General features: G+C 43.0%; 4 protein-coding genes across 5 annotated transcripts; 3 read left to right on the top strand and 1 right to left on the bottom strand.

Moving 5' to 3' along the window:
* Window positions 1-7,816: 7,816 nt before the first annotated feature.
* LOC139375927 (small conductance calcium-activated potassium channel protein 2-like) lies at window positions 7,817-59,377 on the top strand. The gene is made up of 9 exons (XM_071117895.1): window positions 7,817-9,109; window positions 29,366-29,815; window positions 34,017-34,112; window positions 34,645-35,063; window positions 45,773-45,914; window positions 46,171-46,281; window positions 47,007-47,134; window positions 52,370-52,439; window positions 55,753-59,377. The coding sequence occupies exons 1-9, from the start codon at window positions 7,817-7,819 to the stop codon at window positions 56,056-56,058; spliced, it is 3,015 nt and encodes a 1,004-aa protein (XP_070973996.1). The 3' UTR covers window positions 56,059-59,377.
* Window positions 59,378-62,961: 3,584 nt separating this feature from the next.
* On the top strand, window positions 62,962-97,487 carry LOC139376854 (uncharacterized). Its single transcript, XM_071119813.1, has 13 exons — window positions 62,962-63,125; window positions 69,598-70,797; window positions 73,552-73,760; window positions 73,944-74,115; window positions 74,423-74,473; window positions 74,796-74,901; window positions 77,977-78,728; window positions 79,106-79,267; window positions 91,656-91,810; window positions 95,601-95,831; window positions 96,091-96,262; window positions 96,922-96,963; window positions 97,225-97,487. The coding sequence occupies exons 2-13, from the start codon at window positions 69,676-69,678 to the stop codon at window positions 97,324-97,326; spliced, it is 3,276 nt and encodes a 1,091-aa protein (XP_070975914.1). The 5' UTR covers window positions 62,962-63,125; window positions 69,598-69,675; the 3' UTR covers window positions 97,327-97,487.
* Window positions 97,488-98,191: 704 nt separating this feature from the next.
* On the bottom strand, window positions 98,192-117,277 carry LOC139375925 (nuclear receptor subfamily 2 group F member 6-like). 2 transcript variants are annotated; one of them, XM_071117890.1, is made up of 5 exons: window positions 116,473-117,277; window positions 115,381-116,161; window positions 114,424-114,518; window positions 109,944-110,522; window positions 98,192-100,821 (listed from the first exon to the last, which is right to left on the bottom strand). In XM_071117890.1, the coding sequence occupies exons 2-5, from the start codon at window positions 115,647-115,649 to the stop codon at window positions 100,547-100,549; spliced, it is 1,218 nt and encodes a 405-aa protein (XP_070973991.1). In that variant the 5' UTR covers window positions 115,650-116,161; window positions 116,473-117,277; the 3' UTR covers window positions 98,192-100,546. The 2 variants fall into 2 exon arrangements, with proteins under 2 accessions (XP_070973991.1, XP_070973992.1); XM_071117891.1 differs by having other exon boundaries at window positions 109,944-110,519.
* A 7,490-nt stretch (window positions 117,278-124,767) lies between these two features.
* LOC139377282 (keratin, type I cytoskeletal 9-like) lies at window positions 124,768-135,067 on the top strand. The gene is made up of 6 exons (XM_071120288.1): window positions 124,768-125,811; window positions 126,648-126,726; window positions 127,400-128,100; window positions 129,175-129,781; window positions 129,864-129,924; window positions 133,400-135,067. Exons 1-6 carry the CDS (start codon window positions 125,422-125,424, stop codon window positions 133,410-133,412), a joined length of 1,851 nt encoding a protein of 616 aa, XP_070976389.1. The 5' UTR covers window positions 124,768-125,421; the 3' UTR covers window positions 133,413-135,067.
* Window positions 135,068-144,179: the final 9,112 nt, after the last annotated feature.

The following is a 144,179-nucleotide window of genomic DNA, read 5'->3' as shown; positions in this document are numbered from 1 at the left end:
CTGTGGAGAAAATGACACTGCGCCCTTATCTGTTTTTCCATTCTGATCCAGTTGCCTGGTCACGATTCAAAGCCTCACAGTGGAGAGCTTAGCGTTCGTACAGCAGTTGGAGTCTGCCTGCATGGGAACCCCCGCGCCCCCTCCTCCACTGACAAGATCTAAAAATAGAACCAGGAATCCCCACATCAATTTAGTAGAGAAACGTCACAAGATCATAAAACCCTCGCCTCTCCCATAGGGCAAAAACTGGTTGAATCAACGTTGAATATCAGCATGGATTGGTAAAATAAAAATTATACCGACCATGTAAATCACACTGAACGACCCATATCATTAATTTCATGTCAAGATGGTGGAAATAAGCGTTTATAACGCACACACGCAAGCCCCACAATTAGGCAAATAAAAAAACATGTTTATGCTCTGGAAGCCTGTCCTTATCAAAGCACACCTATCCCCGTGGACATAGGCATAATTTCAATTTCTAGTTGAGATTTTTGGTCGAGTTATCAAATAACGTTGAATTCACCATAAAAATAAATAAAAATATTTCACATGTCATTGGATTTAGGTTCAAAGTTGGGTGAGATAAAATATCGAAAATAAGGATTAGCAAATCCAATAAATTTTCCACGTTGATTCTACTTGAAATTAAGTGGAAACAACGTTGATTCAACCATTTATGTGCCCAGTGTAATGCACGTGGCGCAACAATATGAGAGAAAAATTAACACCCATGGTCGGAATAATTAGACGTGATAACGCTGCACTTCCAATGTTACAGTGAAACACACTTGGCAGCATTATTTAACAGGGTTCTTTCCCCAGAGCTCATTAGCACAGGCGACAAGAGACTGTCAGTGGGAGAGCCTATTCACCCAAAGTGTCTAGCTGGGTAAGAGTATTGATTTTCTTCCTGTCGTTTATAAGCTCCGTTGATGTGTCTTCCTCCAGGAAAAGCCTGCACAACCTACAGACGAATCAGGTAGGATTTTTCTCTCACATTCTATTGAGAGAAATTATATTATTTTTTACTAGAGTAACAGTAAAGTGATATGAAGAAAATGCATGATAAACTGATTCTGAATAGAAGAGAACATATGTGATAGCAGTTACAAAGTACATTTTTAGCCCTCAAGACTTGGCATATGATTTTGCATTAAGGGCTAAATTTGTAGCACTTAAGGCAGGAAGGCTGTTGTTTACTTTCAATGGCCATGCTGATTATATGGGTCCATGGTTCTAAGTGCTTGCTTGCTGTGGTCAGTTCCCTCCTTTGTGTGTTGCTGTTGCTGCTGTGGCTCAGAAGGGATGAGAGGCTCAGGGTAAGTCTTTGAACCTCACATGAATGATGAGTTTCTCTTCTACCTCATCTCCATATTCCGCACAGATAGTCTCTATCGCACACAGACCTCTCCACCAACACACACTTTGAAAGCAGTGTTGTGTACAGAGCTTGGTCATGGCCATCTCTGACATCACAAGCCTTAGACCCCCTTCAGAGTGGCCTTCTCTTTCATTGTCCTTGTCCCATTTAGCGTCTCCACTCTCCTGTCTTTGACTGTTCCTCCAATAGGCTTCCTCTGGGACCACAATTGGCTCAGTGGAGGGAATCTGATGATTCAGCCCAGTGGGGGGAAATCAAATCATAAGCAATGAGCATCAGGGAGCTTCTTCCTTTGTCGTTCACTGTACAGTTAGAGTACTGTACATTCTGGTTTGTTGACAGGAATCCCACTGCATTGCTTTATAACTATAATCCACCCCTCATCCTCCCCTCATCCATCCATCCATTCATTCAAAATGTCATACCTCATATCAGCACAGGGGACACTGACCTCGCACCCCGTCCCTAACAAGAAGATATGATCACGATCAGGCAGCGTATTGGCAAGGATGCGATCCCTCGGCCATGGTGACTAATTGGTTATTGGTTCCTGATGCCGCATTCAAGAGCACTCGGAACTCGGAAAACTCAGACATATTTTACTTTGAATCTTATTGTAAAAAGATGAGTTTCCCACTTGGTATTAGAATCAACCAAAAGGAAGATCTAGGCAAAAACGAATGTTAATTTTAACTCTGAGGTCCCGAGTTTCCGAGTTGTCTTGAACGCACCATTATCTTTGCACTGGCGTGTGACGTCATCCCCGTCACTTACAGGAGTAGGCTTCCTCTCTCACAACACTGTCACATGTACCTGCCTCGCCCTGAATGATGGTGAGATGCTTAGTTATTTGAGTAGCCTTAGCAAATCTAATTGATGATCTAGCTGTTGGAGATCAATTATTTCCAACCATTGGGTGGTCGGCTGCCAGTGGTCTCGGTCTCTCGGTCTCGGTCTCTCGGTCTCTCGGTCTCTCGGTCTCGGTCTCGGTCTCTCTCTCTCTCTCTCTCTCTCTCTCTCTCTCTGTCTGTCTGTCTGTCTTTTTCTCTCTGTCCCTCTCTCTCACTAGAGGTGTTGTGTGAGGGGCAGGCCTGTTTGAGTCACTGTATCTTATCTCAGAGTCCAGGGGTCATTCATCATGCTAATGACACCAATGCTCTACAAATGCATTACTTACTTACATTGGATGTCACCTCGTCTGTGTGTCATAAAATTGTACCAAGGACCCTCACCCCCTCACTGCTTGTAACAATTACTCGAGTGAAGTCGTACAAATGGACCGAAGTCTATTTTAATTGGCAGAGAGCAATCCAAGATGGCCATCGCTCCTGTCCATAACATGATCGTTAGTGCTACAGCCCCGTCGATGTGAATGGGGGCGTTCTGTAGTCCACGATCATCTCCTTTGTTTTGCTGACGTTAAGGGAGATGTTGTTTTCTCTGACCTCCTCCCTACAGGCTGTCTCATCGTAGTCGGTGATCAGGCCTACCACCAATGTGTTGTTGCCTACGCTCAACACCTGGGGGCGGCCCATCAGGAAGTCCAGGATCCAGTTGTAGAGGGAGGTGTTCAGTCCCAGGGTCCTGAGCTTAGTGATGAGCTTGGAGGGTATAGTGTTGAATGCTGAGCTGCAGTCAGTTAACAGCATTGTCACATAGGTGTTCCTCTTGTCCAGGTGGAAGAGGGCAGTGTGGAGTGCAATAGAGATTGCATCATCTGTGGATCTTTTGGGGCGGTATGCGAATTGGAGTGGGTACAGGGTACCTGGGATGATGGTGTTGATGTGAGCCATGACTTTCAAAGCATTTCATGGCTACAAATGTGAGTGCTACGGGGCGATAGTCATTTCGACAGATTACTTTGGTGTTTTTAGTCACAGGGACTATGGTGGTCTGCTTGAAACATGCAGGTATTACAAACTGGGTCAGGGAGAGTTTGAAAACATCAGTGAAGTCACTTGCCAGCTGGTCAGCTCATGCTCTGAGTACGTGTCCTGGTAATCCGTCTGGCCCTGCAGCCTTGTGAATGTTAACCTGTTTAAACTCTTGGATAGGGGCAGTATTTTCACGTCCAGATGAAAAGTGTGCCCAAAGTAAACTGCCTGTTACTCAGGCCCAGAAGCTAGGGTATGCATATAATTTGTATATTTTAATAGGAAACACTCTAAAGTCTCTAAAACTGTTAAAATAATGTCTGTGAGTATAACAGAACTGATATGGTAGGCGAAACCCTGAGGACAAACCATCCCCCCCAAAATATATTTCAGCCTACCGCTATTTTCAATGGCTGTCACTGCAGTTCCTAGGGCTTCCACTAGATGTCAACAGTCTTTGAAAGAGTTTCAGGCTGGTTTTTGGAAAAATTTGCCAGAAATTGTAGTTCTTGTAAGTGGCTCCCATTTTGGCTGTAGTGTTTTCAAGCGCGTGAATGAGAGCGCATTCTTTGGTATTTTCCTCCGGTAAAGACAATAACGGTTCTCCGTCTTAAATTTGATTGTTTATTTACGTATTAGGGTACCTAAGGTTTGATTATAAACGTTGTCTGACTTGTTTGGAAAAGTTTATTAGTAACGTTTGGGATTCATTTTGTATGCATTTTGATGGAGGGAAGCTGGGTGGATTATTGACTGAAGCGCTCCAGCTAAACTGAGTTTTTATGGATATAAAGAAGGACATTATCAAACAAAAGGACCATTTGTGATGTAACTGGAACCTTTTGGAGTGACAAGAGAAGAAGATCATCAAAGGTAAGGCATTTATTATATCGCTATTTCTGGGACACAATCATGAAGTGGAACGACATTTATTGGATATTTCAAACTTTTTTAACAAATCAAAAACTGAAAAATTGGGCATGCAAAATTATTAGTTTTTGGTTCCAAGTAGAACCGTTTTTGGTTCTATGTAGAACTCTTGGGTTACATGTAGAACCCTCTGTGGAAAGGGTTCTACATGGAACCCAAAATGGTTCTACCTGGAACCAAAAGGTTTTTATTCAAAAGGTTCTCCTATGGGGACAGCAAAATAAACACTTTTGGTTCTACATAGAAAAAAAGGTGCTAAGATTGTACACATGCATAGGTATTGAGTCTGACGAGACATGGTGGGTTGTGGTTGGGGCAGGCGGCATACCTTTCACCTTCTTAACCTTGTGTAATGTGTAATTACATGTAGTAGAGATTCTACTACTCTCCTCTCATGATTCTACTATTCTCTTCTCCTGATTCTACTACTCTCTTCTCCTGATTCTACTACTCTCGACTACTCTCTTCTCCTGATTCTACTACTCTCGACTACTCTCTTCTCCTGATTCTACTACTCTCCTCTCCTGATTCTACTACTCTCTACTACTCTCTTCTCCTAATTCTACTATTCTCTACTACTCTCTTCTCCTGATTCTACTACTCTCTACTACTCTCTTCTCCTGATTCTACGACTCTCTTCTCCTGATTCTACTACTCTCTTCTCCTGATTCTACTATTCTCTACTACTCTCTTCTCCTGATTCTACTACTCTCTACTACTCTCTTCTCCTGATTCTACTACTCTCTTCTCCTGATTCTACTATTATCCTGTAGTAGAGATTCTACTACTCTCTTCTCCTGATTCTACTGCTCTCCTCTCCTGATTCTACTGCTCTCCTCTCCTGATTCTACTGCTCTCCTCTCCTGATTCTACTGCTCTCCTCTCCTGATTCTACTGCTCTCCTCTCCTGATTCTACTGCTCTCCTTTCCTGATTCTACTGTTCTCCTCTCCTGATTCTACTACTCTCCTCTCCTGATTCTACTGCTCTCCTCTCCTGATTCTACTGCTCTCCTGTAGTAGAGATTCTACTACTCTCCTCTCCTGATTCTACTACTCTCCTGTAGTAGAGATTCTACTACTCTCCTCTCCTGATTCTATTATTCTCCTCTCCTGATTCTACTGCTCTCCTCTCCTGATTCTACTGCTCTCCTCTCCTGATTCTACTGCTCTCCTCTCCTGATTCTACTGCTCTCCTCTCCTGATTCTACTACTTTCCTCTCCTGATTCTACTGCTCTCCTCTCCTGATTCTACTACTCTCCTCTCCTGATTCTACTACTCTCCTCTCCTGATTCTACTGCTCTCCTGGTGCTCGTTGTTATTTTAATAGTGTGATCTTACACAGGCAGTAGACCAAGTCTTAAGAGCACTCTGATCTCAAATGCAATCTTTATTACAGAATGCAATAGCATACCTACAGTACAGGTTATACACATATTTGATGTGAATTGATAGATCAATACAACATTACTATTTCCTCTGTATCCTTGTAGTTTTATCCTATACCTTACATCATGGGGTGCTTCATTTTGTTGTCTTTGACCACATCACAAGATATTTTCTATCTCGCTACTGTTCAAAATAATATTTTATTTTTTGTTATTGTATCTTACCCCCTTTTTCTCCCCAATTTCTTAATCTTTTCTCTAACCTGCACCTGCTCTTATTACGTACAACGTCTTCACTCTCTCACGGAGAAATCTTCGTCGCTGCATTGCTCTGGCTTCCTCTTTCTTCTTCTTTCACTGTAATTACAGTCTTCTTATCTGCTTCCTGTGTTACATGTAACCCCTTCACTTCCCCTCATGCATGTTCTCTACACTACCATTTATGTGTTATTGGGCTTTCGCAGTATTTCTTACAGGATGTCACACAATATACTTCCTAACGCAAATGGCCAAGCTAAAAGGGATGGGTATCGGTATGTGGGCTCAATACAAGAGGAATTAAATAGGCATGGCAATCTTTTGTTTTTGCTAGAGAGAGAGAGGGTGGGAGGAGTGGAGTGTGTGAGTGAGTGAGTGAGTGTGTGTGCGTGTTTGGGTATGCACACGCTTCTGCTTGTGTGTGTGTGTGTGTGTGTGTGTGTGTGTGTGTGTGTGTGTGTGTGTGTGTGCTCATGTTCGTGGACTTTTGAGTTTGTGTAAGACTTGTAAAGTTTGATTTCATTATTTATGTGGCAGCAGTGACATTGCTTCCCAAACCAGCAAATGAAACTCCATCTTGCCAAGGAACCCACACAGGTCACAACGACCAATTACTTAATGAGAATGGTCAGGTTTCTAATGTTCCGAATTCCTGCAGTCTTTCACAGGAGCTATAAAACAGTGTACGCAAGCCTTCCCTCAACTATTGAAGGAAAGAGTCCACATCTGCAGTCTGAGCCCCATCAAAACTCAAAATGGTTGACACAGCTTTGGAAAGTATTGCTTATTATTAAGAAGTACTCCTAATGTATGATGAAAAAAGTTGGCTCCTTCTCTCTTGCCCACCCACTCAGCCCCTACATAAACTGTCAAAATGTCATTTTGAGTATTATGAAAAGTTAGGCCTATAGGCTATGGTCAGTTTTTTTTTTTAAATGTGTTTTTCCCCTTCAAAATAGATAGTGAACAACAACCCCATCCCTTTCTGACGTATCACTGGTCATTCACAGACCATTTGGGGTTTCAGCCTCCCCCTTTCCACTCTCCTTGAGTGCTGTCCTTCAGCTAGTTGACACGGTCTATTTTTGTCGCTTGCTCATAGCTAACTCTCAGTACCCTGGACAGCGCTCCCCCTGTCTCTGCCCCGCCTCGCCCTCGCCCTCCTTCGGATCTGTCAGCAGGTTGTCTCATAATGGTATACACAACACATCCTACCATGCTACCAGACAACAAAATGTTTTTATATAATTATGCTTTGTGTGTAACGCAATACGAAGGTGTTTTATATAGCCGTTGTGACCACCTCTGGTTATACATGTTGTTGTGTTCGACTATGCAGGCTGTGCGTGCTAGATCATGACGAATTTTTCTGCCTGGTAATCCAAAACCATGTCTAGTCTTGATTAAATATTGAACACTGAACTGCAATTCTCAAGTATTATAACAAAGGAGGATTTTTAACGATTATTTAAAACAATTTCTCGAATGTACTATGTGGGCCATGTGTAAACAAAAATGATGGCGCGTAAAGTCGGGTTAGGTGACATGGGTTTTATTAGAGAATATTATTAGGCCTTTCATGTCATGCTTATATTGAATGATTGAATGTGGGGTTTTATAGAAAACTCGTATTATAGACCTAGAAACTACCGTAGTGATACAACCGAGTAAGTAGTAATGGTACGATATTTAAGGGGCACATTTGGTAGAGACTATAAAAGAAGATTCAATTGGAGAGAAAGTGATTGTCTGCATGGTTGTTGTGGCAACAGTGGAAAGTCAATAGTCAAGATCCAATGCGTTAATAAACGATTGGCCTTATACTGTGTGGATCACTTTCATCTCTATTTCGCAATCGCATCAAATATGATAAATATATTGCGCGTATTGTTTTCGTTAAGAATATCCTCTAACCTGTGTGCATATTTGGTTACCAATATTCTAACGAAGGCGGTGTTTTGTCCGTAAGGTGGCGTTTTAATGCAGGTCCTGGTCAAACCTACCAATGAGACGAGTCGGCTCTATTCTGCTGGGACTGATCGCAATGAACGGGTGTCGGAGCTATACAAGGCAAACGAGCAACCACAGCAAGACTCGGCTTTTAAGGGGATGCGGCATCGATACGCGGGAGCTGTCTATCAGCACCAAATCCCCGACGAAGAGCAAGGCAGCGCGCAGAGCCGAGACCCAAACCCAGTCTCTCCAGTTTTCAGTCTGCCGCCCCCTCCTCCGTCTTTCAGAGAGCGTTCAACTACCACCTCACACTACCAGAACCACGAACTGCCTTGTCTGAGTCAACCCTCTCGGAGAGGTATCCATGCCTGTCAGCCGCAGCACGGCGAACCCCCACCTCTGACAAACTACGACATCGCCCAGCGACCGTCACACCGGGTCTGTGAACCCGACGGGCAGCCAGCGCACCTGAAGCAGAACCTTTGGGCCGCAGTCGGCTCGCAGCCGCAGTCGGAACAGCCTGTTAGTCAGAGCTGCCACTGCAGTTTTTCCGAGAAGGCGAACCTTTCTCACCAGCGCCAGCCCCTCACTCACCCGCCGCAGCCCTCCCTATCTTTGCCGTCGCCGCCAACGTCGTCCTCTTTGCTGTTTTTGCAGGAATCTAATCGCGGGGAACATTTCCAAAGCAGTGCCAATTACCAACAGGCGAGCATCGTGGAACACTGCAGGGGAGGAGAAGGAGGAGGAGGGTACCGAGACCAGAAGCAGTTGTTGCAGCAACACTGTCAAAGACTCCAACACAGGGACCCCTCCCCTGAAGCAATCCGAGCAAACTCGCAGAAAGGGCGCACAGTAAATGTATGCGAGTCAATCGAGGCTAATCGGCGAGCATTCGAGTCCCAGGCTCAGGACCTGCAGCAGCTACAGCAACAGCCACTATTGCGAGCTCAACAACAGCTACTGGTGGGGAGCAGCTTGCCTATCAACTACTGCGCCAACGGCTCAGGAGAGGTATGTAGGAATAACCAGGCATCACTGCTGCAACAGCATCAGCAGCAGCAAGACGCACTGGGGCTATGTCCCCAGCGTCCGCAGCACTGTGACCAAGACTGCAATAAGTCGGGGCGAACTAACCAAGCCAATCAGTCGCAACAACATTGCCGCGACTCCCGTGTAAACCCACCAACGCAGCCGTACGGGGGGAACTCGTCTGCGACTGGCAGTAGCAGCAAGAGCAGCCCTAACTACGGCTCCAGCTATCACCTGTGGCCGGAGAGCCCGCATAAGGAAGAAGAGCGGATACTAATCGATCATTATCAGGTACATTTCTAATTTGCTCATGCACCGTTGATATGTAATAATTAGGGTCTGAGAAAGCTGTAACCTGTAAATTGACTTTAACCTATAACGTTTCTAGTCCATGGCCACGCCTGCCACATAGTTTTTTTTATATAACAGCGCTGTGTGTGGGTTATTTGTATGGATGGAGACAGTAGTTATATGTTTCACAGGTAACGTTACTAAGGATCTATGTAACTGTGCTACTGCTTCTTCACAAATCACTCATGTAACCTATGACACCCCCGCACGAACAACGCGCGCGCGCGCGCACACACACACACACACACACAGACACACACACACACACACACACACACACACACACACACACACACACCTGTTCCATGTTGCAGGAACAGCGAGTCTTTTTTTTGCGTGTTGAAAAAATGTAATCTGTTCTCTCGCAGCCGGAGATAACTGTCTGTTGCATCTTCACAGTAGGCTTCTCTCTCCTGTTACACGTTTTGGCATAGTGCCACAGTTATGACAACACGTATTGTGTTTAAGCACCTTACCATAGTCCCGTTTTTCATTGGATGCTTTGTACTGCAATGTACAAACTAATGAAAGGTTTGGATACACATACTGTGAAAAGCTAACCCATGACATAACATACATGTAGCCTTACAGTGAATTCAGGCTGGAAAATAAATGCCAAAATATCTTTGCATCAGAGGTTGTGCTATTGTAAGTAATATAATTATTTTATTTAAATATGGCTTTAAATCATTAAAAAAATGTCCCTCTTGTGAATTTATATAGCTTTTACATTCAACTATAGATTTTCATATTGTGCATGCATTCTCCCTCATCATAAAATGACCAGAATCAAAATGATTACAACTATTTTTGAATGACTTACATTATACAATCGTATTAAAAGCTTTTTTAGTCTATCAGACATGTTAACAACTACTGCAAGTATTCTGATAGACTCACATACTTATCTATTCATGTTTCCCTCGAGCTTCCTGCTTCAATCTTATTGACTTGCCCTTAATGAGGTTGGCTCCCCCGTTTTGAAATCCCTTAAACAAAACAATTGTGACAGCGCGAGACAGATAAAGTGTATACAATTACAGCATCCTGCACCTCACCCCGAAACTCAATAGCTGATCCATATTGATGGCAGTCTGATATTGTGTCCAGCCTCAATAACATTGTTGTTTTGAAAGGTACCTTGCTGGTCCCATTGTGAGCCTTGTGTAAGTACTCTTTAATTCTTTCTACTTACTGGTATAGAGGTGTCCCCTTGGACAGGACAGTGGCTCCGGCTGCTGACTGGCTCCTGTTGCCAGCCTGTATACCTCTAAAAGGAAGATGGGCTCACGTGTGTCATAAGGCATAAGAGATGAAGGAGAAAGCTATTACACTATTACAGTAAAGCCTTTGTACTTCTCCTGACAAACTGGTTATAATCACCCTATATGAGCTATAGGAGGTCAATACTGTATATGTCACCGTGCCACTGCCACCAACTTGATACCGTGTGACATATTGCTTGTATTTATATCGAGGCGATGCTGCTGTGTTTGCATCTTGTTGGCTTTTGCTTTTTTGCTCAGGTTTTTTTATGTTCTTTTCTTTTTAAAAAACAGAATCTTATCAAGACTAGTTGTTTTCCAAGAGTAGTCTAATCAAGTCTATCACTATTAGTGCAGTATTAATGTTGGGTATGTGATTAGACTTAGTTAATACAATTGTGTGATTCAAGAGCCTGTCATGTCGACAGATCCCCTATTTTGTTATGATTAGCGGTGCTGTTAAGGCTCCAACCTTTGCCAGAAGAAACAGATTTGTTGATTTAACTTCCTCTATCGGTCACCACCAGGCCTCTTGTATCAGTCATCACCAGGCCTCTTGTATCAGTCATCATCAGGCCTCTTGTATCAGTCATCACCAGGCCTCTTGTATCAGTCATCACCAGGCCTCTTGTATCAGTCACCACCAGGCCTCTTGTATCAGTCATCACCAGGTCTCTTGTATCAGTCATCACCAGGCCTCTTGTATCAGTCATCACCAGGCCTCTTGTATCAGTCATCACCAGGTCTCTTGTATCAGTCACCACCAGGCCTCTTGTATCAGTCATCACCAGGCCTCTTGTATCAGTCATCATCAGGCCTCTTGTATCGGTCATCACCAGGCCTCTTGTATCAGTCATCACCAGGCCTCTTGTATCAGTCATCACCAGGCCTCTTGTATCAGTCATCATCAGGCCTCTTGTATCGGTCATCACCAGGCCTCTTGTATCAGTCATCACCAGGCCTCTTGTATCAGTCATCACCAGGCCTCTTGTATCGGTCATCACCAGGCCTCTTGTATCAGTCATCACCAGGCCTCTTGTATCAGTCATCACCAGGCCTCTTGTATCGGTCATCACCAGGCCTCTTGTATCAGTCATCACCAGGCCTCTTGTATCAGTCATCACCAGACCTCTTGTATCAGTCATCACCAGGCCTCTTGTATCGGTCATCACCAGGCCTCTTGTATCGGTCATCACCAGGCCTCTTGTATCGGTCATCACCAGACCTCTTGTATCGGTCATCACCAGGCCTCTTGTATCGGTCATCACCAGGCCTCTTGTATCAGTCATCACCAGGCCTCTTGTATCAGTCATCACCAGGCCTCTTGTATCAGTCATCACCAGGCCTTTTGTATCAGTCATCACCAGGCCTCTTGTATCGGTCATCACCAGGCCTCTTGTATCAGTCATCACCAGGCCTCTTGTATCAGTCATCACCAGACCTCTTGTATCAGTCATCACCAGGCCTCTTGTATCGGTCATCACCAGGCCTCTTGTATCGGTCATCACCAGGCCTCTTGTATCGGTCATCACCAGGCCTCTTGTATCGGTCATCACCAGGCCTCTTGTATCGGTCATCACCAGGCCTCTTGTATCAGTCATCACCAGGTCTCTTGTATCAGTCATCACCAGGCCTCTTGTATCAGTCATCACCAGGCCTCTTGTATCAGTCATCACCAGGCCTCTTGTATCAGTCATCACCAGGCCTCTTGTATCGGTCATCACCAGGCCTCTTGTATCAGTCATCACCCGGCCTCTTGTATCAGTCATCACCAGGCCTCTTGTACAAGGCCCTTTGTTTTAGCTCCATTAGGCGTGTAGTGTCGTGCATGTTTCCATTGGTTACCTTCCCATCCTCAAGCTCAGCGCAGCCAACACCTTGTAAGTAAACACACACCAATGAACAAGCATCACCCTCCTTCATTAACAGGGGTGGAACCCGGGCCACATCCTGTATGCTGGGAGTGAATGGCACGATCTCTGATAACACATTCACATTGTATTGGGGAGGTGGATGGGAAACACCATTTTCTTCTGCATCCGGCATGAAGGAGGGAGTGAGTACTAACCTAAAGGCCTTTGCTAATTTATTGTGCTTTTTCCCATTTTTTTGTTCTGCATTTAAGTGCTGCTACTCTACGCTCGCTCACTGAAATAGATTTGTGTTTCCATATTTGTTGCTATGGTGAGGAAAACCTGGAATTGTATATCTAGGCCTCTCTATGGCATTGTATATCTAGGCCTCTCTATGGCATTGCCTGCGTACAGAGAATGAAGGGAAAAATGCCCTCCAAGGTTTGACATACATTGTACACTCATTTTGCTCATACACACATTGCACACACACACACACACACACACACACACACACACACACACACACACACTGGGCGACTGCTAGGGTCCTAATAGGAGATGGCTTCTTATCCGCTCAACAGTTCACATGGCTCTGTTGCGTTTCATCTGAGTGATTTTGCACAAGAAGAGGTGTATTGAATTATGTGCAGAGTCCAGTTAGATACAAAGAGTGGGGGGTTTCCTCAATAGCCCAGAGCAGTACAGCCGTAGCCCGCCATCACTCTATGTGTAAGATATTTTTGCTCTGGTTACCCAAGTGCAATTTGTCTCGTTTATGTTTGACCTCTGCTGCTTGTTCCGTGTATATTTGACCTCTGCTGGTTGTCCTGTGTATATTTGACCTCTGCTGGTTGTCCTGTGTATATTTGACCTCTGCTGCTTGTCTCATGCATATTTGACCTCTGATTCTTGTTTCCTGTTTTTACATGTCGTAACCTGACATTATTCTTTAGTTTCTATTTTGTATTTACATGTTTTACTGTGTACACACAATTGCCATAGCACATTGCGTAACAAATGACCCAGGTTCATTTATGGTAATTTTTGTGCAATCGTAGCCAAGTTAAGTCAACCACATAATGTATCACAGCCATGCATATGCTTGGTGGCTAATTATGTAATTGATCTTGCCTACGTCCTGTGTTAGGGCCATGATCAGTGGTCAGGAACTGGGAGAGTATGAATAATGGCACTGCAATTTGATATTGATCATTCATCATGAGATAGAGACTGGAAGAACTTATCAGTGGGATGTGTTTCATTACATCTGCCATAGTGAAACCGTACCAGTTGGCAGGTGTTTCTGAAAAAATATTTTAACACTAGTTCATATTAAAGCAAATTGCAATTCACTGTAATACACTGTAAGATTGAATGAGATAGCCCTTACAGCAGAGATAGGATACTGTATGTCTCATCTCATACTACTGTGCCTCTTACACTAAATCAACTCACGGTTCCTTGACTGCACTAAAATATGCGTGTCTGAAAGCATCTCTCACCGTTGTGAATTACATTTAGCCCAGTTAGTGCATGTGTACTGTAGCGTGTTGCCATTGTGCGGCTACCCAGGCACTGTATTCCACCCCTTTGGTTTGAAGTCTTAACCTTAACTTAAGCTAAGGTCCTGGTGCCCTAAGCTTTGGATTTGACTGGAGACCACTTCATTTTCTTCCGTATCAAATATAATGCTGCTGTTGTAAACCTCACCAAAAACCCTTGGGCAGATGAATACATATTCTGTGTAAAACAAAAGGTGCAGTCGAGTTTTCATGCTCAAACTGCCTTGAACCACTGTTTACAAAGGATACGAATATGAGTTTGTAACATTTCCACAGAGACCTGTGGTAGTAGGAGGATATTTAAACCCCTTTCACACTGAAATATGTATATTAGCTGTTTCTGCCATGGACTTATTATATTATACAGCATGGTGTGGTATTTATCAGAATTTATAGAAAGCAAGGAGAAATATTCAGAATGCAAAGAATACTTACATGTTTGTGCACCCATCAGAGAACAAATGCACAATGCATGCCATTGCAATGAGTATCACAATGGTGTATCATTGTTTGCATAGTGTTAAAACTGTTGTTCTTACTTGCACATAATTTGAATGGGACTCTGTCGATCCACAGTCTCAGTTGATTGAAGCATTGCAGTACAGTATGATTTCATTAGTGCCAGTATATGTTTAGGAGATTGAATTGGATGGAGCATGGCGCTTGCAATGCCAGGATACTGGGTTTGATTCCCGGGACCACCCGTATGTAAATAAAAAGTATGCAAGCATGACTTAGTCGCTTTCGATAAAAGAGTCTGCTAAATGGAACATGTTATGTTACGTATATAATTGTGTTTGTATGCGCCTGTGTGTGCATGTGTGCATGTGTGCATGCGAGATAGAGAAACGCAGAGAGAGACAGAGTGTGTAGGCTACTTGTGTGTGGGAGGGTGTTAGCAGAGGTGCAAGTGCCCCCTCAGATTTGTCCTGTTTTTTTTATTTTTCAGATGTTGAATTAATTACTAAACTTGTTTTTTTTAGGCCCAGTTTTTATCAAAATGATTTATGAAAAATATCTGTCAGTGGTATTTTTTGGAGGGGGCACACTGACTGGACCAGTAAGTGTTTCCTTCCAAGGTGCACCACAGAGCAAAGATATGCTAGATAGGACACTAGATACTCTAGTGCGCTCAGACTGTATCGTCACAGATAGTACGAAGGGACAGATATTTTGGCCGACATTCTGGAAATTTTCTCATCAATGGAACATTTGTTCTTAATACAGTTTTTTGTTCCCAAAACTAGAATCTGTTATGAGTGGACAAGTTTTGTAGGCTTTAACCTTTGCTAAAAAAAATAAATAAAATTGCATTGCTTAGAAGGATTGCAAAGGCAAAATGAGTTATTGCACATGCTTACTTCACAGAGTAGGCATCCTCAAACAGAAACATGTATGGTAGAACGTGCCAATAGGATCTCGCTAGCTCGTGCTTGGCTCTGCCTACCTCCTTGCTTGTTCTGCCCACTATTTGCTCCCATTGGAAATGACAGGCTGAGGTCAATCTTTGTTATAAAATCTTTGTTATCGTCAGTGGAGGAGGAGAGAAAGTGTCGAGTTACACACAGCATTTGATTTGATTTTAGCTGTCAGTGATGGGCAGGCCTCACAGAAGGTATGTTTGTAAATTTAAGCTATGTACCCTATGATTCCTTCTTGATGAATAAATAAAACACTCATAACTAGCTACCGAGCATTTTCAGGTTTCAATCAAGTTAGAGTAGCTTGTCTAATTATCTTAGCTGGCATGCCTGCTGGCAAGGTTGCTCGACTTTAGAAAATACTAATTGTCTTTAATTCTTGGGTTATGATAAATTATAAACTGGGTGGTTTGAGCCCTGAATGCTGATTGTCTGACAGCCGTGGTATATCAGACCGTATACCACAGGTATGACAATATTTATTTTTACAGTTCTAATTAAGTTGGTAACCAGTTTATAATAGCAATAAGGCACCTCAGGGGTTTGTGATATATGGCCAATATACCACGGCTAAGCGCTCTATCCAGGCATTCCGCATTGCGTCGCACTTAAGAACAGCCCTTAGCCGTGGTATATTTGCCATATACCACACCCCCTCTGGCCTTATTGCTTAACTATACTAGTGTGTCAGTTGTACTAAACTCCTAAGGCATAACATTTTCAACAAAGAATTAGGCATGAAGATTATGGCTCTAGGTTGCAGGAAAAAGCTGTTTCCAAGCTCATGTACTTCATACATGGGTGCATGATGCCCCTGGGTGTTATCATACCATTGTCATCTCCATGCCACGATCTTCCCTTAAAAGCGTCAAGGGCATATGGACTCTATTGCTCCCTACCGTCTGTTGAAATGCCCGTTTCCTCCACAAAGATACTGGGATGCATTTAATGTGTCTTTGGGAAGATTCTCACAATCGTCGTAGTGAGGAGACCAAAGCGCAGCGTGGTGTGAATACATACTTTTAATGAATGACGAAAAAACACGAAGTACACTAAACAAACAAAATAACAAAACGACTGTGACCACTATCGAAACTGAGTGCTAACATGCAACATCACATAGACAATAACCCACCAACCACAATACAAAACAGGATACCTAAATATGGTTCCCAATCAGAGACAACGACAGACACCTGCCACTGATGGAAAACCACATCAGCCCAAACCACATAGAAACAGACTAACTAGACATGCAACATAGAATGCCCACTCATATCACACCCTGACCAAACAAAATAATGGTATAGAGTGTGACACTGAGTTCTAACAACAACCTCCATATGCATCTCTGGTCATGTTGTCACAAAGAGGAGGGATTTCCAACACGATTCCTCGTGGTGATGTTAATAGCTACTATTAACTATTCACCCCCCCCTTGGCATTTTTCCTATTTTGTTGCCTTACAACCTGGAATTAAAACTGATTTTTGGGGGGGTTTGTATCATTTGATTTACAGAACATGCTTACCACTTTGAAGATGCAACATCATTTTTATTGTGAAACAAACAGGAAATAAGACAATAAAACAGAACTTGAGCGTGCATAACTATCCACCGCCTCCAAAGTCAATACTTTGTAGATCCACCTTTTGCAGCAATTCCAGCTGCAAGCCTCTTGGGGTATGTCTCTATAAGCTTGGCACATCTAGCCACTGGGATTTTTGCCCATTCTTCAAGGCAAAACTGTTCCAGCTCCTCCAAGTTGCATGTGTTCTGTGATGTACAGCAATCTTTAAGTCATACCACAGATTCTCAATTGGATTGAGGTCTGGGCTTTGACAAGGCTATTCCAAGACTTTTAAATGTTTCCCCTTAAACCACTCAAGTGTTGCTTTAGCAGTATGCTTAGGGTCATTGTCCTGCTGGAAGTTGAACCTCTGTCCCAGTCTCAAATCTCTGGAAGACTGAAACAGGTTTCCCTCAAGAATTTCCCTTCATTTAGCGCCATCCATCATTCCTTCAATTCTGACCAGTTTCCCAGTCCCTGCCAATGAAAAACATCCCCACAGCATGATGCTGCCACCACCATGCTTCACTGTGGGGATGGTGTTCTTGGGGTGATGCGTGGTGTTGGGTTTGCGCCAGACATAGCTTTTTCCTTGATGGCCAAAAAGCTAAATTTTAATTTCATCTGACTAGAGTACCTTCTTCCATATGTTTGGGGAGTCTCCCACATACTTTTTGGCGAACACCAAACGTGTTTGCTGATTCTTTTCTTTAAGCAATGGCTTTTATCTGGCCACTCTTCCATAAAGCCCAGCTCTGTGGAGTGTACGGCTTAAAGTCGTCCTATGGAAAGATACTCCAAACTCCGCTGTGGAGATTAAACAAGTTATTTTTTTCATTTCACTTCACCAATTTGGAATATTTTGTCTATGTCCATTACATGAAATCCAAATGAAAATCCATTTAAATTACAGGTTGTAATTCAACAAAATAGGAAAAACGCCAAGGGGGATGAATACTTTTGCAAGGCACTGTATGTAGTTTGATATACAGTACCAGTCAAAAGTTTGGACACACCTACTCATTCAAGGTTTTTTATTTTTTTTAAACTATTTTCTACATTGTAGAGTAGTGAAGATATCAAAACTATGAAATAACACATATGGAATCATGTAGTAACCAAAAAAGTTTTAAACAAATCAAAATATATTTTACATTTGAGATTCTTCAAAGTAGCCACCGTTTGCCTTGATGACAGCTTTGCACACTCTTGGCATTCTCTCAACCAGCTTCATGAGGTAGTCACCTGGAATGCATTTCAATTAACAGGTGTGGCTTAATTTGTGGAATTTTTTGTGGAATTTCTTTCCTTTTCTTTAATGCGTTTGAGACAATCACTTGTGTTGGAAGGGGTGGTATACAGCAGATAGCCCTATTTGGTAAAGGACCAAGTCCATATTATGGCAAAAACAGCTCAAATAAGCAAAGAGAAACGACAGTCCATCATTACTTTAAGACATGAAGGTCAGTCAATGTCAAAAATTTCAAGAACTTTGTAAGTTTCTTCAAGTGCAGTCGCAAAAACTATCAAGCGCTATGATAAAACTGGCTCTCATGAGGACCGCCACAGGAAAGGAAGAACCAGAGTTACCTCTGCTGCAGAGGATAAGTTTGTTAGTTAACTGCACCTCATATTGCAGCCGAAATAAATGTAATAAAAGTAACAGACATATCTCAACATCAACTGTTCAGAGGAAACTGCGTAAATCAGGCCTTCATGGTCGAATTGCTGCAAAGAAACCACTACTAAAGGACACCAATAATAAGAAGATACTTGCTTGGACCAAGTAACATGAGCAATGGACATTAGACCAGTGGAAATCTTTTTTGTTTGTTGGTCTGATGAGTCCAAATTTGAGATTTTTTGTTCCAACCGTCGTGTCTTTGTGAGACGCAGATAAGGTGAACAGATGATCTCTGCATGCGTGGTTCCCACTATGAAGCATGGAGGAGGAGGTGTGATGGTGTGGGGGGTGCTTTGCAGTTGACACTGTCATGATTTACTTAGAATTCAAGGCACACTTAACCAGCATAGCTACCACAGCATTCTGCAGTGATACGCCATCCCATCTGATTTGTGCTTAGTGGGACTATAATTTGTTTTTCATCAGGACAATGATCCAAAACACACCTCCAGGCTGTGTTAGGGCTATTTGACCAAGAAGGAGAGTGATGGAGTGCTGCATCAGATGACCTGGCCTCCACAATCACCCGACCTCAACCCAATTGAGATGGTTTGGACCATGAAGGAAGGAAAAGCAGCCAACAAGTGCTCAGCATATGTGGAAAAGCATTCCTCATGAAGCTGGTTGAGAGAATGCTAAGAGTGTGCAAAGCTGTCATCAAGGCCAAGGGTGGATACTTTGAAGATTCTAAAATATAAGATATATTTTGATTTGTTTAACACTTTTTTGGGGGTTACTACATTATTCCATATGTGTTATTACATAGTTGTGATGTCTTCACTATTATTCTACAATGTAGAAATTGTCAAAATAAAGAAAAACCCTTGAATGAGTAGGTGTCCAAACTTTTGACCGGTACTGCATGTTGTTATTGTAAACACACACACACACGCACACGCACGCGCACACACACACACACACACACACACAATGTTCATAGCTATGTAGTTTGTTATGCTGGTTTAAACACACACGATGATGATGTTCATCGCTAAGTAGTCACTACGTGGTTTGATTATCACGGTGAGCAGTCAGTGTAGCTATTGACATTTTCATCGCTAAGGCCTTGTTGTGTTGTGCAACACTAAAACAAGTATATATGAGAAGAATATGGAACCTCCCCCCTCTTAGGGCTTTCTGATTCTTAACCCCTTTAATAGACTCCCTCACGAGTCCTTTTGTCACTGTGCCAGCTTATTTTTTAACCCTTTCATGGCTAGTTCCGGGGGTGTCCATTTCATAACCACCTCCATCCTATTTCTCTCTTTTCTCTTCTCAAGTGAAAAACCTTTTTAAATAATAAATGTACACTAAAGGAGCCCGAGGGCATTAAAAACAGCAGCAATGAATTGTATTACAATTAAAAACACATCATAGAAGCAAACTGTATCTGGCCACTGTGAGCGCAATTCCCAGAACTTTGTAGAAAGTCGGACGTAATTGCCGGGCATTGGGAGAATCCTATGGAGAATATAGGGATTCTATTATATTTGGGGCTCCCAAAATCAAAACAACACAGGTTATGCGAGTAGTATAGTGTGTTAGTGTACTGACTGTAAGTGTCTGGGCAGTGCGGGGGGGGGTTCTACTGGGTGCTGCCTGAGTCAGAGCCACGCTACGTCACATGTCCTAAGGGCTTTCTCTTAGAATAGACCTGAAGGACAGATATCTTGTTTTGTCTTGTGTTTTCCCGTCATTTTCCACCGGGATTCTGAGGTATAGCGGTCATTTCCTGGGTAGGGTCTCGATGTACTATGAAGGTGGTTACAGTTGCACCAGGAACAAGGTTTGCAGCTGTCTTTTCCCCAAGAGAATTTAACATAAAGGTGAAAATGGTAGAACTAATGTTACAAGAAGGAATAAAGCATTAGGGTAAAGCCTACCACAAAAACAGGTGTGAAGCACTTAGTACAACCTGGGTCTAATCTCCACGTTAATCCATTGCTCTTTGCATTGCTGTCTCTCTCTCTTTTTTTTCTTCTCTCTCTCTCTCTCTCCCTCTTTCCCTCTCCAAACTAAAACTCTGTTTTCTTGTCCTTTTCATATAATAAATGTAAGGCTGGATATCCACAAAATTCTCCAGTCAATCTTTTCTGAGTTTGGTAATGATCCATCCTATGCTATAGGTTGTTATGGTAATGATCCATCCTATGCTATAGGTTGTTATGGTAATGATCCATCCTATGCTATAGGTTGTTATGGTAATGATCCATCCTATGTTATAGGTTGTGCTGGGCACTGCCTGCTATTGATGTTTCGGCCTCTGTCGGAATTTAGTGGAGGCTCAAAATGACTACTGAAGTTGCGTTCTGAGACAGTAAGTTCAGTGCTGTGAGACAAAGTCGTGTGATTGCACCCAGTACTGAAATAGGTTCCGGTACTGTTTTATATACTGTTGAGCTAATATTCTATAAGAGGAATAGGAGCTTAAGCAGTAGAACATTTGAGGTGCCGGTACTCAGCTCCGGTGATCTCCTGCCCAAATCAAGCACTGACTGCACCAATGAAAGAGTATTTATTGCCTGTTTTGATAACCTCAGAGTAAAATGTATGACTGTTTGTCCCTATGATGTCAAATAGTCATGAATAGTCAAATAGTCAAAGGCTGCATAATAGGATGATGTAGTCTAATGAGTCGGCAAATGTTGTACATTTGAAAACAGAGGGGCCTTTACTGGTTTAAAGTGTGTGTGTGTGTGTGTGTGTGTGTGTGTGTGTGCGTGCATGCGTGGAGGGGGGCCGACTCCTACTGCGAAAACAGAGGGACACGCTGGGAGAGAATGTTAGTGTTCATGTGTGTGTATTAGTAGGGTATTCCACCTAATCTAGAATATATACAACAATCTAGCATCAATCAAGTAATCAAGAGGTAATTGCATTCTATGGAGGGGAATGGGCCAATAGCAAAGATTAGTAAAGAGGAACGTGCTAGACAGGATAAGCAGAACATTAGAATGCTGGCCTCGTTGCATTTGCATATTCAACAGCAAGACTAAATTATACTAGGATTGGAGTCACACATCAATGTTTAGTTTGGTGAGAAAAGTCAGGATTTTTTTTTGTCACATTCTGTCACATTAAAATTCCACATTTTGTGAGGACCATTGCAAATCTGCCAGCCAGTCTAGAGCTGTGAAGCATTATGTACTAATACCCGGGTAGCACCCACAACTAATACCTGGGTAGCACACACAACTAATACCCGGGTAGCACCCACAACTAATACCTGGGTAGCACACACAACTAATACCCGGGTAGCAACCACAACTAATACCCGGGTAGCACACACAACTAATACCTGGGGTAGCACCCACAACTAATACCTGGGTAGCACACACAACTAATACCCGGGTAGCAACCACAACTAATACCTGGGTAGCACACACAACTAATACCCAGGTAGCAACCACAACTAATACCCGGGTAGCACACACAACTAATACCCGGGTAGCACACACAACTAATACCCGGGTAGCACACACAACTAATACCCGGGTAGCACACACAACTAATACCTGGGTAGCACACACAACTAATACCCGGGTAGCACACACAACTAATACCATGTTAGCACACACAACTAATACCGTGTTAGCACGCACAACTAATACCGTGTTAGCACGCACAACTAATACCGTGTTAGCACGCACAACTAATACCATGTTAGCACGCACAACTAATACCGTGTTAGCACGCACAACTAATACCGTGTTAGCACGCACAACTAATACCATGTTAGCACGCACAACTAATACCCAGGTAGCACACACAACTAATACCTGGGTAGCACACACAACTAATACCGTGTTAGCACGCACAACTAATACCGTGTTAGCACGCACAACTAATACCGTGTTAGCACGCACAACTAATACCATGTTAGCACTCACAACTAATACCGTGTTAGCACGTGTAACGGATGTGAAACGGCTAGCTTAGTTAGTGGTGGTGCGCGCTAAATAGCGTTTCAATCAGTGACGTCACTTACTCTGAGACCCGCGGCTTTTGTGGAGCGATGGGTAACAATGCTTCGTGGGTGATGTACTAATACCCGGGTAGCACCCACGCACAATACTACCTGGGTTTTAGTATGCACAACTACTACCCGGGTAGTGAACATGACTTCTAAAACCCGGATAGTACACACGACTTCTAATACCTGGGTAGTACGCATGATTTCTAATACCTGGGTACTATGCATTACTAATACCCGGGTAGAACACGCGGCTAATACCAGGGCAGTATGCACGACTAATACCTGTGTATTAGTACGCACAACTAATACCCTGGTAGTACACATGACTAATTCCCAGGTAGTACGCACAACTACTAATACCCGGGTGTTAGCACGCACGACTGATACCTGGGTATTAGTACGCACGACTAATATCCGGGTAGTACCCATGACTAATACCCGGGTATTAGTCTGCACGAGTTATACCCAGATAGTACGCATGACTAATTACCAGGTAGTACACACAACTACTAATACCCGGGTATTGGTAGTGCATACTAACAATACCCGGGTACTAAACACTAATAATACCCGGGTAGTATGCACCAGCATTATCTATGTTTAGATTTATCGTTGACTTGACTCTCTGAATGTGTTCAGCACGTATGTCGTAATCAACTTATCAACAAATTCAGGGAGTCAAGTCAATGATAACTTCCAGGAAATTCCGTAAAATTTCAATTCATGACTTCATGAGAACACCTCATAGATCTATGGACAATTTTAGAAAACGAGAACTGAATTCCAAATCATTCTCTGAATTGTCTGGAATTGATAAAGTAAGACATGCTACTAATGAGTTCCTACTGTATATTTCTCCCAAGAGAGTCCCACAACCTTTAGTTTGAACACTCTGATCACTCTTAGAAGAAAGGGTTCTACCTGGAACCAAAAATATTCTTCAAAGGGTTCTCCAATGGGGACGGCCGAAGAACCCTTTTAGGTTCTAGATACTCTAGCACCTTTTTTTCTAAGAGTCTGTGTCTCCTTTCAAGGGGACAGCTTTATGTGTCCTAATTAGTGCACTATTGTGATGCTGCTGAACGCCCAGTGCATTATTAGCTCGAACAATGACCCTTCAACACGGGCAGTATACCTGTCTTGTCGTCTCTGTTGTTTTTTTCTTCTTCTTGTTTTGGACATAATTCATTTTTCTTTTCATCTCAGAGGAGACAAGGGGGATGATAATGCCGCTTCAGGAAGCCTGTAATTGTGCCTGTTATCAAACTGCAGTCATTTTAGCCACAGGATTTGCTCAAAAGGCGAACCATACTGATTCCACGGAGGAAAACCCCTACTGGGTTGTCTTTTCTTCGGGGAAATGCATGCTGACTGTTGTACATGGGATTGTACTTTCTTAGAAAGACTACAAATATACTGAACTAAAATATAAACGCGATGTGCAACAATTTCCACTGTTTATCTGAGTTACAGTTCATACAAGGAAGTCAGTCAATTGATTTGACATGACTAGGCTGGGGATGTCACATGACTGGGCTGGGGATGTCACATGACTGGGCTGGGGATGTCACATGACTGGGCTGGGGATGTCACATGACTGGGCTGGGGATGTCACATGACTGGGCTGGGGATGTCACATGACTGGGCTGGGGATTTCACACGACTGGGCTGGGGATTTGACACGACTGGGCTGGGGATTTCACACGACTGGGCTGGGGATTTGACACGACTGGGCTGGGGATTTGACATGACTGGCCTGGGGATTTCACACGACTGGGCTGGGGATTTGACACGACTGGGCTGGGGATTTGACACGACTGGGCTGGGGATTTGACACGACTGGGCTGGGGATTTGACACGACTGGGCTGGGGATTTGACACGACTGGGCTGGGGATTTGACACGACTGGGCTGGGGATTTGACATGACTGGCCTGGGGATTTCACACGACTGGGCTGGGGATTTCACATGACAGGGCTGGGAGGGCATAGGCGCAGCCATGGTGGGCCTGGGAGGGCATAAGCCCACCCACTGTGGAGCCAGGCCCAGCCAATCAGAATGAGATTTTCCCCACAAAAGGGCTTCATTACAGACTAAAATACTCCTTGTAAGTATGGAACATTTCTGGGATGTTTTGTTTCAGCTCATGAAACATGGGACCAACACTTTACATGTTGCGTTTATATTTTTGTTCAGTATATATTAGTTAACCATGAGGCTATGCTGTTTACCGTGTACACTGTACATACAGTGTAGTACACAGGAAGGATTCTATAAGCAATTGGTCGCACCGTTTACATTGAAACGTCGTTGTTATACTGTCTATCAAAGTACGTTCACACCTTTCCTTAGACCATTTTCAAGGCCACATAGACAGGCATAGTTGAATGGGTGGTGGTGTTTTACTACATGTTTATTAGTAAGACATACAGAGATCCTGGCTGGCCCTGTTGGTTGGGTTGAACAGCCCTGGTGCCTGCTCGCCTGTCACAGAAATATGACAACATGACAAACCGTCAGCTATAGCCTATAGCTCTCCTTCTCAACAGGGGCAGGCTGAGGAGGTCCCCAGGGGTCTGTCCTCTCTTTATTTCCTTCCCTCTCTCCACCCCCCCTCGTGTCCCTCCATTTTCTCTGTATGAGTTGGCCCCCTCCACACATGTGCCACATGTCCGAATACACATATTATGCAGCCACACACAGCAGGCAGGCAGGCAGGCAGGCACACACACACACACACACGCACGCACGCACGCACACACACACACACACACACACACACACACACACACACACACACACACACACACACACACACACACACACACACACACACACACACACACACACACACACACACACACGCTTATGCACACACACACACAAACCCACACACACACAGGTTGGCTTTTACACAGGTTAAAGGGATGAGTAAAGGAGGGGGGTCTTCTATTAGATTGGAGCCGGTTAAAGGGATGAGTAAAGGAGGGGGGTATTTGTCCCTATTTACTTGTCTTCTATTAGATTGGAGCCGGTTAAAGGGACGAGTAAAGGAGGGGGTATTCTATTAGATTGGAGCCGGTTAAAGGGATGAGTAAAGGAGGGGGCATTCTATTAGATTGGAGCCGGTTAAAGGGATGAGTAAAGGAGGGGGTATTCTATTAGATTGGAGCTGGTTAAAGGGATGAGTAAAGGAGGGGGTATTCTATTAGATTGGAGCCGGTTAAAGGGATGAGTAAAGGAGGGGGCATTCTATTAGATTGGAGCCGGTTAAAGGGATGAGTAAAGGAGGGGGTATTCTATTAGATTGGAGCCGGTTAAAGGGATGAGTAAAGGAGGGGGCATTCTATTAGATTGGAGCCGGTTAAAGGGATGAGTAAAGGAGGGGGTATTCTATTAGATTGGAGCTGGTTAAAGGGATGAGTAAAGGAGGGGGTATTCTATTAGATTGGAGCCGGTTAAAGGGATGAGTAAAGGAGGGGGCATTCTATTAGATTGGAGCCGGTTAAAGGGATGAGTAAAGGAGGGGGTATTCTATTAGATTGGAGCTGGTTAAAGGGATGAGTAAAGGAGGGGGTATTCTATTAGATTGGAGCCGGTTAAAGGGATGAGTAAAGGAGGGGGCATTCTATTAGATTGGAGCCGGTTAAAGGGATGAGTAAAGGAGGGGGTATTCTATTAGATTGGAGCCGGTTAAAGGGATGAGTAAAGGAGGGGGCATTCTATTAGATTGGAGCCGGTTAAAGGGATGAGTAAAGGAGGGGGTATTCTATTAGATTGGAGCTGGTTAAAGGGATGAGTAAAGGAGGGGGTATTCTATTAGATTGGAGCCGGTTAAAGGGATGAGTAAAGGAGGGGCATTCTATTAGATTGGAGCCGGTTAAAGGGATGAGTAAAGGAGGGGCATTCTATTAGATTGGAGCCGGTTAAAGGGATGAGTAAAGGAGGGGGTATTCTATTAGATTGGAGCTGGTTAAAGGGATGAGTAAAGGAGGGGGTATTCTATTAGATTGGAGCCGGTTAAAGGGATGAGTAAAGGAGGGGGTATTCTATTAGATTGGAGCCGGTTAAAGGGATGAGTAAAGGAGGGGGCATTCTATTAGATTGGAGCCGGTTAAAGGGATGAGTAAAGGAGGGGGCATTCTATTAGATTGGAGCCGGTTAAAGGGATGAGTAAAGGAGGGGGTATTCTTTTAGATTGGAGCTGGTTAAAGGGATGAGTAAAGAAGGGGGTATTCTATTAGATTGGAGCCGGTTAAAGGGATGAGTAAAGGAGGGGGGTATTCTATTAGATTGGAGCCGGTTAAAGGGACGAGTAAAGGAGGGGGGTATTCTATTAGATTGCAGCCGGTTAAAGGGATGAGTAAAGGAGTGGGGTCTTCTATTAGATTGGAGCTGGTTAAAGGGATGAGTAAAGGAGGGAGGGATGGAGGAAGGGAGAGAGAGAGAGAGAGAGAGAGAGAGGGAGTTAGAGGAGGAGATAGGCAGAGAGTTGCAGTGCTTCATTTAAACTGTTCTGCACTGTGGCTTTTCAATTTGATTAGGAGGCTCCATTTCATGCTGTGTGCCATTCAGAATGAAATTGAAGCGTTCGCCGGGGCAGACAGCCATCCTGTGTCTCCTCCTGAAGGAGGATCAGCGGACAAGGTCAACTGCGGCCTGTTGTGCCCCCCATGGAACACTTTGTGTCCCAATGGCACCCTATTCCTCATTCAGTCCACTATACAGGGTATAGGGTGCCATTGGGACGCAGAATTATTGTCGGGGGTGAGAAACAGGAAAGAGCACCCTCAGCAAGGCAAAGAGTGTGGTTTTAAGTGGATATTATTAAATGCATCATATGTTTTGTTTATTCTGTTTGTAAGTCAAATACGATTAACTGAAATGCATGGTAAATTCACCAAAATGAAACGCATCACAATAGAGAATGAGTAGTTAAAATGTAAAACTGTATATTATGTGTTGTGAGGAAGGTACAGTGTGAGCTCTTTAGGGATATCCATGTGAGATTTTCCTGCAGAAAAAGGTTATGTATTACCTGTACCTCCATCTTACCTTCTTGTATTTCTCTTGTGCTGTCTCCTAGACGATATGGACACCCCCATCTAGCAGTCAGTCAGTCAGTCAGCAGTCAGTGGTACATTTTCAACCACCAAGAGAGTCTGCAGGATAATGGTCAGAAATGGAGACCAAAGCCAAGGGCAGAAGTGCATTCTTCCATCTCCCATCTCTCTCCATCAATCCTGTTCATTATGTTATTGGAATAACCTGCCATGGCTGCTTTTAGTTGACTTCCCTTGGTCTGATACGCCAGTCAAGTCATGTCTATTTGCTTTGATCGATTGCTTTAAATGACAATCTTTGTCATTGTGTTTTATTTTCATGAAATAAAACACATGAATGGTAATTTTATCGGGGGAATTAATGATGACAAATAGCCATCGCTAGGGAACTGTGATCGTCCCACCTTTGTAAGCGAAAGGAGAGGTGCTAATATCAAATGAAGTTTAAGATCTTTCAAGCAACCTTTATTGGTGCTGCGTTTATAGTAGGAATGCGCCACTATCTGAGATATGTTTCACAGAGAGGGTCTTAATGGCTCCGATCATGAAGCTATTTAAAAGAGTAAAGAGGATTAGAACACTGTGGTTCCCTCTAATCCTTAACCTTTAGTCTGGTCTGGTCTGGTCTGGTCTGGTCTGCGTCAGCAGATAGTGTCAGTGGGGCCGGACTTACTGTAGTACATTTTCATTATGGGGAATCAGAGTTTATTTCCGAACACATTTAGAGGCATTAGGGAGCTCACTCAAGCCAAATGAAAGGCAGTGTTGTCAAACACCCCCCGTTATTTCAGAAAATGCACTGTTCCATGTGAAGTTTAACAAGCCATTATGATAATCTAAGTGAAGTCCCAGAAGAGCTGTGGAGATGCCACTGGAATGCACACTCAACTACCATTGTACATGCCTCTACACTTCCAAGGTCCGTGGAACTCCTCAGTTCCTCACCAAATTAAATTTTCACCTCTCCTTGAACCTGCACTGCAATACAATCACACTCTGGATCAAGGATTTACATTTGAGTCATTTAGCAGATGCTCTTATCCAGAGTGATTTACAGTAGTGTGAGTGCATATATTTTCATACTTTCTCTTATAAGTCCCCTGTGGGAATCAAACCCACAATTCTGGAGTGGCAAATGTCATGCTTTACCAACTGAGCCACACGGGAAGGCACAGAGAGGGCTGAGCAGGATCCCTCTTTAATTTAGATGCAGTTTTTGATACACAGAGAGGAGATGAAGACACATCTTTGAGTAAAGAATGTTCTTGTTTTCCTCTTGCAGAAACTCTTGATTCAGTTTTTCCTGCTTCTCTGATTATAGAAGCATCACTCACTCAGTCACTCCGTCTTTTTGGACACCCCATCTCTGGGCTCTGCAGGAAAGAGTGTTTCTTTAACAGGAAACAAGGTCACGCAGCACATTAATCTTTCATGACTAAATTTGTGCTGCGCAAAGAGGACATTTTCTGCACTTTGTAGGGTCCACTATTAGTTATATGGCTTTATTTATACATTCATCTCCATTAATTATTCATGTGCTTTTGCCCTGCAGATGTGGATGCGCTTTTCTTGAGGGACAGCTGATATGAGTGCGATGTACAACAGAACACACAACACAGAAATTGCACTGATTTAGTGCAGGGCAGTGTTTCTGGTTCGTGCTTCTGGTTTGTGGACCGGCTCCGGTCCATGGGACATTAGTCAAATTGAAGTTATAAAGGAAAGGTGCTCCTCCCATTCTCTGACACCAGACTGATTGGTGGTTTGTTTCTCTAACAACCTCTTGTGTTTTTGTTGCCAGGCAACCACTGAGCAGAAGAAGCTGAGCCATGCTGGATCCAAGCCCTGCCTCTCCGAGAGCAGCGGCCGACTCCCTCAGATAGCCATGAACACCTGCAAGTACAATGGCGGCGTAGTGAGACCACTGGGCAGCCTGGCGTCGTCGCGGCGCAACCTAGCAGAGCTCGACTCGGAGACGCAGCCCCTCCAGACGTTGCACAGCTCCGGCCTGGAGGTGGTGGTATCAAAGGGCAACGGCGAGGACCCCAGCAAGGCGTCCAACGAGAGCCTGGTCAGGGACGGAAACGGTGCTCCTGTGAAGAAGAACAAGGACATTGGCTATAGGCTCGGCCACCGGAGGGCGCTCTTTGAGAAACGGAAGAGACTCAGTGACTACGCCCTCATCTTTGGAATGTTCGGGATCGTCGTCATGGTGACTGAGACTGAACTGTCCTGGGGAGTTTACGGCAAGGTAATTAGTGTGGGTGGTCTTTTTGTTTGTTGAATAACTCCAATGCTGAAATTCTCTGAGTCGGGAAAACACGAGGGAGTTCTCATAGACCGGCAGCAAAAAAAGCCTCATGTTGCTTATGAATGCATTTCACACTACTTTTAAATTCTAATTGGATTGTAATGTATGAATGTCCTGCTTAATATATTGTTTGTGTCATCCTCGCAAATCAACTGCATTACACTTAAACACTTCAAATTCAACCAGTAAAATGTCAATGAGCATTAGCATTCTAGCCAACTGCTGCATCCAAAAATAGGATCTTTGCAACTATCACAACCAAATGTAATCTTAGCAACTGTTCAAGCAATAATCAAAACAACATTGTAATGCTATGAGAGCTCCCCCAGAAATGATTTAGTTTTGAAGTTATTACTACGTAAATCTAGGCTATGTTTAATGGCTGCAGATGGCAAACGGCAATTGTTTTCCCCCATACTTGTTTATGACGTGAATAACGACTATGAGTATGCTATGTTTAGATAGGAAGTCATGTTAAACATGGTGAACACATGGTGAACTTCAGAGATATTTGTGTAAGTAGAATGACAATGAAAAATGTCAGAGCTTGGCCAAAGGACTGTTTTCACTAGGCTGCTGCTGGTATTTTGAGAGTCACTTTGAAGCCTGCCCTGCAGCCAAACACAACGCTGCCCAATCAGAGAGCTGCTTCAAAGTGTCGGACATTATCTCTGACCAGCACGTGGGAGTGTCAGGACAACCCAACATGGCGGCAGGCTGTTGTCATTTCAGGGTCGCCACGACCTGGTCACGACTCCCTGACCTATCATTAGCTCCATCAGCCAATCAATTTGGATTTGGGCAGTGCTTTCTGTACCAAACATTTGTCACAGTGCACTTAGGGAAAGGTTTGGCCCCAATGTTTACAAGACTGCACTGTTGGCTAGCGTCACCACATAGTCAATGCAACGAGCCAGCAATGATTGGCCTAAGTAATAGCTGGAACGGCTACTGAATTTTTTACAACTGCATGAGGTCAAGTAAGATTGAGCAGCAATGTTTTGGTTAAGTCCAGCCAATTCTACACATTTATTTGAATTGTTAAATTCAATATTGCATATACAGTGGGGCAAAAAAGTATTTAGTCAGCCACCAATTGTGCATGTTCTCCCACTTAAAAAGATGAGAGAGGCCTGTAATTTTCATCATAGGTACACTTCAACTATGACAGACAAAATTAGAATAAAAAAAATCCAGAAAATCACATTGTAGGATTTTTTATGAATTTATTTGCAAATTATGGTGGAAAATAAGTATTTGGTCACCTACAAACAAGCAAGATTTATGGCTCTCACAGACCTGTAACTTCTTCTTTAAGAGGCTCCTCTGTCCTCCACTCGTTACCTGTATTAATGGCACCTGTTTGAACTTGTTATCAGTATAAAAGACACCTGTCCACAACCTCAAACAGTCACACTCCAAACTCCACTATGGCCAAGACCAAAGAGCTGTCAAAGGACACCAGAAACAAAATTGTAGACCCACACCAGGCTGGGAAGACTGAATCTGAAATAGGTAAGCAGCTTGGTTTGAAGAAATCAACTGTGGGAGCAATTATTAGGAAATGGAAGACATACAAGACCACTGATAATTTCCCTCGATCTGGAGCTCCACACAAGATCTCACCCCGTGGGGTCAAAATGATCACAAGAACGGTGAGCAAAAATCCCAGAACCACACGGGGGGACCTAGTGAAGGACCTGCAGAGAGCTGGGACCAAAGTAACAAAGCCTACCATCAGTAACACACTACGCCGCCAGGGACTCAAATCCTGCAGTGCCAGACGTGTCCCCCTGCTTAAGCAAGTACATGTCCAGGCCCGTCTGAAGTTTGCTAGAGAGCATTTGGATGATCCAGAAGAAGATTGGGAGAATGTCATATGGTCAGATGAAACCAAAATATAACTTTTTGGTAAAAACTCAACTCGTCGTGTTTGGAGGACAAAGAATGCTGAATTGCATCCAAAGAACACCATACTTACTGTGAAGCATGGGGGTGGAAACATCATGCTCTGGGGCTGTTTTTCTGCAAAGGGACCAGGACGACTGATCCGTGTAAAGGAAAGAATGAATGGGGCCATGTATCATGAGATTTTGAGGGAAAACCTCCTTCCATCAGCAAGGGCATTGAAGATGAAATGTGGCTGGGTCTTTCAGCATGACAATGATCCCAAACACACCGCCCGGGCAACAAAGGAGTGGCTTCGTAAGAAGCATTTCAAGGTCCTGGAGTGGCCTAGCCAGTCTCCAGATCTCAACCCCATAGAACATCTTTGGAGGGAGTTGAAAGTCTGTGTTGCCCAGCAACAGCCCCAAAACATCACTGCTCTAGAGGAGATCTGGAGGAATGGGCCAAAATACCAGCAACAGTGTGTGAAAACCTTGTGAAGACTTACAGAAAACGTTTGACCTCTGTCATTGCCAACAAAGGGTATATAACAAAGTATTGAGATAAACTTTTGTTATTGACCAAATACTTATTTTCCACCATAATTTGCAAATAAATTCATTAAAAATCCTACAATGTGATTTTCTGGATTTTTTTTCTCATTCTGTCTGTCATAGTTGAAGTGTACCTATGATGAAAATTACAGGCCTCTCTCATCTTTTTAAGTGGGAGAACTTGCACAATTGGTGGCTGACTAAATACTTTTTTGCCCCACTGTAGGTGTCTATAAGGTTTCTTTTAACCACATTTTGTAGTAAATTTAGATTAATTGTCGTGTTGGTCTGAGTTTAAATTGAACTGATCCCTGAGTGACACAGCAGTCCTACCATATAGAATGTGCTACAATAAGGACGAGTCATTTTTCATCTTGCATGTCACATCACATGGACATGTGAGTCAGTCAAGATTTTTCCCAACCCTTAAAAAGGTGTGGTGGGGGGTTGATGTGTTAAAGGGAGTGAGCTTTTGGGGACTGAAAAAACCTTATACATCTGTCAGGTGGATTAATTGGTTTTTCTCAATGTTATTTCACAGGGGACTTCTCAAAACAATTTCAGACATTATAGGGTCTTGAGTGGTGCCAGAGACCTGAGGGGCAAAGCAATCTAGTTGATTGCTAAAAATACATTCGCTAATTTTCTCCCCGCCTGTTACTATATATTGTGGCTGCATGATCAGTGTAATGGCTCGTATTGTAATGCATACTTACTTGACCCCACCCCAAGAGAGCATATCAATATCCATTTACAATGACTTGGTCGTCCGCGGGCCTTGACAACATAGCAATGGGCAGCTTTTACAATCGCCCCTGCCAATTATTTACAATGATTCCTATTGTTTTTTTTGTCGCTGTTGTCAGGATTGTGATTACAACCCCCCCATCATTGTATAACATGTTTTACTCCCCACCATTATTACAGCTGATTCATCAAATCACTTTTTAGTAGTAGTGCAGGTCCTTATTCCAAAGATCTATGACCCCTTTATAGGCGTTGCAGCTCTAGCGTCCAAACGATCAATTCATCACTTGCACCTCTCACGGTGGGTTGCTTCCTTCTAACGCTACTGTAGAAGATGCACAACATAACTGCTCGGTTTCTGCATCTAGGCTACTATTAGATTGAAAATACCTAGTGGTGGGTTTGATGTATAAATAGTTTGTGTACTGTTTAGAGCCAATGTTTGACCTTTACTTCCTGCTACTGTCGTGATTTGAGACAACACTTTGTGGTGCTGTTGTTTTTAGTTCAAACCCCTTTCCTCAGCTCTCTCGTTTTAAGCTGATAATATGTGGTGTTTTCATTGTCAGTGTTCCTCTCCCTCCTACTAGCTACGTTCACTGCAGAGGGAAACTTTTTTGGAAGATAGAAGTTAGATGGATTAATTTTGGTCTTGTTCGCTCCATCCAACAATATTTCTAAAATCCACATGTTTTACCCACCATGAAGACTGCCTAAATTATTTCACACAACAACAACAAAAATCTAAGTTGAAGATTTCTTCTATTAATGCTTTTACATGTACAGTTCTGAGGTGAGGCCCAGGTATGACCCCTCCTCTGAAAGTCAACATAGGTTGCACATACTATGTAATCGTCAATAAATATTCTTAATTTATTTGATATATTTATATTTCTCCTCAATATCACTGTATCTCTAAACTATATTTATTGTGTGTCTGTCTCTCACTACAGGAATCTTCGTACTCATTTGCACTGAAATGCCTTATCAGCCTTTCCACTGTTATATTGCTTGGTCTTATAATAATGTACCATGCCCGGGAAATCCAGGTGAGTCGAAATAATGCAACAATTTGGCAGGAAATAACATTTCATTGTTATAATTTATGGGCTGGTGTGGTGATTGCCTGAATTGCTTAAAAATTTAGTTTGATTATTGAGTGTGATGATGCCCGTTATTGATGATTTTTTTAAAAAGTATTCAACATTTAAACAGGTCAACTCAATTGGGTACTTTACAGTCCTAATTCAGCTGATTTATATTATGATATTTACAGAAAATGACTGAAATAACTGGTACTTTTTTTTAAGGCTCTTTAAAATGTGAAGAGTGGCATCTATTAAAGCTGTAATCCACAGTGGTGAAACTGCCGTGTCTGTTTGCAATATAACAACAAAGAGGTTACTTCAAACAACCAACACTGTTTTTTTCTCTCTGACATCTTGAACATCATTACACACGAGATAGAACAGCAGAGTATGTACTACAGACTGTAAAATAAAGTGTATAACTACTTTAAAATAAAGTAGGTAAAGTCTGTAAAATAACGCATAACTAAGCTACTTTTTGCTTTTTCCGCAGCTGTTTATGGTGGACAATGGGGCAGACGACTGGAGGATAGCCATGACGTACGAGCGCATCTTCTTCATCGTGCTGGAGCTGCTAGTGTGCGCCATCCACCCCATCCCGGGCCATTACCGCTTCACGTGGACGGCGCGGATCGCCTTCACCTACACGCCGTCGACGGCCAACGCCGACGTGGACATCATCCTCTCCATCCCCATGTTCCTCAGGCTCTACCTGATCGGCCGCGTCATGCTGCTGCACAGCAAGCTCTTCACAGACGCCTCGTCGCGCAGCATCGGCGCCCTCAACAAGATCAACTTCAACACGCGCTTCGTCATGAAGACGCTCATGACCATCTGCCCCGGCACCGTGCTGCTGGTCTTCAGCATCTCCTCCTGGATCATCGCCGCCTGGACGGTGCGAGTCTGCGAGAGGTAAACGGCTAGGGAGTTCCCTAAAGAGGGAAAAACCCAGCCAATCGCCACAGAAACGCATGCCCCCATCGTTGTGCACTGTGTGTGTCGGCACTCCCCCCTTCTCTCTCTCGCTCCCCCTTCCCCCTTCTCCTTCTCTCCCTCTTCCCCCTTCTCTCTCTCTCCACTTCCCTCCCTCTTTCTCTCTCTCTCCCTCCTTCCCCCTTCTCTCTCTCTCCCTTCTTCCTCCCTCCTTCTCTCTCTCTCCCTCCTTCCCCCTTCTCCCCCCTCTCTCTCTCTCTCACCTTCTCTCTCTCCCTCCCCCACTTCTCTCTCTCTCTCCCTCCCCCACTTCTCTCTCTTTCCTCCTCCGTACCCCCCTCTCTCCCTCCTTCTCTTCTCTCTCTTTCCCCCTCCATACCCCCCTATTTCTCTCTCTCTCTCTCCCTCACTTCTCTCTCTCTCCCCCTCCGTACCCCCCTTTCTCTCGCTCCCTCCCTCCCCACTTCTGTCTCTCTCCTTCCCCTTCTCTCTCTCTCTTTCATTCCCCCTTCTCTCTCTCATTCCTTCCCGCTTTCTGTTATCTGTGTCCATTTGTGTTGTCGTGTTCTGTTCATGCTCACCAGCCCAAAGTAATGTCTTGATGTGTCGTACCCCCACACACACCACTGCCTGGGTAAAAAAAAAGGGGTTTCATTAGCTCAGCGATCACTCCACGAGTCCCTATTCCTTGTTTTAATGCTATTTTAGCAGCTTTTCCATAATTCATGAGTGTCTAATTGTTTGTTTGCTGAATGGTTTGTTTTGGTAATGCTGAGCAGCCCCAAGGATCCCCGTTCACATCAGGCTTTTTCTCAAGGGGGCGGTGGGGATTCTCACAGATTTCAGAGTAAAGGGAGGAGGCAGGGAAGAGCACGCTTTTTCAGACCAATTACAAGTTTATCATTACTTTGATGTTAAGTTGTCTTCTTTGGTGTGTAGGGGCTGAGGGAGGTGGGATGGGTTGACGTCAGCTCCTGTAATACTTCGTTATGACAAAAGGGCTGTAAAGTCAAAAAGTCAAACAGTCAAATCAGTCAACAGGAACGCTCGCTGCCAATCTTTCAGTCAGTCAGACGGTGAGTTGCTCTCTTACGTTTTGCTTGCTTTTTATTTCCTCCCTTTCCATCTCATACTTCCTTGCTCTCTTAACCCCTCACTAACCACTTCCCCCTACACCCTGGAGCCACGTAAGGACCAGCAGAGAAAACAGTGTTTGACCTTAGGCTCCACCTCCACATGAAATGGAAAAGAAGTAGCGTGAGGTGCAACTCGAATCCAACTTCACCAAATAGTTTGTTGGCACACATTCAAAAGAACACTCTGTTCATCAAGCCTACAGGAATGAATAGTGTATTGCTTAAGGTACTTGCATAAAGCCTTAAAGTGATACCGTCACAAGGATGGACACACTGTTTTTTTTCCTGTCTTAGATTTAACCATGAAAGATACAGGTGTTACCAAATACTGTGAAAAGCATGAATAGAACGTATGGATGACATTGTTGGTGTTGTATCTGTCTGGTAATCTTTCAACATTACAAAGGAAAACCATAGAACCACAGGGAAATGTAACCAAGCTCTACAGTCGGATGTCTATGGTACTTGGACGCAACATGCGGCTGGAGTCAACACCATGAAATATCTAGAGTGGCTAATGGGGTCAGGATAGATGATATGCCCACCACACGCTCCGTGCCAAACTAGTCCGCAGCAGTGCATGCAATATAAGGCAGTCCAGTTATGGTTTCATTTGAAAATAACATGTTTCCGTGTGTTTGGGTAAGTGTTTGTGTGTCGTGTGAGTGTGTGTGTGTGTGTGAGTGTCTATAATGTTATGTTGTACTTTCTATTTCCCCACTATGCTGCTCCATAGGGATACCATGTGAGTCCTCGCTCTCTAGCCGTGGAAAACCTATCATTTTGCACCGAGCTGGCGCCACTGCTGCCCTGAGTGGGTGAGGGATGGGGGTGGGATTGGGCGAGGGGCAGCCCCCCCCCAAAAAACTGCTATCCTTTCCAAACAGAGTAAGGCAAAGGGGGACTAGGTATTCGCCCCTTAGTCGGCATGAATGTGGCACCCATCCTCAAAACCCCCAAAATATGTCAACAAAGAAAAAGACATTCAGTGGCTAGGAGGCGAAACCTATGATTTGAGCAGCACTTTGAACCAAGCGTCTCTTTCTAAACTGTTTTGTGGTAGCAAAAAGGAGGAGGAGGAAGAGGAGGAGGAAGGAGTTTGTGCTAAAATGGAGCAGCTCCTTCAAGTCACCTTCACCAGCAAGCCTGAGGGCAATTGTCTTTTTTCATTCCTCTTCCTTATGTAATTGTTATAGATCCATAATGTGCCCACTCTTTTCAGCATCTACTTCCAAGATTTGCTGAGGAACAAAAGCTTTTTAGTCCTTTGTGTTCTCGCACATTACCATTCCATTATGTGTCTCCCCTCGAATAATTGATTGAATGATGTCGTAATCGTTAGGTATTCTACAGGCTTTTGTCACTTCTGCCAGCTGATTCAGTTTGCTCAAGACGTGGCAAAGGAATTTAATCTGAGATACATATTCATACAAAACATCCGTGCTTATTTGAGGAGAAAACAAATATCAAGTCATTTGTCTGGTACAAAGTCGTTAATGTGGATTTAAGCTCGATTTAGATTTTTTTTTAACCAAATTTCTAACATTTAACCATATTATTATAACCCCATTAACCCGGAAGTGTTTCACGAAAGGCTCTTCAGCTAGGATGATGAATAGTGAGGGTGTTGCTATCCGTTCTAGCACAGTTTCCAAAATTGAGTCATGAGGAGTTTGTTTCTTCAAGGCAAATGCAGTGTCTCCAGTTTGAAGTTTCATAACATGGATTGAGTTCTCACCTGTGGTAAACAATGAAACAGCATGGGAGTCTTCATGTTTACTGCTCTCGATCCGTGGTAAACAATGAAACAGCATGGGAGTCTTCATGTTTACTGCTCTCGATCCGTGGTAAACAATGAAACAGCATGGGAGTCTTCATGTTTACTGCTCTCGATCCGTGGTAAACAATGAAACAGCATGGGAGTCTTCATGTTTACTGCTCTCGATCCGTGGTAAACAATGAAACAGCATGGGAGTCTTCATGTTTACTGCTCTCGATCCGTGGTAAACAATGAAACAGCATGGGAGTCTTCATGTTTACTGCTCTCGATCCCATCACTCCAACACACTCAAAAAAAGAGGCGCTTGGTTTTCCAAAGTGCTGTGCGTGAGTTTGGAAATGAATCTGCTGATGCACTGTTACATTGACCACGCTCCTGAGCCAAAGGGCAGAACGGTGTGAGATTGGACGAGCACGGAGTCTGTCTGGAATAGACGGGCGAATGAAAGACACATGGTGGGTGGAGGGGACAGGAGGGGTGGTTGGCTGAGTGGCGGAGTTGGCAGGAACCCTGATGGTACAGTAGAGGGAAGCAATGCTGGTCACTGCCCCCTTGATACAGCTCCAGAGCTCCCCTACTTTATTGAAGATCCTCAGTCTTTTGGTGTTCTTATCAAACACCTCCTCTTTTGCGTCATGATGCTTTGCAGATTTCCTACTACTGTACCCATCTAACGTGGCATGCTTGCAGTTTTTCCTCATCCCCTCCCCCACTTATTTATCTTTCCTTATTCATAACCAGCAGGCCTAATCCAGTCAGAACTCAGATACACTTGCATGCCTTGCCTGTCCCCCCTCCGGTCCTATCTCCTCTCTCTAACTCTCTCTCTCGCTCTGAAACTAAACTCTTTTTTTTTTTTCGAGGTTACATGAGACAGTCGTTTCTCACCCCGGTCTTCCTGGGGAACTCTGGCCATGTAACAAGCTTTGGAAAGTTAAGAGACTTTCCCTCATCACAGATTAACAGGGTTGAGTTTTCTGGCCGGTTACTGACCGATATCATGTGTGTGTTGTTGTCACTTGACCGGAAGACACAGTACACAGCTTCATGTAGAGCGGAATCCTAACCAGAGATACTTGTGCGCTTGAACTTTCACCACAACTAAAAGTTTTGTGTAAATCCCACATTAGTGTCTGTGTGAAAGGTCATGTAGACCTTCAAGCAGAGTTTGAGTTGTATCTTGTGTACCACTGGAGTATACCTCCACACTGTATTCTTCATGCCTGTTGATATTCCATACAGTAGTTATTACTGACAATGGACAAGCATGACCTAACAAAGTCCCGGAACACGATGATGTTGACGTTCATCAAATAAAGCTTTTGAGGCTATAAGGCTATACGAAAGAGTCCACAAGGCTGTTTGAAGGAGATATCCTGTAGGGAAGTTCTGTGTTATGTCTTCTGACACCTGATACTTTTATTTGTGCTATTTTTGGTTGCGTTGGCTGTGCTACGACTTGTATCGCTTGCGTCATATTGTGAGACTTCGTTTCAAATACATGTTATTACCATTTTGTTCAGTAAATGATCATGAAAAGATAGACTTTTATCTTGACTCGACATGTTTGCTAGAATCCATTTGGAGTGCTTGCTTTGCATTTTGGCTGGATGACGCGAGCACAATTAGGTCTGCAGTTTTTTTAATTAGGTCATCCCCAGTTGAGTTTAATCCTATCTGTATGTTTACCGCCTCGGACACCCTCCCCTCTTACATTTCAACAAATTTGTCCCAAAATAATCTCTACCATTGCTCAAATTCTCATTTAAATCAAGGAGACTTGTTAAAATGCCTTTAATGTGCTACGATGAGTTTGCTTGATATGATGAATTCCTGTAGAAAAGACTGTTGTTAGTACATGGACAAGCTAAGGCATATAAAAGTCCCCTTTTAATGTTCTTTCCACTGCAGTGGCTTATATTAGGAGCAAATTAGCCTGTCCAACAATTTGCCTGCTCAGGGCAATACTAATAAAAATACTGCTTGCTGCTCAATATACAGTATTGCGTTCTCAATAACTGGTTAAACCAGTTTTTCTAAATGTCAGGTTTAATCAGACTTGCATGCAGCATTCCATTCAAGGAACAAATAATACTTTATTTGGCAGTATTGTCTACTCCTATATACTGTTGTCTTTAAAGGTAACAGTATTGTCTACTCCTATATACTGTTGTCTTTAAAGGTAACAGTACTGTCTACTCCTATATACTGTTGTCTTTAAAGGTAACAGTTATTGATATCTCTAACAATTCTTTCCAACCAATGTTTTTGGCAAATGTTTCTGTTACTTTTTAGTACCACGACTGACAACAGGGTTTGGAAGATTCAGAATACTCATGTCATTTTGATTTCATTCCTCAAATAGCTTAGGTCAGGATTTCCCAAACTCGGTCCTTCCCAAAATCTAAAGCTTAAGCTTCAACCTATAATATACAGCATAGACCAGGGTATTCAAATCTGTGTAGTGCTAGGGCAAAAAACAAAACATGTACCCAGGGGGGCCCCAGGACCGAGTTTGGGAAGTCCTGGCTTAGAAGACACATTGTCAGGCATTGCCACTGTATGTCCCTGGGACAAACCATCTGTTTCTTGCATGAGCTCATCCACATACGGTGAGAGACGGAGATAAAGAATTCTGGGGGAGATGGCCAGGGTTAAAGACCAGATGACATGAAGAGATGGCCAGGGTTAAAGACCAGATGGCATGAAGAGATGGCCAGGGTTAAAGACCAGATGACATGAAGAGATGGCCAGGGTTAAAGAACAGGTGACATGAAGAGATGGCCAGGGTTAAAGACCAGATGACATGAAGAGATGGCTAGGGTTAAAGACCAGATGACATGAAGAGATGGCCAGGGTTAAAGACCAGATGACATGAAGAGATGGCCAGGGTTAAAGACCAGAAGACATAAAGAGATGGCCAGGGTTAAAGACCAGATGACATGAAGAGATGGCCAGGGTTAAAGACCAGATGACATTAAGGGATGGCCAGGGTTAAAGACCAGATGACATGAAGAGATGGCCAGGGTTAAAGACCAGATGACATGAAGAGATGGCCAGGGTTAAAGACCAGATGACATGAAGAGATGGCCAGGGTTAAAGACCAGATGACATGAAGAGATGGCCAGGGTTAAAGACCAGATGACATTAAGGGATGGCCAGGGTTAAAGACCAGATGACATTAAGGGATGGCCAGGGTTAAAGACCAGATGACATTAAGGGATGGCCAGGGTTAAAGACCAGATGACATTAAGGGTTGGCCAGGGTTAAAGACCAGATGACATTAAGGGATGGCCAGGGTTAAAGACCAGATGACATGAAGAGATGGCCAGGGTTAAAGACCAGATGACATGAAGAGATGGCCAGGGTTAAAGACCAGATGACATGAAGAGATGGCCAGGGTTAAAGACCAGATGACATTAAGGGATGGCCAGGGTTAAAGACCAGATGACATTAAGGGATGGCCAGGGTTAAAGACCAGATGACATTAAGGGATGGCCAGGGTTAAAGACCAGATGACATTAAGGGATGGCCAGGGTTAAAGACCAGATGAGATGAAGAGATGGCCAGGGTTAAAGACCAGATGACATGAAGAGATGGCCAGGGTTAAAGACCAGATGACATTAAGGGATGGCCAGGGTTAAAGACCAGATGACATGAAGAGATGGCCAGGGTTTAATGAAGAGGAAAAAAGCATCACTGCATTTTAACCAATTCCCATTACATTTGAGTCATTTAGCAGATGCTTTTATCCAGAGTGACTTACAGTAGTGAGTGCATATATTTTCATACTTTTTTTTGTGCTGGTCCTCCATGGGAATCAAACCCACAACCTTGGCTTTGCAAGCGACATGCTCTATCAACTGAGTCACACAGGACGCACAGGGGTGAGTTGTGAACTTCAATACCACCCAGAACAGTGACTTGTTTATGATGTTGACATTCTTCAATGGTCTCTCTTGTGTTGGCTGATGCGGTAGATAGATTGCAATGTGTCACCGGTTAGGTTGTTTTCAACACTGTGAATCAAGTGGCATTCCTGTAGTCTAGCACACATTAAAGCCCTTTCTGGAAGGAGTAATTTAGGTCTAGTGCTCTCATCTGTGCATACTTGCAAATAGAGTTGCTGACAAAGTAAGGGAACACAGAATTTTTTGAGGGAGCGATCTTACAAACAATGACATGTCTACAACACAAAGCCTACTTCTATGGGATGATTTTGCAAGGGTGGGAGACATTTTATTTCAGACAATTCCTCTGGTCTCACACTAGGTCGAAAGTGGTGCCAGCTCTTGTCCATGCTATGCCAACACTCTACACAGTATATTGAGAGCTTCAAAATGCCATCGACTGGCTCTGCATCCGTAGCTTCTAGTGCCCATATCACTGTAGTCTATGGACATTTGTCTGAGTCTTCTTCAAGATTCAAGAATTTGGGGGAAAACCTATCTACAGTTTTGTACGCATCTAAAAACAAAACTTCCACACCAAACCATGTCCAGTCATACATGTAGAGAGTCACAATAAGAGTGTTCTTTAAGCAAATACATGGTGATACAGGGAAACCATACACTGCAATGTTACACCATTGTGGAAATGGAAAACAAACCTCTAGCATTGTCGTGCTCTAATCGCTTTCACCAGCCTAGAATCATTTGGACACTACGGCACTTAAAGTACTCCTCCTACAAAGGCGTAATTGGTGCCGTCAAGAGCAACCATGCAATTTGAGATAGTTCCAGTGTGTAAACCAGATTTTTCCCCAACCCCGATGAAGCCAGTGATTGAGTGGAACTCATCATGATACAATAAGCAATTAACACAACTGTAGAAGCAACTAACTTTCAGGACATATTTCACCTCTTTCTTTACCACTTAAGTTCACATGAATCAGAGGATAAAATAAGAAGCAGTGTAATATGTTGACAGAAACGACTTCCACCAGGTTCTGTCACAGAGTTAGTGATCTGAAATGACTCATGTATTTGCCTGTTTTAGTCACAGATTGTCTAAAATTAGCAAATTAGTCACTATAGTGTTGTCCCCCTTTCTCTAAGCCTTGTCAGAGAGGATGCTATTGAAGGCTAACGATTCTGGATTCAGTGCGTATCGCAGAAGTATCACGTTATAGCTCGATTGAAATTTAAAGGCAATGTTCCCTCCCTCGTGGAGACTGCATTCATGGTAAACGCTGCATATGTCGGGCTTTACATTTACATTTTAACACACATTTTCCGCCACACTTCCACGATACGGATTGAATCCAGCCCTAACAATCCAGGTGAAAGAGAAGGGAAGTCAAAAACATTGAGCTTCTTAATGTGTTTTTACTGGTCTCCAGCGTACAGATAAGAGACTGTTTGTATAAATATTCAACCCCCATCCACTTGACAATATTGTGATATTTGTCAAGGATGGTTTTCACTTTGTCGTCGCTCTCTTTGCTCTCAATATACTGGCTTTTCAGCATGCAGGATGCAAACATATTTTTAATGCCTGCATGGTATTGTATCGACGTGCTTTTTTGCATGCCATAGAGTCGCTTGAACCCACACTATTGACTCTGAGGAAAAAAGGATCATGTTGTTTTTCCTGACATTGAGCATGAAAGCAGAGTTGACGTGAAGGAAGAATCCACTCAAAAACCGTCTTTCTGTATTTCTTTAATTAGACCACTGTTGATACAGTCCTAAAATGTTTTGCATGTCAACAGTCAAGTTTTCAAGCTATTGGACTTTCAAGAAGCAAAGTGTCACCAGCCACATCGTATAATGCATTTTGGATCATCATGATTGGGGCGGCAGGGAGCCTAGTGATTAGAGCGTTAGACTTGTAACCCAAAGGTTGCAAGATCGAAGCCCCGAGCTGACAAGGTAAAAATCTGTCTTTCTGAACAAGGCAGTTAACCCACTGTTCCTAGGCTGTCATTGAAAATAAGAATTTGTTCTTAACTGACTGGTGACACACTGTATATTGAGCTTCTTGAAAGTCTAGCATCTTGACTGTTGCTATGCAAAACATTTTGCGACTGATCATCAGTGGACTAAAGATAGAAATACCAAAAGATCGTTTTTGAATGGAGTTTTCTTTTAAAGACATCAGAGTTCAGCAACAACTGCTGAATGCACAGTTTGTTCCTTAAAGAAAGTGATCTGTCTAGGAGGAGATTTTCAAGAATGTTCAAGAGTTCCAAACTTGGTTCATCTACCCCAGGTGTTACAAACTGTATTTCTGCATTGATTAGATTAAATTGTTCCGGATATTTTTATTCCACATGCTGGGTCACTGCTGGATAAGCAAGTCATTAGCATATTCCTAATTGTTTTAACAAGGATCCCTTTCAAAGAAAATCTCTGGGAGCAGAAATGTCATCCTCTTTATCCTTAATAGTCATCCTGTGTACTTTTGAGAGCTATTAGTAATCAAGCTGAACAATGCGCCTCAGTATTATGACTCCTCCTAGACAGCACCTTAGCCAATCAGGGATGTAGTATGTAAAGAAAGGTAGGGTTGGGCTGGATGGGTTAATTTTGGGACTTTATCCCACAATGCAAAGGGGATGGTAATGTCATCATCAATGTTGACATTTGAGGTGGTGTTTTTTTTATCTATCTGCTGTGGTTTTAGGGTTAGTGCTATCATGTATCCTTGGGATGTCCCTACCCTAAACACTAACCTTAATCCTTACCTTAACCCCTTTAAATGTCAACTTCAATGGGGTGAAGTCAGTTGGGACGTCGCAAGGGTCCCGTTTAGACGTTGTGTTTTAAGGGGCATTGGCTATCGCATGGTTTTCTGCCATTTTCAGCAAACAGAATGATGAAATGAAGTGATACATTTTGAAGGGCTGATGTTCATAACCAAACCTTTGTTGGGGTAGTTCAAACTCTTCACATTACAGATCCAAAGTAGTTTTTCCCCCATTGTGCTGTAAGAAATGAGAATTGACACTCTCCTTTCTTTAAACAAAATGATGCTGATGGTCAAATATATTTTCCTCTCTTGTAAGAGCAAATGCAAATGATTTGGGTGCATTGATTCAGAATCTGTTGGGGATGAGTGCTGATCAAAGTGGTTATAGTATTTTAGATTTCCAGTGATTAGTTTGGATTCAAATCCTGTAAGACTCAAACTTAAAAGATCAATTGCCTGCGGTTCTCATAACGCTTAAATGCATAGCTGCATAACTTAATGTATGTCACTTTCTTTATTCCAATCATCTTCCATAATATTTTAATTGCTATGCTAATGAGTAGGAGATGTATGTCTGGATTCATGTCTATTTTTAAATGCTTCTCAATTGATATCATCCATCGTCTCAAGTCGTTTAATAGACACTGATACATACAGTAAATGTTCAGTGTTTTGCTGTGGAGAATTCTCAAACCGCCATCAGCATTTAATTAGATTCTTTAAAAGGATTATTGAAATCAATTGTGTTTTCCCTTCCATATCATTTTCATTTGGCTACTCATTGAATGACTGAATGTGTATCTTCATTTACCACAGAGCATTGACTGAACAGCTACAGTATATTGGAATGTGACGGCACAACTTCATAACGTTTCACCATGTTGTTTCCAACATGGATTGGGTGCTTTTTAGATGTGTAGTGCAGGCATGACGGAAGGTGAAACACTATGCACATGTCATTTCTTTCTTCTTCAACCACCTCTGTTAGTTCACAACCTCTCCAGCATGCTCAGGTTTCCTTTACAGTATCGGGTGTCACTGATGTGTATCTTCCTCTGTTTCTCTCTTCCTTACTTTAGGTATCATGACACACAGGAAGTGACCAGTAACTTCCTGGGAGCCATGTGGCTCATCTCTATTACCTTCCTCTCCATTGGCTACGGAGACATGGTACCTAACACGTACTGTGGGAAAGGCGTATGTCTGCTTACAGGGATCATGGTATGTTACTTGTCATTGGAAATGCATTTCTTTTGTGTGTGTTTCATGCAGACTAATAGACATATTATTCCCATGAAACAGCCATGTTTTAAATCTGACATCTATTTCTTCAACTTGTTGCTTTATTCTAGAGCAGCTCAACATCTTGAAATGTTTCCCTCCAAGCAGTCACCTCACTATTAATACAATAACTCAACTCAACAGTCACCCTTCACATTATTTCATTTCTGGGCCTGACTATGTTTCTGACCAATAGGGAGCTGGCTGCACTGCACTGGTGGTCGCCGTGGTAGCCAGGAAGTTGGAGTTGACCAAGGCTGAGAAGCATGTCCACAACTTCATGATGGACACACAACTCTGCAAACGAGTGAGTTACTCAAGCTCTCATTCTAGTGGCATCTTTGTTCTTCCACCATTGAGCACTACTGTAAATGTCACATCCCCTTACTGTACGGGAGGTTATATTACAATAATACAATAACTGTCATTTATGGTTCCTGATGGAACAGGGTAAAACAAATTAATGTCCCTGGTAAGAAGTTTTTTTCATCGGTTTACCTTTCTCAATTCAGTTTACCTTTTTCAATTCAGTTTACCTTTCTCAATTCAGTTTACCTTTTTCAACTCAGTTTACCTTTCTCAATTCAGTTTACCTTTCTCAATTCAGTTTACCTTTTTCAATTCAGTTTACCTTTTTCAATTCAGTTTACCTTTTTCAATTCAGTTTACCTTTTTCAGTTCAGTTTACCTTTCCCAATTCAGTTTACCTTTCTCAATTCAGTTTACCTTTTTCAATTCAGTTTACCTTTCTCAATTCAGTTTACCTTTCTCAATTCAGTTTACCTTTCCCAATTCAGTTTACCTTTCTCAATTCAGTTTACCTTTTTCAATTCAGTTTACCTTTTTCAATTCAGTTTACCTTTCCCAATTCAGTTTACCTTTTTCAATTGAGTTTACCTTTTTCAATTGAGTTTACCTTTCTCAATTCCCTAAAAGTAAATCCACATAGAGTATTATGTTATGAACAGGCAGTTGTTCGGGACACCCTGCCCTTGCCCGAGGGTTCACATGCGTTTCCTCATTGGTCGGCAGGTAAAGAACACAGCTGCCAATGTACTCAGGGAAACATGGCTCATCTACAAACACACTAAGTTGGTCAAGAAGATCGATCACGCCAAGGTGCGGAAACACCAGCGCAAGTTTCTACAGGCCATCCATCAGTAAGTGTTGTTTCCCAAAGATCATGACTCCATCGTTAGCATGTCTGAAGCCTACGTGGACACATACAGTTGTTTTTACCACCTGTTGTTAAGTTGTTAAATACATGTTCTTGTCTTTATTGCTCTTTGTTGTAGAGCTAGTAACAGTAGTAGTGGTTTTAGTTGCACTGCTAACAGTATTTTTGTGCAGATATGCATCAGTGGAGGCTGCTGAGGGGAGGACGGCTCATAATAATGGCTGGAATGGAGTCAATGGAATGGTATCAACCGCATGGAAACCACGTGATTGATGTGTTTGATACCATTCCATTGACTCTATTCCAGACATTATTATGAGCCGTTCTCCCCTCAGCAGCCTCCACTCTTGTGTTTTCTTAACAGCACTCTCAGTCAGCGGCGTCACTGGTGGTCTTTGTTATAATGTCCTTCCTTTCCTACTCTCAGCCATTTCCTGTGACAAATTCTGTGTGTTTGGGTTAGCTAGATGTGTTATTTAGTTGTGTACTAAAACACTAACACGAACACACACTGGATACCGCACCTAACAAATGCTATGTACAGACACACACACACTGTAATGTAATGGTCCTCCTCCCCCTGCCCTTCCCCTCCTCAACCCTTACCCTGTGCTTACAGTGAGAAGTGTAATGGTTCACTTGTTTCGTGGATGTTGTGGGGTTTAAAACTTTGTACTGTGTTCTGTTTTTGTTTTGCTCTATCACTGCAGAGCTCAGAAGTAAGTTGAGTCTTCTATGTTCCTCCTGTTTCCTCGACATTCTCCCTCTCCATGTCTTCGTTTTGACATGCATGAACCTTCAAATGCTGGATGCCGGTTGTTTTGGTTTTCTTTCAATGTTCCATTTACCCCCATCCTCTGAATGGAATGACAGAAAGCATCAACATTACCACCGATGATGACATGGTAGTGGGGTGTCTGAAGAAAGTCAGAGGCATCTGGCAGTATGAGCTTGTTGGGGCTTGTTGGCTAGGCCGGAGTCCATTCATCAATGAAGTCACCATCTATGATGTTACCATGATTAATATAGAAACAATATGTAGGCTATATTAACCTGCATTGGCAGACCCATCCTTGATCCTGATTTTGTGGTTAACACTTATCTCAAGGGTTTGAAAAGTCTGTTTTTGTTTTGAGGTATTTTTTATATGTTGTATTGCCATCAACACTCAGACATATCAGACACTCACAATAAAGAACACAACTGCAGTGGCCTAGTATCTTAACTCACCCTAGCAGGAAGTACCCTGGAAACCAGCTTTAGAGTAATTTTTGCACCCAACTCTGATGCCTTTCCTTCACAGACGCTATATAGGAAAGAACGGGCCTTGCTGGTAGCCTCTAGTTAGATGAAGCTGAAAACAGAACCTTTGCTGTGATGTCCTCATTTGCACATCAATGAATGTCCTTGCCTCAGAATTAGCACTTTGGGGAACTTTCTGCCTGCCTCAAGTCACCAGGATGTCAATCCATTTTAATTTATTTTGTTATTTCACCTTTATTTAACCAGGTAGGCTAGTTGAGAACAAGTTCTCATTTACAAGATAAGGCAAAGCAGTTCGACACATACAACAACACAGAGTTACACATGGAATAAACAAACATACAGTCAATAATACAGTAGAAAAAAATATATATACAGTGCCTTGCGAAAGTATTCGGCCCCCTTGAACTTTGCGACCTTTTGCCACATTTCAGGCTTCAAACATAAAGATATAAAACTGTATTTTTTTGTGAAGAATCAACAACAAGTGGGACACAATCATGAAGTGGAACGACATTTATTGGATATTTCAAACTTTTTTAACAAATCAAAAACTGAAAAATTGGGCGTGCAAAATTATTCAGCCCCCTTAAGTTAATACTTTGTAGCCCCACCTTTTGCTGCGATTACAGCTGTAAGTCGCTTGGGGTATGTCTCTATCAGTTTTGCACATCGAGAGACTGACATTTTTTCCCATTCCTCCTTGCAAAACAGCTCGAGCTCAGTGAGGTTGGATGGAGAGCATTTGTGAACAGCAGTTTTCAGTTCTTTCCACAGATTCTCGATTGGATTCAGGTCTGGACTTTGACTTGGCCATTCTAACACCTGGATATGTTTATTTTTGAACCATTCCATTGTAGATTTTGCTTTATGTTTTGGATCATTGTCTTGTTGGAAGACAAATCTCCGTCCCAGTCTCAGGTCTTTTGCAGACTCCATCAGGTTTTCTTCCAGAATGGTCCTGTATTTGGCTCCATCCATCTTCCCATCAATTTTAACCATCTTCCCTGTCCCTGCTGAAGAAAAGCAGGCCCAAACCATGATGCTGCCACCACCATGTTTGACAGTGGGGATGGTGTGTTCAGCTGTGTTGCTTTTACGCCAAACATAACGTTTTGCATTGTTGCCAAAAAGTTCAATTTTGGTTTCATCTGACCAGAGCACCTTCTTCCACATGTTTGGTGTGTCTCCCAGGTGGCTTGTGGCAAACTTTAAACAACACTTTTTATGGATATCTTTAAGAAATGAAAAGAAAAGGCCAGATTTGTGCAATATATGACTGATTGTTGTCCTATGGACAGAGTCTCCCACCTCAGCTGTAGATCTCTGCAGTTCATCCAGACTGATCATGGGCCTCTTTGCTGCATCTCTGATCAGTCTTCTCCTTGTATGAGCTGAAAGTTTAGAGGAACGGCCAGGTCTTGGTAGATTTGCAGTGGTCTGATACTCTTTCCATTTCAATATTATCGCTTGCACAGTGCTCCTTGGGATGTTTAAAGCTTGGGAAATCTTTTTGTATCCAAATCCGGCTTTAAACTTCTTCACAACAGTATCTCGGACCTGCCTGGTGTGTTCCTTGTTCTTCATGATGCTCTCTGCGCTTTTAACGGACCTCTGAGACTATCACAGTGCAGGTGCATTTATACGGAGACTTGATTACACACAGGTGGATTGTATTTATCATCATTAGTCATTTAGGTCAACATTGCATGATTCAGAGATCCTCACTGAACTTCTGGAGAGAGTTTGCTGCACTGAAAGTAAAGGGGCTGAATAATTTTGCACGCCCAATTTTTCAGTTTTTGATTTGTTAAAAAAGTTTGAAATATCCAATAAATGTCATTCCACTTCATGATTGTGTCCCACTTGTTGTTGATTCTTCACAAAAAAATACAGTTTTATATCTTTATGTTTGAAGCCTGAAATGTGGCAAAAGGTCGCAAAGTTCAAGGGGGCCGAATACTTTCGCAAGGCACTGTATATACAGTGTGTGCAAATGAGGTAAGATAAGGGAGGTAAAGGCAATAAAATAGGCCATAGTGGCGAGGTAATTATGATATAGCAATTAAACACTGGAGTGATAGATGTGCAGAAGATGAATGTGCAAGTAGAGATACTGGGGTGCAAAGGAGCAAAATAAATAAATACAGTATTGGGATGAGGTAGTTGGATGGGCTATTTACAGATGGCCTATGTACAGGTGCAATGATCTGTGAGCTGCTCTGACCCATTTGATTGATTGGTGTGATGTCATCACTGACATCATTACTTTAAACCAATGCACAAATATCCTCCCAAGGTATTTAAATATTCATTGAAAGTGATTAAAAAAATATTTAACCTTTATTTACCTAATCCGATATAAGTAATCACTTTTCCAAGGGCGACCAGATCAAGAATGCAGATGCGGTGTTTAGGAAGTGTAGTACAGTACATAAATATCATAAATCAGTCATTTAAAGTACACTTTTTTCAGTGTTTTATCGACCAATGTCATAGAAAAGTGCCACTGGTATAGATACTGTAAGCCACATTCACATTCACAGGGTATGGCCCTTCCCTCACATACACCCTCCACATAAGTGCACATCACTCAAGTCACTGCAAGCTCACCCTATGACTGACGTTTCTCTGACGGCCTGCCACTGAGCTAGCTGTAAGGGTGTGACAGCTGGGAGCACACGTAAAGGAAAGGCTCTATTTTTGATAATATTTACATTTATTGAATTTTTTATTGGGGGGGGGGGTATTTTGTTTGGACTTTTATTTGACTCATAGACTTTTTTTGCGTTTTTGCATGTATTGGTTTGGCGATGATCAGGATTGGGAATGTATGTATATGCATGCAGGCTGCTCTCTCTCCTCAACGTCCTACCAGAGAGAGTTCTTCTGACAAACATGTGTTGCTCTTCTCCCCTCCACCTTGATGACCCACCCACCTACCACCCCCCTGCCTCTGCCCCCTATCCCCACTCTCTACCCTCTCCACCTCCCCTGCCTCCTATCCCCACTCTCTACCCTCTCAACCTCCCCTGCCTCCTATCCCCACTCTCTACACTCCCCACATCCCATGCCTCCTATCCCCACTATCTACCCTCTCAACCTCCTCTGCCTCCTATCCCCACTCTCTACCCTCTCCACCTCCCTGCCTCTGCCCCCTATCCCCACTCTCTACCCTCTCCACCTCCCCTGCCTCCTATCCCCACTCTCTACCCCCCCTGCTTCCTATCCCCACTCTCTACCCCCCTGCCTCCTATCCCCACTCTCCACCTCCCCTGCCTCCTATCCCCACTCTCTACCCCCCCTGCCTCTGCCTCCTATCCCCACTCTTTAACTTCTCCACCTCCCCTGCCTCCTATCCCCACTCTCTACCCCCCTGCCTCTGCCTCCTATCCCCACTCTCTACCCTCTCCACCTCCCCTGCCTCCTATCCCCACTCTCCACCTCCGCTGCCTCCTATCCCCACTCTCCACCTCCCCTGCCTCCTATCCCCACTCTCCACCTCCCCTGCCTCCTATCCCCACTCTCCACCTCCGCTGCCTCCTATCCCCACTCTCCACCTCCCCTGCCTCCTATCCCCACTCTCTACCCCCCCCCTGCCTCCTATCCCCACTCTTTACCCCCCCCGCCTCTGCCTCCTATCCCAACTCTCTACCCTCTTCACTCCCCCTGCCTCTGCCTCCTATTCCCACTCTCTACCCCCCCTGCCTCTGCCTCCTATCCCCACTCTTTAACTTCTCCACCTCCCCTGCCTCCTATCCCCACTCTCTACCCCCCCTGCCTCTGCCTCCTATCCCCACTTTCTACCCCCCCCCCCGCGCCTCTGCCTCCTATCCCCACTCTCTACCCCCCGCCCCCTTCCTCTGCCTCCTATCCCCACTCTCTACCCCCCGCCCCCTTCCTCTGCCTCCTATCCCCACTCTCTACCCTCTTCACCCCCCCTGCCTCTGCCCAGACTGCGCAGTGTGAAGATGGAGCAGAGGAAACTCAATGATCAGGCCAACACGCTAGTAGACCTGGCTAAGGTAAGAAGACCCAGATATACAGGCCCCGATCCAGGCCACTGCCCTGGCTTATAAAGGCCATGCGGCAGGGTTTTTCAAAGGTTTGCAGCTGGACGCCGGCCGCAGCATTGATGTGTGTGGCATTTGCACTCCAGGTTTCTATTTTAAAATGTTCAGAAGCTGGTGCTTTAATGTGTGTTTGCACTGCCAGACCCCTACCGGTCTCTCTTCACCTGCTGTTAAAGCAGTCTGTCTTGGCTTAGGGAATAGAGCATTGGATAGCCATGTAAATAACACCTAAACTCTTTGATGTTCGTTATTCACCTTCTCTGTAGTAGTCATTAGTAGCCTGTTCAGTTGAACAGACAGCAGGGCTTTGTTGGTCCGTGAAGTCGTTTGTAGATTATCCCCTAAGTTTGACTCGGCTAATGACAGATATATGATGATGAAAAATGACCAATTAGCTCAGAGAAATGCATTCTCTTGTCAACTTAATTGGGGGGCTAGAGTCCTGTGGTATTAGTCAGCATCCTGACAAGACATCCTTGATCCTGAATTGTCCTGCTATTATGACCGGTGGAATATAAGGAGGTAGAACACTTCCAAAACACAAACATGTGTTATTGTGGGGGCGATAGCCCCTAACAGTATATGCATTGGTTGAAGCGCAATGTTAAAATCGAATCTCCCTACCATAATATCTATGCCAATATGACACCAAAAAAGACCATTTCTTGCCCCGAACGACAGCGTCCACAAAGTGACCATTAGACTTTCCAGCATTTGGACTGAATAAGTTTGTAGGGTTAACAGTTTTGATTAAATTTATAATTTATCACTCTCACGTGCTCATTTATGTCCATTAACTACCCTTTTCTAGCATTTCTGACTATGCTAACATCTTTTCAGCCAAATCTCAGTTCTGAAATAGGACCAAAGCTCTTAGGTTGCGCAGCACTAGCAGCTAGCTAATGTAACAGTAGTCCATCCCCTCGCCGGGCTCGAACCCCTTGCCTCCTATCCCCACTCTCCACCTCCCCTGCCTCCTATCCCCACTCTCTGCCCCCCCCCCCCATGCCTCCTATCCCCACTCTTTACCCCCCCCCCCCGCCTCTGCCTCCTATCCCAACTCTCTACCCCCCTGCCTCTGCCTCCTATCCCCACTCTCTACCCCCCCGCCTCTGCTTCCTATCCCCACTTTCTACCCCCCCGCCTCTGCCTCCTATCCCCACTTTCTACCCCCCCGCCTCTGCCTCCTATCCCAACTCTCTACCCCCCTGCCTCTGCCTCCTATCCCCACTCTCTACCCCCCCGCCTCTGCTTCCTATCCCCACTTTCTACCCCCCCGCCTCTGCCTCCTATCCCCACTTTCTACCCCCCCCCCCCCCACCGCCTCTGCCTCCTATCCCCCCCCCCTGCACACAGACAACAGCCACCCACGAAGCATCGTTACCCATCGCTCCACAAAAGCCCGGACCTTGCAGAGCAAGGGGAACAACTACTTCAAGGTCTCAGAGCGAGTGACGTCGAATCGAACCGCTATTAGCGCGCACCACCGCTAACTAGCTAGCCATTTCACATCGGTCACACTAACACCACTTGGATGAGAGGCAAGCTACAAGGAAAGGAAGCTAGCTATATTTTTCTTTCGAAAGTTTTTCACATGGATAAAGCCCTCTGTGCAAGCTGTTGGCCTTGGCACTTACATGCAATCACAGCACAAACAAATAAGCACAATTTAGATAGCTGCCATTGCCAGTTAGCTAGCCAACTACCAATAGCCAGTAATGTTAGCTAGCTAGCTACAAGCCAACAAAGGCTGTAACTTTAACTGTATGGACAGTTAGCGATGCACCGGCACAATAATATCTCCCACATTCTTCCACAAAGCACAGTTCATAGTCAACACTAAACTTTGGGAAACTGCCATGCTGCTAATGTATAATACATGCAATGAGAATTGCTAATCTAATGTTAACGTTAGCTAACGTTACTCCATACACTAGTCAACCTGGATTGCTTAGCTAGCTAACGTTACAGCCCTTACCTTATGCCTTTATTCAGTACACTCCCTCCTCTGTCAATACAATTTTCTTAATGTCATTATAATCCAAATTTGCGCTGACTGACTAACACAGTGTCAAGTTACTTTTCAATTTTCAACTGTTTTCAACTTTTTTTCTTCTTTTTTGTAACCAAGCAAGACAAATAAACGTTCAATCAGTACTGAGTGAATGAACAAAAAGCTTCCTGTCATCACCACTGTCCATTTAAATAGTGTCAAGATAATGCATCATGACAGGGTTCGTAGAGTACGCGTTAACGTCACCGCCGTGGGATCTGAAGGTCCCGGCCCACGCACAGTGTTTGGTGGCTCTTATTAAAAGAGCATCGTTGAGTGGCAATGGCCAGGGACTGTGGTGTGGGTATTATTGTGCACGACGACAATAGTGTGTGAATACGGCCCGTAATTCAGGGCGTTGTGAGCATCTGCAGGAACATCTCCCCCTTGTGACACTTTTGATATTCTGGATTTCCCTTGATTGTCTATGCGATTTAAAATGTGGGCCAAAAGAAAAGGGAAACAAAACTATTATCTGAGTTTTTCGGGGGCGAAGCACACTGTCTACCGGTGTCCTAACTAGCTAGCTAGCTACCGGTGTTGCCCCCACCTCCCACCTGCTGTGTAATAGAGTCCTCATTTTTTATATTATCCATATTGACTTAAATGGGTTTCTGGTTTTTCGCTTCCCTCTGGAAAATCTGCTGCTAATATTAAATAAATAATCATAACTACATTATTTCTGTTGCCGTTTGTCATTATTGTGTATTTTTACTTTACTTCTATTGCTGTGTTATGCTGTATAATAATGTTGCATAATCACCTTCCAGTGTAAAAAACAAAAAATACAGTTTAATTTATTTAGTGTTCAAAAGCTGTGGTGATATTGATAAGAAAAGATCCCTGCCAATTAGTTTTTTCCCTAGTTGCTACCCCTTCTAACCCAGATAGTTATCTTTCCTGTCAACTCTCATATTGACATCAATAGATTCAGATTCCAGTTAGTTGTTTACTCTAGCATGATTTATTTATTAATGAATTTGTTCATTATTATTACCTCTTAAGAGGTCATTTGCAACTGATGTGAGTTCAAAGCTACCAGTCTAATATTCACCATATAGTGATCATGATACCATACAGAATTTACATGCATATGCTTTGAGAGCAATTTATGGCAAGTGTCAAACGACTACATTTCATATACACAATAAATACAATTAGCATATAACATAATAGATCCATCACCTCGTCTCTCTCCTCCTCCTCCTACAGACCCAGAACGTGATGTATGACCTGGTGTCGGAGCTGCAGGAGCGTAGCGAGGAACTGGACAAGCGGATCGGCATGCTAGAGGAAAAGCTGGACTCGGTGACGGGGAGCCTACAGGCTCTGCCCTGTCTCATCTCCCAAGCCATAAACCAGCAGCAGCAGGAATTCCTGGACGGCTTCCTACACCGCTTCCGGCCCACCTCACTGGGCTCAGAGCGCTCCGAACGTTCAGAGCGTTCCTGGACCTCCACCGCCCGCCGGCGTCGCTCGCCCTCAACGGCGCCGCACACCTCCTCTGACAGCGGTTAGCCCCCCCCCCCTCGGAACCACCCAAAACGACCCTAAACCGCACTACCCCCTATGACAACCCATAACATTCCCCTAACCCCCTAAGCCCCCCTCTACGTCACATCCAAAAACCAACACCTCTATGACTGAACTTCCAGCGTGGGACTGAACTAGAAACTGCTCCAATGCAAACCATTAAAAACTTTGACACATCCACTAAACAACAACCTAAACGACTTAAACCGAGGCAAGTAGAGATATGGTTTATGTTTTAGCCATTGTATGGCTGTTCAAGTTAGCTTTTTTTGTAAAAGCCCTTGTATAGTTAAACTGACTGAGTTTAGGGTTGCTGGGGTGAGAGCTGGCTATCACACCGGAGCGTCCTTAACCCAGTGAGGAGTGGGGGTGGGGGGGATAGGGGTTGTCCGTCCGTGGAGGGTCTGCCTGGACTTGCCTGGCCTGGTCAGATCAGTCTACGGGGTCCGAGGAGGATAGATGACACCTTTGTCCACACGGAGGGACACATCAAACTGGTGGACTTCCCTTTTACAAGACAAGTGTCATGGTTTTTCCTCGTAAGCCACGGTGACTGTTTAAGAGGGCCTCTGAAAGCTCTGACGTCAGTTCATTGTTGAATTTCACTTAAGGTGAGGTGGGGGGGGGGGGGTCACACAAAAGGAGAGCAAGGGGAATGCACATGACATTACTACTGAGTAGGAAAATGTACACGAATGCCAATTTCAAAGTTTCCGTTTCCTTGTTCTTACCAAGGGAAAGTTGAGAGCGACTATCTTTTTTAGTTACATATTGACATGTGATTTTTCAGTGCCTGAATGTACAAATAGTAGAGGGTTATTTAATTACTAATTTCAGAGCAAGTTTTTTACGATGTTAACACTGAATACAAGCATTGCATTCCTTTTTCAGATACATTCCTCTTCAAAAACTCATAGAAATTGTCTTAATGTAATGCATAACATTGCCTCCATTACACAATATCTCTTAATGTTTTGAAAAGTTTTTTTTTTTTTATGCTAACCACTAAAAACGGAATAGGTCAGAAAGAGAGAGAGTGAGAGAGAGAAAAAAAGAGAGAATGTGTTTGAGGGAGAGAGTTCACTTCCAGCTCGATGCTGCACACTCATACTCACACAAAACTATGAAATGTAGTCTATCTTTTCCATATACTCTTACAAAAAAGGGTTTCAAAAGGGTTCTACAGCTGTCCCCATTGGATAACCCTTTTTGCTCCCAGGTAGAACCCTTTCCACAGAGGGTTCTACATGGAACCCAAAGGGCTTCTACCTGGGAGCAAAAAGGGTTTATCAAAGGGTTCTTCTATGGGGACAGCCGAAGAACCCTTTTAGGTTCTAGATAGCACTTTTTTTTCTAAGAGTGTACAAATCAGAGCTTCCACAGGTATTCAGATAATGGCATGGCTTGAAGTCTGCTGTGAAACGGTGACCGGCACACAATACCGACCGAACTGAGAAACCAACCCTGTCCCTTGCATGGTTCTGTGCAAAAATGACGATGGAGCAAAACCTTTTGGATGGCTTGACGATTTGCATTTAGATTTATGTTACTTTTGTTGTTGTTACTTCGATTTCTTTCTTTGGCGGGGGACCTAGGATTTCTAGAGTTGAAAAGCTAGAGAGTTGCAGTAATGTGTTACAGTATAACAAATGCATTCCCTGTCTGAAATTGGCGTGAAGAAAAATCTCTCTAAAAAAAAACCCTGAAAGAATACAAATAAAGTACTTAGCTACTTGGATGGCTAGAGACAGTAAATTAGTTCACAGTACCACAAGGTGTCCAAATGACGTATTACCTTGACCTCCTTCAAAAGGGTAATGGATCTCCCATTTAAGAAATTATAAATCAAGAAAACAGCATCACGATTTGACTTACGTAAGGAGAACAAACCTTATCAGAAAGTCAGTTAGACATGTTGTAGTCTGTCGTCCACCAAACAGTCTACCAAGTCTCTACCTGTAAGCATCCACTAGCGGTCAGGCTGTCCAGAGAGAGAGCTCTTGGTTTAATAACATGTTCAGCTTGCTGTGAAAGGGACTTAATCAAGCATGACTCTTCACTGCCGCTCTACACACTAACCATCCACTCCAACTGAGGGATATCACTCCATTGCGGTATAGTCAGGGGTGGACTGGGACCAGAAATCGTCTCTGCTATTTCTAACACAACGGCCCTTGAGGCCCCCATTATAAGCCAGATAATTGTCATTTTGCACAAAAAACGAAGTTGGACAGGCCCACTGTGCTAAAAATGGACCAGTCCACCTGGCAAGTCCGCCACTGCTTATAGTCTCTCTTTAAAATCAGCTTTTACACCTTTGAGTTGATTGGAGGGTTACTCGATTGTGCTCTCACCTGTTCCAGGCATACCAGCGTTAACCTCTTCATATGTTTGAGATTTAACTCCTTCATCTGTCATCACCAAAAAAAAGCTCCATACCTAATTATATGTTTTACTATATTTTTGTTCCAACAACCATTTTGATGGTAGGAAAATTTGGTCGAAAAATGGGGGAACCCCCGTGTCTCTCTTCAGATTGCATTTAGTGCATGATACTTAGTATAGCACCAGTAAACAGACATCACAGGTGCTTGAATGTCCTCTCCAGAGAGTAGAGGTACTTCAGCTGGCAGAGAGGAAGCAAAGAAAGAGAGAGAGAGAGAGAGAGAGAGAGAGAGAGAGAGAGATTAGAGCTATACCTCATTTACTGACAGATGTCCGTTTTGCCCCATGGGGTTTAGAAGCAGCAAGAGTGGGTGTCCCGCGAATATGACCTCATTGTGGATGTCACAGAACAAATGGGACAAATGTAATAACGAAGGGGCAGATGCAGCGGGGCGCAACTTTCAGGACATTACAGAAATATAAATAGAAAAGTAATGTATAGAGCGGGTATTGCTCTCTGTATTTCACATTATGATAGAGAATGTCAGTTCTAGACATCGTATTTCTTTATGACATGCCCCAGGGTTTTTCTAAACGTTAACTGCCCAAACATCATTCCAATAGCTGTTACAGCAAAATAGAGTCCTCGTTTTATGAAAATAGTCCTTGCCAAAAATGCCACAATTTTTCAAAGAGAGGGAGGGAAATTCATATCAATATGCTGATAATATCTGGTGAGGAAAATAATCTGAATACAATCATTCTTACTTCTATCTAAAAGAACAGGCAAAGCTGGCATCTGATTGTGTTTAGACTAGATAAAACAGGATGAAAACTAAGTAATGTATACCATTGTTATGTGTACACTGCCACAGAATGCATTTGTAGTAGCGGAATAAACCAATTTTAATGGCTGGCATTCGCTGATGGTATGTTCTCTGTACGTGTTGTTATTTATTTTGCAGGTGACAGTTGTACCAAAAAGAGGAGAACGTCTGGTCATTAAATACTATCTTCAGCTATGATTTCGCTCTCCATTTTTTGTCATCAAGGGGATTGCTAATATTTTGACTTTAAGTACTGTAAATACATGTAGGTTAAACAAGTAGGTGCAACTGATCACCCTCACTTCCTCTGCAACCACACCTACAGTAGGGCCTACATACAGTACCTCAGATTCCTTTTTGACTGTATAGATAGAATAAGGTATCATAACACAATTGCATGTGGTAAATGTAACTGGGTGTGATTTTGGCATCAGTTCTGAGTAATAATGGCAGGTCTTGAAGTTTGCTGGGAGACGGTGACCGGCACACAATACCGACCGAACTGAGAAACCAACCCTGTCCCTTGCATGGTTCTGTGCAAAAATGACGATGGAGCAAAACCTTTTGGATGGCTTTACGATTTGCATTTAGATTTATGTCACTTTAGTTGTTTGTTTTTTTAATTCGATTTCTTTTTTATTTTTATTAGGAACCTCCGTAAATCCTACTACAGTATTTTACAGTTTCCCCAACTTTTCATGAGCAATTTTGTTTTTGAGGGGAGCCTCCAGGAGCAGAGAAACTGGAACATACTGTGCCAAGTGCTGACAGAGAGCCAGAATGGTCCCGTGCAAGCCACAGACGACTTGCGCTAAATAAACACTGTGGAAGGAAACAACCTAAAACATGATCACAAAGTCCTTATTGATAGAAACATAAACACAGTGTTCTGGGGGACATCCGACATCTTAAGCCCAGTTCCAAGGTAAACTATGAGCTGTCGTCACAAATGCAAGGCTACGGGGCCACACCCATTCATGTACGGGCCCGGCTTAACGAGGCTATTTATGTCCACATGTATAAAATGATCCTTTCGACGTTAATTATACAGAGTGGCCAATGGGAGAAATTATGACACACCTCTTTTCCAATAAGTGTCACCCCTCTGTATGATGTAACCCTCACCGAGAACTTGAAGTGTGAAAAGGTCCCTATGGGATGTCAGCGCTGGCAGAGGGAGACATTTATTCACTTATGTTTCCACTGCCTCTCCCTGTCTGCCCCGGAGGTTACTACCAGCTGCAATATGCTAATGCTGCTCCAATCACTTTCGGCTAATGTGGTTGGGCATACACTTGGGGATATCAAAGAGGATAGGAATTGATCCACATTTTCAGCCTTTTTTTCAATGGACAGTGGTGAGGAGAAGAGGGAGGAGTATAGGGGCTTTCTGTGGAGATGTTTCTTGGAGAGAGCGTCTCCCATTTCTACATCCATCATCCTGCTCACCCGGAGAAGGTCTGAGGGAAACAGGATGAAATGTTACAAATTAGCTTGTCTGTCTGTGGCAGGCTGCTGTGGCTTCTCTGCTTAATTTAGCTGTGAAGAGAGAGACGCCCATTCAGGCGCCCCGAGCCATGAGTCAGGACCTGATCCGTGAAGCAGTGCGTGCCTCTGCGCGTGTGTTGAACATGTCCTCCATCTCACACGATCACTTCAACCAAGGCTATAAATTCAGATCTATGATCCTATCTCACTTCTTTTGCAAATTGGTTTTCAGAACATGTCCATCTACGGTAATATCGAACACTGACATCACTAGGCAACACTCTGACATCCCATAATACATCAACCTCTTTTAAGTGATCAAAGTCACCGAAACCAATAAATTACATTTAATAAACAGGGAAGGTCACTTAGAATAAAAACAATATTTGTAACGAAGAAACGTAACGTATTAAACAGATCAGATCGGCTGTCGTGCGGAAAAGAGTTCCCATCTGTTCATTCTCTATCTATGTTACATTTCTATCTGCAGTGCTCTGGACATTGTTCTCAACTGAACAAGTGGCCTTCACCTTTCTCAAGAACACAACATCAACACAACAGCAGCTGAATAGAGGAATATTGTACAGTACACACTTCAGATGTCCTTGCCTTGAGGTTTCTCCCCATATCAATGTGCACACTGTGCACACATGTACAATACTGTTGACTGTGGAGGAAAAGCTAGCTGGATGACTAAACAATGTCATTGCACAGTGCACTCTCCTACCCACACTCGTGATCGTGCCAGTTGGAATGTTAGTGAGTTCCACAGAATTGAATTGCTCTAAGTGCAAAGTTGAGAGAAGACAGGAAGGATATCTTGATATCATTAGGTTTTGAAATCTTATTTCACACGGAAATGGTGTGGAATGTAACATAAACCTTTGTGAGTGGTGTAAGATTGAGTCAAATTGATTGACTGATGGCTGGATTGCTGCATCAAGTCAATACAGGTAACACTGGCCATTGTTTTGGCTAATGTTACAGTAGTGGCAGATTCTGATGAAAATACACACAAAGAGACAAGCATAAGGCACCAATGTCATACCTTACACTCTATAGCAGCTCTATATCAATGTAGGGAAGCGAGCTCTAGTTAGCTCAGTGTCAGCAGCTCCTAGATCATTCTAACCCTGGAGGGAAACACCTCACTACAGGTGAGGTGTTACTAGCTGCCGGTTTGATTCAGGCCCTGCATCGTTCCACTGAACCTGACGAAGCTGAGAGTCAGTAAAGACAGCCCTGTAATCCAGCCATGTCCAAAGCAGGTGGAGAGGAATCAGGCCCAAAGCCTTTTTACACATGACTGAGAAAACACGGTCATGAGAGGCAAGAACATCGCTGCTGGGGTTGTGCTCTCTGTGCAATTGGGGATAAGAGTGGGAATGAGAAATGGAGAGAGTGGAAAAATAAAGGGCGAGAGAGAGTGTGAGAGAGAGAGAGCGAGAGAGAGAGAGGGAGGGAAACCTAATAACTGGAGTATGCTGGCCTCTAGTGCCAGACTTAGGCTATGTTTATGGTTATGAGAATATAATTGAATTATAGATAATGAGATAAGCTATTTTGCAGATCTTAGATAGTGGTTGTAATATGATTAATAGGGTAGGATTGATATCAAACTGGAGAGATGCCCCTGATGAATTCACAGAATAGATTTGGTATTACCGGAGATAACCTTTTTCAGAATAAACATAATTCTTTAATAGGGAAGTATTTTCTTTTTCAAAACACATTCAAAACACCTGTTGAGGTAAATTACTATTCTCTTCCAAAACATTTTCAAAACACCTGTTGAGGTAAATTACTATTCTCTTCCAAAACATTTTCAAAACACCTGTTGAGGTAAATTACTATTCTCTTCCAAAACATTTTCAAAACACCTGTTGAGGTCAAATACTATTCTTTTCCAAACACATTCAAAACACCTGTTGAGGTAAAATACTATTCTCTTCCAAAACACATTCAAAACACCTGCCGAGGTCAAATACACTCAGCGTCAGAGAAGTTTGAGCAGTGTTCTCTCAGAGTTGTCACTATCTAGGTTTTGTATGTAAATATTTATAGCCGTTCTCCCACAGAGATTAGCCTAGCGGTGCCAGCCACCCGGCAGCACCAACACAAGGGCTGGTCAGGTTTAATATTCAAGCTCTGCTTCCCTCTCAGCTCGACCGCCTGCGATAACACAGCTGAGTCACCTGAGAGGAGCTGGCTGGGCCTGCTGTAGGGGCAGCCATTTTGAGAACAGTTTCTGCATCACATCATTTTGAGAACCGTTTCTGCATCACAGTTTCTGCATCACAGTTGTGCTACTCAGAACTGGCCAGTGTGGAACTTGTCCTTAGCAACAACAAGGTAAGCTGCCTACATTTTAAAGGAAGTTTCTAACTTCCACATCACATATAAACCTGACTTTCCATGTAAAGAAAATCATAGAGGGATTTAATTAGGACTTTATTTGAAGTTATAGTTTGATAATTTGTGTAGACGTTAAGCTTACGTGTCAGTTTATTGTGAGCGAAAGGTAAGTTTTAAGCCTCTTTTGTCTTGTGAGTTGTAGCAGGTAGAAATGTAGAAATGCACAGTTTAAACCAGAAAGCAATTTTGTTTTCTCCTTTTTTGAGTTGGAAGCGAGGAGCTGGAAACAGCATGTTCCCGCTGAGAACCTGAACTGTTTCTGACATTGACTGCACAATGTGATAAATGAGTTTTCCTCAGACTCCTGTGAGGGAGAGGCTATTTATGTGCTGTAAAGAAAAAGTGTTTCACAAACATTCCACCACAGTAATTTTCTTTCTCAAGATCAAACATTCTTGTGGAGCTCTATTTTTAGCTGACCTATAGTAACATATCTGTGCCACATCATTATAATAAAGGGGGGTAAGTAGAACATGATGTCATATAGGGAAAAATAAGAGATAAACTTTAACACCCATTTTCTTGCACTAACACTCACACTTTTTTCTACACTTAAAGCAAAGGGTTCAAAAGGATTCTTCGGTTGGCCCCATAGTAGAACCCTTTTTGGTTCCAGGTAGAACTCTTTTGGGGTTCATGTAGAGCCCTCTTTGTAAGGGGTTGTACATAGAACTCAAAAGGGTTCTACCTGGAATCAAAAAGGGTTCTTCAAAGGGTTCTCCTATAGTCCCAGTTAGTATTAAATAGAATGTTACAGCCAAGTCTGCCTGTGGGGAAAACAAGCTGTGGTTACCTAGGTTACCCCATTGGCTCACAGCAAAAACTTGACCTTTTTCAGACACTATTTTCTTGTTGTCTGCTTGTTTTAGTCAATTACAAAGCTACATTTAAGAAAAGTATGTCTAAAGATGACTTTTCAACATTGCCTGTTCTAAAGCGTTCTCGTAGAAAAACAAAATCTTTTAGGGGTTCCCTCATGACCCTTTTCATGATGGTGCTAGCAGCCATGCGAGTGAGTGAGTGAGTGATAACTACCTACCAACTGGAACATTAAGCTAGCCAAGACCAACAACACAAACAAATTGACTACACAGCCAAGCAAAAATGATTTAAAGTAATACTTAAGTTGTTTTTTGGGGTATCTGTATTTTACTTTACTAATTATTGTCAGGATTCGAAGAGTGATGGGTAGCAGAGGATTCGGAAAAACCATTTATTCCGGAACAATCACAGCGAACAAAAGAGGGTAACGCAGAACACAGGCGTAAAACACTCCAAAATGTACTACACCGGTACACACGCTGTACAGCGGAAAAATGACAGGACACTCCTGAACCAAAAAACAGCAAACAAGTCTGCAGGAACACAGGCGGGCTAACTGAACTTAAATAACCCCAACCCAAAACCCCAAACAAGGAACAGGTGAAACCAATTAGACCAAACAAAACGAAAAGGGGAAAAGAGATCGGTAGCAGCTAGATGACCACTGAGCGCCACCCGAACGGGAAGGGGAGCCACCTTCGGTGATAGTCGTGACAGTACCCCCCCCCTTCCCCGATGCACGGCTCCTGCAGCGCGCCGACACCGGCCTCGAGGACGACCCAGAGGGCGAGGCGCAGGGCGATCCGGATGGAGGAGATGGAATTCCCTCAGCATAGATGGATCCAATATGGCGTCGAGTCCAGCACAGCCCGCACAGTGTATGTCGGGGACCCCTCGATGTCCAGAGGGGGCGGAGGGACCTCCCGTACCTCACCTTCCTGCAAGGGACCAGCTACCACCGGCCTGAGGAGAGACACATGAAACGAGGGGTTAATACGATAATACGAAGGGAGTTGTAATCGATAACACACCTCATTTATCCTCCTCAGGACCTTAAATGGCCCCACACACTGCGTTCCCAGCTTCCGGCTGGGCAGGCGGAGGGGCAGGTTTCGGGTCGAGAGCCAGACCCTGTCCCCCGGTGCGAACACGGGGGCCTCACAGCGGTGACGGTCAGCGCTCCTCTTCTGCCGTCCACTCGCCTGTCTTAGTCATTCCTGGACAGCCCTCCAGGTCTCCTCAGAGCGCTGCACCCACTCCTCCACCGCAGGAGCCTCGGTCTGGCTCTGATGCCACAGTGCCAGGACCGGCTGGTAGCCCAACACGCACTGAAATGGTGACATGTTGGTGGAGGAGTGGCGGAGTGAGTTCTGGGCCATTTCAGCCCAGGGGACGTATCTCGCCCACTTCCCTGGCCGGTCCTGGCAATACGACCGCAGAAACCTACCCACCTCCTGGTTCACTCTCTCCACTTGCCCATTACTCTCCGGGTGATACCTCGAGGTCAGGCTGACCGAGACCCCCAGACGTTCAATAAACGCCTTCCACACTCGGGATGTGAACTGGGTCCCCGATCAGAAACGATGTCCTCAGGCACCCCGTAGTGCCGGAAGACGTGGGTGAACAGAGCTTCCGCAGTCTGTAGGGCCGTAGGGAGACCGGGCAACGGGATAAGACGGCAGGACTTAGAGAACCGATCCACAACAACCAGGATCGTCATGTTTCCCTGAGACGGGGGAAGATCAGTGAGGAAGTCCACCGATAGATGAGACCATGGCCGTTGTGGAACAGGGAGGGACTGTAACTTCCCTCTAGGCAAGTGCCTAGGAGCCTTGCTCTGGGTGCACACCGAACAGGAGGAGACATAGAATCGCACGTCCTTAGCTAAGTTGGGCCACCAGAACCCCGCACTGTCCTCGAAATCCCCGGGTGACCCGACGAGGGTAGAATATGAGCCCACCGAATAAATTGGTCACGGACAACAAGCGGCACGTACCTACAACCCTCCGGGCACTGTGGAGGCGCAGGTTCCCCCCTTAGTGCCCGCTCGATGTCCGCGTCCACCTCCCATACTACCGGTGCCACCAGCCTCGCAGCCGGAATGATGGGAGTAGGATCGATGGACCGATCCTCGGTGTCGTAGAGACGGGACAGCGCGTCGGCCTTAGTGTTAAGGGAACCTGGTCTATACGAGATCATAAATCTGAATCTGGTGAAAAACATGGCCCACCTTGCCTGATGAGGATTCAGTCTCGTAGCTGCTCGGATATACTCCAGGTTACGGTGGTCAGTCCAGATGAGGAAAGGGTGCTTAGCCCCCTCGAGCCAGTGTCTCCACACCTTCAGGGCTTTAACCACAGCTAACAGCTCCCTGTCCCCCACATCATAGTTTCGCTCCGCCGGCCCGAGCTTCTTCTTCGAAAAAAGCACAGGGGCGGAGCTTCGGTGGCGTACCCGAGTGCTGTGAGAGCACGGCTCCAACCCCAGCCTCGGACGTGTCCACCTCCACTATGAACGCCAAAGAGGGGTCCGGATGCGCCAACACCGGAGCGTCGGTGAACAGCGCCTTCAAATGGAGGAAAGCTCTGTCCGCCTCTGCCGACCACTGTAAACGCACCGGCCCCCTCTTCAGCAATGAGGTAATTGGCAAACCCTAAGATCCACTGCACCTCCTTTACCGTGGTCGGAGTCGGCCAATTACGCACGGATTACGCGGTCACACTCCATCACCACCCCCGAGGTGGAAATGCGATAACCCAGGAAGGAAACGGCTTGTTTAAAAAACTCACATTTCTCAGCCTTAACGTACAGGTCATGCTCCAGCAGCCGCACCAGAGACACATGCGCGGCGCGTGTGGCGGAGTATATCAAGATATTGTCAATATACAACACCACACCCTGTCCGTGCAGGTCCCTGAGAATCTCGTCTACAAAGGATTGAAAGATGGCTGGAGCATTCTTTAACCCATACGGCATGACAAGATACTCATAATGGCCAGATGTGGTACTAAACACGGTTTTCCACTCATCTCCCTCCCGAATACGCACCAGATTATACGCGCTCCTGAGGTCCAGTTTCGTGAAGAACAGCGCTCTGTGAAATGATTCCACCACCGTAGCGATGAGAGGTAGTGGGTAACTAAAACCCACCGTAATGGAATTGAGACCTCGATAATCAATGCACGGACGCAGACCTCCCTCATTTTTCTTCACGAAAAAGAAACTTGAGGAGACGGGTGACATGGAGGGCCGAATGTACCCCTGTCCCAGAGCTTCCGTGACATATGTCTCCATAGCCAACGTCTCCTCCTGGGACAATGGGTATACGTGACTCTTGGGCAGTGCAGCGTTTACCTGGAGGTTTATCACGCAATCCCCCTGTCGATGGGGTGGTAATTGGGTCGCCTTCTTCGTAGTACCGATAGAAACTCCTACACACCTGCCTGAACACTCCTCAGACCACCCCTGGAGAGTCCCCTGTCTCCACAAAATCCTAGGATTGTGACTAGCCAGCCAGGGAACCCCCAGCACCACCGGAAAAGCAGGTGAATCGATAAGGAACAGACGAATCAGCTCCTTATGATCCCCCTGCGTAAACATCTCCAGTGGAACCGTGGCCACCCTGACCAGCCCTGACCATAATGGTCGGCTGTCTAAGGAGTGCACTGGAAAGGGGGGATCTATCTGTACTAACGGAATCCTCAACCTCTGGGCGAGTCCGCAATCTATAAAGTTCCCAGCTTCGCCTGAATCGACTAGCGCCTTGTGCTGGAGAGAAGGAGAAAATTTGGGGAAACAATTGAACTGACTCCATAGTTTATGGTGCGGGCTTCTGTCAGGCTTCTGGGGCGGCAGGGTAGCCAAGTGGTTAGAGCGTTGGACTAGTGACCAGAAGGTTGCAAGTTCAAACCCCCGAGCTGACAAGGTACAAATCTGTCGTTCTGCCCCTGAACAGGCAGTTAACCTTAAGGCTGTCATTGAAAATAAGAATTTGTTCTTAACTGACTTGCCTAGTTAAATAAAGGTCAAATAAATAAAAAAGGATTTGAAGAGTGATGTGTGTGGAGTCAGGCGCAGAGGATTAGGAAAAAACATTTATTCCCGGAACAATCAGAGCTAACAAAAGAGGGTAAAGCCAAACACAGGTGTAAAACACTCCAAAATGCCAGGACACTCCTGAACCAAAAAACAGCAAACAAGCACACACGAACACAGGCGGGCTAACTGAACTTAAATAACCTCAACCCAAAACAAGGAACAGGTGAAAACAATTAGACAAAACGAAAAGGGATCGTAGACCGGTGACAAGCGCCACCCGAACGGGAATAGTCGTGACAATTATATATTTTTAAACTTTTACATTCTTAAAGAAAATAGTGTACTTTTTACTCCATATATTTTCCCTGACACCCAAAAGTACTCGTTACATTTTAAATGCTTAGCAGGACAGGAAAATTGTCCAAATCATACACTTACCAAGAGAATATCCATGGTCATCTCTACAGCCTCTGATCTGGCGGACTCACTAAACACAAATGCTTAGTTTGTAAATGATGTCTGAGTGTTGGAGTGTGCACCTGGTTAGCCATAAATAAAATTAAAACAAAAATGGTGTCTTCTGGTTTGCTTAATATAAGGAATTTTAAATGATTTATACTTATACATTTGATACTTAAATATATTTTAGCAATTACATTTACTTTTGAAACTTAAGTATATATTTTTAACTTTACTTACAGCAAGTAGTATTTTACTGGGTGACTTTTACTTGAGTCCTTTTCTATTAAGGTAACTTTACTTTTGCTCAAGTATGACAATTGGGTACTTTTCCCACCACTGTATACAGTTGCAACTAGTGAGTGGAGTTACAAACAGACTATACTAAACAAGTTAAATGTCTTACCTGTGATTAAATGTTTTCCACACACATGGACACTAGGTCCACACATTTACCACGCCGAATAGTCTGAAGCCACAGCGCTCTTCTTGCAATATCTATTTCCCTATGTGGGAGCGTTGCGAACCGTAGGTAGAGATTTTTGACCTGGTTACATTGAACAACACAGCAGCTTTTCGGCATGTTTTGTTATTTCTGTATAACAAAAAATTGACAACGAAGTTGGCTCTTTTACAATGGCGGTCAATGGGAAATAATGTTTGTTTTCCCCATCTTTTGGTCGTAGTCGAGGGGAATTCCTTCTTAGTACATGAATATCGACTTGGACTATGGGGACACCTGAATAACTATTTTAGGTTCTAGATAACACCTTTTTTTCGAAGAGTGTCGCACTGCTTTGCTGATAGCTACTTTATTGATGAAAAATGTACTTACTAAGACTTTGATAGGTGGTTGTCTCACCTAGCTATCTTAAGATCAATGCACTAACTGTAAGTCGCTCTGGACAAGAGCGTCTACAAAATGATTCAAATGAAAATGTAAATACAGGATTAATTGGTCAAAATGTTAGTTAATATCAACAATTATTACAAGTGAAAAAATACACAGCATACATATTCAAAAATGCTAAATCCCTATTACAGTAGGCCTAAGCCTGTTTTGTTTTTTGTTCCTTTTTGATTCACACAGTTCCTCTACGACAAGAAAATTAACTTCATCTTTCATCAATGATTAAATAAGCCCACTGACTGTATATCAGCCCATAGCATGAAAAACTGGAGTAAGATATTCAAGAGCGGAGACCCTGAGAGTGTGGATGGGAACTCCTCTTCGAAGAGGATCTCCTCGAACAATGGCCCAGCAGAGCTAACACCTCAGAGAAACTTTGAGGATAACCTTTCACATGATGCAAACTCCACTGCCCACTCATCCATCACTCCTTCACATGTACAAGGAGAGGGTGATGGTGAGGACGAGGGGACCCTAAAGGGCAGGTTGAGAACCCTCCTCATCCAATCATGGGGCAGTATTCTCCACAAATTGGGGAAAGGTGATGCAGACTCTGATCTGAGCTTCAATGGGGTCAAGATTGTGCCCAATGGGTCCAGGGTGAGTCCACCTGTCAGCCCAATAATAGAGAGGAGGTACTGGGACACTCAGGACTCACTGGGGACCTCCAGCAAGAGTTCCCGTAGGCCCTTGTTGAGGGACAGTCCCATAGACAACGACCAACTACATTATCTTCCAGAGGAATCAGAGTTGACCAGTATCCATCCAGCTGAGTACTATGCGGAGAAGGTGGAAGTCTACAAACTTAAGTACTCCTATATGAAATCCTGGCCTGGGTTACTAAGACTCCTGGCTGGGTTTGAACTTCTCTTTGGGGGTATGGTCCTTGCCTGTGTCTGTGCCTACATCTATAAGGACAGTGAGTGGTCAAACGCCTATGGACCGTATAACAATAGTCATGGCACGTCGGGGAACTCCTATAATGGACCCATGACTCCATTTGTGATGGCGGTGGTTGGGTTGACGTGGATTGTAACCATCCTCCTACTGGTGATAGGGCTGACCATGTACTACCGTACCATTCTCCTGGACTCACCCTGGTGGCCGCTCACAGAAGGCATCATCAACGTCGCCCTGTTCCTCCTCTACATGGCGGCTGGTATCGTGTACCTGAATGACCTCAAACGTGGGGGGTTGTGTTACATGACCATTGGCATTAACCCCATAATGTCCAGCCTGTGTCGGGTTGACGGAGGACAGATGGCTGGCACGGCTTTCATCTTCATCAACATGCTGATGTATCTCATCAGCTTCCTGGTGTGTCTGAAAATGTGGAGGCATGAGGCCACCCGCAGGGAGATGGAGTTCTTCGAGAGCCAGGTAGGTGGTTGACTAATGGCATTTCCATTGCCCATTGGCAACAGAATGGACAATATAATGGCCACTCTTGAGAGGCACATTGGTTTAAGGCACTGCATCTCAGTGCTAGAGGTGTCACTACAGACCCTGGTTCGATTCCAGGCTGTATCACAACCATCCGTGATTGAGAGTTCCATAGGGCGGCGTACAATTGCCCCAGCGTCGTCCTTTTTAGGGTTTGGCCGGGGTAGGCCGTCATTGTAAATAAGAATTTGTTTATAATTAACTGATTGGCCTTGTTAAATAAAATAAAAAAAATAAAAAAATTGCCATCTGGAAGTTGTTATGGGACTGGTGTCAGATTAAGCAGTTTTTATTGGAATGAGTAAAAAAAACGCCATAGATCTCAAAACAACAGCAGAAGGAGTAGCCAAATAAGCTGAGTTTTTCAATTGAAGACAACATTTAGAAAAATTATGATTCTCTACCATGTGTTTTATCTCTGTAGGAAGACGAAATACATATTATTGATAAAGTTGAACAATATAGTTAAATATATACAGTACCAGTCAAATGTTTGGACACACCTACTCATTCAGGTTTTTCTTTATTTTTACTATTTTCTACATAGTGAAGACATCAAAACTATAAAATAACATATATGGAATCATGTTGTAACCAAAATATATTTCAGATTTTAGATTATTCAAAGTAGCCACCCTTTTCCTTGATGACAGCTTTGCCTTGATGACAGCTTTGCACACTCTTGGCATTCTCTCAACCAGCTTCACCTGGAATGCTTTTCCAACAGTCTTCAAGGAGTTCCTACATATGCTGAGCACTTGTTGGCTGCTTTTCCTTCACTCTGTGGTCCAACTCATCCCAAACAATCTCAATTGGGTTGAGGTCAGGTGATTGTGGAGGCCAGGTCATCGGATGCAGCACTCCATCACTCTCCTTCTTGGTAAAATTGCCCTTACACAGCCTGGAGGTGTGTTTTGGGTCATTGTCCTGTTGAAAAACAAATTATAGTCCCACTGATCGCAAAACAGATGGGATGGCGTATCACTGCAGAATGCTGTGGTAGCCTTGCTGGTTAAGTGTGCCTATAATTCTAAATAAATTATGACAGTGTCACCAGCAAAGCACCCACACACCATCACACCTCCTCCTCCATGCTTCACGGTGGGAACCACACATGCGGAGATCATCCATTCACCTACTCTGCGTCTCACAAAGACACAGCGGTTGGAACCAAAAATCTCAAATTTGGACTCATCAGACCAAAGGACAGATTTCCACCAGTCTAATGTCCATTGCTCATGTTTCTTGGCCCAAGCAACTCTCTTTTTATTATTGGTGTCCTTCAGTAGTTGTTTATTTTCAGCAATTCGACAATGAAGGCCTGATTCACGCAGTCTCCTCTGAACAGTTGATGTTGAGATGTGTCTGTTATTTGAACTCTGTGCGTCGCAATCTGAGGTGCAGTTAATTGCTGCTTTCTGAGGCTGGAAACTCTAAGGAAAGTTTTTTTTTACCCTTATTTTACCAGGTAAGTTGACTGAGAACACATTCTCAATTACAGCAACAGCATGTGGAATAGTTACAGGGGAGAGGGGGGGGGGGGGTGAATGAGCCAATTGAAAGCTGGGGATGATTAGTTGGCCATGATGGTATGAGGGCCAGATTGGGAATTTTGCCAGGACACCAGGGTTAACACCCCTACTCTTATGATAAGTGCCATGGGATCTTTAGTGACCACAGAGAGTCAGAACACCTGTTTAACGTCCCATCCGAAAGACAGCAATGTCCCCAATCACTGCCCTGGGGCATTGGGATACTTTATTTAGACCAGAGTAAAGGGTGCCTCCTACTGGCTCTCCAACACCACTTCCAGCAGCATCTGGTCTCCCATCCAGGGACCAACCAGAGACCAACCAGGACCAAGCCTGCTTAGCTTCAGAAGCAAGCCAGCAGGGGGATACAGGGTGGTATGCTGCTTCTGGCTATCTTATCCTCTGCACCAGAGGTAACTCTGGGTCTTCCATTCCTGTGGCGGTCCTCATGAGAGCCAGTTTCATCATAGCGCTTGATGGTTTTTGTGATTGCACTTGAAGAAACTTTCAAAGTTCCTGAAATGTTCCGCATTGACTGACCTTCATGTCTTAAAGTAATGATGGATTGTCGTTTCTCTTTGCTTATTTGAGCTGTTCTTGCCATAATATGGACTTGGTATTTTACCAAATAGGGCTATCCTCTGTATACCACCCTTACCTTGCTACAACACAACTGATTGGCTCAAACGCATTAAGAAGGAAAGGAAGAAATTCCACAAATGAACTTTTAACAAGGCACACTTGTTAATTGAAATGCATTCCAGGTGACTACCTCATGAAGCTGGTTGAGAGAATGCCAAAAGTGTGCAAAGCTGTCATCAAGGCAAAGGGTGGCTACTTTGACGAATCTCAAATATGAAACATATTTTGATTTGTTAAACACTTTTTTGCTTACTACATGATTCCCTGTGTTATTTCATAGTTTTAATGTCTTCACTATTATTATACAATGTAGAAAATAGTAAAAATAAAGAAAAACCCTGGAATGAGCAGGTGTGTCCAAACTTTTGACTGGTACTGTACATAACTTCACACAGTTGCAATCACCATATCAGGCAACATGAGGCAGGTTGTTTTTACCCTTTCATCACAGTGTACATGTGTCATTGGATGCTTTGGAGTTGTTGCATGATACATAATTCTTCAACTTTGGCTTCAGGAGCATCTGAGGTCCATCTCTGTTGCCCAGACCAAACCTCCTCATCCCCAGACCAAGAGGATTGTGTTTAAGGATGAGATGGACAGCTCAGTAAGGGCGACCAAACGCCTGCACGTCACAGATTTCCATCAGGAGGAGCCAGGCAGCCGGAACAGAGCCAACCCCACAGGGTATGCCGAGAAGCCCAGAGTCGTCGCAGACTATATAATGTGAGTGAGAGGATTTGCCTAATATCCTGAAACTGATTTTGGGTAAGGATGTGAGGCTCTCGTGCTGAGGTACACATGGAGCAACAGGAAGTGCTCATATTTGGTTCAATTGTACGAGGTGCAATAATGATATGTAATAAGACATTATCTAACATAGCCTTGTGTCTTACCCTATCCCTTCAGTAAATATCCAGAAATCTTCTCTATGGAAGAAAGGGAAAAATACAAAGCTGTTTTTAATGACCAGTATCAGGAGTACAAGGACCTTCACAAAGACATCAGTACCACCTTCATGAAGTTCAGAGAGCTGGATGCCATGATGGGCAAACTCCTCAAAGATGGAAATAGTCATGAGGTGAGTGATTTCATCTAACTCTGCAAATCTGGGCCTGAGCCTCGATGGTGTTTTCAATCTCACTATGATATGATACCCCTTTCCCTTTCTCTGGAAGTGTAACGACACTTGAACTCAATATATTTTTGTTATCTCATTGTCACTGTCACTGAGCAATGAGAGGTACAATCCATTCCATTCCATGCCCTGCACAAAGGCTTCCACTAAAAATAGCATGTGACATCTGCATAATATAATTTTTAAACATGAATATCTTTCATCCTTTTAACCAATTTAATTGTGGGTGTTTGTTCTGTCCATTATCTAGGAGCAGAAGAGAATCCAGCGGATTTTGAAGAAGTATGAGCAAAACAAAAGTGTATGTGGTGAATGGAGACCCCTAACATTCCACTCACGCTTCCTCACTTACGCTGAAACAATTTCGAAAATCATTCAGCAGTCATTTTAACGTTCAACTGAGATGTAGTAGAATTGTTACTGTTGTGTAAACACCTAGGTAATATTTGCTTTTTCAATAAAGCTGCCCATTCATGTGAATAATATTGCTGCTACTTTGAAACGGGACCTCTAGATTTCTCATTTAACACCGCTTGCATTACAAAAATAATCAGGCTGTGGAGAAAGATGCGAAGTGATGGAGCTGCAGTCAACACGATGTGTGTTTATTTTTGACTTCACAGAACCCTGCCTTCCTGGAGAAGAAGGGACGCTGTGACTATCTGAAAGCTAAATTAGGCCACATCAAGAACAGGATCCGCAATTTCGACCAAGACAGCTTGGCAATGGGTCGGACCTGAAGAAATAACACACAGAAGGAGCAAAAGGACCATCATTATTCTGTTCCTGTCACGCCTTTGATTGTTTCGTTATTTAAGCACCATTTGTTTTTGTTGGTGTGTTGTTTATTTAGATTTCAGTAAATGTCTGTATCAAATCAAAGTTACAAATCAGTTACAAATCAGTAACTGTGTGTTGTTCCATTATAGTCTACAACATGTTTTGTGCTACTGTAAAGATTTCTTGCCCAGAAATATTGTGAGTGAGTTTCAAGTCGTGGAGTGAATGAACACGTAAACCAACCCAGAGCGAAATTGTGTACCTTTGGACTTTTGTGGACAATGCTAACAGGGTCAATTCAGATTTCATTGACTAGCATTGCATTTGCAGAGCTTTACATATACACTACATAACGTGGATAGTTTTTTGTATTTTCTTTATATGAATTGTTAAATATGAAACGTTAAAAGGGCAGTAGGGAACCAACAATCCACTAACACAGTAATGACATTTGCAATACTTCCGTTTTTTAAAGAATCCATAAGAATACAAAAAAAAAACATTTGTTTTAGTAACATGTTTTATTTTTATGAAAATCTATTCCTGTCAAGAGTTTTGCAGGTAAGCCTATACAGCAGATGCACATTCTTCCAGATGTGTTGTATCTCTCCTCCACCTTCATATTACTGATCTGGAAAAACGTGATAAGCGACATACAGTTTAAGGTAGGATCTCTCCCTCCTGTCTCCACATTTTGAAGGAGAGCGCGATAGTTTTTGAAAAGTCTACTGTGTTGAGACCATAGACTGGTTGAGATCCTTGCGCACCGCCATGCGCATTGGAGCAGCCAAGAGAACAGGCAGTGCACACGCAATAGTTTCAGGAGATGTAGCCTACATGCGTTAAAAAGCTTCGAAAAGTAGGCCTATATTCGAAGTGATAATAGATGTAATGTTAAACTTTTTTTGTGCACAATGACCGTTTTTCAATAACATTAGCCTAAAGACGTTTCAGGTAAGTGAACGTTATCAGTTGGTACTACAATTATGTTTGACAGGCTGTGTTGGTGACACGGAATTTGGAATGTAATGTAATGACTCCATCTGATAAACAGTGGAAAATTAAAGTAGCACATAGGATACAATTCTTTGTTTTTTTGTTTGTGTGAGCAGAAAAGCTGCTAAACGTTTACGGGTTGCGTTGTTTTAGTCTTTCTCTTGTTAATTTATATTATTTCACCGTTATTTATACAGGTAAGTAAATTAAGAACAAATGGTTATTTATTTACAATGACGACCTGTCTAACACATTAATGAACAACACATCAACAAACAACAATTACACTAGATATCTATTACACATCATTTACACAGCACATGAAAAGCAAACACAATCATGTAAAACGAACATCAGCCTGAATCGCTCTAGAGTAGGGATGGGCAATTTATGTAGGCCCACATATCCTTTCCCCCCAAAAAAATAAAACACATTGTTTTTGTTTTGTAGAAATTGCACCTTGTGTATTCTACTATTCAACTCTCAACCATCTCAACTGTACAATACACAAGGTGCAATTTCGAATTGTTGATATGCATCACAGCAGTTTATCTCTTGTTATGTCAGTCACTGACTGCACTTAACTAGCCTATGTCAGCTGACTTATATGTTTTTTATTTATTCTTTATTTTGTACTTTTTACCACTTTTTCGTGATACCCAATTGGTAGTTACAGTCTTATCCCACCACTGAAATGGCGGCCCCCACATCCATCAGTAGTTGACCATCCCTGTCCTAAAGGCACCACATCTACCAACTTTAAGGCCTTTTGGAGATCATGCCACACAAGAGGCAAAATAAACTAGACATTCATGTTTATATTTATAGGCCTGCATGTTTTTTAGTTGGGCAAATATTCTTGTGCTTTTACTGTGGTGTGCAGGCCTATTTTTTGAATTGTATGCAAAAACATTTTTTAATTAGTTTTCACCATTACTAATAATAATTTCATACAGGATATGGACTGTGGCCAGTGAATATAGCAGTATCGTGTATTTTGTATGACTGAAGCCTTGAACTTGCTTGCTTTGATGCCTGTCAGCCTTTCATGAGTTCAGCTCGTGAATTATTTACTGTATCCTGCCTATCAGAGACCACAGATGTGTGTTCTAACTTTACTATCCTTTTGAGTTCCAAAAGTTCTCACAAGGATAGTAACATAAGGAATATTTGACAAGTGGAGACATTTCACTGTCCCCAAAAGGAAAAATGCTATTTTAGGCGTAGGGGTTAGGTATAGGGTTAGGGTTAGAATTAGGGTTAGGAGTTAGGATTAGGTTTATGGTTAGGGGTTAGGTATAGGGTTAGAATTAGGGTTAGGTTTATGGTTAGGTATAGGGTTAGGGTTAGGGTTAGAATTAGGGTTAGGAGTTAGGATTAGGTTTATGGTTAGGGGTTTGGGGTTAAGGTTAGGGAAAATAATAGTTTGAATGGGAATAAATGTTTTGGTCCCCACTTGGATAGTAAAACCAACGTGTGTGTGTGTGTGTGTGTGTGTATGTCTAGACCTAAACATAGCTCAGGTTAGAGTGGTGACAGTCAGATGTAACCGTGAGGGCATAGTCACTATCATCATTACATGGCTTATATTTTACCCTCCCCTTGTATATTCATCACATGCGGACAGGACACATGACACCTGGGCTGAAGCAGCTGAGAGGTAGAGAGCACAGTGGAAAACACCACGCATCACTGCACACACTGCTGCTTCTGGCTGTCTAAATTATTGAGGTCCACTGGGTTGAGTTGCAGTGGACTGAGGAGTTGTGCTGTTCACTGAGAGAGAGGGAGTGTTGTTGGCAACAAAACTAATGAGAATACCGTCGGTTGGGCAAACACACAGAGAGAAGAGAGACACTCCAGATCTATCCTATGTGTCAGTTCAATGGGATGTAATAGCACTTGATGTCATTTGATATCATGATATCATTTATATAATTTGCGATAAGATGTGATTTGTTATGATAGTACATTAGTATGACATAATAAAATGTATGTCTTGTTTTGCAGGCCTCCCTTCTCTCTGAATCATGTATGAGCCGCGGTACTATGACAACCCACCCATCTATAGTCCTCCCTACACTGCTACCTCCAATGGATTCTACACCCACAGAAGTGTACACTCCCCAAGGAGCAACTTTGACCCCTACCCTCCTCCCCCTGACTCATTCTATATGGAAGATAGGCCTCAACACTTCTACAAATGGTTCTCTGCTCCTGGGCTTGTCAAAACAATGGAAGGAGCAACAGTCATCTTGTGTTTCCTCATTTTTGCCTGTGTAGCCTCCACGTTGGTCTGGGACATGCACGGAGCAGGAATAGGAATGGGGGGCTATGGAACAGGGTCTATGGGGGTTGGCAGTGGCACTGGTGGCTATTACGGAGGCAGCTATGGCTATTCCAGCTCCTACATGACCCCGTATTCGGCCAAGTCAGCCATGATATCCATGGCGGCCATTAACTTCCTGGTTTCTCTGGGATTCCTTGTGGGGAGTTTTTCTCGGTCGCCTGCTATGCGTGGTCGGAGGTTTTACCTGACAGTGTTAGTCTGTGACGTTGTCCTGGCGGTGCTGCAGGGCATCATTGACATTGTGTTTGTGATCGGTGTCAACCCCATGTCGCAGAGCTCTCAGAGCATGCTCTATAACCCCATGCTTATGATGTGCCAGAACATGCAGGGAAGCCCCAGTCTGAGTGGGAGTGTGGGAGCAGGGTTCCCTGGGGGTTTCCCCATGTACAACCAGTATCTCCAACACTACTGTTACATGGACCCTGAAGAGGTGGGTCAAAGCTTTACTTCAATGCCCTTCGTAATTATTGGAACAGTGAAGCATTTTTTCTTCTTATGGCTCTATACTCCAAAAGTTTGGATTTGAAATCAAACAAATGACTATGAGGTTAAAGTGCAGACTGAAGAAAAAATGCTTCACTGTCCCAATAATTACGGAGAGCACTGTACATCTTTACTTTATAAACCTTAACAGTTTACATAACATGCTATGAAATACTTTTGACCCTTTTTTGTTTTCTCAGTTGGATAGCTGTTGTAATAAATGACAATCATTGTGGCTAATCATATATAGATACTCTTTCATTCACCTAAATAAATGAATCATATGTAGTAATGAGGACACATCTAATTTACCCTCCGTTTCAGGCTGTGGCGTTGGTGCTTGGGTTCTTAGTAGTGGTGGCACTGTGTGTAGCTGCATACTACGCCTACAAAACCCGCAGGAAGATCTGGCGCCACGGCAAACCCAACATTATCTGGGACCGACCTCTGCTCAGACCACCTGAACCAAATGATGTACAGGACTGGGTAAGTGGAAAATTAGATTTCTTGCGGTACAAAAATGGGCAGAAATTCCCTGCAGTAGTGCTATCCTACTCACGTTGGCCAAGAACATCCATAATGTGGTTGGTTACATCACAAACAGTTGACATGTTTGACCAAGTGCGTTACAATGAATTCCTTTGTGTCCCAAATTGTCACCTGGATAACTAGATCAATAGCAAAGCTCTCAAGAAAGTGGTTGGAAGAATAAACATTGCGTTGTGGTGATATTTAAGCAATAAGGCCCGAGGAGGTGTTGTGTCGTGCTTGTGAACAGCCCTTAGCCGTGGTATATTGGCCATATACCACAAACCCAGAGGTGCCTTATTGCTATTATAAACTGGTTACCAACATAATTAGGTCAGCAAAAATAACGATTTTGTCATACCTGTGGTATACGGTCTGATGTACCATGGCTGTCAGCCAATCAGCATTCAGGGCTCAAACCACCCAGTTTATAAAAGCTCTCAACATAGTGGTTGCAAGAATAAACATGGCATTGTGGTGTGATCATTAGGTGGCTGTGGTCACAGATTATCCATTATATTGACCAAATACTCAAGTGGCCTCTCTAACAATGAAAACAAATGTCTTTAAAAATGGAAGGCAGTTGGGAGGAGGCAAGGTCAGGTTGGACCATTATAGCTAATGAGAGGGGGTATATGCGTGTAAACACCAGGCACAACACTAAAAATGAAGTGCTTTGTAACACTAAAAGTAGTGGCAACTGAGCTGCTACCACCTTAAAGGAGACGAAACGCTAACTTCGCTGGAGTATTGAAACACATGGTTCTGAGTGTATTGAGACAGATTTAAGGTGGACTGAAACATTCATCCTGAGGTGTTCTGAAACATGACGGTGTGATGTAACACCACATAATCAAGAGTTGTGCAACACCTTGCCAGAGATTGGGAGCGCTAACTAGAGCCCTGCACAGGCATGAATTTTATGGCTGAGTCCTACCCATGCCTTCAGACTCAACCCTACCCAGGCCCGATTGCTTCTGCCAAATTTAAGGCCCTGTCCGAAAACCTGAAATCCTTTTTGTCTGTCACTCTATCCCCCACTGCGCGCAGGCAGCTCGCTCTGCATGCACTCTGCTCATGGCGGCTCTGTGTATACCTAGCAATGGCTCCACTTGGGCTGCTCTGCCAGAGATATTAGAGAAAGGAGGAGATAGGAATCCCATTGGGCAATAAATGGAGGAATGTATAACGCCCAGCAGACCGTCGAACAATTGCGTTCACGTTGTCATAATCGCTTCTCAAAGTAAGGGTATGAGTCGAGAAACATGCCTATTTTCCTTGAAAGTACCTTAATGTCACAATGCCAAAGCAAGACAATATTACACATAGTAAGTTAATTATCTCACATCTTGGAAAATATTTGTAATGTTGTACTTTTGTTGACGAAATTCATGCTAATGTTGGGTTTTTGAGCTAGCGCCCAATTGACTCTCATTCAAATTAAATTAAATCAAATCAAATGTAATTTATCACATGCGCCCAAATACTGTGAAATGCTTAGCTACAAGCCTTAACCATGCGCCCAAATACTGTGAAATGCTTAGCTACAAGCCTTAACCAACAATGTATTTCACTCCTTGAAGGAGAGCTTTCCTATCCCAGAATGCTCCTTGCGGCCCATTGACGTAGCATGGGCAACGTACACAATGGGCGTTAATACAATTACAATGGAGTTTCCCATCTCCTCAAAAGTATTTCTGACTCTGCTCAATGAAGGAAGAGACATGAGAGTCCAGTTAGCTGTTAGCTACTTTTGATCAGTCTAAACTCTAAACATCTCTCCTGTTTTATATTTGACAAGGTTTAATCACTTCTGACACCATGATCTTAGTCAGATATGACTGTACTGCTCAGCAGAGTACGTGCAAATGGCTCAGCTTCAAAATGTTAGTGATAAATTTAGTGATACCCGAGCCCTGCCGTACCCTAGTTATTGAGGAAAAAACAGGCCCTACCCGGCACAAACCCGATGTATAACGTTGGGGCGCCCGTTGGGCTCGGATCGGGTAGCAGAGCTCTAGCCCTAACCCGGGAAAGCTTGAAAAAACTATTATGGTAATTCGAGTCCTGTGTAGTGCAGAATTAAATCCCTTCTCTTTTGGCGTTGTTTCCTCTCTCTAGAGCTCCTAAACACTATGATGGTGTTTTGAATCCTGTGTAGTGCAGAATTAAATCCCTTCTTCTGGAGTTTCCAAGTACTGTAAATGGGAGTCACTCTTATTGTACACTGAGTATACAAACCATTAGGAACACCTGCCATTTCCATGACAGACTGTCCAGGGAATCCAGGTGATAGCTATGACCCCTTAGTGATGTCACTTGTTAATCCTTCAGAGTCTATTGACACAAACGTCAATGCGTCAATCTCCATCAAAATCTGTCAGTTTAAGATGGAGATATCATTTTTTTTCATGGGCTGCATTTCTATTCACCACATCTGCCTATGTCGGCCTTCCACATCTGCAGTGGAAGGTGGCCAAGCTAAAGTGGTGTTTGTCAGACCATGAGAAATCCTGAAAATCGGACTTCTCACGAAAACGTCTGTAGTGTCCGAACGTTTTGGCCTAAAACAGGGATCATCAACTGAAAATTGTCCACAACAAGCACAAACAGATATAACGTTTGACTAAAACAATAATTTCAAATCTTGCTCACATGTATTTTGTCTCTCTATTATGTGTGAGAATACTTGGGAACAGATTTCTTAAATTAAAATCTCTTGGAGCTGATTTCCTGGTGTTTTCACAGTCTTTTATGTCACAAAAAGTTGATTTATTATATTTTTTTGCTCAGAAAGATTGGTGTCTGAATAAGTTGGGGAACCCTGGCCTACAAACTTCTCCACTCTATGGAAAGGGGAGACTCTTAAGAAAACAATGGTGCTCTCCGTTGTATCACAGGACTTGTCTGAATGGAACCCAGTGTCACAGGACTCGTCTGAATGTTTCCCATACAAACAAATGGATGTATGGAGGTAGTTTTGTGTCAACAAAAATAAGGGGTTAAAAATGTGTCCACAAAAAAATAAACAAATTCTTGAGCTTTCTTATATCTCCTTGATATAGGACAGACACTTCAAAACCTTATTCCTTATGATTTATTTTTTGACTGTCTTTTTGGGCATTTATGAATGCGTTATTCAGTCCATTTCTAGGGGCTAGTTGTAAAGGCCAAATTCAATCATTTCAAATTATTATTTTTATACCTAAAGGGGTCCTAACATTCAAAATTGAATAGCTAAATGAACGATGGTATGACCATCTTAAAACAATTCCATATGTACTTTTAAAGGTTAAATCCACTTAAATCAGTATAGATGAAGGGGAGGAGACAGGTTAAAGAATCATTTTTAAGATGAGACATGGATTGTGTATGTGTGCCATTCAGAGGGTGAACGGACAAAGGTAGTAGAATGGTAGTAGGTACCAGGCGCACCGGTTTGTGTTAAGAACTACAACGCTGCTGGGTTTTTCACGCTCAACAGTTTCCCGTATGTATCAAGAATGGTCCACCACCCAAAGGACATCCAACCAACTTGACAGATGTAGGATCTTAATTTCATAATTTTTGTTTTTGAGAATTTTCCTGCACAGCAGAAAAGGCTAACTTTTAGTGTATTCTATGTGTAACGGCTGTTGGAAGGAGAGGACCAAGGTGCAGCGTGGTATGTGTCCATATATATTAAATGAACACGGGAATAACAAAAATAACAAAGAGAACGACCGAAACAGTTCTGGCCTTAGTTCCTTTTTTATGTCTTTGTGTTAGGTTGGTCAGGGCGTGAGTTGGGGTGGGTAGTCTGTGTTCTTTTTTCTATGTTGTTATATTTCTATGTGTTTGGCCTAGTATGGTTCTCAATCAGAGGCAGGTGTCGTTCGTTGTCTCTGATTGAGAATCATACATACCTGTTTTCTCCATTTTGGTTGTGGGTGTTTAATTTCTGTTTAGTTTCTGTTCACCTGGCAGAACTGTTTTGTTTTCTCTTCGTTGTTATTTTGTGTAGTGTTCAGTTTTTCCAATTAAAATATGACGAACACTTACAACGCTGCATTTTGGTCCTCCTCTCCTTCCAACATCGTTACACTATGTTTAAAAAGGCTTCTAAAGTTTGTAATTTACACTTTAAAATGTCAGATTTGCCCTAATGAAAAATGTATCAAACTCTACAAAAAAAAATTATATTAATTATAATCCACAAAATAATTCACATTTTCTGTTGCTGCAGGATTATTTTCCTGCTGTAGCAAACTGGCTCAAATTAAGATCCTACACCTGTAGAGTCCATTCCCCGATGAAATGGAGAGCAAAAAGCACTTGTAAAAAAACTTCAGCCCAGGGCTCAATGCGATCCACGAGTCATCCATTATGCTAATGTCCTGGCCTGAGTCTTTAAATTCTGATGATGGCACATGGTATGGAAGGTTGTTTAGATTAATTGAGTCACAGTACAGTTGAGTTAGATTATATGATTGACAGTTGACAGTTCAGCTGGCATTAGTCTTTGATGTTGGTCTTGATTGGCCAGCCTGTGGGTAACATGTGTGTGTGTATATGTGTGTGTGTGTGTGTATATATATATATATACAGTGCCTTGCGAAAGTATTGATTCTTCACAAAAAAATACTGTTTTATATCTTTATGTTTGAACCTTGAAATGTGGCAAAAGGTCGCAAAGTTCAAGGGGGCCGAATACTTTCGCAAGGCACTGTATATATATATATATATATGTGTGTGTATGATTTTCTGCAGGGATACAAAAATAGCCAAAGAATAACAAACAATAATGATAGTGCATGAATGTAAAATTAGGTTATCAATGCTATAATATTAATAAATTGCAATATGAATACAAGTATTAAACATAATAACATGCAAAAAGCAAATACTTGATTAAGCTATGCAAATATAGAAACAAGATAACAATATGAATGTCAAAAGTGGGATGAAATAACACGTGGTGTAGTAGGATAAAGCTAGATCATGGTTAAAATAGCATGTGGCTGTTAAGTGTAGCATATAGCATGGTGGGTATACATCAAACAGTAGATAAAACTCATAAAGCTAGTAGGCAAACAAGCCAGCAGTATTATCTCAAAAACTGGCCTTCATTTGCATATAAAACAAGTGCACGAAAGGTGCAAACAATGACGTGTCAATGAATTACATGTAGCATAAAAAAAACAGATAAATGAAACAAAATGGCTGTTTTACTTGGACAATTAGCATCCAAAATGCTACACAAAATAAATGTTCTTATTTGCGCTCACCTGTCGGAGTTTGTGAAGGATCCAAATACAGGGAAGGTGCCTGCAAACTTGCCTGTTCTTATACTTGACCATAGAGTTTTGATTGCCCTCCCTCCACCGCTATGCTTCAGACTGGGGGAATTCTGAACACTACAGAAGCACAATGTTTGAAGTTCACATTTTTTCTTTAATCTAAACATTCGTCTTCTGATATGAAGGTATGAATGAAATAAAGGTGGAATTTCACCAAAAAACATTCTCCTTAGGCCCTATTCAGACTTGAGATAAGTTGATTTAACATGCACTTGGGACTTCAGTAAATGTTTTATTCAGTCCATGTTAAGCCTGAATCAGGCTCCATGTGATCAGTGTAACACAGGTGGTTCAGCACAACTGGTTCCTTCTGAAGACTGGCTGAGTTGCCTAAGGCAGTGTTTTGACAAGCAGGGGACCTGGGTTCACATCCACTTTCTCACATGATTACCAGCGATGAAGGCTCACTTTATACATGTTATGTTACTTTTAGATGTGTGTATTGTTAGATATTACTGCACGGTTGGAGCTAGGAACACAAGCATTTCGCTACACCCGCAATAACATCTGCTAAATATGTGATTGCGACCAATAACATTTTATTTGACCTTGTTACTTCCTCTTACATAACCCTAAATATTTTGATTGTATAATTATTTATAATCTCACAAAGTTCCCTGGCAACTGTAGCCTATAATCAGAGCCAAAGTCTACCATAGGAAAAGTATTCAATTCCCAGTGTCTTCTTTAAATGTTTTATATTAAAATACTGACAGAAAATTCTATCAAAATGTATAATCAATCAATATTTATGCTATAAGCCATTTGCAATTTTTAAAAAAAGTATTAAATGAAAGACAGTCTGCCAAAACATTTACATGCACTGAAACACCAACAATTGTTTTCAAAACACAAATATTCATACTGAAGAACCACTTTGGGTGGCTCCGAGTACATGTTTTGAAATACAGTACATTTACAAAGCTTTCAGACGCCTTCACTTTTTCCACATATTGGTAGATCACAGCCTTATTCTAAAATTTATTAAATGGTCCCCCCCCCCCACTCAACAATCTACACACAATAACGCATAATGACGAAGCAAAAGCAGGTTTAGATTTCTTTAGTAAATGTATTGAAATAAAAAATATTAAACATTTGAAGTATTCAGACCCTTTACTCAGTACTTTGTTAAAGCACATTTGGCTGCAATTACAGCCCCGGGTCTTCTTGGGTATGGTGCTACAAGCTTGACACACCTGTATTTGGGGAGTTTATCCCATTCTTCTCTGCAGATCCTCTCAAGCCCTGTCAGGTTGGATGGGGAGCGTCGCTGCACAGCTATTTTCAGGACTCTCCAGAGATGTTCGATCGGGTCCAAGTACGGGCTCTAGCTGGGCCACTCATTCAGAGACTTGTCCCAAAGCCACTCCTGCGTTGTCTTGGCTGTGTGTTTAGGGTCGTTGTCCTGTTGGAAGGTGAACCTTCACCCCAGTCTGAGGTCCTGAGCACTCTGGAGCAGGTTTTCATCAAAGATCTGTTATTCGTTCCGTTCACCTTTCCTTTGATCATGACTAGTCTCCCAGTCCCTGAGACTGAAAAACATCCCCACTGCATGATGCTGCCACCACCATGCTTCACCGTAGGGATAGTAACAGATTTTTTTCCAGACGTGACGCTTGGCATTCAGCGGGCTGTCATGTGTCTTTTAATGAGGAGTGGCTTCCGTCTGGCCACTCTACCAAAAAAAGCCTGATTAGTGGAGTGCTGCAGATATGGTTGACCTTCTGGAAGGTTCTCCCATCTCCACAGAGGAACTCTGGAGTTCTGTCAGAGTGACCATCAGGGTCTTGATCACCTCGACACAATCCTGTCTCAGAGCTCTACGGACAATTCCTTCGACCTCATGGCTTGGTTTTTGCTCTGACATGCACTGTCAACTGTGGAACTTTATATAGACAGGTGTGTGCCTTTCCAAATCATGTCCAATCAATTGAATTTAAAACAGATTTACCACAGGACTCCAATCAAGTTGTAGAACCAGCTCATGGATGATCAACATAATGCACCTGCGCTCAATTTTGTGTCTTATAGCAAAGGGTCTGAATATTTATGCAAATAAGGAATTTCTGTTTTTTTTATTTGTAATAGATTTGCTTTGTCTTTATGGGGTATTGTGTGTAGATTGGTGAGGAAAACAAATAATTTAATCAGTTTTAGAATAAGGCTGTAACGTAACAAATTGTGGAAAAAGTGAATGGGTTTACATTCAAACTGTCACACCCTGATCTGTTCCACCTGTCCCTGTGATTGTCTCCACCCCCTCCAGATGTGGCTTATTTTCCCTGCTGTATTTATCCCTGTGTTTATCCCTGTCTCTCTGTGTCAGTTCGTCTTGTATGTCTTTCAAGTCAACCAGCGAGTTTTTCCGTACTCCTGCTTCTATTCTCTTTTTGCTAGTCCTCCCGGTTTTGACCCTTTCCTGTTTTCTGGACTCCGTACCCGCCTGCCTGACCATTCTGCCTGCCCTGACCTCGAGCCTGTCTACCACTCTGTACCTCCTGGACTGGTTTTGACCTTTTGCCTGAACTGGTTTTGACCTCTTGCCTACCCCTTTTGGATTAATTAATAAATATCAAAGACAAACTATCTGCCACCCGTGTCTGCATCTGAGTCTCGCCTTGTGCCCTTATACAAACACCAGATCTCACCTTAGGTGCACTACTTTTCATGGTTTTACTGTACAATGATGGTGTTTTGAGTATTTCTATTTTAACAGTGAATGGTTTCCACTAGTTGCCACAAAGGGTTTTTTCTCTTTGTCGCTGTGGTAACTAACGATGACCAGGCACAACGCCGATACAAAGGTTTTTTTCTCAAAATTGCTGGGATGTCACGTGTACTACTTATATCAGGTCATTCGTAACAACCTAATCATTAAGACATTTCTATTTGATCAAATAAGCCATTCAATGTTTTGTTGACCAAATTCGACAATCTCTCATTGACCTCCATACAAAAACGCCACCTGCTGGAGAACACTGATTTGGGGCCCAGTTATCCGCTTCGTCACTTCCTCTCAGCTGTAGTTTATTTGAACATTACCACTTCTCACTGGCTGTCAGGTGCTTGTTTATGGCACACCTGGTTTCACTCAGACTGATCATTAACCAGCCAGGTGACAACAGGCATTGTGAGGACCAATAAAAGGTAATGGGGCCCTATTATCACAACTGTGTATTTACTCAAAATGGTTTCGGGCCAATCCAGGCCCTGAGTTGTTTAAAGCAGGTATATGGCACACATTGGCCATTTGGACATGTTTTTTTAGTTTAGCACAAAAAACATTGCATTGAAAGAGGAATTAGACAGCTTGTAAAACATGAATCCAAAAATAAATATGATTTAGCAAATATATCTGCATTCCCTTATTCAGAAATGATATTTTCTAGCGCAAACAATTCACTAAAATATAATAACCTCGTAATAGAGCATACAGTATTGGCTTCCTGTGAGGAGCTGGTTTCATACATGACCTGTCTGGGTCCCTGGAGAGTTCATTACGTTGAGTTATTATAGAACGTGAGAATATCAGTGCTATCAGAGCACTGATAGTGATAGGCTCTTCACTCTGGTACCCACATGTATAGCAGTAATTAATTTACTCCGTAGTAGCCCCACTTCCTCCATTTTCTCTGCTAGAATGTATTACATCTCGTGCTATAGATCTCAAACTGTTAGAAAATGTATTCGCAATCAATTATTCCACTGTGGCCTATATCTTATCCCAAGTATCTGGCAGCTTCTTGTGTGGTGCTAACCCGATGCACCCTCATTGCAATGAGCTGCTTGCCTTGCAGGGAAGCATATATAATGCAAATGTCATGTATAATGTATTAAAGCATTGAGTTGCCTTGGTGTTGCTGCAAACCTCTACAGTATACGCTTCTTAATCAATCTGTCTGCAAGGCGCAATAGTATCGCTTCATTTCACAGAAATGGTGTCAGTGAAAATGAGCTTATTTTTTTGTTCATTTTAGTTTTTAAAAAATGAATTAGCCCCATGTTGAAAGAACATTGTGGTTATATTAAAATAAACCATATTATTATTTTTTTAAATGACTACTACTTGCTGACTGTGCAGGGATTTCGCTAGACAGTGCCTTTGAGGTTATACACATATTCCAGCTGGGAACAATGATGCCGGCAGCCCATCTGATCCATGTCACAGACTTCTAGTCTCCACAGACTGTTCAGTCTATCTGCTCCTAATGATGTTGCAGATCATTGCTGGAAGAGCTTGATGTTGGGTTATGCCATCCGAGGACAACTATGGTGTGTATTATGAATACATTTGCAGCCTTTATGAATGCATTAAAGGTTTTCTATGTAAGAGCCTTGACCATCGGCTGTTATGACTGCTCATAACAATTATTAGCAGGCACCGTCTATAATGCATGATACACTGGTGGTTCAAAAAAGTGTTCCCAGAAAGTCCTGTTGTATTTGTTAGCTAGCCTTTTTAGGGTTCACACAAAACATGAAACATGACACAATACAGATCCTTAATACACAAGAACAGCTCAAGGACAGAACTACATCAATTGAATAAACACTGCATTACCAAATGTATGTGGACACCTGCTCGTCAAAAATCTCATTCCAAAATTATGGGCATTAATATGGAGTTGGTCCCACCTTTGCTGCTATAACAGCCTCCACTCTTCTGGGAGGTCTTTCCCATAGATGCTGGAACATTACTGCAGGGACTTGCTTCCATTCAGCCACAAGAGCATTAGTGATGTCGGGCACTGATGTTGGGAGATCTCCCTTCACTGGAACTAAGGGGCATAGCCCGAACCATGAAAAACAGCCCCAGACCACTATTCCTTTTTCACCAAACTTTACAGTTGGTACTATGCATTCGGGCAGGTAGCATTCTACTGGCATCTGCCAAACCCAGATTTGTCCGTCGGACTGCCAGATGGTGAAGCGTGATTCATCACTCTAGAGAACGTGTTTCAGCGACGGTGCCACGTTGAATGTCACTGAGTGCTTCAGTAAAGCCATTCTACTGCCAATGTTTGTCTATGGAGATTGCGTGGCTGTGTGCTCATTTTTATACACCTGTCAGCAACTGGTGTGGCTGAAATAGCCTAATCAACTGATTTGTAAGGGTGTAAACATACTGCTGTATACAGTGCCTTGCAAAAGTATTCACCCCCTTAGCGTTTTTCCTATTTTGTTGCATTAAAACCTGTAATTTAAATGCATTTTTATTTGGATTTCATGTAATGGACATACACAAAATAGTCAAAATTGGTGAAGTGAAATGAAAAAAATGACTTGTTTCAAAAAAACTTTAAAAAAATGAAAAGTGGTACGTGCATATGTATTCACCCCCTTTGCTATGAAGCTCCTAAATAAGTTCTGGTGCAACCAATTATCTTCAGAAGTCACATAATGAGTTAGATTGCACACAGGGGAACTTTATTTAAGTGTCACATGATCTGTCACATGATCTCAGTATATATACATCTGTTCTGAAAGGCCCCAGAGTCTGCAACACCACTAAGCAAGGGACACCACCAAGCAAGCGGCACTATGAAGACCAAGGAGCTCTCCAAACAGGTCAGGGACAAAGTTGTGGAGAAGTACAGATCAGGGTTGTGTAGTTGAACAGTCTAGGAGCAACAACAGCTCAGCTGTGAACTGGTAGGTCACACAAGCTCACAGAATGGGAAAAAAAATATATAAAAAAAATATCAGAAACTTTGAACATCCCACGGAGTACCATTAAATCCATTATAAAAAAATGGAAAGAATATGGCACCATAATAAACCTGCCAAGAGAGGGCCGCCCACCTCACGGACCAGGTAAGGAGGGCATTAATCAGAGAAACAACAAAGAGACCAAAGATAACCCTGAAGGAGCTGCAAAGCTTCGCAGTGGAAATTGGAGTATCTGTCCATAGGACCACTTTAAGCCGTACACTCCACAGAGCTCGGCTTTATGGAAGAGTGGACAGAAAAAAGCCATTGCTTAAAGAAAAAAATGCATGTGGGATGTGGGAGACTCCCCAAACATATGGAAGAAGGTACTCTGGTCAGATGAGACTAAAATTGAGCTTTTTGGCCATCAAGGAAAACGCTATGTCTGGCACAAACCCAACACCTCTCATCACCCCGAGAACAACATCCACAGTGAAGCATGGTGGTGGCAGCGTCATGCTGTGGGGATGTTTTTCATTGGCAGGGACTGGGAAACTGGTCAGAATTGAAGGACTGATGGGTGGAAATACTTGAGGAAAACCTGTTTCAATCTTCCAGCGATTTGAGAGTGGGATGGAGGTTCACCTTCCAGCAGGACAATGACCCTAAGAATACTGCTGAAGCAATATTTTAGTGGTTTAAGGGGAAACATTTAAATGGCCTTGTCAAAGCCCAGAACTCAATCCAATTGAGAATCTGTGGTATGACTTTAAGATTGCAGTACACCAGCGGAACCCATCCAACTTGAAGGAGCTGGAGCAGTTTTGCCTTGAAGAATGGGCAAAATCCCAGTGGCTAGATGTTCCAAGCTTATAGAGACATACCCCAACAGACTTGCAGCTGTAATTGCTGCAAAAGGTGGATCTACAAAGTATTGACTTTGGGGGGAGGGGAATAGTTATGCACGCTCAAGTTTTCGTTTTTTTGTCTTATTTCTTGTTTGTTTCACAATAAAAAATATTTTGCAACTTCAAAGTGGTAGGCATGTTGTGTAAATCAAATGATACAAACCCCCAAAAATTAATTTTAACTAGGTTGTAGGCAACAAAATAGAACAAATGCCAAGGGGGGTGAATACTTTCGCAAGACACTGTATATAGTGTAGGTAGTATAAGTGGTCTACAGGGTAAGACCGGTATAATTATGAGAATGTCAAGGACATTCTGGTTAAGATGCATGAGACTCTGGTTCTTAGTGTTCGAGGCAGGACACAGCAAAACACCCTCAAAAGCACTATCATACCAATATCCATATGAAATATTTAGGCTAATAGCAATGTTGTTACATTGTTTCAGGTGGACTATGTTGCAGAGGGGCAGAGCACTCAGCGGGCCCCTACTGTGATCTTATCAGAGAAGACCGTCCCTGACCTCAGGACAGAGAACAGTGTTGTCTCAGACGGAGCCGGAACAGTCAGCATCTACAGTGAGGAGACCTACAATGGCAATGTGTGAGTCATAGGGTTTGATATTGTCTAAAAGTTTGGACATACCTACTCATTCAAGGGTTTTTCTTTATTTTTACTATTTTCTACATTGTAGAATAATAGTGAAGACATAACTATAAAATAACACATGGAATCTTGTGGTAACCAAAAAAGTGTTAAACAAATTAAAATATATTTTATATTTTAGATTCTTCAAAGTAGCCACCCTTTGCCTTGATGACAGCTTTGCACACTCTGGGCATTCTCTCAACCAGCTTCAGGAGGAATGCTTTTCCAACTGTCTTGAAGGAGTTCCCAAATTTTGTGAGCACTTGTTGTCTGCTTTTACTTTACTCTGCGGTCCAACTCATCCCAAACTATCTCAATTGGGTTGAGGTCGGGTGATTGTGGAGGCTAGGTAATCTGATGCAGCACTCCATCACTCTCCTTCTTGGTCAAATAGCCCTTACACAGCCTGGAGGTTTGTTTGGGTCATTGTCCTGTTGAAAAACAGGACAATGGGATGTTGAAAAACCAGATGGGATGGCATATCGCTGCAGAATGCTGTGGTAGCCATGCTGGTTAAGTATACTTTGAATTCTAAATAAATCACAGACTGTCACCAGCAAAGCACCATCGCACCTCCTCCTCCTAAATTAACTTTTAACAAGGCACACCTGTTAATTGAAATGCATTCCAGGTGACTACCTCATGAAGCTGGTTGAGAGAATGCCAAGAGTGTGCAAAGCTGTCATCAAGGCAAAGGGTGGCTACTTTGAAGAATCTCAAATATGAAATATATTTTGATTTGTTTAAATACTTTTTTGGTTACTACATGATTCCATGTGTGTTATTTCATAGTTTTGATGTATTCACTATTATTCCTCAATGTAGAAAATAGTAAAAAATAAATAAAAACCCTTGAATGAGTAGGTGTGTCCAAACTTTTGACTGGTACTGTAAATGTAATAGTCCAGTCTAAGTAAATAGGCTAGTCTGGGAGGATTGTCTGGAGCCTTGACCCATAGTGAGTTCCCATAGTCTCTGCCTGGAGTGAATAGTCACGACCTAGAGTGAATAGTCTCAACCTAGAGTGAATAGTCACGTCCTAGAGTGAATAGCCTCGACCTAGAGTGAATAGCCTCGATCTAGAGTGAATAGCCTCGACCTAGAGTGAATAGTCTCGACCTAGAGTGAATAGTCTCGACCTAGAGTGAATAGCCTCGACCTAGAGTGAATAGCCTCGACCTAGAGTGAATAGTCTCGATGTAGAGTGAATAGTCTCGACCTAGAGTGAATAGCCTCGATCTAGAGTGAATAGCCTCGACCTAGAGTGAATAGCCTCGACCTAGAGTGAATAGTCTCGATGTAGAGTGAATAGTCTCGACCTAGAGTGAATAGCCTCGACCTAGAGTGAATAGTCTCGATGTAGAGTGAATAGTCTCGACCTAGAGTGAATAGTCTCGACCTAGAGTGAATAGTCTTGATGTAGAGTGAGTAGTCTTGATGTAGAGTGAATAGTCTCCTCCTAGAGTGAATAGTCTCGACCTATAGTGAATAGTCTCGACCTAGAGTGAATAGTCTTGATGTAGAGTGAATAGTCTCAACGTAGAGTGAATAGTCTTGATGTAGAGTGAATAGTCTTGATGTAGAGTGAATAGTCTTGATGTAGAGTGAATAGTCTTGATGTAGAGTGAATAGTCTTGATGTAGAGTGAATAGTCTCGACCTAGAGTGAATAGTCTTGATGTAGAGTGAATAGACTTGATGTAGAGTGAATAGTCTCAACGTAGAGTGAATAGTCTTGATGTAGAGTGAATAGTCTTGATGTAGAGTGAATAGTCTCCTCCTAGAGTGAATAGTCTCCTCCTAGAGTGAATAGTCTCGACCTATAGTGAATAGTCTTGATGTAGAGTGAATAGTCTCAACGTAGAGTGAATAGTCTTGATGTAGAGTGAATAGTCTTGATGTAGAGTGAATAGTCTCCTCCTAGTGTGAATAGTCTCCTCCTAGAGTGAATAGTCTCGACCTATAGTGAATAGTCTCGACCTAGAGTGAATAGTCTTGATGTAGAGTGAATAGTCTTGATGTAGAGTGAATAGTCTTGATGTAGAGTGAATAGTCTTGATGTAGAGTGAATAGTCTTGATGTAGAGTGAATAGTCTTGATGTAGAGTGAATAGTCTCGACCTAGAGTGAATAGTCTTGATGTAGAGTGAATAGTCTTGATGTAGAGTGAATAGTCTTGATGTAGAGTGAATAGTCTTGATGTAGAGTGAATAGTCTTGATGTAGAGTGAATAGTCTCGACCTAGAGTGAATAGTCTTGATGTAGAGTGAATAGACTTGATGTAGAGTGAATAGTCTCGACCTAGAGTGAATAGTCTTGATGTAGAGTGAATAGACTTGATGTAGAGTGAATAGTCTTGATGTAGAGTGAATAGTCTTGATGTAGAGTGAATAGTCTCGACCTAGAGTGAATAGTCTTGATGTAGAGTGAATAGTCTTGATGTAGAGTGAATAGTCTTGATGTAGAGTGAATAGTCTTGATGTAGAGTGAATAGTCTTGATGTAGAGTGAATAGTCTTGATGTAGAGTGAATAGTCTCGACCTAGAGTGAATAGTCTTGATGTAGAGTGAATAGACTTGATGTAGAGTGAATAGTCTCGACCTAGAGTGAATAGACTTGATGTAGAGTGAATAGTTTTGACCTAGGCTGAATAGTCTTAGGGCTGTATTCAATCAGATCCGCTTTAGCCAACATCTGCATAGCGGTTGTTTTGGCGACGTCGGAGGTGGAACTGTGTTAGAGCTGTCAAATCCACAAGCGGCTCCTGGTATTATACCTAAAGTGGGCATTGCCATTGGCTGTACGGAGTGCATTAAGATAAATCCCATGTAGCCTTGTTTACACGTTTGAGCACTGGAATGTGAGATATAATCTATACCTCGATTAGGCTAACAAAATCCTCATTATTTTCTTTAATTATTTAAAATTTTAGCCTAATTATGTCTATATAGCTTACACTTTCTCGTTCTGATCTTCTAACATGAGGGGGACGGGTGTGGCTTCGTGACAATGATCAAGAGCAGCTGCTCACTGATTTGATGACTTCAACGCAGTTCTGCGTTTATTTATTTATTTTTTTACTTAACCTTTATTTAACTGGGCAAGTCAGTTAAGAACAAATTCTTATTTACAATAATGACCTACCCTGGCCAAACCCTAACCTGGGCGACGCTGGGCCAATTGTGTGCCGCTCTATGGGACTCCCAATCACGGCTGGTTGTGATACAGCCTGGAATCGAACTAGGGTCTGTATTGACGCCTCTAGCACTGAGGTGCAGTGCATTAGACCGCTGTGCCACTCGGGGCATCCGACACCGGCAAAACATCCGCTATGTGGGTGTTGGCTATCGCCGGTTAAAGTTTGATCTGATTTAATCCAGGCCTTGTCCTAGCCGAATAGACCAAAGTTGTATAATAAATAGTCACAGGATTGTTAATAGTAACAATAATATTACCATAACCCTACTACTCACACTACTCACCCTCGGCTGTAACAGGAAAATGGTACAGGAAAATAGTTCATAACAGTTTGAAAATGAATAAATTATTTTTTATTAAAATTTGATTTTCTCTGCCTGCTGGTTATCAATTTGCCACCTTCAACTTCTGCTTTGCTGTCAATACAGATAAATTACTTTCCCAGTGTTCATGCAGTATTGACTGAATGGTCCAAAGAATAACACCATAATGTAATCATATAGTTATAAAGGTTAACTAGCTTTATTGACAGTTTGATATTATCTCCAGTTACTATGACAACACCAATGGGCGTGTGCCTGAGCCCCTGTACCGGCACACCAGGGTCAGCTCCAGCCCCTCTGTGGAGGCAGAGAGCCTGAAGAAGTACCCCATTCACAGGGAAAGGGAACGGGATCCTACCCCCCCTTCCCAGGAGGAGACCCAGTGTGAGACCGGCTACACCACTGGTGGGGATACTGGTAATGAACTGGACCAAGACCAAAGTGACCACATGCATAGGTGGGCTGTATTTGTTGAGAAGATGGATGGATGAATGGATGGAACGAGGGATGGCGTGATAGATTAAACATTAAAACAGACAGTATCCAACCGTTATCTGCTGTGTGTGCTGTGTCAGATATGCTAGTGGGAAAGCATGACAGAAAGCCATTTTGTTCCAAAGCTCTCTACATTCAAGAAAACGGTCAATAAAATTGCAGCATTGATCTAAATGGAATGACCTGTGTCTCCTTTATTCCTGTGTAATGTGTCTCTTCAGCATGTACCCTGAGATAACATCAGACAGGCAACGACGACAGTATAAGAAAGAGTTTGACTCCGACCTGGCGAGCTACAAAAGCCTGTGTGCCGAGATGGATGACATCAGTGAACAGATGCACAAGCTGAGCCGAGAGCTGGATATCCTGGAGGAGGGGACTGCGAAGTACCAGGTAAAGAAAACATATGCTGTTACATTTTCTGGCAAAAAAACAATATGGCTGTGTTTTCTTTACGGTATAAAATTCTCCTGATATTTCGCGTAGAAATGTATAATTTTCAACTACATCGTTATTATCTCATAATTTAAGTTTTGCTAATTCATTGAAACAAGCACCATTACAGCGCACACACACACACAAAAGCTGACTTTAAAGAAATGCATTTATAACTACTTTTGAGAACAAAATCAGATGAAGGGGAAGACTCGGCTCTCCCAGTAAAAGGAGTCAAGCATTCGATAATTTCACCTCAAATTTGTACTACTAAGGAGTAGGTGGTATTTTAACCTTTGCTCTTTAGTTGAATGAATCAGTTAAATTATACGCAAATAATGAAAGATGTTTAGTTGGAAATGCGGCGGGAACTAGCCTTGAGTTGGAAAAGGAATTTGTGTTGTTTGCCTCATCGTTGCGCATAAACCTTCTTTAATGAATAACTCCCCTTTGAGCAGTAATCTTTGAGAGTTATCCTTTATATCTTAGGGAGTGGCTAATGAATAACCCCCCTTTGAGCAGTAATCTTTGAGAGTTATCCTTTATATCTTAGGGAGGGGCTGATGAATAACCCCCATTTGAGCAGTAATGTTTGAGAGTTATCCTTTATATCTTAGGGAGTGGCTGATGAATACAACCTTCTCAAGGGCCTGAAGCGGGTGAGTTATAATCGCTCAAGTTACTGTTCATCAATAATTCATCCCTATATGTCTGCTTTCTCCATTTATTTTAGGAACAATTATTTCATTTTGGGAGATATTAACTTTATAATATGTAATTTATAAATATATTCTAATTTAATATATTATATAATGTGTATTATGTAATGATATTATTCACTGACTGTATCTTAACCAATTGATATATCATTGTAAATGTCTGATATCTAAGGTCTGTAGTGTGTTATTTCTCCTCTGCAGACAGCAGACTATCAAGCCAAGAAGCAACGAAGCAAAGACCTGAGACAGAACCTATTCCACATCAAGCGCCTAGTGAAGAACTATGACAATGGCCTTTGTTGAAGCAGCCTGGGTCTGCTGTACCATCCACAACTACTCCATACAGCAGACTACATGGTACCAGTCCAGCAGGACTCCACAAAAGACACCAACACATGCTCTTATGGGATATTGTTTGATGGTGAACTTTGACTGATGCCGCTTCACACAGGTTGAAAAGGCAACAGTTGAATGGTTCTTTCTCGGAAAATGACTTACAATAAGTAGACGATGAGGTTGAAACAACCACATTGAACATGTATGTTAAGGGAAATCTTTGACTTGAGGTGAAGGTTTGTTGTAAGGGCATGATTGAGACATTTTCGTGATTCATTCTGTTACATTTTTACTATGGATTCTTGTGCTTTGTAAGAGATGTAATATTCCTGTGTCATTTTTGTCTGTTTTGTTGTTTTATAAATGTTGTACTACTGATCTGTTCTTGTCTCTTTTGTCTGCTCTGTGTAACATTGCAAAAGTATGTTTTCACCGATTACTAACTACAAAAAAATGTGCATTCTAATATTCTATCTTTAATGTATTTAATGAAGAATAACAACTTACATATTTTATAATGAAATATACAATTATTGTAGAATATTATGTCTTGCAATGTGATCATGCAGTACATTAATTCCAGACATTTCTTTAAAATGTTTACAATAGTTTTTCTTTGAAGAGAGTCTGATGCAAATTCAACAGGTTTGTTGATCAATTAGTCTTCCCATGGTTTATACATTGTTTTCAGACATTAATAAATGTAATGCATTGTATTACATCTCTTAAGGGTGTGCTTTACAGTAGTAATTTCTGAGTACAAAAATATTGCCCAGATCTAACTGACATTCTTATGGATGTAACTGACTAGGGAAAGAAACCAGACTCACCATGTCATTTTGGCCTTTTAATAATGCTTTCATACACAAACAATTCCAAATCTAAAGAACTCAGCAACAACAGTAAAATATAGTAAAACATTAATAATAGTACATGTATCTTTTGTCATTTTTCTGGGTGATATGGTGGTTGAGTGAGTCAGTGGGTGAGGATATGCCACATCTTTTTGAAAGGCATGAGGTAATTCGTAGTCACCGATAGGCTATTGGACCTATTCTCAGTCTCTCACAGGTAGTGTGATGTTTTGGGATCGTAGCCTCCAAGCGCAGTCCCATTGCCATACAGCCATGACAATAAAGTCCCATGTTACCTTAGTGTTGTACAGTTAGCTCCTAGGATGCATTGCTTTGTGCTGGGAACAGAATTGGCTCAGGAGTAGCCTCTTGTTCTGCACCAGTGTCATCTTCACCGCCATGGAGACACATCTTTTTTAACACATCTCAAGGGATGGTAGAGGTATTTTTACATAAAATATTAAGGTTTTAAAAAAAGAACCTGTGAACTCATCATTAAAAAAAAAGAACTTTACTCTCCAATCCCATTTGGTAGAGATGAAACACCTCTTAAAACGTTTAACAGAGCAAAAACAACATTGTGACATGCAGCAAGACAACATGGCCTCTAAACATTATACCATCAACACCATTTAAGCCTTTGGTTCCCTACATTTACAATATGTACACTTCGTATAGCTTGTAAAATAGGTTTTGATGTGATTTATTTTTAAAGTACCAACAGCATTTGCTCTTTGTTTTCAGTATGGTCATAGGTCATAGGTCATAGGTGAACCATTTGGCCACAACCTTTTTGATTACATACGTTTTTGTTTCAACAATCAGCCTGTCACTCATATCAGCTGCATTCGTCATCTGTTGTAGTTAAAATATCCGTCCTTATCGAAAAAACAGTGTTGATTGGAAAGAACATGTCCAGATGAATGATCTACTCTTACTGCAGTGTCCTAATTCATACTGAATATTGAAAAAGCAGTCATTGAAAAGAAGGCGGTTTGTGGTGAACAACAATGACAGAGAGGTTGCCTTATGAAGAAATCAATCGTTAGCATTCTGTTGTCTTGTGCGGTATCAATCCATATTCATTTAACTGTGTCTTTTTAAAAGTTGCCCAATGCAACAATTAAGATCCCTATGAGTGATACATGGAAACAGTCACTGAGTCCCATTTGTAAGTCTCTCCACTTCATCTTCCTGGCTGATCTACTAGTTCAAATATCAAATCTAGAACCTCTTCAAGGACAATTATGTTTTCGGTGAAATTTCTGTGGACGATAAAGATTTTGGTGTAATTTCTTGTTCCAGTTTCATTTCAACCCTTAGCACCTCCCCGTTTCCTCCTATCAAGTTTGTGTTGACATATCTGAAGGGATAGGAGTGAGACATGGTGGAGGACCCTCTAAGTTAGGTGGAGACCCTTCAGTGAGAGACTTGTTTATAGTCGGTCTATCGACATTTCTGTAGAAAGTTGTCGCAGTGACATCATGGGCATTCTATTGTCGTCCGACATCAAATTTGTCATTGTCGACAACGTCTTAACTTTAGCAAATTTGTATTAATTATTACAGGAAAATAAACTCAACAAGATGATTATTTACAAGGTAATTGAAAGCTAGCTAGCTTATTACAGAAAATAGCTTATGGTTGTGAGCATGATGAAATAAAAGCAGGGAATTCAGCCAAAGAATTTGAGAACTTGTGCACTGTCTTGTTGCTGTCTCAGTCAGGTAACCATGACAACGGATTCTGCGACAGGGTCAACGTTGAACTTTAATGCGTCTCCGACAAGGAAACCAACAGCCGCAGCAACAGGTCTATAAACCCGAGTATAAATGAAATGTTGTTTTGACCAGAGACACTTGTCACGTTCTATTTGTCTATAGACATGTTGTTAGACTAAGTATAAACCAGCCTTAAGGATCAGAATGGAACAGCCTAATAGCTCCATAATACAGGTTTTCTACCAGAATTCCAATGTCTGATGTTGACATTGACAGTCATTGTACTGAAGGCAATGAGATGTGGAAAATGAGGTTCCAGTGACCTCTATTGGCAGGACAGTAATGTCTGTATGTAAGGTGTCACTATGGCATGCGGATGGCATGGCTGACTCAGGTCGCCATAACGGGGCACAGCAGGTGTGCTGGCACCAGTGTGCTGGCAACAGACCCAGCTGGCACTAGGCTGGTATGGAGAGCTCAGTTCATGGAGACAGTACAGTATGTATGATGTCCAGCTGGCGCTAGCATAGGATCACACAGATGGATCATGATGATTCAGAGGAACCTGCGGTCCTTGTCGTCACTGCCCAGAAGGAGACCTAATATTGGGGGTTACTGACCAGGGACGTAGGGCCAGCTGATGGAGCTTCCGGAGAGCTGCATGTCACGGATGAGCGTCTCAATGGGTGTCTTGCCCACCAGACGCATGAAGAAGAGCTGGGAGATGAGGTTGGCGGGCACGGCGCGGAGGGCGGGCAGGCGGAGGAGCAAGCGGCCGAAGCGCTGCGGCTGACCTGGGTACTGCATCCGCTCGTATTCTGTCAGAGCCACCTGGGCCTTTTCCTGCAGAGACTCCACGTGGACCGGGTCTGTCAGCCCACACGCATCTGAGAGGGAAGGAGGGAATGACAGAGACGTGAGGTGAGTAGAGTGGGAGGGAGCAGTACTTAACTGAGACGGGAACCTACATACAGAATTCTGTTTGGCACCAACAAATTTAAAAAACTCTGACCAAAAACTAAAACAAGGTCAGGTTGTACCTCCTCTGTTCTCCTGGTTTCTACACATTGTTTCATCTGTATGTTCTGTTGATGTAGTCTTGATTTAGGTCATTTGAAGCAAAATAATGCACACAACTGTTGACATGTAAACATTTTACACTCTTTGGGTAAGTGTGCAGTGCAGACCTTTCAGTTACAATATCCACTACAACACATTTTGGCCTGTGATTATACTCTGCACTTGTACTGTCATGCCAGGAGAGGGCACCACTCTCCTCAAATCTACCAGTACACCTGTGTTCAGGTTTTGCCATTGGACCAGCAGATGCTTTGGTATCCTTAGATAACACCAAGAGAAACACTGAGTGAACAAAACATTAGGATAATAATATTGAGTTGCACCCCATTTTGTCCTCAGAACAGCCTCAATTCATTTGGGCATGGATTTGGGTGTCTTAAGCTTTCCCCTCCAATGCTTCCCACAATTGTGTCAAGTTGGCTGGATGTCCTTTGGGTGGTGGACCATTTTTATTTTTTATTTTTTTTTGAATTTTACCCCTTTTTCTCCCCAATTTCGTAGTATCCAATTGTTGTAGTAGCTACTATCTTGTCTCATCGCTACAACTCCCGTACGGGCTCGGGAGAGACGAAGGTTGAAAGTCATGCGTCCTCCGATACACAACCAACCAAGCCGCTGCTTCTTTAACACAGCGCACATCCAACCCGGAAGCCAGCCGCACCAATGCGCCGGAGGAAACACCGTGCACCTGGCCACCTTGGCTAGCGTACACTGCGCCCAGCCCGCCACAGGAGTCGCTGGTGCTCGATGAGACAAGGACACCCCTACCGGCCAAGCCCTCCCTAACCCGGGCGACGCTAGGCCAATTGTGCGTCGCCCCACGGACCTCCCGGTCGCGGCCGGTTACGACAGAGCCTGGGCGCGAACCCAGGACTCTGATGGCACAGCTGGCGCTGCAGTACAGCGCCCTTAACCACTGCGCCACCCAGGAGGCCCTTGGGTGGTGGACCATTTTTGATACAGTGTGAAAAACCCAGCAGCGGTGGGCCTGAAACCTACTACCATACCCCGTTTAAAGGCACTTCCATCTTTTGTCTAGTCCATTTACCCTCTGAATGACATACACACAATCCATGTCTGAATTGTCTCAAGGCTTGAAAATCATTCTTTAACCTGTCTCCTCCCCTTCATCTACACTGATTGAAGTGGATTTAACAGGTGACATCAACAAGGGATCATAGCTTTCACCTGGATTCACCTGGTTAGTCTATGCCATGGAAAGAGCAGGTGTTCCTAATGTTTTGTACACTCAGTGTATGTTTTCCCATTAGAAATGTTAAAGTCTCAGCATGTTAGTAAAAAAATAAGATAAGTATTGATGTAGGGTTGCAAAGCTAATGTAAATTTAACCAACTTTGGTAATTAACAGGTAATCTATGGTAATTTATACTTGAATAACTGTTACAAAAATGAATACTATATATGAATACATTTTCTATGTGTCAATTTTGTCCACGAGTTTCTAGTGGATAGACCATATGGTTCAAGAGAAAATTGCCTAATTAATGAAGAAAAATAAATCAACAATGACATTATTTTTCAATGAACTGCAATAACGTTTCACAACCTTTTTCACAACTGGTACCAGTTTGGTAGCCGTGCAGACGTGACCCACGAGACTCACAGCGCAGGGAGAGCTGTGACCAAACTGGTCTGGAAAGGAGGCTGTTTAGGAATTCAATATTAGCTCTTTTAATATATTAGCTGAGGCAGGGATGAGGGTAGAAGAACAATCTTTATCAGAGGTCATGGGTCAAGTGCAAGTACAGATGATCACATGTACTAACTAGTAATAGCGCCACCCTGAGCCATTCCAGGTACGCACATTTTCTTTACTCAAGGAGAGCTATGTAAGGATCGCCGTTGCTGTCTCGTGCTTTTTTCAACAGGTTCTTCACAGTCTGAACTGCTGTTTCAGCTTGGCCGTTTGACTGTGGACATGTAGGCCTCGACATGACAGGTTTGAAATCCCTGTTGGTAGAGAACCTTTCTTGACTCACCAACTGTCTTCCATTGTCGGAGTACAACCTGTTGGGCAACCCATGCCGTGCGAAGATCGACTTTAGTGCTGTAATGATGTGTTTACTTGTTGTCCCACTGAGCTGGGAGATTCTGGGTATTTTGAGTAGTTATCCACAAATAGTAGATATTCTGTGTCGTTGTAATGGAAGAGGTCCACTGCAACTGGCCCAGCTCTCTCTGGGAATGGATGAGACATGAGTGGCTCTCTTGGTTGTTGTTTTTGTGTGAGTTGCAGACTGCACATTTTGTTACAACATCTTCAATCTGTTTAGACATGCCTGGACAGAACATCCTTGCTAGTTTATTACATTTGATGACTCCCATGTGTGCTTCAGGAAATTCTTTCATTTTCTGAGGAACAACAAGTTTTGAACTTCTGAACAGCAGTCCATCTGAGTATGTCAAATACCCTCTGAAGGTCCAGTAGTGCTGTATTTTCTTTGCAACTTTCCCCCTCTTGTCTGGCCATCCTTTTTTAAACTGTTTCTGTGACCAGTCTTAACTCTTCATCTTCTGCTGTTTCTGTTTTGAATTGCTGCAGTTTCTCTTCTGAAACCGGAAGTTGATGAGCGATGTAGTTAACATCCAGCTCACCATCCAGCAATTTCGTTATCTGTTCCTTCAGGTATGCTCGTCTCAGTGCATCTCCATTCCTGATTTGTCTGTCACATGTAGACTGTATCTCTGTAGTCTCATCAGCATTCTCTGCAGTCTGCCTGGTGCTTTCTGGAGCGACTTCTTGAAGATTGTTTCCAAGGGCTTGTGATCCGACTCCACCTGGATCTGGTTTCCATACAGGTGTTGATGAAACTTCGAGGCCCCTCTGGAACACCTCTGGAGACGACACGATTCCGAACAGCAGTCTCTTGAATGAATACCTCCCAAACGGCGTACCTCCCAGTCGGGAGCTCTCTTCATCCAGTTGGATTTGCCATAATCCTTGGTTTGCATCAACTACTGAAAGTACCTTGGCGATAGGCATTTCAGCAACTACCTCTTCAATGGTACGTAAAGGAAAATGTTCTCTCTCGAAGGTTTTGTTTAGATCCTGTGGGTTCATGCATACCCGTATTTTGTTTGGCTTCACGATCGTCACCAAGCTGTTTACCCATTCAGTAGGCTCAGTTTTACTGATGACGACATCCATGTTTTCCACGCGGTTCTGTGCTACATGTACTTTTCTGGATGAGTTAACCAAAAATTGGTGTAACTTCTGCGTCTATTTGTATGTGATGAACTCCCGGAACACATCCAGGTCTTGTGAATAAATCTTCATATTCAAAATGTCCGTCTCTGTCCTTTGTTCAAGCTTGAATATTCTCTGCATTAAGCCCATTTGCAGACAAGCTGATCTTCCAAGTATTGCAGGTGCATCTTGTTCTATCACTTGAAATTCCAGTTCAGTCACTTTCTCTTTGTATTGACATTTGAGTCTATTCTTGCTTTTGGCTCCATCTGGTGGCCAGAATACGTCACTAGCTTGCAGTTGGATTTTTGCATGGAATCGCCCTTCACTTTCAGCGTTTTCAAGTCTCTCACGGACAGATGTTACACTCAGCTCCTGTATCCAGCTTAACAGTAAGCTTATGGTTGTTTATTTACAGTGTTTCTGTTCACTGCTCTTTCTCAGTATTTTTCTCATTGATATTCACTAGCTGAACAACAAATTTTACTTCACTCTGTTTCACTTCAATTGTCCCAATGAACATGTCCTAATTTCGTGCTGTCATCTCCCTGTAAATCCCGTGAATGCTCCGGTTTTCTGTCTGTGTGCATGAGGAGCACATTTTGGCGTAATGGATTTTTTTCTGTGATTTGCTTCGCATATCTGACCTTATGTTGGACCCTTTTTTTGGTTCATATTTGTACCGTCAACGTGAGCATTGTCCATGCAACCTATCTTTATCTAGGAACTTTTTTCCAATTCTGTGTTTTCTTTTGCTCATGCACGTTAAGAACGGGCACCTCGACTTCGTCATGATGTATTTTCAGCTGGTTCACTTCACTAGCCCGGCAAGTAATCTGCCTCGCACTTGGCCATTTGCGATTCCACACACAATTCTGTCCCGTATCAGTGACTCGGTAAATTGTTGAAACTTGTTTCTTTTTTTAGATGAGTCAGTAAGCATCAATTGACTCAGTTTGTCCTTGCACTCTCGTGAAAAAGATATGCTTCAGGTACGTCAGATTTGTTCATGGCTCACAGTACTTTCAGAAAAGCGCTTTTAATACATCTACATCATCTTCAAAATCAAAGGTATTGTAATGAAACAGGTCTCGAACCCCTTCTAGCCCGAAGTTGCGACTCTTCCTCTTATAGGAACGCAATCACTGGCCAAGCACACGCACTGTCGTGAATGCAAGGCCCGATCACTTCTGACACCAATGTAATGAAACAGCAGGGCGCAGGTCTTGAACCCTTGACCTTCTAGCCCGAAGTCCAGCGCACTATCAACTGTGCCGCAAAAGCATGGTCAGGCGGCAGAGTCGATATCCACACTTATGAACCCAGGGTTGTTACAGTATTGAATACCTTGATTGCATCATCTCTGGCTTCGTGCAGGAATGTGGCACATTTCACTATTTCGGCTTTCTCCGAGATGCCACTGGCGATTATATAAAGGTTGAATTAAAGGCTGGATCCACACGCTCCAATTTTCAGGTAGATTTCCATCTAGGTTCAGAGTAGTTAGTGGTCTCATGTGTTCCATGTTTCAGAATGTTAAGCTTTCCTTTTAACACCACTGAGGCAGGGATGATCTTTATCAGAGGTCATGAGTCAAGTGTAAGTACAAATGAGCACATCAAATCAAAGTTTATTTGTCACGTGCCTCGAAAACAACAGGTGTAGGTAGACCTTACAGTGAAATGCTTACTTACAGGCTCTAACCAATGGTGCGAGAGGTGTAGGTAGACCTTACAGTGAAATGCTTACTTACAGGCTCTAACCAATGGTGCGAGAGGTGTAGGTAGACCTTACAGTGAAATGCTTACTTACAGGCTCTAACCAATGGTGCGAGAGGTGTAGGTAGACCTTACAGTGAAATGCTTACTTACAGGCTCTAACCAATGGTGCGAGAAAAAAAAGGTATGTGTGTGTGTGTGTGTGTGTGTGTGTAGGTAGGTAGGTAAGTAAAGAAATAAAACAACAGTAAAAAAAGTAGCAAGGCTTTATACAGACACCTGTTAGTCAGGCTTATTGAGGTGGTATGTACATGTAGGTATGGTTAAAGTGACTATGCATATATGATGAACAGAGTAGCAGTAGCGTAAAAAGAGGGGTTGGCGGGTGGTGGGACACAATGCAGATAGCCCGGTTAACCAATGTGTGGGAGCACTGGTTGGTCGGGCCAATTTAGGTAGTATGTACATGAATGTATAGTTAAAGTGACTATGCATATAAGATAAACAGAGAGTAGCAGCAGCGTAAAAGAGGGATTGGGGGGGCACACAATGCAAATAGTCCGGGTAAGCCTTTGGTTATCTGTTCAGGAGTCTTATGGCTTGGGGGTTAAAACTGTTGAGAAGCCTTTTTGTCCTAGACTTGGCACTCCGGTACCGCTTGCCATACGGTAGTAGAGAGAACAGTCTATGACTGGGGTGGCTGGGGTCTTTGACAATTTGTAGGGCATTCCTCTGACATCGCCTGGTGTAGATGTCCTGGATGGCAGGCAGCTTTGCCCCAGTGATGTACTGGGCCGTACACACTACCCTCTGAAGTGCCTTGCGGTCGGAGGCTCAGCAATTGCCGTACCAGGCAGTAATGCAACTGGTCAGGATGCTCTCGATGTTGCAGCTGTAGAACCTTTTGAGGATCTCAGGACCCATGCCAAATCTTTTTAGTTTCCTGAGGGGGAATAGGCTTTGTCGTGCCCTCTTCACGACTGTCTTGGTGTGTTTGGACCAATCTAGTTTGTTGTTGATGTTGAAGCTCTCAAACTGCTCCACTACAGCCCCGTCGATGAGAATGGGGACGTGCTCGGTGCTCCTTTTCCTGTTGTCCACAATCATCTCCTTAGTCTTGGTTACGTTGAGGAATAGGTTGTTATTCTGGCACCACCCGGCCAGGTCTCTGACCTCCTCCCTATAGGCTGTCTTGTTGTTGTCGGTGATCAGGCCTACCACTGTTGTGTCGTCAGCAAACTTAATGATGGTGTTGGAGTCGTGCCTGGCCATGCAGTCGTGGGTGAAAAGGGAGTACAGGAGGGGGGAGCTCCAGTGTTGAGGATCAGCTTGGCAGATGTGTTGCTACCTACCCTCACCACCTGGGGGCGGCCCATCAGGAAGTCCAGGATCCAGTTGCAGAGGGAGGTGTTTAGTCCCAGATTCCTTAGCTTGGTGATGAGCTTTGAGGGTACTATGCTGTTGAACGCTGAGCTGCAGTCAATGAACAGCATTCTCACATAGGTGTTCCTTTTGTCCAGGTGGGAAAGGGCAGTGCGGAGTGCAATAGAGATTGCATCATCTGTGGATCTGTTTGGGTGGTATGCAAATTGGAGTGGGTCTAGGGTCTATGGGATAATGATGTTGATGTGAGCCATTACCAACCTTTCAAAGCACTTCATGGCTACGGACGTGAGTGCTACGGGTCTGTAGTAATTTAGGCAGGTTGCCTTTGTGTTCTTGGGCACCGGGACTATGGTGGTCTGCTTGAAACATGTACTAATTAGTAACAGCGCCACCCTCAGACACCGCATGTTTTTTTATTGAACCTTTTATTTAACTAAGCAAGTCGGTTAAGAACAAATTCTTATTTACAATGATGGCCTACCCCAGCCAAACCCGGACACACTGGGTCAATTGTGCACCGCCTAATGGGACTTCCAATCATGGCCGGTTGTGATACAGCCTGGAATCCAACCAGTGTCTGTAGTGACGCCTCTAGCACTGAGATGCAGGTGCCTTAGACCGCTGCGCCACTCAGGAGCCACATGACTGCTCCGAAGTAGTGCATCGGGTTTAATTGGTTCTCTTGATTGAGACCTCTCTCCTTGTTTGGATTTGAAAGTTATTTATTTTGGGTAAGATTGTACATACATTTTTAAATACAAAACATACACATACAAACGACAATATACAGACCCACACAAACCTCAGCTACATCACACCTGCCCAGACCCACATCTCCAGCTCCCACATCACTCTCCGCCACATGGCCTCAAACTGCACCATTTTGTTTCTCTCAGTCTCCTATGCACTTTCAACATTTAGTTAATAAAGCATTTGACCTTTCCATTGTGTTAAAGATGGAGGATTGGTTGATTTCCAGTTTAAGTATAAACATTTTCAAGACGAGAAAAGTATCGTCCAACCCATCTGGTATCTCACTGAACCCTCATACACCATGTCTTGGAATATGCAGACAGGCGGATTAAATGCACATTCACATTGTAATACTTCTGACAGCCAACTTTCCAATAGTTTCTGAGATTGTCTGTTGGATAGGCTCTCTGTAAGGCTATGTATATCTTACCTATCATATGAGTAAAATATCTTAGTTGGTCAGTCCAAAATTGCTTTTGAATTCTGCCGTTGAAATAAATGTATTTCATATTACCAGGTCATTTACGGTTTCTATGCCGTTAGTTTTCATGGATTTAAATCCAACGATTGTAATGGAAAGGGGAGGCGTTCGGGGCTGTGTGTGGCTGTACATGTGGGTGTTTGACTGAGAAAGACACAGAGACGAGACAACCAGTAAAAACCACGGCCCCCTTAATTATCAACGCTTTGTGCCGACAACATCAAAGAGGAATTTAGTGTTAGCCAGACTACCAGTTTGGCGCCAAAACATTTACAACAAAGAGATATTGACATAAGTCAAATAAGTGTGTACAAATATATATAAAGGACATGTCATTCTGAAATCCTCATATTAAACACCAATGGTATTTATAAAGTTGTTGGTTTATATTGTGGATAATGTTTTACCGCGTTGTCAATCAATTATTTTTGTTATTCTATTTTGTATTAGATATTATTTGATTATGTTATACATTTTACATGCGAAAAGGCCACAAAGAGGACCAGAAATCATTGCAGACAATAATCTGAATTACCCAAAAGGCCACTCATTGTCATCTGATAATATTACAAAGAACTTTGAGCTTCCAGTAATTTACCCTCCCCTTGCAACCCTATATGCAAGTCAAACGTCCCATCATGCAAATTAAATGTTTGAATATCTAAGTATGCACAGTAGACAAAAGTCTCAACATGTAGTAGGCTGAAAAGTCAGGAATGTAGTAGGCTGAAAAGTCAGGAATGTAGTAGGCTGAAAAGTCAGGAATGTAGGCTGAACATCAGGAATGTAGGCTGAAAAGTCAGGAATGTAGTAGGCTGAAAAGTCTGGAATGTAGTAGGCTGAAAAGTCTGGAATGTAGTAGGCTGAAAAGTCAGGAATGTAGTAGGCTGAAAAGTCAGGAATGTAGTAGGCTGAAAAGTCAGGAATGTAGTAGGCTGAAAAGTCAGGAATGTAGTAGGCTGAAAAGTCAGGAATGTAGTAGGCTGAAAAGTCAGGAATGTAGTAGGCTGAAAAGTCAGGAATGTAGTAGGCTGAAAAGTCAGGAATGTAGTAGGCTGAAAAGTCAGGAATGTAGTAGGCTGAAAAGTCAGGAATGTAGGCTGAAAAGTCAGGAATGTAGGCTGAAAAGTCAGGAATGTAGTAGGCTGAAAAGTCAGGAATGTAGTAGGCTGAAAAGTCAGGAATGTAGGCTGAAAAGTCAGGAATGTAGTAGGCTGAAAAGTCAGGAATGTAGGCTGAAAAGTCAGGAATGTAGGCTAAAAAGTCAGGAATGTAGGCTGAAAAGTCAGGAATGCATGTTGTAAAGTCTCAACGTGTCCCAAAAAAATCTCAAACTAAATTCTCAATCCACATAGTGAGAATAAAATAAAAAGGATAACTCACCTGGTGAGAAGAGGACGATGGCCTTGAGGCAGCTGTACTCGGCCGAGTCCACCTGGAGCCGGGTCAACTTGTCCACCTGGTTCTGGAACACCCTCACCTGGTCCATGAAGGACACCACTCGCTCAGCTGACATGGGCGAGGAGTGGAAGCCCGCCGCGGCCAGCAGCGGGGCCATGTGGAGGGGCAGGGCGGACTGGGCTGCATTCAGAATGAACAACTCGCTCCAACTCAACCTGAGCAGAGCCACCTGCTCTGACACGGGTAGCTCTGGGAAGTAGGGGATGTTCCTGGCCCACTCGATGGTGCTGAAGAGCAGTCTGGCTGCCAGCTCGCAGATGTTGTCGATGCCCATAACGGCCCCGCCCGCGCCGGTGGCCTGACCCTGTTGGTTGTACTGGTGGCCGTAGCGGCTGCTGGGGTAGGGCTCGGCACGCAGCAGCTGGGAGATGAGCTCCGACACGGGCTGCCCGCCGTTGTTGTTGTAAAACTCTGCCACTCCGACGCCGCTACCACCACCTACTGGGGTGCCCGTGGGGCTGAGGCTGGAGTGTGAGGGGGGGATACGTCCGCGCTGAACTGCTGGGGTGGGGATGGAGGCACAAAGGGGGAGGGGTATGGGTTGGGGTTGGAGTTAAGAAGATGCAGGGAGATGGGGAGGACGGAAGTGATTAGGATTTGGGGTGAAAAGTAGGGAGGGCAGGGGGGAGAAGTTGAAAATGAGTCAGGCATGCTCTCTCGCAGTAGGAGGTCTGGCAGATTATCAACAGACGGTCTTGACCAGATTAACACCATATAATTCCAGATTAAAGTGGCCACCATGGGGCACAGACAGATACCTAAACAACAATGGGTGAAACAGAGGACTCGCATTATTTGAGAATTCTCCAAGTGAATGTTAACTCGAGGAATAAAACAAAGACAGCAGAATTCTACATTAAAATATATTTTCCTCAAAGATGAATATTCCTCAGGAGGTGTTCATCTTTTACTATGCAAATATTTGTATTACCAAAAGTGGGATAAAAGCTTACTCTGGCCTTTGTCTTCATATTTATTGCTCTTAGAAAGAAAATGAATTAATTTCCCCTCATTGTGAGGGTGAGAGGGTGGCTGTATCTAATACTGCTATGATGCTTCCAGCCATAGTTAACCTATTCAATGTTTCCAGCCATAGTTCATCTATTTAATGTTTCCAGCCATAGTTCATCTATTTAATGCTTCCAGCCATAGTTCATCTATTTAATGCTTCCAGCCATAGTTCATCTATTTAATGCTTCCAGCCATAGTTAACCTATTTAATGCTTCCAGCCATAGTTAACCTATTTAATGCTTCCAGCCATAGTTAAGGTATTAAATGCTTCCAGCCATAGTTAAGGTATTTCATATTTCCAACTATACAGTTGAAGTCAGAAGTTTACATACACTTAGGTTGGAGTCATTTAAAACTTGTTTTTCAACCACTCCACAACTTTCTTGTTAACAAACTATAGTTTTGGCAAGTCGGTTAGGACATCTACTTTGTGCATGATAAGTAATTTTTCCTACAATTGTTTACAGACAGATTGTTTCACTTATAATTCACTATCACAATTCTAGTGGGTCAGAAGTTTACATACACTAAGTTGACTGTGCCTTTAAACAGATTGGAAATATGCAGAAAATTATGTCATGGCTTTAGAAGCTTCTGATAGGCTAATTGACATCATTTGAGTCAATTGGAGGTGTACCTGTGGATGTATTTCAAGGCCTACCTTCAAACTCAGTGCCTCTTTGCTTTGATTTTCATGGGAAAATCAAAAGAAATCAGCCAAGACCTCAGAAAATAAATTGTAGACCTCCACAAGTCTGGTTCATCCTTGGGAGCAATTTCCAAATGCCGGAAGGTACCACGTTCATCTGTACAAATAATAGTACGCAAGTATAAACACCATGGGACCACGCAGCTGTCAAACCGCTCAGGAAAGAGACGTGTTCTGTCTCCTAGAGATGAACGTACTTTGGTGTGAAAAGTGCAAATCAATCCCAGAACAACAGCAAAGGACCTTGTGAAGTTGCTGGAGGAAACAGGTACAAAAGTATCTACATCCACAGTAAAAATGAGTCCTATATCGACATAACCTGAAAGGCCGCTCAGCAAGGAAGAAGCCACTGCTCCAAAAACGCCATAAAAAAGCCAGACTATGGTTTGCAACTGTACATGGGGACAAAGATCATACTTTTTGGAGAAATGTCCTCTGGTCTGATGAAACAGAAATAGAACTGTTTGGCCATAATGACCATTGTTATGTTTGGAGGAAAAAGGGGGAGGCTTGCAAGCCGAAGAACACCATCCCAACCGTGAAGCGCAGGGGTGGCAGCATCATGTTGTGGGGGTGCTTTGCTGCAGGAGGGACTGGCGCACTTCCCAAAAGGAAGGAAAATTAAGTCAAGGTATTGGAGTGGCCAACACAAAGCACTGACCTCAATCCCATAGAAAATTTGTGGGCAGAACTGAAAAAGCGTGTGTGAGCAAGGAGGCCTACAAACCTGACTCAGTTACACCAGCTCTGCCAGGAGGAATGGGACACAATTCAACCAACTTATTGTGGGAAGCTTGTGGAAGGCTACCCAAAATGTTTGACCCGAGTTAAACTTATTTGTCCCCACTCCACCTGGCCGTGCTGCTGCTCCAGTTTCAACTGTTCTGCCTGCGGCTATGGAACCCTGACCTTTTCACCGGACGTGCTACCTGTCCCAGACCTGCTGTTTTCAACTCTCTAGAGACAGCAGGAGCTCTTAATGATCGGCTATGAAAAGCCAACTGACATTTACTCCTGAGGTGCTGACTTGCTGCACCCTCGACAACTACTCTGATTATTATTATTTGACCATGCTGGTCATTTATGAACATTTGAACATCTTGGCCATGTTCTGTTATAATCTCCACCCGGCACAGCCAGAAGAGGATTGGCCACCCCTCATAGCCTGGTTCCTCTCTAGGTTTCTTCCTAGGTTTTGGCCTTTCTAGGGAGTTTGTCCTAGCCACTGTGCTTCTACACCTGCATTGCTTGCAGTTTGGGGTTTTAGGCTGGGTTTCTGTACAGCACTTTGAGATATCAGCTGATGTAAGAAGGGCTATATAAATAAATGTGATTTGAAAGGCAATGCTACCAAACACTAATTGAGTGTATGTAAACGTCTGACCCACTGGGAATGTGATGAAAGAAATAAAAGCAGAAATAAATCATTCTCTACTATTATTCGGACATTTTTTACATGGATTAAATGTCAGGAGTTTTGAAACAGTGAGTTTAAATGTATTTGGCTAAGGTGTATGTAAACTTCCGACTTTAACTGTAGTTGACGTATTAAAGCCATTGGGTGAGTAATTTGACCTTGAAAGGGAAAGAGTCATCAATATTAGACTGAAGAGGCAGCATTCAGAGTTCCTCTAGTTTTCTGCAACCGCCCAAACAAGTCATTGTGGGCTATACTCATTGTGGAACTTTGGGCTACAGCCTCTTTATCATACAATAATGCCTCACATCAATGGCATAGGGATACTATATTCTACTTAGGGCTTCAATAGGCTTACAGTGTAAGATGACATGGCAACCAGGGTAACAGTGGAACCACTACTATACAGATGGTATGTGATATTTATAATCAAAGGCCTATGGAAAAACAACTAACCAACCACTGCATATACAGTCCTTCATCACCTGGGACTTCAGACTACAGTTGAGGTATAGACAGAGATGTGTGTGAAAGACTGGTGCACAGGGCCGCAGGTGGCTTGTTCCTTGTATCCTAGTCGCTCACGCAGGCACTAGATTAGATGACAAAGGACACGGCATGGAGCCTGCATGGATGGCAAGCCATGATACGGCCAGTGTAGTTGTATGTGACAACACTATGGGTCAATGTAATGTTTAAAAAATGAGAATTTTAAAACAATCGTTTTTTTTTAGAACATACATTTGGCTATGGATACAGTCTATTGACTGGAGTTCATGTCTTTGAACATTCATGTCAAAATAACCTGATATTCTGCATAGAACACATAGAAATATAGATAAAGGTAGGTCCTACTGTATGTGGACAGGATACATTTATAGATAAAGGAAGGTCCTACTGTATGTGGACAGGATAAGTATATAGATAAAGGTAGGTCCTACTGTATGTGGACAGGATAAGTATATAGCTAAAGGAAGATCCTACTGTATGTGGACAGGATAAGTATATAGCTAAAAGAAGGTCCTACTGTATGTGGACAGGATAAGTATATAGGTAAAGAAAGGTCCTACTGTATGTGGACAGGATACGTATATAGGTAAAAGAAGGTCCTACTGTATGTGGACAGGATAAGTATATAGGTAAAAGAAGGTCCTACTGTATGTGGACAGGATAAGTATATAGGTAAAGAAAGGTCCTACTGTATGTGGACAGGATACGTATATAGGTAAAAGAAGGTCCTACTGTATGTGGACAGGATAAGTACCTTCTTTGCGCATGCCAACGCGAAAGCACTTCTCAAGGCGGCAGTACTGGCACTGGTTGCGGTGATGTTGGTCGATCTGGCACTCTCGATTCGACCTGAAATATAGATCATAACATGTTTTGCCAATCCACACAGCAATGATAATGACATTTAGCTTTGCTGACACTTGTTACAGCTACAAACCCTTGGCAAAATCTATAGTAGTGTATGTGTACTGCTATCACTTTAATGGAGAAAGGTCACCTATGATAGAAAACATTTGCAGGCAGTTGTGAGTTACCAGACTGCATGGTTGCGTAACGTATCTAGAGGGTAGATGTAGAAAGTTGAAGCATAAAACATGATGCGAGACAAAATAAGCTTCTATTTAAATATATTATAGGTATCTGCTGGTTTACAGAATCAGATTATATAAGTGTGTATGGCCCAATCCCTGTCTTTCCTTAGATGATCCATGGCATTAATATTGTATCATGCTCATGGATTTGGTGATGATACACAATGCATTATATGACACTTTGCCTCTTGAAAGTCCAGCATCTTGAAAACATGACTGTTATCATGCAAAACATTTGGGGACTGTATCAACAGTGGACTAATTAAAGAAATACAGAAAGATATTTTTTTTGTGTGTATTTTTCCTTTAAGTGAGTGATGAGTCACATCCAGTAAACACACTGCTGTGGGGATTGTAACAGCTCTGCACAGAGTCAACTATGTATTAATGCATGACTCACTCTAACTATTTGCATCCATTTGCCTGTACAGATGGGATGTTGATAACAGACAAACTTAGGAATCAGAAATAAAGGCTATTCATAAGAATTACCCAGACGGGTGTTACAGTTTGGTGGAGGAAGAGGTGAATTCCAACGTTAGTGTAAATAGCTTATTATAATTATCCATCAATTTTGAGAATCCATCACATCATCATCACAATTATCCATTGAGTCTCACCTGCAGGTATAGTTGAGGTTGCGGCGGATGCTCCTCTTGAAGAAGCTCTTGCAGCCCTCGCAGGTGAACACACCGTAATGCTTCCCGCTGGACTTGTCCCCACACACCACACAGTCCACCACACACGCCTTGTCCTCGTCCCCGACCTCCATGTCGCTGCCCCCGGCCTGGGGCGAACCGTCCTCCTCCTCTCCCCTCAGATAGCCCTTCTCCCCCAGCCCGTTGGTGCCCCCGTTGGGGTCTCCCCAGCCCCCACTCACCATGGCCATTGCTTGGTTAGCAGACCACAGAAGGAATGAGAGACAGCCAACAATTTTGTTTGCTGCTGTCTAAACTTTTTGATTTCCTTTGTGAACTCTCTGTTCAGAGTTCAATATTTAGAGATTCTCTGCCTTTTCATAAAATATTCTCTTTTGGCTTTTTGGTCCTCAAAGTGGGTCAGAAACTAAATAGTCAAAGGTAGAAAATTACCCACACCCTCTTTTAATGTAGAGTATAGAGGGTTGTAAAAATTGTATGGTGTAGAATGTTTGTTCCAAAAAACCCACTAGAGCTGTTTTGTCTCCTCCCCTTCCACTATGACCTGGAAATTGTTTCGCTTTTCACTCTAGAAACTTTTGTTTTGCCCCATGCCCAGTTTTCTTCTTTCTCCTTATTGAATTATTCACTCTTTTTGTGTTTTTTGTTATGTATTTATTTGGCACCAAATCCTTCGACGGCTGTCTTTTAGAGGAGCTTGCTGTTCAGTCGAATGGTTTACACTTCAGCCAAGACACAGAACCTTTCACAGGAAACAATTAATCAAACACACATTTTCAAAAAGAGACCAAAACACAACCCATTCACTCGCATTTTGCACATGATTACAGAGGGAAATCCTCTCTCGATTCTCTCTCTGCCTTCTCTCTCTAGCAACAATAATGGCTGAAAAAGGACCGCGCTAGCCCTGGAGCAGTGGCCACCCCTCGTAAAACTGTCATGCAGTTTACCTTCATTATAGTGTATGTGGAGTCCTGCTGCCTTTCTGCAATATCTTACTTATATCCTGGCATTAGAGAGAAATAATACAAAAGCCTTGTATTGTATGCTTACCGTTGCAAGTATATTCATATAATATGTCAACGTCTTCTTTTAGCTAGATCACCCTTACAGCCATGGAGAGGGAGGGCACAGACAGAGTGAGGCAAGAGACAGATTTTCCAGCAATCCTCTGAGCACCACCAACATTCTGGTTGACAAAACGAGCCCTTCCAGGTCACCACTAGCAAAACAACTTGATGTTTCACAGCACACTGTATGGCTATATCCTCAAGGCACACAAAGAACTACTATCAAGTCTTAGCCGTGGCTACGGTCTACCCCCTCTGTTTTACTAAATCAACCAGTCTTTCTGGCTCTCTTTAAAATGGTCTTCAACTCAAGGAAGTGCCCTCTCTTCCTTGTTTGTTGTTCCAGAGGGAGGCAAGAGACAGGCTGTAGCAATATCCTCTGTGGTAGTGGCTAGACCAGTCTCTGTTTCAGTCCCTCCAAAAATAGACTGCACAGATTAGGTTAGAAATCCTAAAAGCGTCCTTTCCACCCTTCAGAAGTCAGAGAAACTGCTTTCTAAGCATCCGTGTTAGCCTCTCCCTCCAGTCTTTTGTCAGTGCTTGCCCACCGAGCACTAACGACTTGCGGCCTAGCCCTGTGCTCCGACCGTGTGGGTGCTTCCCGTGGCTGAGGCAGGCGAGGGGGAAGGGATGTGGCTTTCTCTCCTCAGAGTCCACAAAATTGAATTGAGATTTAAAAAGAAGACTAGGCTCTTGACAGATTGGCTTTTGTAAGGCACCACACAGACCGTCCTCTCTCTCTGTGTCTATGGGTTTCTCCCTCCGTTTTCCTCAGCTTGTGTGTGTGTGAGCTAGCAGAGCAAGAGAGAGAGAGGGAGGGAGTGTGCAGGGAGGGGGATGGGGGCATGTGTGTGCTCAGGGATTTGACACTGCTATTCAAGCCCTGTGGTTGCCATGGCACCAGCTGCCTTATATGGACATTGAAGTCAAAGAGCAAAGAGTGGGCTGTGGGGCTTATCACACACAGAGAAAAAGAATGTGGAGGTTCGCTCTCCTCGGAGAGAGGCATGACCCCAAGGCCTGACTCTAAGCACACGGCCAGAGCTACCCCCGACCATGGCAAACAACTCAAAGCCCTCCAGGAAATACACAAGACATGGTTCTGTCTCAGCTCCCAACACATTGGGTGGGCTTTCTATGGCAAATTGTCAAGTTACTTGTTTATTTACTCCGTTCCTACAGACAGGTTATGCAATAGACTACTTGAAATTGTAACATTTCACACCTGAATGCCTCTTATAATGTCAATAACAAAGCACAGATTACTCTACAACCTTTGACCTCAGTAATATGAAGTAGGCCTACACATGTTTTCTCAGTGTAATGCATTAACCCTGCAAATCATAGCCTGCACTTTGATCTTCTCTCCTGGCCAATGAATAGACAGCTTAAGACCCACCTCATTGTGTTAAAAGAAAACGCCACGTTTTGGTCATCACCATTTCACAAAGGTCCTCTATCCCCTTTCTTTGTGGAGCACATGGTGATTCATGTCCGAGGTTAACCCCAAAGGTCACGCAGACTTACTCACCCTTGCCTCGCTAAGCCCAGGGTCATCCTAGATCAGGGTTCCCCAACTGGAGCCCGTAATTACGTTCCAGGACCCCGACCATTCACTCAAGAAACAAATCGTCCTGCGTCTGAATCTAGTAGATGATCCCTGTCCTAAACTGTTGGTCTTTGTGGGTCTGCCTCTCCAGGATGGTCTAGTTGATGATGCCTGTCCTAAACTGTTAGTCTTTGTGGGTCTGCCTCTCCAGGATGAGTCTTTGTGGGTCTGCCTCTCCAGGATGGTCTAGTAGATGATGCCTTTCCTAAACTGTTAGTCTTTGTGGGTCTGCCTCTCCAGGATGGTCTAGTTGATGATGCCTTTCCTAAACTGTTAGTCTTTGTGGGTCTGCCTCTCCAGGATGGTCTAGTTGATGATGCCTTTCCTAAACTGTTAGTCTTTGTGGGTCTGCCTCTCCAGGATTGGTCTAGTAGATGATGCCTGTCCTAAACTGTTAGTCTTTGTGGGTCTGCCTCTCCAGGATGGTCTAGTTGATGATGCCTGTCCTAAACTGTTAGTGTTTGTGGGTCTGCCTCTCCAGGATGGTCTAGTAGATGATGCCTGTACTAAACTGTTAGTCTTTGTGGGTCTGCCTCTCCAGGATGGTCTAGTAGATGATGCCTGTACTAAACTGTTAGTGTTTGTGGGTCTGCCTCTCCAGGATGGTCTAGTAGATGATGCCTGTCCTAAACTGTTAGTCTTTGTGGGTCTGCCTCTCCAGGATGGTCTAGTAGATGATGCCTGTACTAAACTGTTAGTCTTTGTGGGTCTGCCTCTCCGGGATGGTCTAGTAGATGATGCCTGTCCTAGATAAAGAAACAAAGGCAGAGAGAAGAAAACCAATCCTGGCTAAAAGAAACGTCATGAACCTATGATACATTTTTAACTGACACAGAAAGACGTTGTACCTACAAAAGTGTAACTAACACCAACTTATCTTTTTTCTTTGTCTAGATCTAGAACATACAGATAATTCTAAGAAATTCCTGAGCCCAAACCCTACCCTTTGGCTGTGTGTGTGTGTATGTGTGGAAAGTGTAGCATTGTCCTGGTCACTGTGTGGCTAATGGGTCATCAGAGGTGTATGTTAATCTGAATTAAAGTCCCATTAAAGGAGACAATGTGCCTGTTGATTGGCACCTCCATTGTTGGTCAAGATTAGCCAAATAATGGCTTCTTGTGTATGGGAGTGGCTGTGTGTGTGTGTGCGTGTGTGTGTGTGTGTGTGTGTGTGTGTGTGTGTGTGTGTAGGAGTGGCTTTGTGTGTGCGTGTGCATGTGGGAGTGGCTGTGTGTGTGTGTGTGTGTGTGTGTGTGTAGGAGTGGCTTTGTGTGTGCGTGTGCATGTGGGAGTGGCTGTGTGTGTAGGAGTGGCTGTGTGTCTGTGGGGGGGGGGGGGGGGGGGATGGCTGTGTGAGTGTGGGAGTGACTGTGTGTGTGTGTGTGTGTGTTGGGGGGAGTGGCTGTGTGTGTGTGTGTGTTTGTGTGTGTGTGTGTTGGGGGGAGTGGCTGTGTGTGTGTGGGAGTGACTGTGTGTTGGGGGGGGGGGGGGTAGCTGTGCATGGGAGTGACTGTGTGTCTGTGGGGGGGGTGTATGTATGGGAGTGACCGTGTGTGTGTGGGAGTGACTGTGTGCTTGTGTTGGGGGGAGTGGCTGTGTGTGTGTGGGAGTGACTGTATGTGTGTGTGTGGGGGGGGGGGGGGGGATTGGCAGTGCATGGGAGTGACTGTGTGTGTGTGTTGGGGGGAGTGGCTGTGTGTGTGTGGGAGTGACTGTGTGTGTGTGGGGGGGAAGATATTGAAACTGTTGACCTTCCTTTTCTTCCACAACATTTTCATGACCAATCCTTTTGAGACGAGTTAGATACATTACATACAGAATTACATACAGAATTACATACATAAATTGCATTATGAAATAACAATCATTTCTTAAAATCCGACATTAGCGTTACATTAGCTAAAGTCTGTTAAACTACTCCTGGCTTCAACCGCCACAGCAGCAGTTTGCCAAGCTAAATTACTACTAATTAACATGCTGCTACCATAGCAAGGGCTCAGTACATTCCTGAGAGTCTACTTGTTCAACCGTCACACCAATTTAGGCCCCTCACTTCAACCTCCCTCTATTATAGCTCCTGTAGATCAAACCGATGATGCAGTTACTGTTTGGCATGCCTCTGATGTCTGATTTAGTATAACACAATTTGTGTGTATCTGTTTAATGCTCACATGCTTTGTGTGTGCCTCTGCGTGTGCATTGAGGGTGTGAGTCTATTGAGGGTGGGGTGCCTTGGTCTTTGAACCGCCAATCAGAAACATGGTTACTCTCTGCAAGCGGTCCAGTAAGGCAAGACTGCAAATGACACACACACACACACACACACACACACACACGCACGCACACACACACACACACACACACACACACACACACACACACACACACACACACACACACACACACACACACACACACACACACACACACAGTGGTAGTAGTATGGCATAATTACATACTACAAGGCTTTCCAACTAAGTGTAACCTGATACTGATACTAGTTCCTGATACCAGATACTAGTTTAACAGATACATCCCCTAAAGGACATCAATTACATCTCTGTCATTTGAGATCCAGATTCCATTTCGGCCTCCTTCCATTACTGCAGGTCCAGCCAGCCGACTGATCCTTGGCTGATGACAGAGGACAGAACTGGACAGTTTCCTTCCAGAAATAGTTTGCTCCATTTTTTGTGAGGCTCTATTTTGTTTTGACATGATGAACCCTTCACACAAAATGTGTTGTTGTTGTGGGTTATGTGGGTGCTGGGTACTCCAACAACAAACCAGGACACCCCTGTAAACATTAGAAATCGCAACACTGGTCCAGCCTAAGGCACTCCCAATAGTCAATGTGTTATTCGAACCCTGGGTGTTGATGAATGTGTACTCAAGCTTAGCGGCATATGGAAAGTAGCCTAGGTTTTCAACACAAACTGATAATGGACGTTTACACGAGGGGGACATTTCATCGCGCTCCAATGACTGTCAAACTGTTTGACCTGCAGGGACAGCTTCTCTCCGAGACCGGCATCACCTTTGACCCCACAGGAATGGGCAAGCCTGGTAATAAAAACAAAGCCCTTTGTCCGAGTCAAAGGAAAACATCTGCTGGACTGAGGAGGGATTAAGGTTGGGGATTCATCAGTCTTTTTTTCAACAGAAGACCCTCTGATGAGAGCTGAGGTGTTTGGAGGAAACCAATCCTTACATTACTAAGTTCTCAATCCCATGTTTTAAAAGGCATGGTTTGAAATATGGAATATGCATAACAGAGGAGGCTGGTGGGATGAGCCATAGGAGGATGAGCTCATCGTAAAGACTGGAATGAAATCAATGGAAACACATGGAAACCCCACGGTTGACTCAGTTCCATTTCTTCCAGCGGTCCTACTATAGCTCATCCCACCAGCCTCCTCTGATGCATACAGTATTCAAAATACCTCTCACTCCCTATGAATACAGGAGTCTTATCACAAACCATCTACTGTCAAATCCTTTTTAATCCTTGTCACATGAAGATAAATATTGAAAATAAATTATAGATTGGACATAAACATTACACAACAAGTTGGAAATCGCAAAGTGGTTTGGAAGGAATCAGTGACAGTGGCTGTTTGGTCCCAAATCTGGGATTAAGGGGCTCTTTTCCAAGTTTAAAATGATAACATTTAACATTGGCCATGATGTCAATGAAGAATGATTTGTTCCGCGCTCAAAAAAATTGTTAACTTGGAGAACCGCCGAGCCACCTTCCTGTTCAAGTGAGCCGAGCACAACAATGTGAGTCCAAAAATGTATTGTATGCTGCTTCGTAAATGTTGTAATATGCCTGGGAGATATGTATACTGTAGCTAAGAAAGTAATACTAAGTGTATGTTGTATAATAAGATGTTAGTAGCCCATGTGTCTCATCCTAATAATTTGGTCTATTTACCCCTCTTAATTTCATCTACTGTTCTGACGTAGTGGTGCACATGTAGCCTATAACCTGTTTTAGGGAAATGTTATCATTGAATATTGTAAGACCTTTCATTGTCTGCTTATATGTCCCCTTTATTTATCCTACGGTTCTGACTTGGTGTACAGGGAGAGCACTGTAAGAATGGCCCATGTTCTGAATTCTGTTGCTGTACATTTCAAAAGTGCTAAACAAATAGTTATAAACACTAGTGTCCTAGCTCGCTCATTGTCTTAATCAAAATTACGGTTTGCCTCTTATCCGCTTGTCGTCCCCTTATGCCATAGTTTGGACATCTCAATTTTCATTGGAAACCATATTTGTTTAAGCAAGTCAGGCATAACAGTTGTGTTTTTTTTAAAGGCAGTAAATGAGGCAGAATGAACTGCTTCGCTGTCAGACAAGGTTCTGCTGATAGCCAGGTGTAGCAGGCCCTAACAGTTTGGAGGCACCGTTTGTCACCTCTATAGTGCAATGTATTGTTTAGTGTTGTGTTGTGTAGTGGCTTTGCTGGAATGCATTTCACTTCTTTTTTTTGCCCCATCAAGATTTACATGTTAAAATCTTTTAAAGAGGAGAATCACACCATCATTTGTGTAATTCAGTGTGGAGAAAAACTTTCTGAGTTTACTAGGTCTCGAGAACACAGTAACTCAAGCTACATTTATTGTTTGTCTACATTTTTTATGTTTTGAGGGCAAGTTCTGGTAAATAATGCACTGCTGTAGAAAATATAAGTGGTTCAAGCCATGATTAATTAAAGACAAATAATCTGATCTAAACAAGCCCAACCATGAATAAGTAAATGCAACCTTTTTACTGGGACGTTCTGTGATGTTTTTCTGCCTTGACGGAATACCATCTTTATGTATATCCTTCAAATTTGTTGATATTTACTTATTTCTTCTCCAAGAAGCCCGTTCATTCCATCCTTCCATGACACATCCATTTCTAAAATTCTCTCTGATGTTCTGTTGGTTGGAGGGAAAATTGGTAGCAGGAGTTGCAGTTAACACTAGGTGGCAGTATGTGTTATGGACATAAATAAAGTTATTCTAATCTAATCTATGAAATGCAAATACCTGATACATGAAAAAAAAAAAAAGAGGTCAAATTCTAATTCAATAACAATCCATGTTAATGATCCTGCCTTGTAGACTCTCCCTCTGAGATCTGAAAGTGTTAGATATGGTGGAAACTAAAAGTAGTACATTGTTCTGTGATATTCCTAAACGGCCGTCTTCAAGATTACGGTGAAGGAGTTGATAGACTTCTAGGAGGTAGACACACTCAGGGAAACGTTTAAATACACAACGTTCCAACACCTTGTCCCCAAAAATATCAGCTGTTTATATAAATACCAGTTGTTTATGCTCCAGATAAACAGCCCATTTCATTCTCAATATTCAACATTTTGTGTGTACTTCTGTGTTTGTCCCTGATTTCCTGCTTTTGTTCCCATGCTTTATCTGTGATCTGTCCCGATGGTAACAACTCAGATGAGATGGCCAATTCCTTGGTGAATTATTGCTTCCTCTGAAGACAGGGTTGGCACGGCAACAATGGCTGGCAGGCAGGACAAGTTCTGGCTTTCATTCTGCTGCTGTGTTTGGGGTGTCCTGAGAGACTGACTGTCAGCTGCCCACGTCAGCAAGTTGGGTTGAGACGCAGAGCATCAAAGGGCCGCTGGCTCCGATACTTAATGAGAATGTCTGTGGAACAACATGTGCTATGGTCCTGACACTTCTGGTGCCGTGCACCGGAAACCATGTTCATAATGCCGTAAAACAGTTGTTGTTTTTTCTTGGAAATTACAGTAGGTCTTCACAATGTGCCATTTTGATTTATGGAGGAAGATAATATAGACAGATCAAATCTTCAGAACAGATCATATCTTCAGAACAAACGTTAATGGAGCATTTACCTGTCAAGAGGGGGAAGATTCATGGACCTAACCACCCCACATACTGGTTAACAGTGGCCTTTCCTGACCTTACAACTAATCACAGAGAAGGTAAAGGTTGATGTAGTGTTAAGATCAAGAAAAATTGAAGACCATCATATATGACACAAAAAACATCCAATTTAAGTGTCCCTAATACCTAGGTACACTAATACATCTTAGTTACGTAGACTGGTAAAGTGTTAGTACAGTGTAGGCACACTAGTACATCTTAGTTACGTAGACTGGTAAAGTGTTAGTACAGTGTAGGCACACTAATACATCTTAGTTACGTAGACTGGTAAAGTGTTAGAACAGTGTAGGCACACTTTGTTAAATAGGACTTTTACACCTGAAGACTTTTCCTAAAATGTACCTAAGATTATAATCTCCTTCAAAGCAGATAATTTCAGGACCATTATCTCTTGTCACATGTGCTGACATTTACATTTTAGTCATTTAGCAGACCCTCTTATCCAGAGTGATTTACAGCAGCAATTAGGGTTAAGTGCCTTGCTCAAGAGCACATCACCAGATCTTCAGCTAATCGGCTCCTGGATTCAAACCAGCAACCTTTCATTTACTGGCCCAATGCCCTTAACCGCTAGGCTACCTGTCAAACAAAGGGGCAGCTGGCACCACATGGGGCTAGGGTTGTGTGAATGTGGTCTGAATCACCTCCTGTGTGTGTGTGTGTGTGTGTGTGTGTGCGTGATGTTATCCCTAACCCCTGACATGATGTCAAGGAAGGAGTTCCCAGAGTGGGAAGTGTGGTGAGGCGGTTCTAAACTCCTGACCATGTTTACACCTCAGACATAATCCTGTCTTCTCACTTTCACACCATATTACGCTCAGGAGAGAAAACTTCTGGAACTTTACTGTTTGGGCTGTCAATGTGTGCTACCTTAGCTCAGAAGCGGGATACTATCTTCACCACCAGAGTTTGCCTCAGATATCTCCACTACCAGGGTTTGCATCAGATATCGCCACTACCAGGGTCTGCCTCAGATATCGCCACTACCAGGGTCTGCATCAGATATCTCCACTACCAGGGTCTGCATCAGATATCTCCACTACCAGGGTCTGCCTCAGATATCGCCGCTACCAGGGTTTGCATCAGATATCTCCACTACCAGGGTTTGCATCAGATATCTCCACTACCAGGGTCTGCCTCAGATATCTCCACTACCAGGGTCTGCATCAGATATCTCCACTACCAGGGTCTGCCTAAAATATCTCCCATCTTATCTATTAATTTGGCTTTTTGTTTGGGAAAGAAGAGTTCAGTGCTTGTGGTTTAACGCTCTCTTCTTGGTCCTCAAGAAGTGGACCCCATTTGAACCATCTAAATTGGTCTGTGATTGGCTGTTTCTCAGTAAGGGTGTTCTGTACTGTACTGTGCCTCAGAGGCTAAACAGCCATGTACAAAAGCAGTTACTCCCAGGCCAAGTTTGGCTTGGAGGCCAGGAGGAAGATCCAGAAGCCCAGAGGGAAGAGCTGTGGCTACTACATGAGGGTTGTCTTCTTCTTCTCCTCTCTGATCCAGTCACTCATCATCGTCAGCCTGGTGCTCTTCCTGGTCTACGGGAGCTCCCCAGACGCGGCGGCCGAGAGCCGGGTCAAGGACCTGGAGAAGAGCTTCAACCACCTCTCCATTGACAACATCAACCTCCGGCAGCAGGGAAAGAACCTGACGAAGCTCCTGAACGCCACCCTGACTGACAAGATGCGCAACGACAAATATATGATGAGTCTGCGTCAGGTGGCAAACGGGTCTGGCATGTTCATCACCAATCTCAAAGGACTAGTGGTAAGAAATGAGATTGGTTTTGTCATCAATGTTCACAGGTCAATGCTAAAGGGATTTGTGAGGTTGTGTTGGCTTTTTGGCATGCATATTTTGAAAAACTTGGCTGGATTTTCAATATGTCGATTTTGAATATGCAATACAATGACAGCAGTACATTATATACAGTCGGATAACAGTGACTGGTTTACTGAATATCAAAATGCCAGTTTAGCTGTATTAGTGGATAGGAAAACAAAACGTGCTATATGATTTTGATTTGAGTGTAATTTAACATAAAACAATATTACATTCAAGTATCTAATACATATCATATAACATATCAATAATTTCAGCAAATATAACTGAAAAGGTTAAAACAGTGGTCCTACAGTCATAAACATTAACAATCACTAGTCACTGTATATTCAGATTTAAACTTGACTATTCATCATTTCTATAGATATATATATCTTCTTTTTCAACAGTGTCAACAATAATGTGCATGTACAGATGCCATATCTTAATTTGATCATTCTGTTGTTGCGGAAATGGTTCTGCACAGCAGAAAATTCAACAGTGTAGTACTTCAATTTATTTAACTAGGCAAGCCATTTAAGAACAATTTCTTATTTTCAATGATGTCCTAGAAACAGCAAGTTAACTGCCTTGTTCAGGGGCAGAAAAAGGGATCAACCTCTACAAAACATGTCCATAATAAAAAAAGATGTATATAATGCACATAATAATTCACATTTTCTGTTTCTGCAGATCCTAAATCTGTAGGTGAAATGTTCACTCAAATTATTATTGGTAGACAAAATGTGGTGCTGATGCATGTCTGTTATTAATATCCACAGACTCAGTGTGAAAATGATAAGGGAAGATGTCAGATTCAACTTAGAATGAGCCAATGCTTCAGGGCCATGCCCCCAAATGGTAAGAGACCTGTAAGAAAAACGTTGCTTTGTTGCTCTGCTCTGCACTAGTGTTACATACAGTATTCATGTTCAATCGTCCACTCAGAATCTCATTCTAATAATTCACAGCTAAGCTTTCCTAAACCTATTAGCTTCCCACTGGGCACACACTGGTTGAATCAACATTATTTCCACGTCATGTAAAGGAAATTGCGTTGAACAAACGTGGAATAGATGTTAAATTGACATCTGTGCCCAGTGGGTTTCCTAACTGGTACTTCTTTGGACAAGAATAAGCATGGTGCAAATTACAACTTTGCAATGATCTTTTGTCTTCACTGTTGTTGTTGTTGTTACAGAAGTGAGAATACAAATAGTGAAATTAAAATAAAAGTTATTTATTCGCCATTCTGAATTTACTTAAAACCAATGCAGTGCCGGGATTCAATCCAAGCTGCATTGTAGCGAGCTTAGATTTAAAGGTTAATTTCTATTGTGCCCACATCTGCACTGTGAATGCAATCTCCGCAAACGCAGGAACATTGCCTTTACAAGGTGCAATACCGACAGTGCTCCTCGGATTGAATCCCGGACTAAATCTGATCCTGGTTCCGAAGTATTAACATAAAAGGTGTTTCTTTCTTCTTTGTGTTCTTCAAAAACGTTTATTTGCAACAACAATAATATGCAAGAAAACCAGGTCCAGCAGCTGGAGCAGTTGCTAAAGCTAGTGAGCTCCAACTTCAGTCAGACGGTGCAGTTCATGAGGATGGAGATGGAGAACACAGCCATGGACCGGGACACCCTGACCCTGGAGGCCATCTCCCTCCGGAGGGACAAGACCTTCCTGCAGAGACAACTGGAGGGCTACAGGAAGAAGTGCAAGGAGGACTTTGTCCAATCCTTGGCCGGCATCTCCGACGTCTCTAACGCCTTCCTGTTGAAGATCGACAACCTTCTGCCCAATGTCAGCCCCTTCCTGCTCACCTGCGAGAAGCAGCTCCACCACCTGGACCAGATCCGCAACAACTGCACCGGTCTGTCCCGCGAGGTGGAGAACAAGTTCCAGCAATACCTGAACAAGGTGGGCTCTCAGATGTCGGAGATTGAGGGTTGCAGTGCCAGGCTGCAGGCAGATAAAGACCAGCTGAAGGAGGTCTATGACTGGTGCAGTTACAACCGCAGTGCCATGGCGCTGGAGCACCGCGAGAAGCTTCAGAAGACCCAGGAGAAATACGACCGAGAGACGGAGAGGCTGCTGATGGATAGCAGAAGGCTGCAGGGGGACAAGGAGCTACAGGAGACGGTGATGAAGGTGAAGGAGGGCGAGATCGGCATTCTCAAGGACAAGATGAATAACCTCAACACCTCACTGGTCAACTGTGGCTCCAGGGTAAGGGAAGATCTATCGCGTGGTATTACACCAGGCTTTCATCCAACTCATTGATAAGTGGCGGTAGATAACAACAGAAATCCTTTAGAAGTCAAACTGGGGCCAGAAATGGTTTCCGTCATTAGTGTGAAGAGATAGAGTTGGCACGCTGGTCAAAAGATCTAACCATGTAAATGAGAGCTGCAGGAGCTCCTCATAAGATTTTTTATGACAATTAGCTGTAATAAAATACATTAGTGGAAAATGTAAGCAATAGGTTGTTGTCGTCGTGCTTTACATTAAACTGGGGGGCTCCTGAGTGGCGCAGTAGTTTAAGGCACTGCATCTCAGTGCTTGAGATGTCAACACAGACACTCTGTATCACAACAAGCTGTGATTATAAGTCCCATAGGGCAGCACGCAATTGGCCCAGGTTTGGCCAGTGTAGGCTGCAATTGTAAATGTTTGTTTACCTTTATTTAACTAGGCAAGTCAGTTAAGAACAAATTCTTATTTTCAATGACAGCCTAGGAACAGTGGGTTAACTGCCTGTTCAGGGGCAGAACAAGATTTTGTACCTTGTCAGCTCAGGGATTGGAACTTGGAACCTTTCGGTTACTAGTCCAACACTCTAACCACTAGGCTACCCTGCCACCCCATAAGGATTTAACTTGCCTGCTTTTTATTTTTTATTATTACTACATACATTTAAAAAGATAAGTATACACGCTTTCATACATTTATGCCTTCATAAACTTCTGATAATAAAATGTGTATGATCAGAATAGACACTATGACACTTCCTCCAGTACCAAGCTCATCAATCTAGCAGGGGTCCCACTATGATACTGGAGGAAGTGTCAATCTCATTCCAAAAAAACAATGCAGGGAACTCGAGGATAGGTAAAGGCCCCACTGGCTGGTAAAGTGCCACAGTCTATAATATACAATTGGTGGTCATGTAATAATAAACATGATATGTTTGTGCAATTATTATATTTGAATATGCTAGATAAACAGCATTGTTATATGTTGAAGTAGTTTCACATACCGGTACTAAATAAACATGATTTTCTTTGTCTTATTATGTTTCAGACCGGAATGGGTAACCCAGGAATGTCCGTACCAAATCAGACTGGACCCTGGAGTAGCAGGCATGGGATGGGTGACCCTGGCTCAACTGGGAATGGATTTGGCAGGGCAGGGGCAGGTGGGACAGGGACAGGTAACAAGCCAGGCTCAACTAACCAATTTGGTAATACAGGAATGGGAAGGACAGGGTCAAGTTCAAGTTCTACTGCATTGGGTTCGTTAGGGCCAGAAAAAGTGTGGGCAGGTCGAACAGGGACAGGCGCGACAGGAGAGTTGGGTGCAATGGGTTACGCAGGGATGGGGGAGGCAGGGTCGAGTGCAACAGGGCAGGGCAACAGGGGGCCAACCGAAATGGGTTTGGAGGCTACAGGTGGGTGGGGTTCCACAGGAATGGGTAACACAGGGATGGGCGGGGAAGGGTCTAGTGTAACAGGGCAAGGTAAAAGGGGGTCAACCGCTGGAACAGAATTGGGTGCTGGAACTGGTGGGTGGGGTGCTTCTGCAACAGGAAACGGCAACACAGGACTGGGTAGGTCCGGGTCAAGTGCTTCGTCATCATCAGGCGCCACAAGGATGAACGGTTCAGGAATGGACGGCTCGAAAGGTTTAGGTAAGATATAAAAATCACTTCTTATAAACACTGTGATATACTATGGACAATGGCTTATGTTGTTGTTCTGTTGTTTCTACAGCACATATCAATCAACACTTACGAGAACTGCAGCAGTATTCTAATGCCGATTCCGGCTCAGAGTGAGTTCATATACCCTCTGGGTATTTAAGTGAATCTTAAATAAATGTATTAAGTTCTGTTGCTAAGAATGCCAAGATTAGCATCTTACTGGAACTTTTAATTCAACGTGGCTGAGACAAATGTTGATTATGACATTAGAATGTAATCTAAATGTGACAAAGCAAATGTTGATTTGTAATGAGTCATAGAGCCTTTACTTTAGAGATTAGTTTTTGCTCCATATTAAGTAGTGAAATTGGTTAAAAAAATCACAACATGCACTTAAAATTGACCTTACAAAAAAGCCAGTCAGTCAATAAATAATATAATAATACTTGTATGAAAGGTTTTAATCTTTAGCTCACAATCTGTGGATAATAAACAATTAAGAAAGGTAAAAAAATGATGTGAAACATCACAGCACAATTGAAAAATATATGGCACATGGAAACCAAACAAGGGTGGTCTATAGTGATAGGTGGGATGGGCTGAGTGTGGCTGAGGGTTGGTCTATGGTGATAGGTGGGATGGGCTGAGAGTGGCTGAGGGTTGGTCTATGGTGATAGGTGGGATGGGCTGAGAGTGGCTGAGGGTTGGTCTATGGTGATAGGTGGGATGGGCTGAGAGTGGCTGAGGGTTGGTCTATGGTGATAGGTGGGATGGGCTGAGAGTGGCTGAGGGTTGGTCTATGGTGATAGGTGGGATGGGCTGAGTGTGGCTGAGGGTTGGTCTATAGTGATAGGTGGGATGGGCTGAGTGTGGCTGAGGGTTGGTCTATGGTGATAGGTGGGATGGGCTGAGAGTGGCTGAGGGTTGGTCTATGGTGATAGGTGGGATGGGCTGAGAGTGGCTGAGCGTTGGTCTATGGTGATAGGTGGGATGGGCTGAGTGTGGCTGAGAGTTGGTCTATGGTGATAGGTGGGATGGGCTGAGAGTGGCTGAGCGTTGGTCTATGGTGATAGGTGGGATGGGCTGAGTGTGGCTGAGAGTTGGTCTATGGTGATAGGTGGGATGGGCTGAGTGTGGCTGAGGGTTGGTCTATGGTGATAGGTGGGATGGGCTGAGAGTGGCTGAGGGTTGGTCTATGGTGATAGGTGGGATGGGCTGAGTGTGGCTGAGGGTTGGTCTATGGTGATAGGTGGGATGGGCTGAGTGTGGCTGAGGGTTGGTCTATGGTGATAGGTGGGATGGGCTGAGAGTGGCTGAGCGTTGGTCTATGGTGATAGGTGGGATGGGCTGAGTGTGGCTGAGAGTTGGTCTATGGTGATAGGTGGGATGGGCTGAGTGTGGCTGAGGGTTGGTCTATGGTGATAGGTGGGATGGGCTGAGAGTGGCTGAGGGTTGGTCTATGGTGATAGGTGGGATGGGCTGAGTGTGGCTGAGGGTTGGTCTATGGTGATAGGTGGGATGGGATGAGAGTGGCTGAGGGTTGGTCTATGGTGATAGGTGGGATGGGATGAGAGTGGCTGAGGGTTGGTCTATGGTGATAGGTGGGATGGGCTGAGAGTGGCTGAGGGTTGGTCTATGGTGATAGGTGGGATGGGCTGAGTGTGGCTGAGGGTTGGTCTATGGTGATAGGTGGGATGGGCTGAGTGTGGCTGAGGGTTGGTCTATGGTGATAGGTGGGATGGGCTGAGAGTGGCTGAGGGTTGGGATTAAAGAGTATGTTTGGTAATGTATTATTGTCATGTGACTGCTTTATATAAAAGTACCATGTATGTAAAATGTGTATGCAAAATGTATTTGTAAAATGTATGTAGTTGAAGTCGGAAGTTTACAAAAACCTTAGCCAAATACATTTAAACTCAGTTTTCCTGACATTTAATCCTAGTAAAAAATCCATGTCTTAGGTCAGTTAGGATCACCACTTTATTTTAAGAATGTGAAATGTCAAAATAATAGTAGAGAGAATGATTTATTTCAGCTTTTATTTCTTTCAACATAGTGGGTCAGAAGTTTACATACACTCAATTCGTATTTGGTAGCATTGCCTTTGAATTGTTTAACTTGGGTCAAACGTTTCAGGTAGCCCTCCACAAGCTTGCCACAATATGTTGGGTGAATTTTGGCCCATTCCTCCTGACAGAGCTGGTGTAACTGAGTCAGGTTTGTAGGCCTCCTTGCTCGCACACACTTTTTCAGTTCTGCCCACAAGTGTTCGATGGGATTGAGGTCAGGGCTTTGTGATGGCCACTCCAATACCTTGACTTTGTTGTCCTTAAGCCATTTATCCACAACTTTGGAAGTTCATTGTTCATTTGGAAGACCCATTTGCGATCAAGCTTTAATTTCCTGACTGATGTCTTGAAATGTTGCTTCAATATACCCACATCATTTTCCTACCTCATGATGCCATCTATTTTGTGAAGTGCACCAGTCCCTCCTGCAGCAAAGCACCCCCACAACATGATGTTGCCACCCCCGTGCTTCACGGTTGGGATGGTGTTCTTCGGCTTGCAAGCCGCCTCCTTTTTCCTCCAAACATAAAGATGGTCATTATTTCAGGTTATGTCGATATAGGACTTGTTTTACTGTGGGCCTTGTTATTCTGGGATTGATTTGCACTTTTTGCACCAAAGTACGTTCATCTCTAGGAGAGAGAACGCGTCTCCTTTCTGAGCGGTATGACGGCTGCGTGATCCCATGGTGTTTATACTTGCGTACTATTGTTTGTACAGATGAACGTGGTACCTTCAGGCATTTGGAAATTGCTCCCAAGGATGAACCAGACTTGTGGAGGTCTACAATTTATTTTCTGAGGTCTTGGCTGATTTCTTTTGATTTTCCCATGATGTCAAGCAAAGAGGCACTGAGTTTGAAGGTAGGACTTGAAATACATCCACAAGTACACCTGCAATTGACTCAAATTATGTCAACTAGCCTATCAGAAGCTTCTAAAGCCATGACATCATTTTCTGGAATTTTCCAAGCTGTTTAAAAGGCACATTCAACGTAGTGTATGTAAACTTCTGACCCACTGGAACTGTGATACAGTGAATTATGAGTGAAATAATCTGTCTGTAAACAATTGTTGGAAAAATGACTTGTGTCAAACTATAGTTTGTTAATAACAAATCTGTGGAGTGGTTGAAAAACGAGTTTTAATGACTCCAACCTAAGTGTATGTAAACTTCCGACTTCAACTGTATATGTAGCAGAAAAGCTATAAAAACAAACAAAGATATTTTTCCTCTGAAGAGGGTGGATGGGTTAATAAATAAAACATTTGTTTAAAAAGAAAAAGAGTAAAATTGGCCTATTGAAACTTCAATTCTGTGGTAAATCTGTTGACTCTACAGATTCCCTAAACATCTTAATAGGGGGTTAAGTTTATGAATTGTATATTATGTATTGTTTATGAATTGTACATTAGATTATGTAAGAGGGCAAGCCATTGAGGCATGGATATGCGAGAAATGTTTAACAAAAAGCCTGCTGACTGCAGTCGATGCAATTAACTGAACAAGGATCTCTGTTATTTCTTCTTGTCTGCAGAGTCTCTGGGTAATCCATGACATTTCAGAGGAAAATGGAGGAAAACCTATAAAACCTAGTCTCCTCATATTGAGTTCTGGTTTGTCAATAGACAGTACCAGTCAAAAGTTCACCTACTCATTCCAGGGGTTTTCTTTATTTTTTACTATTTTCTACATTCTAGAATAATAGTGAAGTCATCAAACTATGAAATAACACATATGGAATCATGTAGTAACCAATTTTTTTTAACAAATCAAAATAGAGATTAGATTATTCAAAGTAGCCACCCTTTGCCTTGATGACAGCTTTGCACACTCTTGGCATTCTCTCAACCAGTTTCATGAGGTAGTCACCTGGAATGCCTTCATTTGTGGAATTTATTTCCTCCTTCATGCGTTTGAGCCAGTCAGTTGTGTTGTGACATGGTAAGGGTGGTATACAGAAGATAGCCCTATTTGGTAAAAGACCAAGTCCATATTATGGCAAGAACAGCTCAAATAAGCAAAGAGAAACGACAGTCCATCATTACTTTAAGACATGAAGGTCAGTCAATGTGGAAGATTTCAAGAACTTCGTTAGAGTTACCAGCCTCTGAAATTGCAGCCCAAATAAATTGACGTAACAGACACATCTCAACATCAACTGTTCAGAGGAGACTGCGTAGGCAAATTCCTGGTCAAATTCCTGCAAAGAAACCACTACTAAAGGACACCAATAATAAGAAGAGACTTGCTTAGGCCAAGAAACACAAGCAATGGACATTAGACCGGTGGAAATTTGTTCTTCGGTCTGATGAGTCCAAATTAGATTTTTTTTTTCCAACCGCCATGCTTTGTGAGACCCAGAGTAGGTAGGCATGTGTTGTTTCCGCCATGAAGCATGGAGGAATTTATTTAGAATTCAAGGCACACTTGACCAGCATGACTACTATAGCATTCTGCAGTGATACGCCATCACATCTGGTTTGCACTTAGTGGGACTATTTGTTTTTCAACAGGGCAATGACCCAAACACACCTCCAGGCTGTGTAAGGGCAATTTTACCAAGAAGGTGAGTGATGGGGTGCTGCATCAGATGATCTGGCCTCTGCAATCACCCGACCTCAACACAATTGTGATGGCTAGGGATGTTGGACTGCAGAGTGATGGAAAAGCAGCCAACAAGTACTCAACAAATATGGGAACTCCTTCAAGACTGTTGGAAAAGCATTCCAGGTGAAGCTGGTTGAGAGAATGCCAAGAGTGTGCAAAGCTGTCATCAAGGCAAAGGGTTTGAAGAATCTCAAATATAAAATATAATTTGATTTGTTTAATACTTTTTTGGTTACTACATGATTCCATATGTGTTATTTCATAGTTTTGATGTCCTCACTATTATTCTACAATGTAGAAAATAGTAACAATAAAGAAACCCCTTGAATGAGTAGGTGTGTCCAACCTTTTGACTGGTACTGTATGTATAATATCATTTCTACCGACAGCAGCTGCATTGTAATATACAGTATCATAAAATCATTTCTGCTGCTTCATGTATTCCATTGTTTTGAATGTCCTTGATAACCAGCCACAAATGTATGTTAATTGAATATGTTTATTTAGTCAGGAGAAAGGCATAAAAGCTGTACATAAGCCGTTTTCAATGTACTGTATATACTTTTATTAAAAACTAAGGAGTACTTCTTGCAAACCTGGTTCTATGAATTAAGTGTGATGACTTCCACGTTTAAGGTCGGGGAGAGCGAGGTATGTGGTCACACTTTTCATGCTGTCTAACATTTACTTGGCACAATACATCACAATGGTATAAATGTCATACCGAACAAAAGAAGGAAGTCTTGGGAACATATTTTGTATTCATTACATCTTCATATCTTATTTCAGTAGGGAATTGTAGACCGTTAAATAGAGAGTGTGTACTTCTGACAATTTGCCCCATCAGCAGGTAAATTGTCACACCACGTTGGGTAAATTGTCACATTGGATTATCAACAACTAATTAATTGTGAATATTAATTTTAATTTTAAATTCAAAACCAAATTCAACTTCATTAAAGAAGTCAAAATAAAAACAATCATGCCTAGAGAATCTGGCAAATCATGTTCTCTGGCGTGCACATAGATCCACGGTAATTGTTGGAATCGGAATGTAATGTAATGCTGCAGATAACGTGCTTAAATGTTTAATGTCTTAACAAAACAGATGTGGTGTTTAAACACACTAATGCACTAATGCACAGTTTTGTAACAGCCTATACGACACACATCCGTATCTGACTAATCAGACTCCTCTTCAGAGTCACAGTTCTGGCAGACATAAATTGCCTGGCCTGAGGTACAAGCATCATGGGCCCATTTGTTGCATCTCACACACGTCACCCAAGTCTCCTTTGGAAAGATGATTAAAGATGTCTTCACACAGACGAGGCAGAAGCACTCTTCTTCATCTAATGAACTCTTCTACGATTTTTCTTTTTTTAGCTGGCTTCTTGTTTTTGCTAGATGGTGGGTTATTCTTTTCCATTTCCAAGGCCTGCTTCACTGGTGTGTCAGTTAGAATAGCTGTTTTGTGCCGTTTTCCTTCTTCGCAAGCTGGTTTTCGGGGACCAGCTTTTGGAAATGTCCAGATGTCCTCTGCAGTTCGTAGTCCACTGTCAGCAATGGCATTGCTGGGTAAGGATGACCTGGTGCTAGCATAAGAACTGGGCAAGTCTGTGTCTGAGCTCGTGCTAGACAGGGTTGGAATAGTGCTGGGGCCTGGCAGGTTGGTGCTGGGGCCTGGCAGGGCTGGAATAGTGCTGGGGCCTGGCAGGTTGGTGCTGGGGCCTGGCAGGGCTGGAATTGTGCTGGAGCATGGCAGGTTGGTGCTGGGAGCTGGCAGGGATGGAATAGTGCTGGGGCCTGGTAGGTTGGTGCTGGGGCCTGGCAGGTTGGTGCTGGGACTTGGCAGGGATAGAATAGTGCTGGGGCCTGGCAGGTTGGTGCTGGGGTCTGGCAGGGCTGGAATAGTGCTGGGGCCTGGCAGGTTGGTGCTGGGGCCTGGCAGGGCTGGAATTGTGCTGGAGCATGGCAGGTTGGTGCTGGGAGCTGGCAGGTCGGTGCTGGGACTTGGCAGGGATGCAATAGTGCTGTGGCCTTGCAGGTTGGTGCTGGGGCCTGGCAGGGCTGGAATAGTGCTGTGCCCTGGCAGGACGGTGCTGGGGCCTGGCAGTGCAGGTTTGGTGCTGGGGCCTGGTAGGGATGGGTTCTGAATGGGGTGATCTGTAACGTAGGATGGCGCAAACTCAGTTTCCAGAAATACATCCCTGTTGTAAGGTTGTATCCCAGCCACCCTAAAGCCAGCCTGAATGTTCAAGGGGGCTGTAGGCAGAGGATAGGCGATTGCCACAATCACAGGAATTGTGACCCTACTTTCACGTCTGTCCATCACTTTGTCAGGTTTATGTACAGTGGTCACCCCAGTTTTATCGACATTCCATATGTCTCCTGGTCCAAACTGATATCTCTGTAGAACTTCTGCTACATTGTTGAAGAAAGCATTAACATTTTCTCTGTTGAAGCTACTTGCCCTGACAAGGCTAGTTGCCTCTGGCTTGCTCAGCGACAGCGTTGGGAGACGCTTTAAGAAGTCTGTGAACCACTCCGAGCCTTTTCTTTTTCTGCCCACATTGGCGCGAACTTCAGCTGGTGTGCCACAGCAAACTGGTAGGCAAGTCTTCTGACCTCACTTGGCGACAGACCAAAATAAATATCAGCTGACCTAGTAATATACTGAACAAGCTGCATCTCCAAATCAGGTTGAAAAACCTGCCGTGGTTTTGTATAGCCAACCACTGTTGTTGGCATGGCTGTCTGAATTTCAATTTCTTCTCTGGTAACCTTTTGACAATACCGAGTCAGAGTACGGTAATTTATGTCAAAATCCTTTGCTGTACTCCTGATTGATTTGTTCTGCAACTTCACCTCCCTCACTGCCTTTAACATTATGGCAGGTGGTGTGCTGCCATTCTCTGTCTTTTTTTTATCATTTCTAACCATCTTTCTTTCCATCCCCTCTTTCTTTCCTTCCTTCCTTTCTTCTTTCCTTCAAAAACGCATTTCCTCATTGCAATTACAAATTCATTACAGGCTTATTACTCCCACCTCCATGTCTACTATCCTTGTTGCCGCAATGCAATTCATAACACCACACTAAATTCATGACACTGTAGTATGTGTGTGTGTGGATATACTGCCTCATACAGTAGGCATGTAGTGTGTTAGTAGACACACACACACACACGCCAGAGCCTGTCTTGTGTAGTCCAGGGATGTCTGCTGCTCTAAACTATATATATATATATATATATATATATATATATATAGCTGATTACACAATATCACAATGTTTTTTGAGCATGTTCTATGTGCCTATGTATACTGGGGAAAGTTGTCACACGTGAAGACTTGCACCAATGTCATTGAGACAACTTGCACCAAACTGACATGTGTGCTAATGTTGGCTAAATCTCAAGGTTAGCTCAACATAGGACTGCAACTAAAGTATCAAAAGACACGTTATTGTCTCCTCTACTCAGTGCAAAATCATCAATTTGAACATTCATACCTAATTTTATTGCATAAAATGTAAAGTGCCAATTTTTTACTTTTGAAGGGGAAAAATAAGAAACTTGTGCTCACCTCAGATCAGAGTGACCTTGACCACATGAACAGGAAGTTGACCATAGAACATGTAGTCACACAAAGTAACTATCTGATTTTGGAGAAAGCGCCTCTAGTGTTGGAGGTATGAACAGTTGGACAACTTACCTCACTCTCCACTACTACTTTGAATGCCACACCTCAGATTTCAGAAAAAAAACATGTAACCCATCCAAGACGGATATTATTTGTTTGTCCCCATTTGCGTCACCCATTGTGAGTATAATAACGTTACTGACATTACTGGAAGACCATTTGCATGTTTATGTTTATCTGCCAACCTGTCAGACCAATTGGGGCAGATGGGAGGGAAAGGTACAGATGTGGGATCTTAATTTGAGACACTTTGCTAAAGCAGTGTCTCAAATGTGAAATATTATGTGGATTATAATTACATTTTTCATTAGGGCAAATCAAGTCTGAAATTCCAAGTGGAAATGACAAACTTTAGAAGTGTCTTTAAAATTAAAATACGCTACAAGTTTGCATTTCCTGCTGTGCTGAGTGATCAAATTAAGATCATACATATGTACAAACACCGGTGTATACAAAACCCAACATTAACAATACCCCCTGGGTTGGCAACAGACCACAACTTTCCATACACTTAATGAGAACATGAAACAACTCTTACAGAAACATTGTGAGGCGGAAGAATGAATAATCCATCAAGTCTTCAGTATGTCCTGTCCTTTGCCAAAAAAACATCCCTTGAAATAGCCTCGAACACCAAACAATGTTTTCTTTTGTTATCGTCTATGGGATATATAAACAATTGGAAATAGCACCCCAGCAATCCCAACTTTATCAGTCTAAAACCGCATTGTTACCTCAATGGGAAAATTCCATAACATGCTTGAATGGCATCTAGGGACATGCAGAACCAGAAACATTGCGTATGTGAATACTACGTGACTGTTTGTGCTAGGCTAAGGTTAGGGTCAGTTCCACTGTCCAGTTCATCTGTCTCAAAGGAAACTCCAAAATGACCCATAATGAATTTAAACAGCATTATTTTATTCAATTAGCACAAATAATATCTGGCACACCATCTAGCCTTTTACATTGAGAACAATTATAGTAGAACAGTAGAAAGACAAATGTTGTTTGGCAGCAAAGATCCCGTTAGAAAGAATGCGGGTCTGGTGGGGGGGGGGGGCTCTTTGTGGCGGGCCGGGTGCCTGCAGGCTGACTTCGGTTGTCAGTTGAACGGCTGGCTTCCAGGTTAAGCTGGCAGGTGTTAAGGAGCGCGGTTTGGCGGGTCATGATTCCGAGGACACATGACTCAACCTTCGCCTCTACTGAGCCCGTTAGGGAGTTGCAGCCATGAGACAAGATCGTAATTGAAAATCACGAAATTGGGGAGAAAATGGGGGTAAATAACTAACAAAGAATGTCAGTGTGAGCAAACTATTTTCTGGGGGGAAAGATCAGCTATGATATTAGCAGATAAAATGGGGGGAAAGATCAGCTATGAAATTAGCGGATATAACGGGGAGATAGATTTCAAGTATATTTGATCTATCAAATAACATTACCTGCATAATTTCTAACCAATATTTTTTATGTATATTTGTTTATTTGTATTTATTTGTTATTATGCCTTTACCTTCCTCTCCCCTGGTTGGAGGACTTGGTGGAAAACATTCAAATGTAATATACTGTATATATACAGTACCAGTCAAAAGTTTGGACACACCTACTCATTCCAGGGTTTTTCATCATTTTTACTATTTTCTACATTGCAGAATAATAGTGAAGACATCAAAACTATGAAATAACACATATGGAATCATCTACTAACCAAAAAACTGTTACACATATCAAAATATATATTATATTTGAGATTATTCAAAGTAGCCACCCTTTGCCTTGATGACAGTTTTGCACACTCTTTTCTTTCCTAATCACACTGGACTCCCAATTGTATTGGCCAATCAATCAATTGCTCCAATCTTAATTTCAATCCTCAAATGTCCAGACTAACCCATCTTTCCCAGTACACTACCAGTTTACTATTTCCTTTTGCAATACATTAATATATTTTACCGTGATGTCTTACGAGGGGCTTGACTCTCCATTTGTACCATCTACTGAGATTGCTGGAAAAATTCAAACTTTACCTAAGCGAGTAATCATATTTTCCATTGATTGATCGTGGTTTTTCAGATAGCCTAACAGTATCGTTTGTAGGTCCATCTGAACACAGACATTTTGAATGAACAGCTCCTGGACCTGACTCCAAAAGCGAGCCACCAAAGGGCAGTACCAGAACAGATGATCTATTGATTCTGTTTCCACGTAAAAGTCTGCCTAAGGCTGACTGTTCAATGTACCATATATTGAGCATGATTTTTGTGGCAACATTTTTATATAATAGTTTAAATTCAAAAGAACGGATTTATGCGTCAATTTTTGTTTTGTATATCAGTTCATCAACCTGATGCCATGGTATTGGGACAATAGAATTAGGATTTAGAATAATTTGAGTAATTTAATAGGATCTCTATGATTGGGACATCAAAAATCTGTTCCCAACTACCTCGGATTTTTGCAGCATAGTTGTCAAACCTCTACGCTGCATAAAATTCAAGATAGGGAACAAACCATTAATTGAAAAGCTTAAAGTGGTTTGACTGGGTGACACTTGATAAATGATAGAATTCAGTAAGTGAGACCTCTTTCCTGTCTAAATGAAAAAGGAAATCCTTTGTTTAATATCGATGTTATTCCAGTCAGAACCAATGTACCTCCAGTTCACCATGAGAAGCCAAGAGGAGAATGTAGGTCTGTGTTCTGGTCTGATTCCATTTTGGCACACTCCGCCACACTGGACAACAGTCTCTTTCGATGGAAAATGTCTGAGGTAGAGACATCAAAACTACTGACATTACTGGCAAACCACTGCAATTTCATACTATCACAATCCTGATTGTATTTTTTTTAAATAACTGAAACTTCAACAGTACTGCAACTTTAATGTCCATATGATAGAGTTCACACAGGCGTATGCATGATTGTGCAAATTGCACTGCAGGTTAGCACAAAGCAGGCCTGAATGCCCTATTAAGTGGATATGTCACAATCAACTAAATGTAAAGATTTTTGGAGGCATGAAGCAGTGTTTTTGGTAGTTAGCAAAACTATGAGTGTAGGAGTGGTATCTAACTAAGCTAACTGTAAAAAAAATAACTATAGCTAGCCAACTTGGCTAACTGTGGGTTGGAAATATCCCCTGTTGAGCTCTGCCCAGAGGTGTGCTGTTGGATGCATTCTGTAAATGTTTTGCCTTATGAAGCTAATGTTAGCTAGTAGCTAGTAGACAGATGCTGCTGAAACTAACCAAATAACTCAAATATGGACTTTAAAACTGGATCAATCAACAACAGCCAACAAAAGTAGACAACTTTGATATGTACTTTAGGTTAAAGTCCCCTTTAAACCTCATCTTAATTTGATATATGAAGAATTGCCTGCTTATCCCTCTATCGTGTTGTAGGTTCAGTGTGATGGGTACTATTCGCAATAACCTTTTTAGGTAATCTCTGCTTGTCATCTCTGCTTGTCATCTCTGCTTGTCATCTCTGCTTGTCATCTCTGCTTGTCATCTCTGCCACCGGTCATTTGCTATCGAGCGTCCTCAGGTATCTGAGGCCAATTAGGTTTTAAAAAAATGCAGATTTGAGCAACAATGATGTCTGAGAATGCTGGGTTTGCTCTGGGTTTGTTCTGGTCTGGGTGTCTTTAGTGACAATTTGAGATCCAGAAAGGCAATGGGACCACATCTCCCCACTCCACCCAAACTGCAAGAATGGAATGGCCGCTTATAATTGCTACCTCCTTCCTACCCGGGGTTGCAGAACTCTGACCCCTTTTGTCTCTTGCTACTAACGTTGCTAATTACACTTCCTATTTGCCTGGCCCCTTTCAGTCCCATGGCCGCCTGACTAGTAAACACATTAGAGGGCAAAACCTCTCTCTTGCTGATAGTTGAGGGTGAGGTTAAGAGTGGAAGCAGCGGAAGGTGGAAGGAAACAATGGGCCTCAATGGTGTCCCTGGATCTGTCAAAAGCAACCTGAGCTCAATTGGCTTCTCATGTCAGGTCAATCACTTGTCATTGCATTACTATCAATCACATCTGTAAATGTGTGTCACACCCTGATCTGTTTCACCTGTCTTTGTGCTTGTCTCCACCCCCCCTCCAGGTGTCGCCCATCTTCCCCATTATCCCCTGTGTATTTATACCTGTGTTCTGTTTGTCTGTTGCCAGTTCATCTTGTTTGTCAAGTCAACCAGGGTTTTGGTCTCAGCACCTGCGGTTCAGTCTCGCTTCTTCTCGCCCTCCTGGTTTTGACCCTTGCCTTGCCTGTCCTGACTCTGAGCCCGCCTGCCTGACCACTCTGCCTGCCTGACCACTCTGCCTGCCGACCTGTACCTTTGCCCCACCTCTGGATTATTGACCTCTGTCTGTCTGCCTGCCGTCCGGTACCGTTGCCCCACTTCTGGTTTACTGACCCCTGTCTGCCTTGACCTGTCTATTGCCTGCCCCTGTTGACTTATTAGCCAGCAGCATACCACCCTGCATACCACTGCTTGCTTGCTTCTGAAGCTAAGCAGGGTTGGTCCTGGTCATTCCCTGGATGGGAGACCAGATGCTGCTGGAAGTGGTGTTGGAGGGCCAGTAGGAGGCACTCTTTCCTCTGGTCTAAAAAAATGTCCCTATGCCCCAGGGCAGTGATTGGGGACACTGCCCTGTGTAGGGTGCTGTCTTTCGGATGGGACGTTAAAGGGGTAACCTGACTCTCTGAGGTCATTAAAGATCCCATGGCACTTATTGTAAGAGTAGGGGTGTTAACCCTGGTGTCCTGGCCCTCAAACCATCACGATCACCTAATAATCCCCAGTTTACAATTGGCACATTCATCCCCCTCTCCCCTGTAACTATTCCCCAGGTCTTTGCTGTAAATGAGAATGTGTTCTCAGTCAACTTACCTGGTAAAATTAAACCGTTGTTAATTTGGCATTATCTGGCTCTTACATGATTAATTTGAGCTGACCCAGTCATCTATGAGTTTTCAGTACTGTAACGCTGCTCAGAAGCCTGTGGTATCTTTTCATATTTAATCGTCAAGTTATTGTACGCAATTTAAAAAGTATGCTGAATTCCTCACTTGCATTGCAAAATTAATGTTATAATCCTATTCAAATGAAGACTAAACCAACATTTACAATGAATACTTAATACAAAAGATTTTTCCTTTACATAGACTAATAGCATCTCCCCAACAAAAGCCCAACAAGATTAACAATCATCCTCAACGGCAATTCAGTTGGATTTTGACATGTCACCAGACTAGATTTACTGTACTCTATCAACCCCATTGATTAGCCATCAACCAGAAAGCCCCAATGCCTATGGTATTCTGCCAGAGTAGGGAGAGACAGTGGATTACAACGCATTTACTCAGCTCAGCAGCAGCACTGCTACCTGGGCCCATATTCATAAAGCATCTCAGAGTAGGTGGGTGCTGATTTAGGATCCGTTTTGCCTTTAAGATCATAATGAATATGATTATATGGACAGGCGGGACCTCAGCACTCTGACTCTGAGACACTTTATGAATACGGGCCCAGATCACCTAGTGTTCCCTGTAGGAGTTTAGTTAGGGCCTCAAGGTAGCAAGCAGGCTGGCACCTCATCGGGATGTCCTGTCTCTTGCCCTTTATACCAACAAAAAGCGTCTGTCTTTGTCATACTTTAACACGACTGCTCTCTAGCGGCCATGACACTGTACTGCAGAATCTGAAAGTATAACGGCATTGAGAAGTATCTCCTATAAATCGGTGCACTCCAAAGGGGCTTTTTAAACACAAACTATATTTATTGCAAATACGGGTTTCTCATAGGTCTGTCCAAAGACTCTCTTCGTGAGCATCTATAATAATGACTTGCAGATCACATCATTTTGATTAGAGGTAAGGGGTCCTTTTGAGATAAAAGTACTCTGAATGGTTTGATATTTTGGCTCTACAGTACAATCAGGGCCCGTATTCATAGTGTCTCGGAGTAGGAGTGCTAATCTATGATCAGTTCTGTATT

This window comes from Oncorhynchus clarkii, chromosome 20 (genome assembly GCF_045791955.1).
Source record: "Oncorhynchus clarkii lewisi isolate Uvic-CL-2024 chromosome 20, UVic_Ocla_1.0, whole genome shotgun sequence".
NCBI classification, from domain to species: Eukaryota; Metazoa; Chordata; class Actinopteri; order Salmoniformes; family Salmonidae; genus Oncorhynchus; species Oncorhynchus clarkii.
Note: the sequence above shows the minus strand (reverse complement) of the source record. Positions and strands in the feature narration are given on the sequence as shown.

Bases quoted from the DNA above. Each gene is read 5' to 3' on its own strand.
- LOC139375927 (XM_071117895.1), top strand. From the start codon at position 7,817: ATGCAGGTCCTGGTCAAACCTACCAATGAGACGAGTCGGCTCTATTCT. The intron at 35,064-45,772 runs GTAAACGGCTAG...TCCTTACTTTAG, and splicing joins ACGGTGCGAGTCTGCGAGAG to GTATCATGACACACAGGAAG. The intron at 52,440-55,752 runs GTAAGAAGACCC...CTCCTCCTACAG, and splicing joins CGCTAGTAGACCTGGCTAAG to ACCCAGAACGTGATGTATGA.
- LOC139376854 (XM_071119813.1), top strand. From the start codon at position 69,676: ATGAAAAACTGGAGTAAGATATTCAAGAGCGGAGACCCTGAGAGTGTG. The intron at 78,729-79,105 runs GTGGGTCAAAGC...CCTCCGTTTCAG, and splicing joins GTTACATGGACCCTGAAGAG to GCTGTGGCGTTGGTGCTTGG. The intron at 79,268-91,655 runs GTAAGTGGAAAA...ACATTGTTTCAG, and splicing joins CAAATGATGTACAGGACTGG to GTGGACTATGTTGCAGAGGG.
- LOC139375925 (XM_071117890.1), bottom strand. From the start codon at position 115,649: ATGGCCATGGTGAGTGGGGGCTGGGGAGACCCCAACGGGGGCACCAAC. The intron at 110,523-114,423 runs GTACTTATCCTG...TCCCCACCCCAG, and splicing joins CGTTGGCATGCGCAAAGAAG to CAGTTCAGCGCGGACGTATC. The intron at 100,822-109,943 runs GTGAGTTATCCT...CTTCCCTCTCAG, and splicing joins CATCGTCCTCTTCTCACCAG to ATGCGTGTGGGCTGACAGAC.
- LOC139377282 (XM_071120288.1), top strand. From the start codon at position 125,422: ATGTACAAAAGCAGTTACTCCCAGGCCAAGTTTGGCTTGGAGGCCAGG. The intron at 126,727-127,399 runs GTAAGAGACCTG...ATAATATGCAAG, and splicing joins CAGGGCCATGCCCCCAAATG to AAAACCAGGTCCAGCAGCTG. The intron at 128,101-129,174 runs GTAAGGGAAGAT...ATTATGTTTCAG, and splicing joins TGGTCAACTGTGGCTCCAGG to ACCGGAATGGGTAACCCAGG.